Below are 129,531 nucleotides of genomic sequence, written 5' to 3' on the forward strand. Positions count from 1 at the left end.
TATTATGATGTAAGACAAACCAAGCCTGTGCCCCAAGACTGGGAACCTTATCCTCTTACAGCTCTAAGGGATTGTAAGTCACTGATTTCCTCCCCTAGTCCTCCATAAGAGCAGGTTAGGGTGTCTCCAAAGGTAAACATTTCATTGTCATAGACCCACTTTAAGTAGTAACAGAAATAATGACAAAGGAGTGGGTTATCTGGCCCTGTTAGGGGCATTAATTTAATAACAGGCTGGGTGGAGCAATGTTGCCTACAAGGGGGCAGGGTCCTGGTTGTAGGGTTAGTGATTGGCTTAAGAAAAAATTGATAAGAGGCAACAGAGCAGATGTTCCATAAAAGTGGAGTGGAGATTTGATCCAAGGATATGTTTGTAACTTTAGGATAAGGGTGGTAAGGATTTGGGCCCAAACGGCCTGCAGGGCTAACTCCCAAAGTGGCAAACATTATCTCTGGAAGCCCAATTGCCTTTGAAGGAATGCCAATCGATGGACTTCTAGCAGGCATTGTTTGCCTGTCTCCCACCCTAGCAGGTTCACTGAGAGATGCTGACATTGCACATGTTGTAGGAAACATGGAAGATGAAGGCCTGAATATCTAGAGGGATTGGATATTATACAGTATTTTCCTTCCAAGAATCAGCTATTTTCTGGTTATCCCTCCAGAGGATTGTAGAGACAACATTGTGGGCCTGGATGGAGCTCAGGAAAAGAGCATGAAACAGGAGGGTAGGGGGCAGGGCACAACTTTTGAAAGAATGACATAGCACAAAGGCATAACATAAACTGATTAAAAGCAATTGGGTCCTAGATGACAAGACAAATTCAAGTAAACCTTAATCCCCAGTCTGTAAGCTAAATGACATACCCAGAGGTGGCAGGACAGCTCCAAGGCACTGTCAAAGGATGGAGGAGTGGGTGGTTCCCCAATGGCTGCGATGATCTATGAATTCACCCAGCTTGTAAAACCTAGCCAGACCACATTCCATGGCAGAAGCCCTTGCCCTCTGCAGTGGCCCACACCCTGTGGAGTGGGCTTCTCTCTGAATCCTAACAAATCCACCTCTTATCGGTTGCTGTGTCTCTAACTGAATTTTTGCAATGAGACATCAGAGCCTGAGCTGCATTAGGTCCTGAAGCCAGGAGTCATGAGTTTTGTCTGGGCTCAAGTCCCAGGAGAGAGGAGCTGAAGGAGAGCAGGAAAAAGCAGTGGGGAAAATGTGCCACGGAATCCCCTTCATAGCTTGCTGGAAAATCTGTTAAATACATGACCTGTGCTCACAGATTTCATTGGCCTGATCCTTGACACAAAGAAGATTAAGGACAGAAGAACCTCCACCGGCTTGAATAACAGCTACTAAGGCTCAGCAGATAGTGAAGCCTTTGGGACATACTAAGGAGTAGTCTCTCCAGAGTCCCTCAGTTGCACCCACTGCCACTCGCCTGCCCCCGGAGGATTCAAGGAAATAAGAAACGAGAGATTTATTGTGAAGGAATTAAGATTTTGTTAGGCATATGTCCCTCCAGTCATAGGAGTGAAGACCTCCTACCGTAACCGAAGGTCTTCTGGAATCTGAGACTGAGCTGTGTGAGTTTTCTGCTGAGTTCGTTTTTCACTGTCCTGGTTTCCAGCATGCTGGGCTTCTTGTCACTTCCACTGTGCTGGGTTTTCTTCACGTTCCGCTTCCGCCATGAGAGCTTTCGCCAAGTTGGGCTCCTGCAGTGCTTGGCCTCCTCCTTGTGGGGGCCCCAGTGAGGTTGTTTCAGCCAGGTTAAATCAAAGTCACTTCACCATAGACGTTGGGGGAGTGTGTAATTTCCTCGGTTCAGTCTCATCACAACAAAAATTTGAAGTGACGGACCAGCCCTCAGACAGACTGTGTCACAGCTCTCGGGCAGATCAGTGTTATAGCTTCGTGTTACAGCTCAGTATTATTTAGAAAATAAAGGAAAATACATCCTCGAGGCATGAAGGCATGCCGACCCAAAAGACGTGAAGAGAAAAGAGAGAGAGAGTGCACGGGAGAAAGCAGAAGAGAGAGCGGAAGAGTACAGGAGATCATGGGAGAGAGGGGGAGAGGCAGAGAGGGGGAGAGGCAGAGAGGGAGAGAGGGAGAGAGGCAGAAAGGCAGAGAGGCAGAGAAGGAGAGAGGGCCCCAGCCCTTTGGCTTCTCTTTTTATATGTTTTTTTTTTTTTTTCTCCTCTCCCTGGGCCTGCCCTATGTAAATTGGGCTAGCAAGGAGTGCTGTTTCTTCTACCTGAGGTCTTTGGTCTGGTCCTCAGGCCTTCCTTTGTTCTATTTTCATGGGCTTTTCCCTTACTTGTCTTTTAGCCACCACCATTCTGGACATCGTAGTCATCATAGTCATAGTCAACAAAAGAGTCCAAAATGCAATACTTGGGTGCAATCTCAAAAATGACAGAATGACCTCTGTTCATTTCAAAGGCAAACCATTCAATATCATGGTACTCCAAGTCTAAGTCCTGCCCAGTAATGCTGAGGAAGCTGAGGTTGAACAGTTCTATGAAGACCTACAAGACCTGCTGGAACTAATACCCAAAAAAGATGTCCTTTTCATTATCTGGGACTGGAATGCAAAAGTAGGAAGTCAAGAAACACCTGGAGTAACAGGCAAATTTGGCCTTGGAATACAGAATGAAGCATGGCAAAGGCTAACAGAGTTCTGCCAAGAGAACATACTGGTCATAGCAAACACCCTCTTCCAACAACACGGGAGAAGATTCCACACATGGACATCACCAGATGGTCAACACTGAAATCAGACTAATTATATCCTTTTCAGCCAAAGATGGAGAAGCTCTATACAATCAGCAAAAACAAGACCAGGAGCTGACTGTGGCTCAGATCATGAACTCCTGATTGCCAAATTCGGACTTAAATTGAAGAAAGTAGGTGAAACCACTAGACCATTCAGGTATGACCTAAATCAAATCCCTTATGATTATACAGTGGAAGTGAGAAATAGATTTAAGGGCCTAGATCTGATAGATAGAGTGCCTGATGAACTATGGAATGAGGTTCATGACATTGTACAGGAGACAGGGATCAAGACCATCCCCATGGAAAAGAAATGCAAAAAAACAAAATGGCTGTCTGGGGAGGCCTTACAAATAGCTGTGAAAAGAAGAGAAGTGAAAAGCAAAGGAGAAATTGAAAGATATACCCATTTGAACGTAGAGTTCCAAAGAATAGCAAGGAGAGATAAGAAAGCCTTCCTCAGCAAACAATGCAAAGAAATAGAGGAAAACAATAGAACCAGAAAGACTAGATATGTCTTCAAGAAAATTAGATATACCAAAGGAACATTTCAAGCAAAGATGGGGTCAATAAAGGACAGAAATGGTATGGACCTAACAGAAGCAGAAGATATTAAGAAGAAATGGCAAGAATACACAGAAGAACTGTACAAAAAAGATCTTCATGCCCCAGATGATCACAAAAGGTGTGATCATTCACACTCACCTAGAGCCGGACATCCTGGAATGTAAAGTCAGGTGGGCCTTAAGAAGCATCACTATGAATAAAGCTAGTGGAGGCAATGGAATTCCAGTTGAGCTATTTCAAATTCTAAAGATGATGCTTGAAAGTGCTGCACTCAATATGTCAGGAAACTTGGAAAAGTCAGCAGGGGCCTCATGACTGGAAAAGGTCAGTTTTCATTCCAATCCCAAAGAAAGGTAATACCAAAGAATGCTCAAACTACTGCACAATTGCACTCATCTCACACGCTAGTAAAGTAATGCTCAAAATTCTCCAAGCCAGGCTTCACCAATATGTGAACTGCAAACTTCTAGATATTCAAGCTGGTTTTAGAAAAGGCAGAGGAGCCAGAGATCAAATTGCCAACATCTTCAGATCATCAAAAAAGCAAGAGAGTTCCAGAAAAAAAAACATCTATTTCTGCTTTATTGGCTATGCCAAAGCCTTTGACTCTGTGGATCAGAATAAACTGTGAAAAATTCTGAAAGATGGGAATACTAGATCACCTGACCTGCCTCTTGAGAAACCTGTATGCAGGTCAAGAAGCAACAGTTAGAACTGGACATGGAACAACAGACTGGTTCCAAATAGGAAAAGGAGTGCATCAAGGCTGTATACTGTCACCCTGCTTATTTAACTTCTATGCAGAGTACATCATGAGAAATGCTGGGCTGGAAGAAGCATAAGCTGGAATCAAGATTGCTGGGAGAAATATCAATAACCTCAGGTATGCAGATGACACTGCCCTTATGGCAGAAAGTGAAGAGGAAATAAAGAGCCTCTTGATGAAAGTGAAAGCAGAGAGTGAAAAAGTTGGCTTAAAGCTCAGCATGCAGAAAACGAAGGTCATGGCATCTGGTCCCATCACTTCATGGGAAATAGATGGGGAAACAGTGGCTGACTTTATTTTCCGGGCTCCAAAATCACTACGGATGGTGATTGCAGCCATGAAATTAAAAGACGCTTACTCCTTGGAAGCAAAGTTATGACCAACCTAGACAGCATATTAAAAAGCAGAGACTTTATTTTGCCAACAAAGGTCCATCTAGTCAAGGCTATGGTTTTTCCAGTGGTCATGTATGGATGTGAGACTATAAAGAAAGCTGAGCACCGAAGAACTGATGCTTTTGAACTGTGGTGTTGGAGAAGACTCTTGAGACTCCCTTGGACTGCAAGGAGATCCAACCAGTCCATCCTAAAGGAGATCAGTCCTCGGTGTTCATTGGAGGGACTGATATTGAAGCTGAAACTCCGATATTTTGTCCACCTGATGTGGAGACCTGATTCATTTGAAAAGACCCTGATGCTGAGAATGTTTGAGGGCAGGAGGAGAAGGCAACAACAGAGGATGAGACAGCTGGATGGCATCAAGGACACAATGGACGTGGGTTTGGGTGGACTCTGGGAGTTGGTGATAGACAAGGAGGCCTGGAGTGCTGCAGTTCATGGGGTCGCAAAGAGTCGGACATTACTCAGCAACTGAACTGAACTGAACTGATTCTGGACTCTTTTGTCCTATTCTAACCACCTAACAGATATAATTTATTTCTTTCATCAAATGTCATTTATTTCATCAATTCTCAGAGGTGAACGGCCATGTGAGCTGCACTTGAAGTCCTGGGCATCTGCCCATCCCCAAGCACAGCCTAGAACTATGAGCACTGAAGGCATGAGTGTATGTCAGAGCCCTGGATACCATGCAAGCCATCAACGAAGTAACTGGGTGGGTTCAGCTCACATCCAGGCCACCACTCTCAGAATCTTATGTTAGAACAACAGCTTCTCCACATGTCCACAATGGAATAGGTGTGGGTGGGTGGATAAATGTAATCTTTACTTAGGCACTCCTACATGACAGCTCTCTCTACCCTTAGGAATCACAGCAGGATCATGTTTATATTTTCAGTAGTAGTCAGATTAAGGCAATCTTGAAACAGCATGTTTTCAGAGAAGCCCATTAGTCTGAAATTCTTCCTTTAAGAGTTTAGTCATATCAGACTCCTCCATCCACATCTTTGAAACAAGTAGCTAAATGTTTGTGATCATTCTGTCTACATCTCTTCTTCTAGATCCCATCTGCTTAGGTCCTTCTTGCCTTCCTGTCCGACCTGGATGCAGGGTATGGGTGAGCAGCAATATGCCCTCCATCAACTTGAAGAGATATGTAAGCTGATATAATTCACTTAGAAGGAGAGATAACTGGAGAGACAAGAAATAGCAGCATCCTGAAGAAATAGTCAGAGAAGGTGATGGCACCCCACTCCAGTACTCTTGCCTGGAAAATCCCATGGGTGGTGGAGCCTGGTAGGCTGCAGTCCATGGGGTCACTAAGAGACGGACACGACTGAGCGACTTCACTTTCACTTTTCACTTTCATGCATTGGAGAAGGAAATGGCAACCCACTCCAGTGTTCTTTCCTGGAGAATCCCAGGGACGGCAGAGCCTGGTGGGCTGCAGTCTATGGGGTCGCACAGAGTCAGACATGACTGAAGTGACTTAGCAGCAGCAGAAGAAATAGTAGGAAGTGATGGAGAGGAAAGAATGGTAAAAAAACATTTCCTGCCGTATGAATAAACAAGAAGTGTCACAGTCATCAATTATTTCTGGCCTCCAAATGTGAGTGAGGGCTCCTAAAACTTTGATCGTGGGGATGCTGCTACCCTCCATGGTGATTGCTAAGGAGCTGGGGGAATGCAAGAAGCAGCCATCTGCCACACCTTAAGGTGAACGGGGAAACAAGGTTGGCCCCAGATAGCTGAGCTGCATATGGAAGAATTGAATTCAGTGAGTCCAGAGGCTTGCATCTTCCCATATATAGAATGCTAAATTCCTTAACTTGGTACCTGATCTTTGATCTTCAGACTGCCTGTTCCCTTTGTTGCATACTCATGTATAGCCTGCTTTCCCCTCCTGCCTTTTTGGAGCAGTTTACTCAGTTACTGAGATGCTGTCTCCAGGGCCTGGAGTCCTAAACATTCCCACCAAATAAAATAATGCTACTTTGAGGTTCTGACTATAGTTTTTGGTTGAGAAGTTCATCTTGCTTGGAAGGAGGGTGTGAATGTGGACCAAGTTTAGACTCTTTTTCTAAGTAAGAGTGACCTGGAGAATTTGTGATCCCAGGCAAAGTCATGCCCTCATTAGCCTTTGAAGGATGTGAGAAAACAGGGTAGTACACTCATCGTGTATTTCCTTTGAGGAAAATGGTGTTTGAGGACCAATCATCTAAAAGCATCTGACATGGAATTTGCTAAATTATGAACAAAGAGAAAAAGTTACTTTATTCAGAATATTTCATTTTGAGCAATTTTCATGTAACACAATTACAGGTCAGCATTACTCTATTGAAATACAGGCAATTAGAATATCTGAGGCTTCATCTCATATTTAATATAACATCATGAGAAAGTCACTGAGGATGTTCCCGGGACACTGAGTTCAACATCATCATACCCAGGGTCCCCTTTCTCCCCCTGGAGCAGCCAGGGGCTCTCTTCTCCTTCCCCAGGATTAGCTTCCTCTCTACAGATGTTTAGAAAAGAGCCTGAAAGAGGAAAGAGAAATATAATTAGAACTGAGACAAGGGGATCAGACAGTGTCGTGGAAGTGAGTTAAGCATGTGGTGATGACAAAGCATCCCTGGGACCCAGGTGTGGGCGGGGGGCTCAAGCTATTTCTCATCAGTTACAGTGAGGATGGACCTGGGCTATCCTCTCAGATCCAGTCCATGTAGAGTCTCTGGAGCCTCAGTTCATGTGGAAACCCTGCATCACAGGAGACCTGTGCTCACACAGGAGCTCTGGGAAGACCTGCCTCCAAACTACACAATCAGCAAGGAGATGCCCAAGAATGGTAAGGATCATAACAGTGTATTTAAATGTTCTCCTCTCACAACAGACAGATGTGAAATCACAATGAGAGGGAGAGTGGAGAAAGGAAAACCTGAGTTCCTCACTTACAAACCAGTTCTGCTCTTAGTTAACTTGACTCCTGTTCCCAAATGTCCACAAATACTATCACAGGTGCAGCCACAGAGGCCCCTCCCCAGGGACCACATGGGCCCTCAGATGGGGAGAAATGTTTTTATCCAGAGAATGAGTGTCTTCTCTTGGCTACTGAAACGTCTGGAGCAAATTAGACTTCAGCTGACCTCAAACTCTGAGTCCATGATCCACCAAATTGGCTTAATGTTAAGGCCACTGTGTATCATAGATGTTGACATATAAACAGAGTTCATCTTAGATTATCAGAATGCCTCACAAATTCAATACTACAGTACATTTTTTTAAAATCTCTAGCTAACTTTCATGTATAAGACAGCACAGAGGTGTTATCAAAACACTTGTTCTATTTTAGGATTTCATAAATATGCTCAATTAATCTGTTTTCTTTTCCTTTTGGCCACTGAGCAATGAATGCTTGTGGGATCTTCGTTGCTTGACCAGGGATTGAACTCAGGTCCCAGAAGTGAAAGTGCAGAGTCCTAACCACTGTTTTGTCAGGAAATGCCCTAATCTGTAAATTCTAATGCAGGCATATCACATAATTTATGTTGTAGTATGGAGACATAAATGTCAAAAGTAGAGTGAGTCCTCACTGCCAAGGAGTATGACACCATTAAAGACAGCATATGGTTGAGAAGTGAAGTGTTAGTCACTCAGTCATGTCCAACTTTTTGTGACCTTATGGACTACAGCCCACCAGGTTCCTTTGTCCGTGGGATTCTCCAGGTAAGAATATTGTAGTGGGTTGCCATTCTCTTCTCCAGGGGATCTTCTCATCTGGTGATCAAACCAAGGTTTCCTGCACTATAGGCAGATTCTTTACCATCTGAGCCATCGAATGCATGAGATTACCCAAATTTAAAACTCTAGAGAATCTGGGAATTGAGAAGCTCAAATTCACCCTTTCCAGGACAGAAAGAAAAGATTGCAGGAGATCAGCTAACACCACTCACCTGTCTGAGAGCACCTGATCCCATCTTCCTTCTCTGGGAGCTCTTCCTCTTCCCTCCCCTGCGAAGCAAGAGGAACCCCAAGCACTGGTACCTCTTCAACATCATCGTAATCTTCACCAGGGGCATCAGTCCTCTGATCTGGGGCTTCCAAGGGCAGAGCAGGGGTCAGACGAAAGCAAAGTAAGTGAGTTGGTCTGGGAAATGACTAAGATCCCTTCTAACCCAGAGTTTCTGAGCTACTAAATAGAGGCACCTTGTTTCAAAAGATTTTTTTCTCTAAGATCATGTTTCAGTTTGAAGTGTCCATAAACCAAAACATGATTTTACACATCTTTCTCAAAGGAACTCATACCATTGAGCATTACTAAACTATTTTGATAAATTGTGCTTTCCAGATGTCATTTTTAAAAACTGTTGTGTTGTGTTGTGCCTGTTGTGATTCTGGACACAGAGAGCCCAGCCCCAATGTGAGACATCACAGAAGAGCCAGAGAAGGGGAAGAACAGACCCCGTCTAGACACAAGGGATGCCTCTGGTCCATCAAATGAAGACTGTTCCCCCTTGCATCTCATATCTATGAGGGAAACTCTCCTTCCCAAAGCCCAGCTGAAGCGGGTCCACCTTTATTACCTGGAGTGGATCTGGAGTCATTGTTGTCCTCACCATCTGACAGGAAGGCTAATGTGGAGACAAACATCACACAACACACAGAATGACCCTCCCCACACCCACAGGACCTGTATTAAGGCTGGGAAGGGACAGACCTGGCTCCTGCAGTGTAGCCTGGGGGCTCTCAGGGCTCTGAGAGGCCATTCTACCACTTTATAGGAGCTGCCTCTGTGAGTGTGGGGCATGCATTGGGTATGAAGACGCTAAGAAGACACACACAGCCAGTGGGTGGTGACAACCAAAGCTCCCAGGAGGGCAGAAGAGACACCCACCTGGGCTTCCAAGAAGACTCTCCTTCTGAGTCACAAGGTAATCGAGCTCCTCATACACAGCTTCAGCAAGAGCATCTTCATAACTGGATAATGCTGAGAGATCCCCCAGCAGGTCAGAGATGCTGCCCCAGCCACCCCCATCCAGGAGCCTACTTTCATCTCCCCAGCGCTCACATGGGGCTTGCCAAGGCCTTGGCTTAACCCCCCACCCCGTGCACCATGTCAGCACCTTCTCCCCTGTCTGACCTGAATCCATAGCTCAGCTCTGACTCTGTCTAGTCTCATAGGAGTGGCCATGACTTAATGAGAGTTCACACCCCAGTCCTAAGAACTTCTGTCTATTCAGCTCTTAGAGCTCAGCACGGAGCACATGGAGCTCTACAGACTCAGAACAGAGACCTGGCCCAGGTTCTCCTCCTCACACCTGCCCCATCTCCTGACTCCACACACTCTCCCTGGTCCCCAGTTCTCCCTGCAGCCCACCTCTGCGCTCTGCTCTCCATCTGAGCAGCTGAGTCACCAGGATGATGAGGACCAGGAAGAGAAGGGCCCCCAGGATGATGCAGAGGACCCCAGGCAGGGAGAAGATGCCAGGGAGAGGATTTGAGGTTGTTCTTGTCCCTAAGGAGAACAAGGCAAGTGGGTGTGGTGAAGGTCACATAGAGGCACAGAGAAACCCCCTGTGCCAGCATTTCCAAGGAGCTCTGGACAATGGTGTCCCAGCCTCAGACACAAGTACACTGACAGTGACTGGGGTCCTCCAGGTCTTGTCCTGAGATGAGTCAACTCCACTCCAGCCAAGGCAGAGCCAGGGATTGTCAGGGAGATGCCCTGCCAAGACAGCTTCTGAGGACCCAGCTCATCCCCTCTCCTTGGGCTTCAGGAGACAGAGCGTCAAACAGTCCCAGGACCTGCACCTCAGAGATGAGGATCAACACTCAGGGGCAGGTGCGAGAACCTTAGAATCTGCACCATGGGAACTTAGACTCACTTGGATCCCGGGCATGAGAACCTTCTGACCCTGGGAACCAAAGCAGGGGATTTCCCCAAAGTAAAGCCCCGGCTCCTCCCCACCAGCCAGGGCTCCTCAGGCTCTTCCTCTCCTGAGCTGTCAGAGAACACATGGAACAGGTCCCCAGTATTTGAGTATTCTCTCCTGCCCGTGAATGGACCACAGTACCTGCAGTACTTGGGGGCAATGTTGTCCTTGCACCTAAAGAGAACAACAACAGATTGGAGCAGGGTGATTGGCCAGAATGCAGGGTAGCCCATTTTTCCCTCCTGAGCCTGAAATCACCCCCCAGTCTCCACACGACATCAGTGTCCAGTCCTCCCAGCTCTCCCACCGTATATCAGAGCCCCAGCACCCAGACACTATCTGAATACAAACTCCCCCACCACTCCCAGCCAAGCCCACTGCCCCTGCGATGCCCCATCTCACCCAGGGTGGACCCCGAGCCCCTCACTCACCAGAGCACCTCACACCAGCATCCTCCTCATGCTTGCAGTCGTTCTGCCCCCTGGGCTCTGCAGCACAGTCCCACAGGGAGGACTCCCGGCCCCCGCAGTCCACCTCATCCAGCCAGATGCTCCCATTTCCAGGGCCAAACCCTGCAGCCTGCACGGCTTCCAGGGCCTGGCCACAGCCCAGCTGCTGACACACCACCTCGGCCTCTGCCAGGCTCCAGGAGTCATCACACACAGTGCCCCAGGAGCCGCTGTGCCAGACCTCCACCCGCCCTGAGCACTCGGTGTCTCCTCCCCTGAGCCGGAGCTTCTCTCTGTCTGAAAAGGCAGCAGCCCCTCCTGTGACTGCCCCTGGTGGGAAGAAGGAGCCCCTGGGAGCCACAGGGGAGGGGACTGACATACCTGTGCAGGGGGCAGCAGTTGGACAGCTCTTGGGTCTTCTTCCTGAAGAAACAACGATGGGAAGCTCTGGATCAGGGACAGCTGGGGGAGGTCTTGTCCCCATACATGAGTGTATAAGGTTTTTTATAACAGTCAAATGACAAGAGACAACAGAACCTTCATCATCTACTTGAATGAGAGGGTCACTGCACCTTATCAGCAGCTGAAATTACTTTATCTAATTAGTAGTTTACCAGACTCAACATCCCATAACAAAAGGAAACAAACAGACACAGAGACAAATACAAACATACACCTACATTTTGTAGACTCAACCAAAACTATCAATTAGATTTGAAAATATAAAATCATACTAACGACATCCTACATGGTTGGGAGTGACACAGAAACAGACAGTAAGTCACCTGCACACGAAATATAGACTTCCTCCTTTGGAGAGCATGAGTTGTAATTCCAAGGGTCAGAAGGACACTGCCAGAGAGAGGTGTCAGTTTTCCGACACCGGATTCCATCTACCCACCGCAGTCTAGAACCTTCTCTAAGAGCAACAGAAGAGTTGAGACTTCCACTGTCCCCACAGCCAAGCTGTCTGCAGATCATGGACACGGTGATGTCTTCCATGGGGCTGTGGCAGACACTGCCCCAGGTCCCATTGTAGAAAACTTCCAGCCACCCAGCACACTGCTGGTCCACGCTCACCATCCTGAGGGCCAGGAACTCTAATATTGAAAGGGAGGAGATGGGACACAATGAGTATTACACTCAGAGCTCTGGGTTTTCCTCTCCCCCCGAAGTTGTGACCATACATCCCTGACCCAGTGGAGGAGATGCCCACTGGGTGACAAGACTGACTTTTACCTCCCTTTCACCTGACTTTTCCATTAATGTCTGTATACTTATTTCTACCACAACAATGTAGATATGAACAGAGAGCAAGGCCAACTTGGGCACCTGCAGTGACGAGAGTTGATTTCTGCTTCCTGACAAAACTTCTTAAAAAATGGAAAGTGATGTGAACAGTGAGGTGGTCGACAGATTAATGGACCCCCAGAGATGTCCATAGCCTAATCCTGGAACCTGTGATATGTTACCTTACATTTCAAAAGGGATCTTACAGATGTGATTAATAAGGACCTTGGGATGGAGAGATAAAGCTCAAATATTGAGGATTAACTGTGTGAGCCCAACCTAACACATCTTTAAACTCACTACACTGAGAAATGTATCATCTTTCCCAGCTCCAGTCAAAGGGAAATGTGAGTGAGGGAGAACATTTGGAAGAGGCACTGTTGTCTGAAGAAGAATAAAGAGGGCCCTGAGCCAAGAAATGAGGCCACACAGAAACCACAAAAGGCTGGGAAAGGAGTCCTCCCCAGAGACTCCAGGAAGAATGCAGCCCTGTGGACACTGGGATGTTGACCCATGGAGACTTGCTTCAGACTCCCAGCAAACAGAACTGTAAAGGAAAAATCTGAGCTTTCACTATGCCAGGCTCCTCTGTCCATGGGATTCTCAGGAAGAATATTGGAATGGGTTGCCATGCCCTCCTCCAGGGCATGTTCCTCACCCAGGGACTGAACCCACATCTCTTACATGCCCTGCATTGGCAGGCAGGTTCTTTACCACTAGTGTAACTTGGGAAGCCCAGGATTTCAAGGTGTTACTACCACAGGTAACTGCAGAATGAGCCCTGCTTTCAAGTGTTAACTGTAAGGAATGGCTCTGCCAGGAAACATTGGTGAGAAGATAGGACCAGAATCTCAGCTGCTGCAGGAGAAAGTGAAAGCATCTTGTCTTCACATCTGCTGGAAAGACAGGCTCCATGGGAGGAAGCCTCCTACTCTGGTCCTTTCAGCATCTCTCCCTCAGGGCTCAGACCCCCGAACTCCAGAGTTCCACCCATCTCCCAGACTGTGCACAGTGTACGGCACAGACCTGAGCAGATGACTCCCGCATCCTCCTTGTGTCTGCAGTCGTGCCGCCCCCAGCCTCGGGAAGGGCACCTCCACAAGTGAGACTCATTTCCTGTGCAGTTCAGGTCGTCCAGCCAGATGGGCCCTGATCCTGCCCCAAAGTGAGCAGACACCGTGGCATTGAGGGCTTCTCCACAGCCCAGCTGCCTGCACACCACGCGGGCATCTTCCAGGTCCCAGCCGTCATCACAGATGGTGCCCCAGGAGCCCTGGTCAAGGATTTCCACTCTCCCGGCGCAGGGACCGCCCCCGTCCACCAGGCGGAGCTGTCTGCTGTCTGAGGAGACAGAAATGGGGCAATGGGGTGCTGACCAGGAGATGAGAAAGATCTTCTGTCCTGTGGGACCCTCACCTGAGCAATAGAGGGCGCTCTCCTCTGAGGCTGCAGAGCCTGCTGGTTCTGACAGGGAGTCATTGCACTGGGGCAGCGCCTGAGTCTGGTTTCCTGCAGAAGTGGCAATGATCATGGTGTTGGTGGTTGAAAAACAGGAAACTGAATTAAACTAAATAATGACAAGCAGTGGGGTCTGAGAAAAAAGCTGTAACATAGCAGTTTTTGTAGTTGTTTAGTGGCTCAGTAGTGTCCAACTCTTTGTGACCTTATGGACTGTAGTACTCCAGGCTCCTCTGTCCATGGGATTCTCCAGGCAAGAATACTGGGATGGATTGCCTTTTCCTCCTCCAGGGGATCTTCCCCAACCAGGAATCGAAAAGTCATCTCCTGTATTTCCTGCACTGGCCAGCAGATTCTTTACCACTGAGCCTCCAGAGAAGCCCAAGTTAACATAGAGGTAAAATTTTCATAACTGTAGTGTTCACCTTCACTATGGAGAGTTCTGCTTCTGACAGTGCCACAGTTTTTGTTTCAAGCACTAAGAATGAGTTAAATAAGTTCTGTCCCTAAATCTATCCCTAAATAGAAGAAACAAAATAAAACACTTTCTGAAGTATTTCTACAATTTTTCATCTACAATGTCTGTCCTTTTAAAAATATTTATGTAAAATAGATCTCACGAAAAACCAAGAGGACATGTAGACATTAGAAACAATTCCCCAGGGTACTCAGCTACTAGAGTTACTTGACAGAGAATTTAAAGAACCTTGATTAAGGTGCCCATGGAATTAAATGACAAAATGTGCACCCTGATGGAAAAAAACAAATAATGATAACAACAACAACAAAAACAAATAAAAATTCTAGAGCTGAAAAACTTACTAGTTGAAATTAAGAACTAAAGAATGAGCATATCAGCACATTAGCTCAGCATAAGGGAGAATCAATAAAGTAGAAGATCATAGGACAAATACACCTCTATTTAGAAAGGCAGGCCACATGGTAAGTGTTCTGATTACACTGCTATATAACAAATTATCCCCAAAAAACTTAGCCTCTAAAGCAATATATAAATATACACATATGAACTGGACATGGAACAACAGACTGGTTCCAAATAGGAAAAGGAGTACATCAAGGCTGCATATTGTCACCCTGCTTATTTAACTTATATGCAGAGTACATTACGAGAAATGCTGGGCTGCAAGAAGTACAAGCTGGAATCAAGATTGCCAGTAGAAATATCAATAACCTCAGATATGCATATGACACCACATTTATGGCAGAAAGTGAAGAGGAATTAAAAAGTCTCTTGATGAAAGTGAAGGTGGAGAGTGAAAAAGTTAGCTTAAAGCTCAACATTCAGAAAACGAAGATCATGGCATCTGTTCCCATCACTTCATGGGAAATAGATGGGGAAACAGTGGAAACAGTGTCAGACTTTATTTTGGGGGGCTCGAAAATCACTGCAGATGGTGAGTGCAGCCATGAAATTAAAAGACACTTACTCCTTGGAAGGAAAGTTATGACCAACCTAGATAGCGTATTGAAAAGCAGAGATATTACTTTGCCAACAAAGGTCCATCTAGTAAAGGCTATGGTTTTCCCAGTGGTCATGTATGGATGTGAAATTTGGACTGTGAAGAAAGCTGAGTGCCAAAGAATTGATGCTTTTGAACTATGGTGTTGGAGAAGATTCTTTTTTTTTTGCATGTATTTTTTTTTTGTTTCATATATGATATTATACATGTTTCAATGCCATTCTCCCAAATCATCCCACCCTCACTCTCTCCCACAGAATCCAAAAGACTGTTCTATACATCTGTGTCTCTTTTGCTGTCTTGCATACAGGGTTATTGTTACCTTCTTTCTAAATTCCATATATATGCATTAGTATACTGTATTGGTGTTTTTCTTTCTGGCTTACTTCATTCTGTATAATAGGCTCCAGTTTTGTCCACCTCATTAGAACTGATTCAAATGTATTCTTTTTAATGGCTGCATAATACTCCATTGTGTATATGTACCACTGCTTTCTTATCCATTCATCTGCTGATGGACATCTAGGTTGCTTCCATGTCCTGGCTATTACAAACAGTGCTGTGATGAACATTGGGGTACATGTGTCTCTTTCAATTCTGGTTTCCTCAGTGTGTATGCCCAGCAGTGGGATTGCTGGATCATAAGGCAGTTCTATTTCCAGTTTTTTAAGGAATCTCCACACTGTTCTCCATAGTGGCTGTACTAGTTTGCATTCCCACCAACAGTGTAAGAGGGTTCCCTTTTCTCCACACTCTCTCCAGCATTTATTACTTGTAGACTTTTGGATTGCAGCCATCCTGACTGGTGTGAAATGATACCTCATTGTGTTTTTGATTTGCATTTCTCTGATAATGAGTGATGTTGAGCATCTTTTCATGTGTTTGTTAGTCATCTGTATGTCTTCTTTGGAGAAATGTCTATTTAGTTCTTTGGCCCATTTTTTGATTGGGTCAATTATTTTTCTGGAATTGAGCTGTTAGAGTTGCTTGTATATTTTTGAAATTAGTTGTCAGTTGCTTAATTTGCTATTATTTTCTCCCATTCTGAAGGCTGTCTTTTCACCTTGCTTATAGTTTCCTTTGTGGTGCAGAAACTTAAGTTTAATTAGGTTCCATTTGTTTATTTTTGCTTTTATTTCCAATATTCTGGGAGGTGGGTCATAGAGGATCCTGCTGTGATTTATGTCAGACAGTGTTTTGCCTATGTTCTCTTCTAGGAGTTTTATAGTTTCTGGTCTTATGTTTAGATCTTTAATCCATTTGGAGTTTATTTTTGTGTATGGTGTTAGAAAGTGTTCTAGTTTCATTCTTTTACAAGTGGTTGACCAGTTTTCCCAGCACCACTTGTTAAAGAGATTGTCTTTAGGAGAAGACTCTTGAGAGTCCCTTGGACTGCAAGGAGATCCAACCAGTCCATTCTGAAGGAGATCAGCCCTGGGATTTCTTTGGAGGGAATGATGCTGAAGCTGAAACTCCAGTACTTTGGCCACCTCATGTGAAGAGTTGACTCATTGGAAAAGACTCTGATGCTGGGAGGAATTGGGGGCAGGAGGAGAAGGGGACGACAGAGGATGAGACGGCTGGATGGCATCACTGACTCGATGGATGTGAGTCTGAGTGAACTCCGGGAGTTGGTGATGGACAAAGAGGCCTGGCATGCTGCAATTCATGGGGTTGCAGAGAGTCAGACACGACTGAGTGACTGAACTGAACTGAACTGAACTGATACATATATCCACACTCTTCATTTTCTTAAGACTTCCTGGGTCAGTAATTTGAGAAAGACACAACTTGGCACTTTTGTCTTTGGGTCTTTCATGTGGTTGCACTTACATGTCATCTGGGGTTGAAGTCAGCTGAGGACTTGACTGGACTTTGATTAATAAGGAAATTTCTTGGAGTATTTTAGGGATAAAGGGGCATCGTGACTGCAATCTAATTCAGAAATACTTTATGTATTCATGGAGAAATGAGGCCAGAAGGGGACAGAGAGAGAGAGAAAGTGAGGGAGATTAAAGCAAAATACTGAATATGACCCAGCAATCCCACTGCTGGGCATACACACCGAGGAAACCAGAATTGAAAGAGACATGTGTACTCCAACGTTCATCACAGCACTGTTTATAATAGCCAGGATATGGAAGCAACCTAGACGTACATCAGCAGACGAATGGATAAGAAAGCTGTGGTACATATACACAATGGAGTATTACTCAGCCATTAAAAAGAATACATTTGAATCAGTTCTAATGAGGTGGACGAAACTGGAACCTATTATACAGAGTGAAGTAAGCCAGAAAGGAAAACATCAATACAGTATACTAATGCACATATATGAAGAAGGCAATGGCAACCCACTCCAGTACTCTTGCCTGGAAAATCCCATGAATGGTGGAACCTGGTAGGCTGCAGTCCATGGGGTTGCTAAGAGTCAGACACTACTGAGTGACTTCACTTTCACTTTTCACTTTCATGTATTGGAGAAGGAAATGGCAACCCACTCCAGTATTCTTGCCTGGAGAATCTCAGGGATGGTGGAGCCTGGTGGGATGCTGTCTATGGGGTCTCACAGAGTTGGACATGACTGAAGCAACTTAGCAGCAGTAGCAGCAGCAACACATATATATGGAATTTAGAAAGATGATAATGATAACCCTAAGTGCGAGACAGCAAAAGAGACATAGATGTATAGAACAGTTTTTTGGGCTCTGTGGGAGAGGGCAAGGGTAGGATGATTTGAGAGAATGGCACTGAAGCATGTATATTATCATATGTGAAAAGGATCTCCAGTCCAGGTTCGATGCATGAGACAGGGTGCTCAGGGCTGGTACACTGGGATGACCCAGAGGGTGGGAGGGGGGTTCAGGATGGGGAACACATGTATACCAGTGGCAGATTCATGTCAATGTATGGCAAAACCACTACAATATTGTAAAGTTATTAGCCTCCAATTTAAATAAATTTATTTTAAAAAGAAATAAATGTTTTTTAAAATAAAGCAAAATACTGATATTGGGAGGTGCAGGTAAAGGTCATCTGGGAATTTTTATATTATTTTTGCAACTTTCAGGTCTCAAATTAGGTCAAAATTAAAAAAATTAAAAGGTGAAAATAAGTCAGGAAGAATTCATTTCTAGCACACTTGCACTAAAAGGATTACAAATAATTTAAAAAACATGAAACACCTAGGAGAAAACCTAGTAAAAGATGGGCAAAACCTCTGATAGACCTAAATGAATGGAGGGATATGTCACGTCAATGAATTGTGAGACTCAAAATTGTCAAAGTCAATCATCCTCAAATTTCTGTGTAGACTAAATATAATCTCAATCAAAACACATTTATGAAGTTTCTTTTGGTGAAAAATAACAAATTAATTCCAAAAATTTTTTAAAAACATAAAAGGACAAGAATGACCGACACAGTTGGCAAGAAAGGCAACATAGTTAGTTAATATAAAGTAACTCTTGTAAATTAGCTAGTTAGTTAAGTCGCTCAGCCGTGTCCAACTCTTTGCGACCCCATGGACTGTAGCCCACCAAGCTTCTCCGTCCATGGGATTCTCCAGGCAAGAATACTGGAGTGGGTTGCCATTTCCTTCTCCAGGGGATCTTCCTGTCCCAGACATCAAACCCAGGTCTCCTGCATTAGAGGAGACCTGGGTCTCCTCAGGAGCAGGAACCTCTGAGCCACCAGGGAAGCCCAAAGTTACTATAAAATTATAATAATTAATAAAATACAGTATTGGTGCAAGGATAGACAAATGATACAATGCAATAGAATAGAAAGTCTCAAAAAGTCTTAGACACACATGCCCTTCTGCTTATGGCAAAGGTGGAGCACAGTGGAGACAAAATCTTTTCAGAAAAAGATTATGAGTCAATTAGATATCCAAATGAAACTTGACTATTATCTTATATAGATATCAATCTCAAGAGGAATATACAATTATATGCAAGAGAAAAATAAACTTCTATAAGATACTATTGAAGAATGTTTTTATGGTCTTGGAGTAAGCAAAGTTCTTTTCAAAAGGATATAAAAAGTACTAAATATACAGGGAAAAGCTAGGTTATATTTCCTTAAGATTAAGAACTTAGCTCATCTAAGGACATGGTACCATTAAGAAAATGAAAATAAAAGACCAAAGATTAAATAAATAGCATAGATTTTCACCCAAAGTCATTGTTATGGTAATGACATGATCTTAGTTTCCTGAATGTTACTGGGAGGCAACAGTGACTCTGTAGTTCTGGGAATGTTCTCTTGGCTTATCTGGGTTGGGGATCATGACTGAGGTCTACACATTGTTTTCTATGATTATTTGTAAATAATAATGTTACTTAAAAATATATTATTCCACTTCACACTTCTTGCCTTGACCTGAAAAATGAATGAACAATGAGAGGAAGCATATTTCACCATGAGATATCTGATTTTTGAAGTCAGGTTTCCCTCACTTTCTGCTCTTGGGGACATCTCACTCCATGAGTACCAGTAGCCCTTCCCCCCTCTCTTACCTGAGCAGATCACATAGGCTGTGTTGCCATGGGAACAGTCAGAACCACCCAGGGCAATCACAGGGCACATCCATAAGAAGGACTCAGCCCCCAAGCAGTGAAATCGGACTGTTGAGATCTGATCACCTCCTTCTACAAAGCGTGGTCCTCTAGGGGTAGAGATAGCGACTCCACAGCTGAGCTGACGACAGACAACATTGGCATTGGCCAGACTCCAGTGGGAGGCACAGAGTGCTCTCCATAGTCCAGAAATATTCATCTCCACCTGCCCCTCACACTGAGAGGTCCCGTTTGTCATGAGCCGGACTTCTGTATACACTGGTAGAAGAAGACAGGATGTCAGCAAAATCCATTTTTTAAAAAAAAACCTGAACAGAGTGTGCAGGGTGGTTAAGTCCTGATGTGCATCTCACCTGAACAGACAACCTGAGCAACTCCACTGTGGTGACAAGTGCCCCCTGGACAGGGCACTCTGGGGCAGGACCAGAGCTCAGGCTCCTCCCCTTTACACCTGAACTCTTCAGCCCAGACACGGCCATCAGACTCTCTGAAGGGCACATGTCCCAGGACAGACACAGCCTTGCCACATCCCAGCTCTGCACAGATGACCTGGGCAGTGGGAAGTGTGAAGTTTCCATCAGACACTGGGGTCCAGTCTTCTCCAGAATGCACTTCTACTCGTCCTGAACAGGGTCCTTCTCCTCCAGCCAGACGCACAAATCCTAAGGGGAGCAATCAACAGCAGCAACAAACCCTGTGAGTGTTCATAGTCCTTGCTTGGCATTGGAAACAGCACATCATAGGCAAGGATGTGAAAGCGTTTCATCTCTAGGAGTGGGGCATGGAGAGAGAATTTTACAGTTAGTGTCAGAATTGTATTAGTATTTTCATGAGCAAGTTTATGAAAAGAAACCCAGAAAGATTTGCTGTCAGTTTTCAATGGCTTATTACCAACAATGCATATTTTGAGGTCAGTTAGGATGAGAATTCCTCATCTAAGGGCCTGGAAACGACAAGACCCAAGGAAACTGCACTGCAGCAGGCATCAGACTTGAGCACAGAGCTGAACTAACTCAGAGTGAAGTAGGTCCATGGGATTTAGTAGTTTAGAAGACTAAAAGCCAGACAAGGTTAGAAGGCTATCTGAGATTTCTGGAGCTAGAATTCTAGCCAGTTTTCTCTCAGGAGCCAATAATCAAGTCACTGAGGACAGGGAACATTGTGGCCGGAGATCTATTAATTCAGGCTAGACTGTAGACAGACTTATGGCTCACGGGAGGAAAGCTAGACATCATTCCAAGTCTACAAGTCTATTATGATTTGATGTATATTATAACAAGCCTATTATGATTTCACATATATTTCTCACAATTCTTAATAGTGAAAAATTCCCAGAATTTCTTAGGTGACTTGATTGTGAAAAGAAGTTGTCCATAGATGGGTCTGAATATTAAGAAAGTTGAGAAAGTCATAGGAGAGGGAAGGGCTAGTCCTAGTCATATTTTTTGAAAGACCGTTGCTAAGTCACTTGGGTTGTGTCCGACTCTGTGTGACCCCATAGACGGCAGCCCACCAGGCTCCCCTGTCCCTGGGATCCTCCAGGCAAGAACACTGGAGTGGGTTGCCATTTCCTTCTCCAAAGCATGACTAGGACTAGGGTTTATCAAAGGAGAGAATGCGTTTTCAGTGGGAGTATGCAAATCAGCTGAGTTTGATTACTTTCTACTAGATATGGGAATCTTAGCAAATACTAAGAAATGATGATAATTCAATGTATTTTAATCCTATGTGTATGTTAACTGCATATTCCTTTCCTATTTGGATTCTTGAGAAGTAGCCAGCATGCAGTTAAAAAAGGGTGGAGGAGGGGGAGAGAAAGAGAGCAGAGTGCAAACAAGCCATTTGTAATTTAGAGATTTCCAAATGCAAAACCTCAATATGGATGAAAGATAGACAGACTTGAGGAAAATACTTGTTCAAGTTTTTGACAGATTTTATCCACTGTGCTCCTCCCATCTGGCCACCTAACCCTGCTACCATTTCCCATTTTACTCACTGCAGACAAAAGAACAATCTTGAAAGCTACAAATGGATGAAAAGGAGACTCTGAAATGGAAGAACTTCTGTAGGAGTGGAGTGTGGGTGGGATATGTGATAGATTAAACTGGGAGTGGATGGAATATAAAACCGAAAGAGATCAAATTGGTCTGATGGGGAGTTTGGTAACAGGTTACTCATTCTAATTAAATAATTTTTACTCAACACCTTGTTAGTTTCTGTATTAATCCCACCAGATTACAAAATTAGAAAGAACAATATTGCTTACTTGTTATTGTAGATAGCCTGACACATGTTAGACATTCAGATATATTCAGAACAAAGTATTATACACATCAGGATAGTCTCCCAAGACAAATAATTATTTCTTTTTTACTTTATATTTGCTTTTAAATTTTACATGGGAAAATAAGTGTGTGAACATTTCAAGAAAATTTATGAACTAGAAGGCTGATGTGAGGGGATAAGTTATTAAAAATAATAAAATCAACTATTTTCTTATATAACAATAGAGAGAATGGGGAAGAATATAAATATCTAACAGACACAAAGACATACACACACAGAAATTTAGTATTTGAAGAAGGTGATATTTTATATCATTAGAGAAGGTAGACTGTTCAATAAATAGTGCTGAAACACTTTTTGGCCCCCATTTTTCAGGTTTAGTCCATTTACAAAATGAATATCAACCTGAGCCATAGGAGGGACCTCAGGGGCCAGGTTGTCAGGAAAGGATTCTCTTTTCACCTGTGCCTGACCCTGGAAGAGCCCCGATTTTCTGTATCTCAGCTTCTGCTTAGGGCCCTTTGTCCCAGAGGCAATCTCACTATTATAGCTTTGGGGCTGGATTTGATCCAGGGAATCACGAGAGTAAGAGGGACCTGGTGGGTTTTCATCATCGTTCATGTAGATCACATCCTTATTTCTCTCCCTCTGACAAAGGTGGCCTCCTCTCTTCTCCCTGTAGCTGTGATGCATCTGCCTCCAGACCAACTCTCAGCCCTCTGACCCTCAGCCTGACCTGACCCTGGACCCTCTGGTTCTTCACCCATCACTCCAGACTCCTGGTTTGACTGGAACAGAGCACTCTCTGGCCTGAGGTGTAGGAAATATCCTTGTTGGGTGAGGGATGTGGCCTCTCAGAGATCCACAAAGATCAAATATTTTCCTGGAATACCAAACCTGCCTAAACCCTTGGGCTGCCCATTCCCCTCTGAAAGCCAGAGGGGATCAGTGTGACCTTTCGATCAAGGTGCAGCAAAGGTCAAGGAGAGTGGGTCCCTAGAGGCCCAGAAATAGAACCTCTGATTGGGAAATGAAATGGAGAGAGAGAGGAGAGGCTACAAGGGGAGTCGTATCTGAATCCTCTGCAGAGGTCTGATATTTAAGTAGGAGGATGTTATTTAAAGGTAATATTAAGAATCTATTTTCATGTGGTTTATTACAAATACAAGCACCTTTTTAGAGTCTGTTATATTCAGGAATTTTGGCTGATGTTGGGAATGTAGGTCACAATAAAACAATGCCCTCATCTTTTTAGAAGTGCAGGAGAAAAACAAGTAGACAATTTAAAGCCCTCCAAAGTGTTTATGAGAGACTTGGATAATCAAAGAAAGGGAAATTGCCCTTCCAGAGATCCATTTATTTATATGAATCAACTGCAACAAAGGCAAAATGAAACCATGGTCAGATTTATCTTTGTATGGTCTCTTGCTGTACAGACATCCTGTGTCCTTAGGCACATGTAGCATCCTCCACACCACACCACACCTGGACCCTCAGTGCTTCTCAGAGTACCTCACAGGTGCCTTTGTCAGCTCCCATTGCCCTTCCATCCCTCCAAGCTATGATAACTCTTCCAGCTTGTCCCCTTACTTCTATTCCTATCAAATAAACTCCCAAGTGCAATTCTCTTATATCACTGAAATCATCAGGTGTAAACTATATAATCTCTTACTGTAAAGCAAAGAATCAATATTTCATTATCTTTACCACTGATGTGTCAATGCACAGCTAAGTGTTCTTTCAAAGTTTTGGTTTATGCTGATGTCTTAAAAGAAAACATGGACAAAGAATTTTTTCTAATAACAATGGAAGGAGAAGCTATGACTCAGAGCATTTCATCCACAGTTCTCTGGTCCTACTAGCCAAATGGCTATAAATATTTACATTTAAATTTGCAAAGGAGACTTGAAATTTGGCATAAATCCCTAAATTTCTTTCTGATTTGTTTAATGATATCCCCTGTGCCTCCACTCCCACTGCCCTAGTGCAAAATAGTGTGTCATAGGGTAACTACAGAAACAACTCCACCCAGGGAGGTGCACCCTCATTCTTGTCCCTCCCTCCTATGGGTTCACTGTGCAAAGGGGTCTGTGTGTGGTGATTTGCAAGTATTTCACTCTTCCAAAAATTATATAAAAAATTATGAAGATCAATTATAATTGGAAATAATAGATTAAACTCTGTCAGGTAAGATCACTGGAAAAGAAATATCAGAGACTGACAAGAGGAAAGTAGTTGAAGCCCATCTATCACAGATAAATGTGCCCTCAGGGAGGATGGGTAGATGTCTTATACCTCTCTAACTCAGTCATCTTCTATTGCCCAGGTGATCAGACACCAACTTCCTTGGAACTTTCTTCTTTCTCAGCCATGGACAATGTACTGACCATACCTGAGCAGATGACCCCAGCATCCTCTGCATGTCCACAGTCGTGCTGCCCCCAGCCCCGGGAAGGGCACCTCCACACGTGGGACTCCTTTCCTCCGCAGTTCAGTTCATCCAGCCAGATGGGCCCTGATCCCTGACCTAATTGAGCAAATTTCAAGGCATTGAGGGCTCTTCCACAGCCCAGCTGCCTGCACACCACACGGGCATCGTCCAAGTCCCAGCCGTCACTACAGATGGTGCCCCAGGAGCCCTGGTCAAGGATCTCCACTCTCCCGGCGCAGGGACCGTCACCGTCCACCAGGCGGAGCTGTCTGCTACCCGAGGAGAGAGAAACGAGACAATGGGCGGTTGACCGGGCCTTGGGGCCTGGGATGGGACGATGGGGATGAAAAGAGTCTTTGGGTCCTGAGTCTCCTCTGAGGCTGCAGAGCCTGCTGGTTGAGACACGGAGTTTTTGCACTCCGGCAAGCACCTGGGTCTGGTTTCTTATAGCAGCAGTGAGAATAATAAGGTTGAAAATGGGCAAAAATAGGAAATATTACTCTACTGAGTAGTGTGAGACATATGATGTTACCCAAGTCCTATCGATATTAACCTTCTGATCCGTAGAGTTCTGCATTGTTGTTGAGTCACCAAGTCGTATCTAACTGGCGACTACATGGACAGTTTTCGGCAGGCTTCTCTGTCCATGGGATTTCCCAGGCAAGAATACTGGAGTAGGTTGCCATTTCCTTCTCCAGGAGATCTTCCCAACCAATCAATCAACTGGGCATCTCCTGCACTGGTAGATAGATTCTTTAACACTGAGCCACCAGGGAAGCCCAACAAAGGTCTGTGTAGTCAAAGCTATGGATTTTCCTGTAGTCATGTATGGATGTGAGAGTTGGACTACAAAGAAAGCTGAGCATCAAAGAATTGATGCTTTTGCACTGTGGCATTGGAGAAGACTCTTGAGAGTGCCTTGGACTGCAAGGAGATCCAATCAGTCCATCCTAAAGGATATCAGTCCTGAATATTCATTGGAAGGACTGATGCTGAAGCTGAAACTCCAATACTTTGGCCACCTGATGTGAAGAACTGAGTCGTTGGAAAAGACCTTGATGCTAGGAAAGATTGAATGCAGGAGGAGAAGGGGACGACAGAGGAAGAGATGGTTGGATGGTATCACTGACTCAACGGACATGAGTTTGAGCAAGCTCAGAGAGTTAGTGATGGACAGGGAAGCCTGACATGCTGCAGTCCATGGGGTCACAAAGAATCAGACACAACTGAGTGACTGAACTGACTGATAAATATATATTTATATTATATAAAATTATATATAATGTTTATATTTATATTTATATATATAATCTTTATATATATATATATAGTCACCAAAAATAGAAATTCTCATCATTTGCAACACATGAATGTACCTTGAAGGCATTATGCTAAGCGAGCTAAACCAGATGGTTAAAGAAAAATATCATATGATCTCATTTATATGTGGAATCTTAAAATAGATTTTTTTTAAAGCTTTCAGCGATGCAAAGAGCAATTTGGTGGTTGCCAGAGGTGGGTTGATGTGGGCAAAATGGATGAAGGTAGTCAAAAGATGCAAACTACCAGCACTAAAATTAATGTCATGAGGATGTAGTGTACAGTATGGGGAGTACAGTTAATGTGTGCATGTGTGTGTGCTCAGTCCTGTACATCTGTTTGTGACCCTATGGACTGTAGCCTGAGAGTCTTCTCTATCCATGGGATTTCCAAGGCAAGTATACTGGAATAGGGTTGCCATTTCCCCATCCAGGGGATCTTCACAACCCAGGGAGGGAACCCACCTCTCTTATGTCTCCTGCATTGGCAATGGGGATTCTTTACCACTTATTTAACTTATATGCAGAGTACATCATGAGAAACACTGGGCTGGAGAAAGCACAAGCTGGAATCAAGATTGCCAGGAGAAATATCAATAACCTCAGATATGCAGATGACACCACCCTTATGGCAGAAAGTGAAGAGGAACTAAAAAGCTTCTTGATGTAAGTGAAAGAGGAGAGTGAAAAAGTTGGCTTAAATCTCAACATTCAGAAAACAAAGATCATGGCATCTGGTCCCATCACTTCATGGCAAATACATGGGGAAACAGTGGAAACAGTGTCAGACTTTATTTTTTGGGGCTCCAACATCACTGCAGATGGTGATTGCAGCCATGAAATTAAAAGACGCTTACTCCTTGGAAGGAAAGTTATGACCAACCTAGATAGCATATTAAAAAGCACAGATATTACTTTGCCAACAAAGGTCCGTCTAGTCAAGGCTATCATTTTTCCAGTAGTCATGTATGAGTGTGAGAATTGGACTGTGAAGAAAGCTGACCACTGAAGAATTGATGCTTTTAAACTCTGGTGTTGGAGAAGACTCTTGAGAGTCCCTTGGACTGCAAGGAGATCCAACCAGTCCATCCTAAAGGAGATCAGTCCTGGGTGTTCATTGGAAGGACTGATGCTAAAGCTGAAACTCCAATACTTTGGCCACCTCATGCGAAGAGTTGACTCATTGGAAAAGACTCTGATGCTGGGAGGGATTGGGGGCAAGAGGAGAAGGGGACGACAGAGGATGAAGTGGCTGGATGGCATCACCCACTCGATGGACATGAGTTTGAGTGAATTCTAGGAGTTGGTGATGGACAGGGAGGCCTGGCATGCTGCAATTCATGGGGTCACAAACAGTTGGACACGACTGAGTGACTGAACTGAGCTGAATGTCACATGGGTTAATACTGTATCATATATTAGAAAGTTGGTAACAAAGTACATCTTACAAGTTCTCATCACAAGAAAAAAGTAAAGGCTTCCATAGTGGTCCAGTGGTTAAGAATCCACCTTGCAATGCAGGCGACACTGGTTTGATCTCTGGCCCAGGAAGATCCCACATGCCACTGGGCAACTAAGACTGTGTGCCACAATTACTAAGCCTGTGCTTTGGAGCCCTCAGACCAGAACTACTGAGCCTGTGTGCAGCAACTACTGAAGCCCTCATGCCCTGGAGCCAGTGCTGCACTACAAAAGAAACCTGCACAGCACAACTTTGAAGCAGACCCTGCACAACACAACTTGAGAAAGACTGTGTGCGGCAAGGAAGATACAACACAGTCAAAAATAAACATTGAAAAGCTGATAGCTATACCATCCTTAGGATAGTCATCATTGTCCATTATGTACCTGTATGCAGGTCAGGAAGCAACAGTTAGAACTGGACATGGAGCAATACACTGGTTTCAAATAGGAAAAGGAGTACGTCAAGGCTGTATATTGTCACCCTGTCTATTTAACTTATATGCAGAGTACATCATGAGAAATGCTGGGCTGGAGAAAGTACAAGCTGGAATCAAGATTGCCAGGAGAAATATCAATAACCTCAGATATGCAGATGACACCACCCTTATGGCAGAAAGTGAAGAAGAACTAAAGACCCTCTTGATGAAAATGGAAGAGGAGAGCAAAAAAGTTGGCTTAAAGCTCAACATTCAGAAAACTAAGATCATGCCATGGTCCCCTCACTTCATGGCAAATAGATAGGGAAACAGTGGCTGACTTTATTTTTCTGGGCTCCAAAATCACTGCAGATGGTGACTGCAGCCATGAAATTAAAAGATGCTTACTCCTTGGAAGGAAAGTTATGACCAACCTAGATAGCATATTCAAAAGCAGAGACATTACTTTGCCAACAAAGGTCTGTCTAGTCAAGGCTATGGTTTTTCCAGTGGTCACTTATGGATGTGAGAGTTGGACTGTGAAGAAAGCTGAGCACTGAAGAACTGATTCTTTTGAACTGTGATGTTGGAGAAGACTCCTGAGAGTCACTTGGACTGCAAGGAGATCCAACCAGTCCATCCTAAAGGAGATCAGTCCTGGATGTTCATTGGAAGGACTGATGCTAAAGCTAAAACTCCAATACTTTGGCCACCTCATGTGAAGAACTGACTCATTTGAAAAGACCCTTATGCTGGGAAAGATTGAAGGCAGGAGGAGAAGGGGACAACAGAGGATGAGATGGTTGTTTGGCATCACCAACTCAATGTACATAGGTTTGGGTGGACTCCGGGAGTTGGTGATGGAAAGGGAGGCTTGGTGTGCTGTGGTTCATGGGGTTGCAAAGAGTCGGACACGACTGAGCGACTGAACTGAACTGAACTGAACAAATACATAAGCATTATGTTGTACACCTGAAACTAATGCTAATATTGTAATGTGAATTACATGTCAACTGCAAATTTTAAAAAGTAGTGTTGGAACATGTGGATTACATCAGTTTCATCTTAACTTCTGAGTTAAATTCACCCATTCCCTTCCATTTTAGTTCACTGATTCTTAAAACGTTGATGTTCACTCTTGCCATCTCCTGTTTGACCACTTCCAATTTCCCTTGATTCATGGACCTAACATTCCAGGTTCTTATGCAATATTGCTCTTTACAGCAATGGACTTTACTTCCATCACCCATCACATCCACAACTGGGGGGTGTTTTTGCTTTGTCTCTGTCTCTTCATTCTTTCTGGAGTTATTTACCCACACTTCTCCAGTAGTGTATTCGGCACCTAACAACCTGGGGAGTTCATTTTTCAGTGTCATACCTTTTTGCCTTTTCATACTGTTCATGGGGTTCTCAAGGCAAGAACACTGAAGTGGTTTGCCATTCCTTTCTCCAGTGGACCACATTTTGTCAGAACTCTCTGCCATGACCTGTCTGTCTTGGATGGCCCTACACGACATGACTCATAGTTTCATTGAGCTAGGCAAGGCTGTGGTCCATATGATCAGTTTGGTTAGTTTTCTACGATTGTAGTTTTCATTCTCTCTGCCCTCTGATGGATAGGGTTAAGAGGCTAATGGAAGCTTCCTGATGGGAGAGACTGACTGAGGGGGAAACTGGGTCTTGCTCTGATGGGCAGGGGCATGTTCAGTAAATCTTTCATCCAATTTTCTGTTGATGGGTGGGGCTGTTTCCTCCCTGTTGCTTGACCTGAGGCCAAACTATGGTGGAGGTAATGAAGATAATGGAGACCTCCTTCAAAAGGTCCCCTGCACCCACTGCTGCACTCGGTGCCTCTGACTCTGAAGCAAGCCATCAGCAACACACACCTCTGTCAGAGACTCCTGGACACTCATGGGCATGTCTGAGCCAGTCTCCTGTGGGGTCACTGCTCCTTTCTCCTGGGTCCTGGTCCACACAGGTTTTGTTTCCACCCTCCAAGAGTCAGTTTCCCCAGTCCTATGTGATTTCTGGTGGTCCTATGGTAGAGTTAATGGTGACCTCCTCCAAAAGGGCTTATGCTATACCCAGGTCTGCTGTACCCGAGCCTCTGCGGCAGGCCACTGTTGACCCACACCTCCACAGGAGACACTCAGACATAGTTCTGGCTCACTCTCTGTAGGGAAAACCACTAGATCATTCAGGTATGACCTAAGTCAAATCCCTTATCATTATACAGTGGAAGTGACAAATAGATTCAAGGGATTCGATCTGACAGAGTGCCTGAAGAACCATGGACGGAGGTTTGTGACATTCTACAAGAGGCAGTGATCAAGACAGTCTTCAAGAAAAAGAAATGCAAAAAGGCAAAATGGTTGTCTGAGGAGGCCTTACAAATAGCTGAGAAAAGAAGAGAAGCTAAAGGCAAAGGAGAAAAGGAAAGATATACCCATTTGAATGCAGGGTTACAAAGAGTAGCAAGGAGAGATCAGAAAGCCTTCATCAGCAATCAATTCAAAAAAAAAAAAAAGATGAAAACAAAGAATGGGAAAGACTAGAGATCTCTTGAAGAAAATTAGAGACACTAAGGGAATGTTTCATGCAAAGATGAGCACAATAAAGGACAGAAATGGTATGGACCTAACAGAAGCAGAAGATATTAAGAAGAGGTGGCAAGAATACACAGAGGAACTATATGAAAAAGATCTTCATGACCCAGAAAACCACAATGGTATGATCACTCACCTAGAGCCAGACATCCTGGAATGTGAAGTCAAGTGGACCTTAGGAAGCATCACTACAAACAAAGCTAGTGGAGGTGATGAAATTCCAGTTGAGCTATTTCAAATCCTGAAAGATGATGCTGTGAAAATGCTGCACTCAATATGCCAGCAAATTTGGAAAACTCAGCAGTGGCCACAGGACTAGAAAAGGTCCGTTTTCATTCCAATCCCAAAGAAAGGCAATGCCAAAGAATGTTCAAACTAGAGAACAATTGCACTCATCTCACAAGTTAGCAAAGTAATGTTCAAAATTCTCCAAGCCAGGCTTCAGCAATATGTGAACTGTGAACTTCCAGATGTTTAAGCTGTATTTAGAAAAGGCAGAGGAACCAGAGATCAAATTGCCAACATCTGCTGGATCATTGAAAAAGCAAGAAGAGTTCCAGAAAAACAGCTACTTTTGCTTTATTGTCTATGCCAAAACCTTGACTGTGTGGATCACAACAAACTGTGGAAAATTCTGAAAGACTTGGAAATACCAGACTACCTGACCTGCCTCTTGAGAAATCTGTAATGCAGGTCAAGAAGCAACAGTTAGAACTGGACATGGGACAACAGACAGGTTCCAAATTGGGAAAGGAGTACATCAAGGCTGTATATTGTCACCTGGCTTATTTAACTTATATGCAGAGTACATCATGTGAAATGCCAGGCTGGATGAAGCACAAGCTGGAATCAAGATTGCCAGGAGAAATATCAATAACCTCAGCTATGCAGATGACACCACCCTTATTGCAGAAAGCAAAGAAGAACTAAAGAGCCTTTTGTATGAAAGTGAAAGAAGATAGTGATAAAACTCTCTTAAAACTCAACATTTGAGTTTGAGTTTGGCTTAAAACTCAACATTCAGAGAAGTAAGATCATGGCATCCAGTCCCATCAATTCATGGCAAATAGAAGATAGACTTTATTTGGGGGACCTCTAAAATCACTACAGATAGTGGTTTCAGTCATGAAATTGAAAGACACTTGCTCCTTGGAAGAAAATCTGTGACCAACCTAAACAGCATATTAAAAAGCAGAGACATTACCAAAAGAGGTCCTTCTAGTCAAAGCTATGGTTTTCCCATTAGTCCAGTATGAATGTGAGAGATGGACTATAAAGAAAGCTGAGCACCAAAGAATTGATGCTTTTGAACTGTTGCATTGGCGAAGACTCTTGAGAGTCCCTTAAACTGCAAGGATATAAATCCAGTCAATCCTAAAGGAAATCAGTCCGGAATACTCACTGGAAGGACTGATGCTGAAGCTGAAACTCCAATAGTTTGGCCACCCTTTGGGAAGAACTGACTCATTGGAAAAGACCCTGATGCTGGGAAATATTGAAGGCAAGAGGAGAAGGGGATGGCAGTGGATGAGATAGTGGGATGGCATCACCAACGCGATGGACATGATTTTAAGTAGGCTCCTGCAGTTGGTGTTGGACTGGGAAGCTTGGCGTGCTGCAGTCCATGGGATTGCAAGGAGTTGGTCACAGCTGAGCAACTGAACTGAGCTGGTCTTAACTTCATTTTGTGGACCCATGTTAAATTCATGAGTTAAATATGAAAATATAAAATCTCATTATTAATATTCTATGGGTTTAAGACAGACACAGAAACAGACAGTAATTCACCTGAACATGAGATGTAGGCTTCCTCCTTTGGAGAGCATGAACTGCAATTCCAAGGGTCAGAAGGACACTGCCAGAGAGAGGTATCAGTGTTCCGACACCGGATTCCATCTACCCACTGGGGTCTAGAACCTTCTCTAAGAGCAACAGAAAAGTTGAGACTTCCACTGTCCCCACAGCCAAGCTGACTGCAGATGATGGACACAGTGGTGTCTTTCATGGAGCTTTGGCAGACACTGCCCCAGGTCCCGTTGTAGAAAACTTCCAGCCACCCAGCACACTGCTTATCCTCGCTCACCATTCTGAGGGCCAGGAACTCTAAGATAGAAAGGGAGAAATCAGGACTGGTGAGAACTTCACTCAGTGCTTTGGGTTTTCCTTTCCCCCAGAAATAGTGCCCATTCATCCCTGAACCAGCTGAAGAGATACCCATTAGATAATAAGAGTGAAAGTTGTCTCCCTTTTACCTGACTTTGTCCATTTGTGTCTATCTTTTTAAACATGTCTACCACCATGATGTAGTGAATATGAGCAGAGAGGAAGAGCAACCTGGTCACCTTCAGGGAGGAAAGCTGAATTCTGCTTCCTGACCAAACCTCTAAGAGAATGTGAAAGGGATGTGATATGGATATTGAGGCAGTGGCAGGATAATGAACACACAGAAATCTCATCCAAGTCCCTGGGTCCATGAATATGCTACCTAACCTGGCAAAAGGGATTTCACATATGTGATCAAGGTAATAATCATGGGATGGTGAAATTAAGTTGGACTATTGTGGATTAACTATGTGAACCCAGTCTAATCACATTCTTATTGGGTTGGCCAGAAAGTTCCTTTGGTTTTTATGTCAAAAAGACATTTTTCATGTTCACTCAGAACTTTATTGAACAGCATATTCATCATTTTGTTCTACTACCTTCTGCCATTTTCAGGCAGCTTCATAATTCCCTGTTCCCAAAACTTTTATCTTTCTAAGCAAAGAACTAATCCAAGTGCGTTTTATAGTCTTCCAGTGAATTTAAAATTTTTCCATTAAGAGAATTTTGTAAAAATCTAAAGAAATGGAAATCCAAAACTTCAATGTCTGGTAAACACAGCTGATGAATCAGAACTAGCCAAACTGTGGCAGTTTTTGCCTGGCCTACAAAGAAATATGTGGTCTTGCATTATCCTGATGGAAGATTATGCATTTTCTTTGGATTAATTCTGAATGCTTTTCATTAAGTGCTGTTTTCAGTTGGTCTAATAGGGAATAGTACTTGTTGGAATTATCATTCAGTTTCTGGAAGGTACTCCCTTAAGAGAGGACTCCCTTCCAGTACCACCACATATACAACATCACCTTCTTTGGAAGAAGACCGGCCTTTGGTGTGGTTGATGGTGGTTCATTTCACTTGCCCCACAATCTCTTCCATTCCACGTTATTGTGAAGTATCCACTTTTCATCACCCATTACAATTTGTTTCAAAAGCAAAATGTTTTATTTATGTTTAAGTAGAGAATCCCATGTAGAAATACTGCCATGAAGGTTTTTTTCACTTATGTGAAACCCAAACATCAAAGCAATTAATATAACCGAGCTGGTACAAATGACTTTCAATGCTTGATTTGGATATTTTGAGTATGTTGGCTATCTCATGCATTGTATAACATTGTCTTCAAACGATATCTCAATTTGACTTTGATCAACTTCATCTGGTCTACCCTACTCTGCAGTACTGTCCAGTGAGAAATCTCCAACACAAAACTTCATAAACCACTTTTGATGAGTTTTTTCAGTCACCATACTTCCATACACTCCACAAATTTGTTTTGCATTTCAGTTGTGTTTCTAACTTTTCTTGAAATAATAAAGCATGATATGAGGAAAATGTTGCTTTTTTCCTTCCATTTTCAATGTTAAAATGGCTACACAAAAATTCACTAATTTTCATGGTTTAAAAAATATAACCCATGTATAATATCATATATGAAATGAGTTGCCAGTCCAGGTTCGATGCACAATACTGGATTCTTGGGGCTGGTGCACTGGGACGACCCAGAGGGATGGCACAGGGAGGGAGGAGGGAGGAGGGTTCAGGATGGGGAACACGTGTATACCTGTGGCAGATTCATGTTGATATATGGCAAAACCAATAAAATATTGTAAAGTTAAAAAATAAAATATTAAAATATATGTGTGAGTGTGTGTGTGTGCTGATATGATAGCTGCCAAAAAACAATCTAACAAAATTGTTTCAAATGAAGTGAAAGACAGCTAAGTATTACTAGACCATCTTACAGAAAAAATGATGGAACCTTTTGGCCAAATCAATAGAAGCACTCTTTCTTAGCTCTGGCTAGAGGGAGGTGTGACTCTGGATAATAATTAAAGATGTGCAGCGTTGTTGGTCTGATGATGGATGAAGGGGGTCTATGAGCCAAGGAATTCAGGTGGTTTGAAAAGAAACGATATAAGAAATGGGATTCTTCACCAAAGCCTCAGAAGTGATGTGGCTCTGCTGAAACCTTGATTCCAGCCCAGGGAGATCCTGCTGAACATTGAACCTAGAGAACTTTAAGGAAATAAATAGATGTTGTTTTAAACCACTATGTGGCAATTTGTTACAGAAGCAAACAGGAACTAGTACCATGGACTTAAGATTTTCGTCCCATATGTAAGGCAAGGTGAGCCCAACTTTCAGCTGGACTTGTAAGCTCTGCCAGGAAACACTTCTGAGAAGAAAGGACTAGAATGTCAGCTGCTGCAGGAGGAAGTGAAAGCACCTGGTCTTCACATCTGCTGGAAAGACAGGCTTCATGGGAGGAAGCTTCCTTCTCTAGTCCTTTCAGCACCTTTTCCTCAGGGTTCAGACCCCCCCTTCTCCAGGGCTATCACCCCTCCCCTAGACTGTGGACAGTGTGCAGCCCAGACCTGAGCAGATGACCCCCGCGTCCTGCTTGTGTCTGCAGTCGTGCCGCCCCCAGCCCCGGGAAGGGCACCTCCACACGTGAGACTCATTTCCTGTACAGTTCACGTTGCCCAGCCATATGGGTCCTGATCCTGCCCCAAAGTGAGCAGACACCGTGGCATTGAGGGCTTCTCCACAGCCCAGCTGCCTGCACACCACGCGGGCATCATCCAGGTCCCAGCCGTCATCACAGATGGTGCCCCAGGAGCCCTGGTCAAGGATCTCCACTCTCCCGGCGCAGGGACCTCCTCCTTCCACCAGGCGGAGCTGTCTGCTGTCTGAGGAGAGAGAAAAGGAACAATGGGGCGTTGACCTGGGGGATGAGAATGATCTTCTGTCTTGTGGGACCCTCACCTGAGCAGTAGCGGGCGCTCTCCTCTGAGGCTGAAGAGCCTGCTGGTTCCGAGCGGGAATCGTTGCACTGGGGCAGCACATGGGTCTGGTTTCCTGCAGAAACAGCAATGATCAGAGGGTTTGTGGGCCGAAGAAGAAATTGAATTAAGCTAAATAATGACCTAGTGATGAAGTCTGAGATAAGCAATGTTAACATAACAGTAAGGTTATCATAATCTTAGGATTCACCTTCTCTAGGGAGAGTTCTGTGGAGAAGGCAATGGCAAGCCACTCCAGTACTCTTGCCTGGAGAACCCTAGGGACGGGGGAGCCTGGTGGGCTGCCGTCCATGAGGTCATTCAGAGTCGGACACGACTGAAGCAACTTAGCAGCAGCAGCAGCAGGGAGAATTCTTCTGACAGTGCCACAATTGTTTTCAGCCAACCATTGCACTAAGAGTGAGTTAAGTAAGCTGTTTTGTCTCTAAATCTATGTGTAAACGGGAAAAGCAGAATAAAATCTTTTCCAAAGTGATTCTACCACTTTTTCATCTACAATGTCTGTTATTAAAAACCATACACATAGAGATCTCATTGAAAACCAGGAGGAAAAAGACATTAGAAAGAATTTCCCAAGTTATTCAGTTACTAGAGTTATCTGATGGAGAATTTAACTTGGCATTATTGAAGGCCTCGTGGAATTAATTGACAAAAGAAATTGACAAAATAACAACAGATACAAATTATAGAGCTGATAAACAACAGCTGATATTAAGTAAAGGACGAGCGTTTCAGCACATTAGCTCGGCATAAGGTAGAGACAGTAAATAGAAGATCAGAGGACAAATGGTCTTCTATTCAGAGATGCAGGTCACATAAGTGTCCTGGTTGCTATAGTTGTTGTTTAGTCAAACAATCCTGTCTGATTTTTTTGGCGATCATATGGACTGTAGCCCACCAGGTTCCTCTGTTCATGGGATTTCTCAGGCAATAATATTGTAGTAGTTTTCCATTTTTTTCTCCAGGGGATCATCAAGTCCCAGGGGTGGAACTCGTGTTTCCTGACTTGGCAGGCGGGTTCTTTACCACTGAGCCACCAGGGAAGTGTGTCCTGGTTATATTGCTGTATAATAAATTTGCCCATAAAACTTAGCCACTTAAGCAAAAAAAAATATATACCTCATCTTGCTTAAGACTTCCTGGGTAAATAATTTGGGAAAGATCCCACTTGGCAGTTCTGTCTTAGAGTCTTTCATGTGGTTGCACTTAGATGTCATCTGGGGCTGAAGCGGTCTGATGACTTGACTGAAGTGTGGTTACATAAGGAAATCCCTTGAAGCATTTTAGGGATAAAGAGACATCATGTCTGCAATCTAATTCAGAAGGATTTTACATATTCATGGAGAAATGTGGTGGGAGGGGGACAAAGAAGGAAAGACCAAAACAGAGATAGAGAGAAATGTCTATCTATCAACTGGGGGGAGAGATTAAAGCAGAATACTAACATTGGGAAATCGAGCTAAAGGTCTTCTGGATTTTTATATTATTCTTACAGCTTTTCTGTAAGTCTCAAATTACATCAAAATTAAAAAAGGGAAAGGTAAAAACAAGTCAGAGATAAATCATTCCTAGGACACTTCCACTAAAAGAAATGCTTATAACATCAAAAACATAAATGCCTAGGAGAAAAATCTAGCAGAAGATGAGCAAAACCTCTGAGATAAATTGGAGACCTAACCGAATGGAGTGATAAACATATATAATGTCAATGAATTGGAAAACTCAACATTGTCAGTCAATCACCTCCAATTTCTGTGTAGATTAATTCTTCTCAAACAAAATATGCTTATGCTCTTTTTTTCCTTTTTTTTGGTGAAAAATGACAAGCTGGGGGATTTCTCTCCTGGTCCAATGGTTGAGAATCAGCCATGCAATGCAGAGGACTCAGGTTCGATCCCTGATATGAGAACTAAGATCCCACATGCCACAGAGCATCTGAGCTGGAACCTCACAACTAGGCACTCCATGTGTCATAACAGAAGATCACACAAGACATAATGAAGATCCATATGCTGCAACTAACACCCAACACCGTAAATATATAATATTTTTAAGAAAATGAAAAGCTGATTCCAAAATTGAAATAAAATACAAAAGAAAAAGAATGACCAACACAGTTGACCAAAAAAGCAACAAAGGTAGAAGAGTTAATAATATAAACGCTTTACATTAAAATTATCCAGACTTCAGTTCAGTTCAGTCGCTCAGTCGTGTCCAACTCTTTGCAACCCCATGAATTGCAGCACGCTTGGCCTCCATGTCCATCACCAACTCCTGGAGTTCACTCAGACTCACGTCCATCGGGTCAGTGATGCTATTCAGCCATCTCATCCTCTGTCCCCCCCTTCTCCTCCTGCCCCCAATCCCTCCCAGCATCAGAGTCTTTTCCAATGAGTCAACTCTTTGCATGTGGTGGCCAAAGTACTGGAGTTTCAGCTTTAGCATCATTGCTTCCAAAGAACACCCAGGACTGACATTATAATAATTAAGAAAATGCAGTATTGTTGCAAGGATAGACAATGATACAATGGAATAGAATAGAGAGTCTTAAAAAAGACTCAGACATATGCTTTTCTTCTTATGAGAAAGGTGGCACTGCAGTGGGGAAAAGAGTCTTTTCAGAAAAAGATTCTGAGTCAGTTGGATGTCATATGAAACTTGATCTTATCTTACACAGATATCAATTGCAGAAGGGATGTGCAATTCTATGCAAGATAAAAATAATTAAACTTCTGAGATACTCTTTGAGAATGCTTTTATGGTCTTGGAGTAGACAAAGTTCTTTTTAAAGGATATAAGAAGTGTTAAAAGTAAAGGAAGAAGTTGGTAAGTTATAATTTCTTAAGATTAAGAGCTTGGCTCACCAAAAGACACCAAACCATTAAGAAAATGAAAATGAAAGACCAAAGGTTAAACACACAAGATAAATAACATCTTTGTACCCAAAGTCATTGTCATGGCAAGTTGTAGCATCATATTTGCATTAGTCAAAAATAGGAAACAACTCAAATCTCTACTATCTATTGTGAAATGGATCAACTCATGGTCATGTGATCATTCAAAGATCTACTCTACAGAAATAAAAATGAATAAAATGCTTCTTTAAGCAACATCATGAGTGAATCTCAAATATAATGGTGACTTAAAGTTATACACAAAAGAAAATACACTGCATAATTTTGTATACAGTTCAAACAATAAAACACTCTATGGTAGTAGGAGTTAGGTGAGCAGTCTTAACTGGAGAGGAGGGAGACACAGTTATGGGGAGACAACAGTGACTGTGGTGCTGGGCATGTTCTCTTTGCTGATCTGAGTACATGACTGAAGCTGCACTTACTGCTTATACATTGTTTTCAATGATTATATTTAAATAATACAAATAATATTGTTGCTTAAAAATACATATTTCCCCTTTCTACTTCTTGCCTTGACTTGGAAAATGAAAGAACAATGAGAAGAACCACATTTCACCATGAAATATCTGACTTTTGATGCCAGTTTCCTGTCACTGTCTGCTCTACAGGACATTTCACTCCAGGAGCATCCTGAGTCCCAGTAGCCCTTCACCCTCTCTTACCTGAGCAGATCACAGAGGCCGTGTTGCCATGAGAACAGTCAAGACCACCCAGGGAAGTCACAGGGCACATCCATAAGAAGGACTCCCCCCCGGAGCAGTGAAATCGGGCTGTTGAGATCTGATCACCTCCTTCCACAAAGTGTGGTCCTCTGGGGGTGGAGATGGCGACTCCACAGCCGAGGTGACGACAGACAACATTGGCATTGGCCAGACTCCAGTGGGAGGCACAGAGTGCTCTCCATTGTCCAGAAATATTCATCTCCACCTGCCCCTCACACTGAGAGGTCCCGTTTGTCATGAGTCGGACTTCTGTGTACATTGGTAGAAGAAGACAGTGTTTCAACAAAGTCTGATTTTCTCACCTGAACAAGGTAAGCAGAGAGGTTATAAACCTGATCTACATCTCACCTGAACAGACAACCTGAACAACTCCACTGTGGTGACAAGTGCCTCCTGGACAGGGCACTCTGGGGCAGGACCAGAGCTCAGGCTCCTCCCCTTTACACCTGAACTCTTCAGCCCAGACCTGGCCACCTGACTCTCTGAAGGGCACATGTCCCAGGACAGACACAACCTTGCCACATCCCAGCTCTGCACAGATGACCTGGGCAGTGGGGAATGTAAAGTTTCTATCAGACACTGGGGTCCAGTCTTTTCCAGAATGAACTTCTACTCGCCCTGAGCAGGGTCCATCTCCTTCAGCTAGACGCATAAATCCTAAAAGAAACAAACAAGGAAACCCAGTGAGTGTTCTTGATCCTGACTTGACAAATGGAAACAACACATCACAGGCAATGATGTGAATGCTTTTCTTTTCCAGGAGTGGACATGGAGAGAGAATTTGATAGTTGGTGTCAGAATTGCCTTTTCATGAACAAGAATCTGAAGAGAAATTCAGAAGAATTTGCAGGGTCAGTTTGGGATGACTGTATCCCAATAATGGATACTCTGAGATTGTTTAGAAATATGAATTCCTTATCTACAGGCCTGGGAACTACAGAGCCCAGGACATATCATCAGAAATGGCTGAATACCAGGAACATGTAATTTATCATTGATTGGAGAAGTGAATTTCACCTTTAGGAGCCCAGGACTACAGAGCCCAAGGAAACTGCATAATGTTTTGGCACTCAAACATGAATGCAGAGATATGAAGAACAGAACCACCCCAGAGACACATGGACTATATCAGTGTAGAGATCTGTCATCCAGACAAAGTTAGAAAACTTTCCTGAGACTTGTGAGGCTATTATTTTGAATAGTTTTCTCTCCCAGGATCTAGTCTCCAAGTGACTTAGGTAAGGAAAATCATGAAGCAGGATCCATGAGTGCATGCCACCCTGTATAGGGGTTGTCTGAGAGAAGAAATATAGACATTGTAAATAATCTACTTTTATGGTTTTTGTATTATAATTTTCTGATAATTTTTAATGGCAAAAATTCCATAATCTGAGGGATTTCATCATCACTACATTACCAATGTGCTAAAAGGAGTTCTTCGAGTTTAAATGAATAAACAAAACAATGATATAAAAGTATCTTCACATATGAAATTGTAAATCTTACTAGTAAATCTGGAGAGAAATACAGAATATTGTAATACTGTAATAGTGGTACATAACTTGCTTTTAACATTAGTATATAAATATAAATCAAGAGACCATCATAAGAGTAACTATAATTACAGAAAGCTGCTGTTGGAAACACATTATAGAAAAAAAGCAAAATCTGACATCAATCACTTAAAGTGTAGGGGAGGAGTAAAATGCAGTTTCTGCATGCTGTTGAAATTAAGTTGTTTTCATAACAGTACTTAACTTCTGCTATAAACTGTTCTAGTTATAAAATGTTTGATACAAGTTCCATGGTAACTACAATAAAAAGTATAGTACATACACACAGAAAAAGAGAAATTAATCAGAGCATACCACTATAAGAAATCATCAAGCCACAAATACAACACAGAAGAAAGTAGGAGCAAGAAACTATAAAACAATGAATAAAATGGCAATGTAAGTCCTTACCTTTCAATATGATTATAAATGTAAAATCCTACACTTTCCAATCAAATATATGGATTATCTGAATGGATTAAAAGCAAGATCCAACTACATACTGTGTATAAGAGACTCACTTTAGATTTCATGACTCCTGTAGGCTGAAAGAGATGCCATGCAGATAATAGCCAAAAGAGATTAAAGTCAGGCAAAAGAGACTTTAAGTCAAAAACTGTCACAAGAGACGGTTCAACTGAAAGATATAGCAACTACAGATATATATGCATGGAACATTATAGCATTTCAATACACAAGACAGCATGGACAGCTCTTAAGGGAGAAGTAGAAGCAACACATTAACAGTAGAAAACTCCAATATCCCACTCTATAATTAATTGATCATTCAAACAGAAAATCAATATTCATTCTTCTTAAGCACACATGGAATATTTTCCAGGATAAATACAAGTCTTTAGTGGTATCGTGGATGTAGTAGCAGTAGTAATATATAAGGTACTGCTGCTGCTAAGTCGTTTCAGTCATGTCTGACTCTATGAGACCCCATAGACTGCAGCCCACCAGGCTCCCCCATCCCCAGGATTCTCCAGGCAAGAACACTGGAGTGGGTTGCCATTTCCTTCTCCAATGCATAAAGGTGAAAAGAGAAAGTGAACTTGCTCAGTCATGTCTGACTCTTAGCGACCCCATGGACTGCAGCCTACCAGGCTCCTCCGCCCATGGGATTTTCCAGGCAAGAGTACTGGAGTGGGGTGCCATTGCCTTCTCCGAATATATAAGGTAGCAGTAGTAATATCTAAGGTACAAGAAGACAGAATATATCTGTGCAAACAGTAGAGTTTACCTACGTAAAGGGAAATGCATGGAAAGAGATGTAAAGCAAATGTAAAAATAACAACCATGGTTATCTGTGAATAATAGTATCATGGGTGATTTTTTTCTTCTTTATACTTTTGTGTAGATTACACATTTTCTACAATGAGTGTGTTATTGTGATTAAAAAAAAAACAACTTGTATTTAGGCTACAAACAAGTTTTAACAAATTCAAGAAAATTTGAATCATTCCAAGTATCTTTTCTGAACACAATGGAATGAAACTAAAAGTGAATAGTGATAAGAAAACAAAAAAATCATGAATAGATTGAAAGTAAACAATATACATATTTTAGATTGTATTTTAGGATTGTACTTTCTATATCTATAATGAATGTCATTAGGATTTTGAGAGGGATTGCATGAAACCTGTAAATCACTTTGAGTGGTATAGACATTTTAACAATATTGATTCTTCCAATCCATGAACACAAGATACTTTTTATTTATCTATATCTTCATTAATTTCTTTCATATATGTTTTATAATTTTGAAAGAAGGTGGCATGCTGCCAAAAGAGAAGGAGAAGGGAGTAAGAAGAAGGAAGCCAAAATCAAGTAAGGCCTAATTTGTAGAGTTCTGAGTTTCAAAAGCCTCAATCTGTATAAAATGCACAAGTATTTGGGGGAAATAATTGTCAAATTAGTAATTAGCATATTTCATTGCACTCTCCTCCTCTTATATGCCACCTAACTGTTCCATCCTTTCTCATTTCTCCCACTTGAGAGAAGCAAACACAATTTTAAAAGATACGGATGGATGGCAAACAAAATGGAAAAAGGAAAGCAACTGCTGTAGAAGTGGAGTGTAATTTGGGTATGTGGCAAGTAAAAGTGGGATAACAAGAAGTTTTGAAGCTAAAGAAGAGATACTAAAATAAAAATTTATCACTTTGCCACCCAAGGAACATATTTTGAAAGGAATGCAATGTAATGCAATGAAAAACATTGTTCGATTCATCAAGTGAAATTCCCTGCTATCAGACTCTTTTCTGATTATTTATTGCTAGAATTCTTTCTGTTAAATGACTGCCTAGCAATGTCCAACTTCCAATCCAAAAGTTATATGACTTTCTGAAAAACAAAAATGTAACTCATAGCAAAATTTTTAAAGAGCAGTCACTAAAAACAGATTCAAAAATTATAGAAATTATTTAATTGACTGCTAATATTTAAAGACACTAACATAAATATGTTTTTTATGCAGCAAGAAAATAAAGCAGAGACAAAAAAATAACCAAATGGAGTTTTTTAAAACTGAAAAATCAATATATGTAATGAAAAATTATTTGGATTAACATAAAAAGGAATTAGATATGGCAGAACAAGAAAAAGGGGATGGGGAAATTAAGCACATATCAATATAGACTATTCAAACTGAAGCAGAGGGGAAAAAAGGCAAAAAACAAAACATGAATGGAAACTCTAGCACTTGGGACAAGAGTAAACCATGCAAAAATATGTATATTTGGAGACTCAAAATAAGGGATGAGTAGAAAACTAGTTGTAAATAATGGATGAAGTTTTCCAAATTTAATGAAAGCTATAAACCAAACCAAAAAGCTAAACAAACTCTAAAAGATAAAAATAAGGAAAACTACCTCAGACATTTGATAATATGATTGTAGAAAACCCGTGATAACCCCCCCCCAAAAAAAATCCTAGAAGCACCCATGAAATATTGACATCTTATGTAAAGGGGTACAAAAATAAGTATTACTGGCTATTTACTCGAGGCAATGCTAGCCATCAGTTCAGTTCAGTTCAGTTGCTCAGTCATGTCCGACTCTTTGTGACCCCATGAATCGCAGCACGCCAGGCCTCCCTGTCCATCACCAACTCCCAGAGTTCACTCAGACTCACGTCCATCAAGTCAGTGATGCCATTCAGCCATCTCATCCTCTGTCGTCCCCTTCTCCTCTTGCCCCCAATCCCGCCCAGCATCAGAGTCTTTTCCAATGAGTCAACTCTTCACATGAGGTGGCCAAAGTACTGGAGTTTCAGCTTTAGCATCATTCCTTCCAAAGAAATCCGAGGGCTGATCTCCTTCAGAATGGACTGGTTGGATCTCCTTGCAGTCCAAGGGACTCTCAAGAGTCTTCTCCAACACCACAGTTCAAAAGCATCAATTCTTCAGCGCTCAGCTTTCTTCCCAGTCCAACTCTCACATCTATACATGACCACTGGAAAAACCATAGCCTTGACTAGACGGACCTTTGTTGGCAAAGTAATGTCTCTGCTTTTCAATATGTTATCTAGGTTCGCCATAATTTTTCATAGGCCAATGTAAAAGCATCTTTAAGGTAGTGTGGCAAAACTTTCTAAACTAGAATTCAGTCACCAGTGAAAATATTTTTAAAAATTATTAATAGTTAAAATGTCTTCATACAAAAAAGATGATAGAATTTGAGACCACCAGACCATCACTACACAAAAAAATTCTACAGTAAGGTATTCAAGCTAAAGGAAAATGCCCAAAGCTATGAAGACTGCTCTAAATGATAATTCTGTGGGTAAATACAAAGACTATTGCACATTTTTTTTTGTTTACATTTATTTTTTTTTATTTTTTTATTTTTAATTTTATTTTATTTTTAAACTTTACATAACTGTAACACACAAGGGAATACCCATAAGGATAACAGCTGATCTTTCAATAGAAACTCTTCAAGCCAGGAGGGAATGGCAAGACATACTTAAAATGATGTATTGCACATTTTTAAAATAATAGAATATTTAAGGCAAAAATAGCCACAACATTTTGTAAGATTTATTAATTTGTTTCATTATTTGTTAAGTGACAAGCTATTATTTTAAGGGGTCCCTTGATATTTCAGTTGGTAAAGAATACACCTGCAATGCATAAGACCCTGATTCAATTCCCGAGTTGGGAAGATCTGCTGGAGAAGGGATAGGCTACCCACTCCAGTATTCTTAGGCTTCCCTTGTTAGAATTGTAAAGAATCCACCTGCTATGCGGGAGACCTGGGTTTGATCACTGGGTTGAGAAGATCCCCTGGAGAAGGGAAAGGCTAACCCACTCCATTATTCTGGCCTTGAGAATTCCATGGACTGTATAGTCCATGGGGTCACAAAGAGTTGGACACGACTGAGTGATTTTCAGTTTTCACTTATCATTTTAAGGTAAAATGTGCAAGATGGATCAGTATAAGGACTTGAGCTCACCTCCTCTCACAAAAGCACAAAAATCACAACTAACTGCTGAACAGCAGTTAAAAAAGCATGTAACCTATCAAAAAAGATGCTCTACATCCAAAGACAAAGCCACAATAAGATGGTAGGAGGGGTGAATTTACAATATAATCAAATCTCATACCCACCAGGTGAGTGATCTATAAACTGGAAAATATATGACAGATTCCCCACAGAATGTTTCTGAAACTGAGGTCAAGCTCCCCACCCTGGGGGTCTGGCATAAGGAAGAGCAGCCCCAAGAGCACTTGATTTTGAAGGCCAGGGGTCTTGATCATAGGAAATCCACAGGAACAAGGGAAGTGAAGTGAAAGTTGCTGAGTCATGGTCAACTCTTTGTGACCCCATGAACTGTAGCCTGCCAGGCTCCTCTGTCCATGGAACTCTTCAGGCCAGAATACTGGAGTGGATAGCCTTTCCCTCCTCCAGGGGATCTTCTCAACCCAGGGATTGAACCCAGGTCTCCCGCACTGCAGGCAGATTCTTTACTGTCTGAGCCACCAGGAAAGCCCAAGAATACTGGAGTGGGTAACCTATCCCTTCTCCAGCAGATCTTCCCAACCCAGGAATTGAACCAGGATCTCCTGCATGGTAGGCAGATTCTTTACAAGCTGAGCTCCCAGGGAAGCCCACTGGGGCCCAGATAAAAAGTCATGACTTCACAGAAGCAAAGACCAGACCCACCTGCTTGTCTTATAGGGTCTTCTGGGGAGGTGGGGGCAGCTGTGGCCCACTGCAGGGACAAGGACATTGGTGGCAGAGGTACCAGGGAGTACTCATTGGTGTGAGCTCCCCTGGATGCTGCCATTTTGAAACTAAGATCTGGCCCCACCCAACAGCCTTCAGGCTCCAGTGCTGGGATGCTCAGGTCAAACAACCCACAGGGCAGGAACACAGCCCTGCCCATTAGCAGATGGGCAGTCTAAACTCTTCCTGTGGTGGTGGTTTAGTCACTAAGTTGTGTCCAACTCTTGCAGCCCCATGGACTGTAACCCATCAGGTTCCTCTGTCCATGGGATTTTCCAGGCAAGAATACTGGAGTCAATTGCCATTTCTTTCTCCAGAGGATCTTCCCGACCCAGGGATCAAACCCAGGTCTCCTGCATTGCAGGCAGATGCTTTACCAACTGAGCTATGAGAGAAGCCCATACCTCTTCCTGAGATTATTGATATTTCTCCCAGCAATCTTGATTCCAGCTTAACCTCAGGTATGCTCATGACACAACCCTTATGGCAGAAAGCAAAGAAGAACTAAGGAACCTCTTGATAAAAGTGAAAGAGGAGAGTGCAAAAGTTGGCTTAAAACTCAACATTCAGAAAACAGATCATGGCATCTGGTCCCATCACTTCATGGCAAATAGATTGGGAAACAGTAGAAACAGTGACAGACTTTATTTGTGTGTGTGTGTGTGGGGGGGGTGCTGCAGATGGTGACTGAAGCCATGAAATTAAAAGACGCTTACTCCTTGGAAGAAAAGTTATGACCAACCTAGACAGCGTATTAAAAAGCAGAGACATTACTTTGCCAACAAAGGTCCATCTAGTCAAAGCTATAGTTTTTCCAGTAGTCATGTATGGATGTGAGAGTTGGACTATAAAGAAAGCTGAGCACAATAGAATTGATGCTTTTGAGCTGTGGTGTTGGAGAAGACTCTTGAGAGTCCCTTGGACTGCAAGGAGATAAAACCAATCCATCCTAAAGGAAATCAGTCCTGAATATTCACTGGAAGCACTGATGTTGAAGCTGAAACTCCAATACTTTGGCCACCTGATGCGAAGAGCTGACTCATTTGAAAAGACCCTGATGCTGGGAAAGATTGAAGGCAGGAGGAGAAGGGGATGACAGAGGATGAGATGGTTGGATGGCATCACTGACTCAATGGACATGAGTTTGAATAAACTTCGGGAGTTGGTAATGGACAGGGAGACCTGTTGTGCTGCAGTCCATGAGATCACAAAGAGTCTGACATGACTGAGTGACTGAACTGAACTGAAACTCTTCCTGAGCTCACAGCTGCCTCTATACAGATCTTTTGACATGACCCTGCCCACAGAAGATCAAGAATTAGCTCCACCCACTAGTCATCAGACACCAGTCACTCCCACCAGGAAGTCTGCACAAGCCTCTAGATGAGTCTCACCCACCAGGGGACAGACACCAAAAGGAAGAAGAAGGACAATCCTCCAGCCTGTGGAAAAGTGACCATAAACACAGAAAGTTAGACAAAATAAGATAGCAGAAGAATATATTCCAGACAAAGGTACAAGATAAAATCCCAGAAGAACAACTAAGTGAAGTTGAAATAGGCAATCTGCCTGAAAAATAATGCAGAGTAATGATAGTGAAGATGATCCAAGATTTTGGAAAAAGAATGGAGGCATGGAATGAGATGACACAAGAAATGTTTAACAGCACTAGAAGATATACAGAACAGAGTTGAAGAATGCAGTAAAAGAAATGAAAAATATACTAGAAGGAATCAATAGCAGAATAAACGAGGCAGAGAAACAGATAAATGAGCTAGAAGACAGAATGGTGAATATCACTGTTGTAGGACAGAAAAAAGAATATAAAAATGTAAGGACAATCATTGGAACAACATTAAGAAACCTCTGGGACAACATTAAATGCACAAACATGCACATTTTAGGGGCTCCAGAAGGAGAAGAGGCCTGTGAAAATATTTGAAGAGACAATAGCTGAAACTTTTCCTAATATGGGAAGGGAAATAGCCACTGAAGTCCAGTAGAAACCCAAGAAGGCACATATCAAGACACACATTAATCAAACTGACAAAAGCTAAAGACAAACTATTAAAAGCAACAAATAGCTTACAAGGAATCCTCATAAGTTTATCAGCTGATTTTTCAGCAGAAACTTTGCAGGCCAAAAGAGAGTGGCATGATATATTTAAACTGATAAAAGGGGGAACCTACCATCAAAAATCCTCTACCCAGCAAGGCTCTTGTTCAGTTTCTATGGAGAAATCAAAAGCTTTACAGACAATAAAAAGCTAACAGAATCCAACACCACTAAACCAGCTTACAACAAATGCTAAAGGAACTTCTCTAGGAAGAAAATAAAGACATAGAAGAAAAAAGAAAATTATGAATGAGAAATCATATCAGTAAAGTCAAACATACAGTAAAGGTAGGAAAACATTCACACACAAATATGATACCAAAACTGGCAATCAGGAGGAGAGTTAAAATACAGACGATTGGAAATGCTTTGGAAATTAGGAGACCAGCAACTTACAATAGTCTGCATATCAAAAGCTCATGGAAACCACAAACCAAAAATCTACAATATATATTCACACAAAAAAGAAAAGGAATCCAAACACAGTATTAAAGATAGCCATCAAATCATAAGAGAAGAGAATCAAAGAGGAAGGGAAGAAAAAAAGACCTACCAAAGAATACAAAGCAATTAACAGAATGTCAGTACAAACACACATACCTATAATTATCTTAAATGTAAACTGATTCAGTACTCCAACCAAAAGACATAGACTGGCTGGATGAAAACAAAAACAAGACCCATATATATGTATTGTCACTTGTCCATGGGTCTTCACACACCATTTGGGGGGCACTTCTTGGATCAGAAGGTTCTATTGGCACCTCCCCCAAGTACCCACTTGCTGATACTTTGTCTCTCTAGGAGCTGTGAGTATAATAAACTCACACCTCTCCTTGCCTGCACCTTTCCTATATCCCCTCTTATAGCGGCACTTGTCTGACCATCCCATGAAAGAATACAACAAGCTACCATGATGAACCTAATTAATGTGGGTTTAACCAAGCAGTTGTACCTGTATTAAATATTTGGCCTCACCTCCCTGCCTCCTATGACATATCACACAGACCTGAAGGGACCAGTGACCAATGGATCTGGAGCCTTTACTTCCAGGGGCAAGCAAGCCCTTCTGCTCCCTTCAACACGTAATGCTCTAGGAATAACTGTGTGACTGGAATCTTCACCCAAGAATGTACTAAAGGCTGTGATCTGTATTCTTATAGTTACTCTGGGAATGAGACTGAGGCTTTTCTTGCTGGTGATCCCATCCTATATCAGACAGGACTTACCTGAACAGACTACTCCAGCATCATGGGCATGGGAATAACCCTGAGGACGATAGTCTTTCATGGTAGGATAGCCACACTGCTTGAGAGCTGACTCTGTCCCTCTGCAGGAAATAAAAGCAAACCAAATGGGGCCAACTCCTGGTCCAAAATAAGATCCTTGAGGAGCATCAATAGCAGCTCCACACCCCAGCCGTCTGCACACCACAGTTGCCTCTTCTAAGCTCCACTTGTGATCATTCACTGTGCCCCATTTTCCTTGGTGTTTTACTTCCACTCTCCCCTCACAGCGGCGACCTCCATTCTTCAGCCTCAGACTTGCAGCTGTAAGAGACACAGACACAGGAGAGATTTTAGGATACCACGCAGTAGTATACTGGCAAGTGATAAAAAAAATGAATACTTTGATCTCTGAAAAAGAAAATCCTTGTGAATAGCACTTCTTGACTTCTGTGGTATAAATATTCCTACAATGGCCAACTCAAAGCTCCCAATGTGCTATCACTGAACCTGGAGCAGCAAAGGAGGCATCAGGTATTTCTCATGAGCCTGCAGAACCAGCTCCAGGGACACCACCAAGGAGAGGCCTTCACAGACTCTGGATGCTGCCCTCCCTATAGATGTGCTCAAGGTTACAAGGGCCGAGCTTCCCCATCTCAGTTACAGCTCATGGCCCAGGATCTAGGGAGGAACACTCCCTCTCCTTCCCTGTCCATAGGGAGCATCTCATCCAGCCCAGGAACAGAGGGCCAAGTAACAGGCTCTAAAGTGTCCCAGTTGTTCCTGTTGCCTGGTGTTCATGTCCTTGTGTAATCCCCACACTGGAATGTACATAGTAACATGTCCATAACAAATAGTATATGGCAAAAATGAAGAGACGTCACTGAAGAGATTATGCTTCAAGATGACTCCGGTTTTTCTTTTGGTGACCTATCTTGCTCTCTTTCTCTCTTGCTCTGAATAAGCCAACTGCCACATGTGAACTACTTATTGAGAGACCCTCATGACAAGGAAAGGAGGCAGGCCCCTAGCCAACAATCAGGAAGGGACTGAGTCTCTCAGTTCAACAGTCCACCAAGGTCTGGATGCTGCCAACATCCAGATGAGTACATTTGGGCGATAACAACCCCTAGTTGAACCTTCAGATTATTGCATCCTTGCAAGATATGAAATGAATCAGAGAACCCAGATAGGACATGTCAATTCCTGGCTCACAGAAAGTGTGAGATACTAGGCATTTGCTGACTTAAGCTGCCAAGTTCAGAACTAATTTTTTGCTCAATGACATATAACTAATGCATGGCTTCCCTCCAGAGTCAGAAGACAGGGGTCAACAAGCTTGGGGGTTATACATGAGCCCTCACTGCCTCACCCAGATGAGACTTATTTCTGTGTGACCAGGTCTGCTGCCTGGTCCCACCTGTAACTGGGACCAAAACCATTTCTCTCTGTCATATCAGGTCTCACCCCATGTCCCAGGCACGTGCCTTCCTGTTGGGAACTGAGAAGTGAGTTTCCATGAATCAGCTCTATTAGCTTTTAACTCGGGTCAAAAAATGAGAATCTTTCTTATAGTCTAAGGAGAAGTGGTCCCTGGCATACGATTCACAGTGCTCAGTTCTATGACCTGCCCCACGTGTTCTCACTCTGGAAACAGAAGTGATGCATCACAGAGGGAACATCTGGGGAAATGCTGAACTGGAGAAGATCCTGGTGTGTAGTCGGCTCAGGCAGGTGGTCACAACAAGATACCACAGCCTGACTGGTTAAACAACAGAAATGTATTTATCTTATCACAGTTCTGGAGGCTGGTAAGTCAAGATCAAGGTGCTGGCAAGGCTGTGTTCATTATGAGACTTCTGCTCTTGGCTTGCAGGCCATGGCTCCCTCACTGTGTGCTCACCTGGCCTTTCCTCAGGACATGTACACACAGAGAGAGGGAGAGAGATCTGCAAAAGAGGGAGGGAGATCTGCCTCTTCTTCTTATAAAGTCACCTGTTAGATTAGGGCCACATCCTTATGATCTATTTAACATTGTTGGTGGTGGTTTAGTCACTAAGTCATGTCCAGCTCTTGTGACCTCATGGACTATAGCCTGCTAGGCTCCTCTGACCATAGAATTTCCCAGGCAAGAATACTGGAGTAGATAGCCATTTCCTTCTCCAGGGGATCTTTCCAGCCCAGGGATCAAACTCACCTCTCCTGCATTGGCAAGAGGATTCTTTATCACTGAGCCACCAGGGAAGCCTATTTAACCTCAGTTACTTCCTAAAGACCCTATTTCCAATGGATTCAAACTAGGGGCTAGGATTCAACATATTAATTATGGAGTGACACAGTTCAGTCCATAGCCCTGGAGAGGTTCAGGTTTTATAAGTACTGTAAATACAGAATATAATAAGACAATGTCCTTGCCTACATGTAGTTTTTATCTAGTTCATGACACAAACAAGGAGATGATTTCATTACTGTGAAAAGTTCTAGATTTTCTCAGTAATGGTGGGCTTGCTTATTGAGGCTATTTCTTCTGTTGAAAAAGTATAATTAATTTACTAAAAATTATCTTAAAAGCATTAAAGACCTGATAAAGTAGAAAGGGAAAATTGGGCCAACTCTGAAGGGAACATGTAAATTCACTGAGATTCAAAGAGATAGAAAACATTAAAAAAAAAAAAAAAAGAAAGTAAAACTAACCATAAATTCTGGAGCTGAATAATACAATTAGTGAACTGAAGAATTCAATACAGAGCATCAAAAGCAGCCTTGACCATCAGAGAAGTAGAAATATCATATGACATCCCTTATATATGAATCTAAAAAGAAATGAAAAAAAGTGGACTTATTTATGAAACAGACTCACAAATCTAGAGAACTGAACTTGTGTTAAGGGGAAATAATAGAATGAAGGGAGAGTGAGGGAGTTTGGGATCAACTCCTACACACTGCTATATTTAAAGTGGATAATCAACAAAGACCTACTATACAGCACAAGGAACTCTACTGAGTGTTATGTGGCAGCCTGGATGGGAGGGTAGTTTAGGAGAGAATGGATACACAGATCTGTATGGCTGAGTTTATTTGTTGTTCACCTGAAACTGTCATAACATTGTTAATTGGTTATGTTCATTGTTCAGTGTAGTGGGAATTCCTAATAATGTACTTTCACAGCCTTGAGAAATTTCACAGAAATTGCACCTGGAAAAACAGCATATATTAAGAAACTGTGTTTTTCTTAAGAATAATCTTGTTACAAACCCTAAGCCCAGACCCAGAAGGGAGTATGACTGGGATCATGAAAGCATGGACCTTGGAACATCAGGTCAGCATCAGGCATGAATGCTGCCTATGCACTTGCTGATTGTTCCTGAGACTAGCCCAAAAGGGAACGGTGTGGGGTAAAAACAAGGAGATCTGGACTGTGTCAGTGTAGTGTCTTGGAAATGATAATATCAAAAAAAGCAAAGATGGGCAAAATAAAGGACAGAAATAGTATGGACCTAACAGAATCAGAAGATATTAAGAAGATGTGGGAAGAATACACAGAAGAACTATGCAACAAAGATCTTCATGAGCCAGATAATTACAGTGGTGTGATCACCAACCTAGAGCCAGCCATCCTGGAATGCGAAGTCAAGTGGGCCTTACGAAGCATCACTACAAACAAAGCTAGGAGAGGTGATGGAATTTCAGTTGAGCTATTTCAAATCCTAAAAGATGATGCTATGAAAGTGCTGCACTCAATATGCCAGCAAATTTGGAAAACTCAGCAGTGGCCACAGGACTGGAAAAGGTCAGTTTTCATTCCAATCCCAAAGAAAGGCAATGCCAAAGAATGCTCAAACTACTGCACAATTGCACTCATCTCACATGCTAGTAAAGTAATGCTCAAAATTCTCCAAGCCAGGCTTATACAGTACATGAACTGTGAACTTCCAGATATTCAAGCTGGATTTAGAAAAGGCAGAGGAACCAGAGATTAAAATGCCAACATCCATTGGATGATCAAAAGAGTTAGAGAGTTCTATTTCTGCTTTATTGACTATGCCAAAGCCTCTGACAGTGTGGACCACAACAAACTGTGGAAAATTCTGAAAGAGATGGAAATACCAGACCACCTGACCTGCCTCTTGAGAAATCTGCATGCGGGTCAGGAAGCAACAGTTAGAACTGGACATGGAACAACAGACTGGTTCCAAATAAGGAAAGGAGTATGTCAAGGCTGTATATTATAACCCTGCTTATTTAACTTATATGCAGAATACATCATGAGAAATGTTGGTCTGGATAAAGCACAAGCCAGAATCAAGGTTGCTGGAAGAAATATCAATAACTTCAGATATTCAGATGACACCACCCTTATGTCAGAAAGCAAAGAAGAACCAAAGAGCCTCTTGATAAAAGTGAAAGAGGAGAGTGCAAAAGTTGGCTTAAAACTCAACATTCAGAAAACTAAGATCATGGCTTCTGTCCCATCACTTCATGGCAAATAGATGGGGAAACAGTGGAAACAGTGACAGACTATTTTGGGGGGCTCCAAAATCTTTATTTTGGGGAGCTGCAGATGGTGACTGCAGCCATGAAATTAAAAGACGCTTACTCCTTGGAAGAAAAGTTACACCCAACCTAGACAGAATATCTAAACGTAAGACCAGAAACTATAAAACTCCTAGAGGAGAATATAGGCAAAACACTCTCCAACATCCATCACAGCAGGATCCTCTATGACCCACCTCCCATAATATTGGAAATAAAAGCAAAAATTAAAAAAATGGGACCTAATTAAACTTAAAAGCTTCTGCACAACAAAGGAAACTATAAGCAAGGTGAAAAGACAGCCTTCAGAATGGGAGAAAATAATAGCAAATGAAGCAACTGACAAACAACTAATCTCAAAAATATACAAGCAACTCCTACAGCTCAATTCCAGAAAAATAAATGACCCAATCAAAAAATGGGCCAAAGAACTAAATAGACATTTCTCCAAAGAAGACATACAGATGGCTAACAAACACATGAAAAGATGCTCAACATCACTCATTATCAGAGAAATGCAAATCAAAACCACTATGAGGGACCATTTCACGCCAGTCAGAATGGCTGTGAACCAAACGTCTACAAGCAATAAATGCTGGAGAGGGTGCAGAGAAAAGAGAACCCTCTTACACTGTTGGTGGGAATGCAAACTAGTACAGCCACTATGGAGAACAGTGTGGAGATTCCTTAAAAAAACTGGAAATAGAACTGCCTTATGATCCAGCAATCCCACTGCTTGGCATACACTCTGAGGAAACCAGAAGGGAAAGAGACACATGTACTCCAATGTTCATCGCAGCACTGTTTATAATAGCCAAGACATGGAAGCAACCTAGATGTCCATCAGCAGATGAATGGATAAGAAAGTTGTAGTACATATACACAATGGAGTATTACACAGCCATTAAAAAGAATACATTTGAATCAGTTCTAATGAGGTGGATGAAACCGGAGCCTATTATACAGAGTGAAGTAAGCCAGAAAGAAAAACACCAATATAGTATACTAACACACATACATGGAATTTAGAAAGATGGTAACAATAACCCTGTGTACGAGACAGCAAAAGAGACACTGATGTATAGAACAGTCTTTTGGACTCTGTGGGAGAGGGAGAGGGTGGGATGATTTGGGAGAATGGCATTGAATTATGTATAATACCATATATGAAATGAGTCGCCAATCCAGGTTCGATGCACCATACTGGATGCTTGGGGCTGGTGCACTGGGACGACCCAGAGGGATGGTATGGGGAGGGAGGGGGGAGGAGGGTTCAGGATGGGGAACACATGTATACCTGTGGCAGATTCATTTTGATATATGGCAAAACCAATAAAATATTGTAAAGTTAAATAAAATACAATTTAAAAAAAAGGCAATAACATTACTTTACCAACAAAGGTCCGTCTAGTCAAAGCTATGGTTTTTCCAGTAGTCATGTATGGAGGTAAGAGTTGGACTATAAAGAAAGCTGAGCACTGAAGAATTGATGCTTTTGAACTGTAGTGTTCGAGAAGACTCTTGAGAGTCCCTTGGACAGCAAGGAGATCCAACCAGTTCATTCTAAAGGAAATCAGTCCTGAATATTCATTGGAAGGACTGATGCTGAAGCTGAAAGTCCAATACTTTGACCACCTGATGAGAAAAACTGACTCATTTGAAAAGACCCTCATGCTGGGAAAGATTGAAGGTGGAAGGGGAAGGGTATGACAGAGGATGAGGTGGTTAGACGGCATCACCGACTCAATGGACATGAGTTTGAGTAAACTCCGGGAGTTGGTGAGGGACAGGGAGGCCTGTTGTGCTGCAACAGTTGCAATAGTGCTGCAACAGCTGTGCTGCACCCTTTGTGACCCCTGCCCATGGGGTCACAAAGAGTTGGACACAACTGAGTGACAGAACTGAACTGAACTGAGTCTGCAATTAGGAATAAAAGCTGGATTCAGAGTGGACTCTGCACCTCAGTCCAGCAGAGGCTGCAGGCCCCCAATCCATTGCACCAGATTTCATGTTCTGTCTTCATTTTCATCACTCACTCCCATACCATTAGGGCAACAGTTCAGTTACCCAGTCATGTCCAATTCTTTGTGACCTCATGGACTACAGTGTGCCAGGCCTCCCTGTCCCTCACCATCTCCCAGAGTTTGACCTAGTTCATCTTCATTGATCGGTGATGCAGTCCGGTCATCTCATCCTCTGCTGCCCTCTTCTCCTTCTGCCCTCAATCTTTCCCAGCATCATGGACTTTTCCAATGAGTTGTTTGTTCACATCAGATGACCAAAATACTGGAGCTTCAGCTTTAGCATCAGTCCTTCCAGTGAATATTCAGGGTCAATCTCCCATAAGGTTGACTGGTTTGATCTCCTTGTTGTCCAAAGGACTTTCAAGAGTCTTCTTCAGAACCACAGTTTGAAAGCATCAATTCTTTGGCATTCTAGCTTCTTTACAGTCCAGCTCTCACAACAGTTTGTAACATTGGGAAGACCATAACCTTGACTATATGGATCTTTGTTGGTAGAATAATGTCTCGGCTTTTCAACACAGTCTAGGTTTGTCATCGCTTTCCTGACAAGAAGCAGCTATCTTCTGATTTCATGGCTGCAGTCACCATCTTCGGTGATTTTGGAGCCCAAGAAGAGGAAATCTGTCACTACTTCCACCTTTTCCCTCTCTATTTGCCAAGCAATAATGGGGCCAGATACCTATATTACAATATAAAATAAAATGTTTAAAAAAAACAAACATACTTGACCAAGCAGAAGAATCAATGGGTTAAAAGAAAGATCAGTTGAAATTATACAATCAGAGGAGCGAAAATAATGAAAAGAAATTAAAAAAAAAAAAAACCTACAGGAATTATGGATGTCATTAAGAGAAACAAGGTATCCAAGATGCCTGCTCAGTCGAGTCTGACTCTTTGTGACCCCATGGACTGCAGCCCTCCAGAATCCTCTGTCCACAGGATTCTCCAGGCAAGAATACTGGAGTGGGTTGTCATTTCCTTCTCCAGGGGATCTTCCTGACTGAGGGACTGAACCCATGTCTCTTACATCTCCTGCGTTGGCAGGTGGCTTCATTACCATTAGTGCCACCTGGAAGCTTGGGTTCTAATCTTACCTGTACTACTTACTCACATCTTCAGTTCAGTTCAGTCGCTCAGTCATGTCCGACTCTTTGAGACCCCATGAATTGCAGCACACCAGGCCTCCCTGTCCATCACCTACTCCCAGAGTTCACTCAAACTCACATCCATCAAGTCGGTGATGTCATCCAGCCATCTCATCCTCTGTCGTCCCCTTCTCCTCCTGCCCCCAATTCCTCCCAGCATCAGAGTCTTTTCCAATGAGTCAACTCTTCGCATGAGGTGGCCAAAGTACTGGAGTTTCAGCTTTAGCATCATTCCTTCCAAAGAAATCCCAGGGCTGATCTCCTTTAGAATGGACTGGTTGGATCTCCTCGCAGTCCAAGGGATTCTCAAGAGTCTTCTCCAACACCACAGTTCAAAAGCATCAATTCTTTGGTGCTCAGCTTTTTCACAGTCCAACTCTCATATCCATACATGACCACTGGAAAAACCATAGCCCTGACTAGACGGACCTTTGTTGGCTAAGTAATATCTCTGCTTTTTAATATGCTATCTAGATTGGTCATAACTTTCCTTCTAAGGAGTAAGCATCTTTTAATTCCATGGCTGCAATCACCATCTGCAGTGATTTTGAAGCACATAAAAATAAAGTCTGACACTGTTTCCACTGTTTCCCCATCTATTCCCATGAAGTGATTAGACCAGATGCCATGATCTTCGTTTTCTGAATGTTGAGCTTTAAGCCAACTTTTGCACTCTCCTCTTTCACTTTCATCAAGAGGCTCTTTATTTCCTCTTCACTTTCTGCCATAAGGGTGGTGTCATCTGCATATCTGAGGTTATTGATATTTCTTCCGGCAATCTTGATTCCAGCTTGTGCTTCTTCCAGCTCAGCGTTTCTCATGTTGTACTCTGAGTATAAGTTAAATAAGCAGGGTGACAATATACAGCCTTGATGAACTCCGTTTCCAATTTGGAACAAGTCTGTTGTTCCATGTTCAGTTCTAACTGTTGCTTCCTGACCTGCATATAGGTTTCTCAAGAGGCAGGTCAGGTGGTCTGGAATTCCCATCTCTTTCAGAATTTTCCACAGTTTATTGTGATCCACACAGTCAAAGGCTTTGGCATAGTCAATAAAGCAGAAATAGATATTTTTTCTGGAACTCTCTTGCTTTTTCGATGATCCAGCGGATGTTGGCAGTTTGATCTCTGGTTCCTCTGCCTTTTCTAAAACCAGCTTGAACATCAGAAAGTTCACGGTTCACGTATTGCTGAAGCCTGGCTTGAAGAATTTTGAGCATTACTTTACTAGCGTGTGAGATGAGTGCGATTGTGCGGTAGTTTGAGCATTCTTTGGCATTGCCTTACCTGTATTATTTAGGCAAATGATTTAACTTTGCTTTGCCTCAGTTTCCTGAAATATTTTTTGAAATAAAGATATCTTGCCTAGTAGGACTGCTGTGCTCTCAAGTTCATATAGGTACCTGGTAGCGTAGTAGTCACAGTCATGGTGTAAAGAGCTCCCGTATAAATCATAACAGAATGACGAACATCACAACTTAAAAAGCACAAATGTGAGCAAAGAAGGAGTACATGAAGCATTAAATTAGTGAATACACACTAGTTTTTGCCTATGAAACTGGGTAAGATTTTAAAACTTGGTAAAAAGCAAATGTTAGTGAGGATAAGTGGAATCTAATAGTCTCACACAATACTAGTGGAAATAAAATTCAGTGCAGACATTTCAAAAGGCACTTAATCTCTATGTACCAAAAGCCTTGAAGATATTCATAGCCTATAGAACAGCAATTCCAGCCGGAAAATATTGTTAAGAGAAATAATTATGAATGGTCCTTACATTAAATACAGAAAAGTTCAGATCAACTTTTTTCATGATAGCAGAAATGTCGGAAACTACTAAATGCCTGACAAAATAAAATTTATCTTTTAAAACAGGACAAAAAACGTTAAATAAAATTTTCTCTGTATGTTTGTTTGGTCCTCCTCCCAATGTGCAGTGTGCATCTGTATTGCAGAATAACCAGGACTTCTCAAGTATGGGAGTGCCTTCTCAGCCTTGAAGATAAATTATTTTTTTCTTCTGATAATAGCATTGTAACTTGTTAAAAGAATAGCATTCTTACCCAGCTCTGTTGGGGGTCATGGTGACTTGATGATTAACTGACATATATATCCTTGGTGAACTTCATGTAAAATATCAGTATATCATTCTGATATATGATCCTTTGTCTCAAAACTGTATATGACTATACCTTCATCTTCTAACATGAAGATTACCCAGAGATTTTCCCAAATATCTGCTTCCAAGATTATTAGCTTCAATGTGGGTGGAATAAAATTCTTTTTTTCCCTCCATAACTTGATTGTTAATTGAATATGTTTTGATATGTGTAACACAGGTGATTAGGTGAGTATATTGCATTTCAATTATGTAGCAAAATAACTGGAGGAAATTTAAAATTTCCATGTTTTCCCTGGAATATCTTATATTTTTGTAATACTATGATTAAACATTTCTATTGAGTGAAAGAATACTTAATGATATAAAAGTGTTAGTCATTCAGTCGTGTCCAACTCTTTGCCACCCCATGAACTGTGTAGCCTGACAGGCTCCTCTGTCCATGGGATTCTCCAGGCAAGCGCATTGGAGTGGGTAGTCATTCCCTTCTCCAGGGAATCTTCCTGTCCCAGGGATTGAAGCCTGGTCTCTGGCTGCAGGCAGATTCTTTAACATTTGAACCACCAGGGAAGCCCATAATGATATAGAAATATGTGCAAAATATATTGTTAACTTTTAAAACCAGGTTACAAAATAATATATACTGAACTACCTAATCTTGAGGGTCTGTGTTATTGTGTATAAGGACATCAGTTGTGCTTGAAGGGACCATTTTTCATCAATGCCCATCATGGATTTCATGGTGGAGACTCCTATAATGTGTGCCAAGCCCAGAAATCATCAAATGCTCACAGAAGCCAGGAATATTGTTATACAAGGAGACCACTGTTATACAAGACCAATGTCGTATGAAGTAGAATAAGAATAAATTTTCGGTAGAAGAATACTGAACAGTGTTGTTTCACTGAAACAACAAAATGAGAAGAACACTTCCTTTGGCAAAACTGTCTTGCTTCATAAATAACTTCTAAAGAAATTTCCTAGTTTCCTAGTAAGGGTGGATGCCTTGCAAAGAACACAAGTTGTCTCCCCCTTCCGGAGTACAAAATTCACCTCTGTCTTCCAGAGGAAGAGATGCTTCACCAGCATCTGCCCAGCACCCAGCACTCAAGGAGCAGAGACAAAGAAGGAGGGGGGTTCCCAAGGAGAGCTGCAGACTGGGATGAGACAGGGCTGCACTGAGTTTCAGCGGACCAGGACCCACATCTGAGAGAGCCACCTCCTCCAGGCTGGAGACCAGATTCTCTGCAGCCCCAGCCCTGACACCCACCATCCTCTCAGGGAAACCAGCTCCAACAAGAGACCAGAGAGGGCATGAGAGAGAAAGTGTTCCCTACAGAGTCACAGCAGATTCTGGGAGGGAAGCAAAGAACCATCCCAGGCCCCCAGCACATCAGGAAACAAGTCACAGGAAACGGGGCAGAGACTCGGGAACGTATACACTTGGGGCTGCGCATCAACTGATATCTACAGACAAGAGGTCCCCTCTCCTGGCTGCTGACTCCTCTGCTCCACAGTGGACACCTGGTAGGAACAGGTGAGGCCAGCAGGCAGAGCTTCTTACAGAGCCCAGTGCTGGCAGACAGGGCAACAAGCAAAGCGGAGCCTGGGGGATGGGGAAGAGGAGCTAGAGAGAGGCAGGCAGATGCACGATTGTCTCTGATCTGGTTACATGCAGTGACCCAGCCCTGTGGGACCCTGTGTGCTTCACAGACTAACAGACTCAGTCTCTGCTCAGCAGCCCCAGTCCTCTCACACAGACAGGCTTCACACACACCCTCACACACACACTCTCACACACACACTCTCACACACCCCACACACACACACTCACACACCCTCACACAAACACACCCTTACACACTCCTCACTCACCCTCACATACACTAATACAAGCACAAAGCCCACAGGAGCATAGACAGGAAACACAGGGACACAGGAGCAATGCTCACACACCAGGCACATGGAGCATGTGGGAACAGCCCAGAGTCCCAGCTGAGGTCAGTTGCTGGAACTTCCTCACACTGGGAGCCACTGGGACCCTAGAAGCTTCCTGAGAACAAGGAAGACAGTGGAGGGACTCAGGCTGACCCAGCTCGGTCCAGACCAAACCTCACTGCTCCGTAAAATCTGCCACTACGACCAGTGGACCGCCCACAAGACAGGGACTAATATTCACAGTCAGTGTGGCTTCTTTTTAGTCAAAAACACTGAGGCTCAGTTCCAGAACTCCAGACACCTTTCCCTTCACCAAGGCATCCACTGCATGGTGTGGAGCCAGGACAGAGGGGCAGCTCTTACCTTGACCACTCACCACGGTGCAGAGGAGGAGGACACAGATTCCCCACAGGGAGAGGTGTCTGTCCAGAGCCATCCTGACCCCACACCCTCAAGGTCACAGTCCCAGCTGCAGGATCAGCCTGTGAGGAAGCATCAGGGTGCCGACCGGGGTCTATATAGACCACCCCTTACACCCTCCCTCCTGAGAGCCAATAGCGACACCTCTCACCATTTCAGGCACTTTCGAAGGCTGCATCTGCCACTTTCTGCAGCTCAGACACCAATGAGCTTCTGCATCTTCAACATCTCCTTATATGAGCAACACAGTCCTTTGACCTCTTGCTTCCGTGGTCCTGAGATCCGGGCCCCATAATCAGGGCTGGCGTAGAAAACTATGAGTACCTCTCTTTCCTCTGATCACCCTGGCCGATCCCCAAGGACTGTGAGATTTCACAGAGTCAGGTTGTGGAATCGATTGGCCCTCAGGGAATAACTCTAGTGGAATCAAGCACTGATCTTCCAAGTACTGAGCTCAGGGTGGAAGCCAAGTACTAGAAGAAGGTTTGAAATACAAGAATACTTGTCAGGCCAGAAGAAAATGAGGACAAGGATTGCAGGAAATCACAGACCATGGAGAGGGTGAGATGGAAACCATTAAGTTGAAGGGATGAGAATGTAGGTCTTATCTTTTCAGAATGATCTGGACACTGGGTCCTGGAGAAGGTGCATGTGTGCTTAATTGTGTCCTACTCTTTGTGAGCCCTGGACTGTAACCCACCAGGCTCTCCTGTCCGTAGGCTTTCACAGGCAAGAATACTGGAGTGTGTTGCTATTTCCTTCTCGAGGGTATCTTCCCAACCCAGGGGTCTCCTGTGCCTCCTGCATTGGCAGGTGGGTTCTTTATTGCTGAACCACCTGGGAAGCCCTATAAGGGGTTTTCACACATGCTAAATCCCTTTATGTTTACTGAATTTCATTTTATGTGAAATACCCCTTTCAGCTATTCAACAAATGATGCTTCAGGAGAGAAAGAGATTGCTGTTATAGGAAACAAAGAAAAAGTAGTAATTATTCAACTCTAGCCCTCCAAAATAGGAGTGGGGATCTCTAGAAGAAAATATGTAGCTTAGAAAGATTAACATTTTCTAAACTTCACATTTTTCCCCTTTGGATGTTGAGAGTTTGGTTTGATAGGATTCAGAACCCACTTGTATTATAAGCTATAGCTAAATTAGATGCAAAATATTGTTTAATGGAACTGCCCCCAGACAGAAGGATAAATAGAAAGTATTCTGCTGCACAGTGGCTGCAGGCAAGGGGCAAAGAGGCAAATGAAGCAGAAAAGAGAAGACGGTTCATTCATTCTGAGTTTAAGAGGAAAGGTGGCAGCAAGAATGGAAGCCAAGGTGGATTGAGGGCACAGAGCCAAGTAAAAGGGACTGATGTCCAGTGTGGCCATTGCTGCCTTGTTGTGTCCCACTGATCAGAGAAGCTCCCATATGCTTTCCAGAAAGTAGCCCAGGGTTGAGGATAGAGAATGAGAAGGGACGTAATGGTGCAAGACAGATCTCCCCCATTGAAATTCAAGGTCACTAACATACTGCCCTCATCCTCATACTCCCTCAGGCTAAAGATTCCCATGATGCACCTCTGTGGCCCACAGAAATCCACCCTGAGGCCCCCTCATCGTGACTCTCATCATTTCAGCACAAATGAGGGAAGGACCCATCTGTGACACACACCACACACACCTCAGAGTCCCCACTAGAGCTCAGAGACAGCTTCACACCCTCCCCCTAGCACACCTGACAGTCTCGGTGAAGCCAACACTGAAGGCAGCTGTGGACCAGTCTATAGCCTTGTCACATCCCCCACTGAAAGGACCCCTCATCCTGGTCAACAGACACAGCTTCTTTGTCCTGCCATGCCCGTCCTTTCTACTTGAGACTCAGGTAAATAAAAAGGGAGAATAGTCAATTGAACACATGCTTTTCTCCCTCTAAATATGCTAATATTAACCCATTATTTTTTAACACTTACTTGTCCTGTGTTCCGATGACTTCCAAGCCCCTATCTGTACATGAACCCCATCTCCTTCTGGATGCTTAACACATTAGTGATAATAACCGATTATAAATGTCAAAACCAGAATATAAACTCAGGTGCTAGGGTAGGAACAGGATCTGCTCAGTCACTAGAGTCGATGCTCTACTCCCCGTGGGTGCCAGAGTCACCATTCCTTATGTTATGGACTCTGCAGCATCACCAGAAAACACCAGACAAACACCTAGAACACAGGATGTGCTTCCTGGATTTCAGTCATTCCTCCCACAGGATGACACAGGGATGCCAGGGATGCATTTAGTGAACCAGGTACACATGGTCTCACCTCAGGATTGAGACCTTGTAGGTAACATACTGTTAGGGACTCCATACCCTATTATAAGGATGGAGTGGGATGGAAGGAGGGGCTAAGCCAGGGCTGGCAGGCTGTGCCCAGGCAGCACCCTCTACCCCAGAGCTGGAGATGCAGGGTCAGCATGGACCAACTCTCCCTCTGATGAATGTTCGTCTTCTCTGACACATAAGGAAATCTCAGTGTCTAATCTCATCCAAGATTTGAAGGAGGAATGCTTTAGGGAGGACACTAACCCAGCTGTGTCCATGTGAACTTCAGGGGTCAGGAGAACAGGCTCAGCAACCAGTCTGCCCCGGCCTGACTCAGAGCTCAGCCACATACCATGTGTGTGACCTTGAACAGGGTCCTCACACTCTCTATATAGTGGCTTTGCCTGTAAAAGAAGAGTTATGCTTGTGTATAGATGACAGAGTTTTGGTTAGAATTAAATGAGTTGGCATTAGTAAGAGATATAACCACTAGTCAACAGTAGTACACCTTCTTGGCGGAGAAACAATATTAGGGCTCCTCTCTCCATCCCATCCCAGGAATCCCAGGACTCTAGAACGGGAATTCAATTCTGTTACCTGGAGCCTTGACGAACTGTCAAACTCTCCCAGGAACCACATGCTGTGACAGTGATTGGGGCCAGAATTGTGAGTCTTCCACACATCGCCCCTTCTCTCCGTGTCCTAGAGAGAGGTTCTACTGCTCATGAACCTCGACCTTACCAACTGTGAACCTCATGAAATAAGTTGTTTACTTGCTAATTTTACTTTATAAATGGACTTGGTAAAGGTTCTGTGTCTAATTCACCTCCTTATGCCCAATGCCTGCTAATTAAAAATCCTAAATGATGTCTATTGTATACCTGAATGAATGAATGTCAGCCAGGTATTCTACACAAATCATTTCAATCAAAAGAAATCTTTTGAGATATAATTTAACTTGATGTGAGGACTTAACAGCCCAATGCAAGTTGTGTCACTTGCTGTAATGGTATTTCAATATAATTAAATAGTATAAACTATGTATGGTTCACTTCTACACTTTTCTGCAATGAATGCAGTCAATTGCAATACCAGAAACAAGGCTAGCCCCATTCCAAGAGCAGTGCTGAGAGAGCTAGTTCTAAACATGTATAAATGCTGCATCTTTGTATATCTGACAATAGACAGACCTTAGCACAGTGACAGGTGAACTCCTGGTCTTGTCTTAATCAGATATAGCCTACTGGTCCGGATGTTTATATACTTATCATTTGGCTTATTTTCAATCAAACCACACATAACTGTAACAGGAAGAAACTGTTATAAAAAAATTTAGTTTAACAGCTTCTGTATTAAATTAGAAGTGCAGAAGTAAAGAGTAGGAAGAATCCTGTTCTTTAATTTAGACTGTTTATTTCATCTTATGGATTGTAAAACAATACAATATGTAGCATTATTATTCCCAATTCACCATGAAAATATGGAGGTTTCAGAGGTTAAGTAATCTCTTTGTAGAAAAGTAAATAATTAAATATCCTTGGTAGAGGGACATTTTCAGGACAAGAGTGACTAATATACAAAATCAGTTTAGTCATGTCTGACTCTTTGCGACCCCATGAACTGCAGCACGCCAGGCCTCCCTGTCCACCACCAACTCCCGGAGTCCACCCAAACCCATGTCCATCGAGTCAATGATGCCATCCAGCCATCTCATCCCCTGTCATCCTCTTCTTCTCCTTCCCTCAGTGTTTCCCAGCATCAGGGTCTTTTCCAATGAGTCAGCTCTTCGCATCAGCTGGCCAAAGTATTGGAGTTTCAGCCTCAACAGCAGTCCTTCCAATGAACACCCAGGACTGATCTCCTTTAGATGGACTGGTTGGATTTCCTTGCAGTCCAAGAGACTCTCAAGAGTCTTCTCCAACACCACAGTTCAAAAGCATCGATTCTTCGGCACTCAGCTTTCTTTATAGTCCAACTCTCACATCCATACATGACCACTGGATATACATGTATATACAAAACTATACAAAATATTTTTGAATTTAAAAAGAACTATACAGCTTTAAAAGGAAACAATTGACTTGTTATACCAGAGTGTTTGAGACCCACCTCACCATCTGCGTTCCTTGTATGGATGAGACCAAGGTTGGTAAAGGCTTTTTTACCAAAGACCACTTCATCACAAGGGCATGTGATGAGCTTGGTCATGAGCTGGCTGAGGTCCAGATCATCATCTCTCTTCAGCCCTTTACAGTCTATAACCAGCAACATCTAACAGAGAGTATGGCACTGAGTTGGCCTCATTCATTCCTTCATAGTGCAGCTTCAGATACCCAGAGACCAGAGCAGATCAAAGCTACTAAATCAAAGACAAGCAGATTCTAAGTGGAGAGCATGCAGACCAAAGACACTTCCCCACTGCTGTTGGGAAGTAAGAAACCCTCCCACCCCAGACACCATCTGGGGGAGGAGAGACAAGAAGATGTCTCCTTAAATACAGGAAAACCAGTCTCAGCAGGGAGCTTCAACTAGAGTTGACAAGATAATTATTACCATAAACCCGAGCTAACTTGGGGGACAAATTTTAAATGGGAAAGTCTGTGATTTTAAATTGGAGAGTCTGTGTTAACTTTTTGGAACTTTTAATCCATGTAAACACACCTTGCTACTGCACAAGATGAAATCAGTTATAAAAATAGCAAATACTACATTTATGAATATTTGAATTCTAGAGGACACATTTTCAAGCCCACTACAGAAATAAAATATGTATATCTTCCTTTGTTTTTAAAAGCACGGAGTTGTCATCTCTGTGAACTCTTTCTAATTCCTCCAGCTCAAAACTACTGCTGTGTCTATTTAATCTGTAAAAACTAAAACTTTCTTATTGTCTCTAAAGAGGGGGCTTCTTGCCCAGAGATAAATCCACGCACATATGGACACCTTATCTTTGACAAAGGAGGCAGGAATATACAATGGATTAAAGACAATCTCTTTAACAAGTGGTGCTGGGAAAACTGGTCAACCACCTGTAAAAGGATAAAACTAGAACACTTTCTAACACCATACACAAAAACAAACTCAAAATGGATTAAAGATCTAAATGTAAGACCAGAAACTATAAAACTCCTAGAGGAAAACATAGGCAAAACACTCTCTGACATACATCACAGCAGGATCCTCTATGACCCACCTCCCAGAATATTGGAAATAAAAGCAAAAATAAACAAATGGGACCTAATTAACCTTAAAAGCTTCTGCACAACAAAGGAAACTATTAGCAAGGTGAAAAGACAGCCTTCAGAATGGGAGAAAATAATAGCAAATGAAGCAACTGACAAAGAATTAATCTCAAAAATATACAAGCAACTCCTACAGCTCAACTCCAGAAAAATAAATGACCCAATCAAAAAATGGGACAAAGAACTAAATAGACATTTCTCCAAAGAAGACATACAGATGGCTAACAAACACATGAAAAGATGCTCAACATCACTCATTATCAGAGAAATGCAAATCAAAACCACTATGAGGTACCATTTCACGCCAGTCAGAATGGCTGCGATCCAAAAGTCTACAAGTAATAAATGCTGGAGAGGGTGTGGAGAAAAGGGAACCCTCTTACACTGTTGGTGGGAATGCAAACTAGTACAGCCACTATGGAGAACAGTGTGGAGATTCCTTAAAAAACTGGAAATAGAACTGCCTTATGATCCAGCAATCCCACTGCTGGGCATACACACCAAGGAAACCAGAAGGGAAAGAGACACGTGTACCCCAATGTTCATCGCAGCACTGTTTATAATAGCCAGGACATGGAAGCAACCTAGATGTCCATCAGAAGATGAATGGATAAGAAAGCCGTGGTACATATACACAATGGAGTATTACTCAGCCATTAAAAAGAACTCATTTTGATATTTGGCAAAACTAATACAATTATGTAAAATTTAAAAATAAAATAAAATTAAAAAAAAAAGAATACATTTGAATCAGTTCTAATGAGGTGGATGAAACAGGAACCTATTATACAGAGTGAAGTAAGCCAGAAAGAAAAACACCAATACAGTATACTAACGCATATATATGGAATTCAGAAAGATGGTAACAATAACCCTGTGTACAAGACAGCAAAAGAGACACTGATGTATAGAACAGTCTTATGGACTCTGTGGGAGAGGGAGAGGGTGGGAAGATTTGGGAGAATGGCATTGAAACATGTAAAATATCATGTATGAAATGAGTTGCCAGTCCAGGTTCTATGCACGATACTGGATGCTTGGGTCTGGTGCACTGGGATGACCCAGAGGGATGGAATGGGGAGGGAGGAGGGAGGAGGGTTCAGGATGGGGAACACATGTATACCTGTGGCGGATTCATTTTGATATTTGGCAAAACTAATACAATTATGTAAAGTTTAAAAATAAAATAAAATTAAAAAAAATAATAAAGAAGGGGCTTCTTGAGAGCAATTATTGTGTCTTGTTCTTCAATGTCTCTATAAGCTCAAGTAAAGACACATAGAGAGAGCTTAACAAATATTAGATAAGAAATGAACGTATGAACAAATGCTGAAAAATCACCCTGCAGTTAGTGATACTGAGTGGGGAAGGGAAGTGGAGGCAGGGGAGACATATACCTGACTAATCCCCCTTGGCACAGACTGAGGTGGAGTAGGGAGTCAGAGACACACCAGCCAAAGGATTCAAGTACAAAATGCCTTCAAATCTCACTCTGGGAGGGTCAGATCTTGTTCAATCTCTGCAGAAAGCTGTACCTCAGAAGCTTCTCCAAGGTGAGGAAAAACTGACAACACTGCTCTCAAGAGTTCTACTGAAGGATGTAGATAGACAGTTATACTCATCAAATAGCTGTATTTCTACTCCCGTGACTCATTCTGGGCAATGAAGCATGGGTGGTGTCTCCTGTGTCACTTCCAAGTGGACGCATGAAAAGCCCAAGTGCGCCTCTGTAGTCTCTCTCTTTGCCCTGTCACAGAAGATGCCTGTTCCAGATGGTGCCTGTGCAAGAACCTCACTGACCACAAACACCTGTAGGTTGTGATGAGCGTGTGTATGTGTCTGTATGTGAATGTATGTGTATGTAGGCATTTCTGTGTGTGTGTGTGTGTGTGTGTGTGTGTGTGTGTATGTGACTGAGATTTGGGGGTCACTTTTTCCAGTGGCAAAACAGAGTCTTTTCTGATGGATACAAAGGAGAAAGAAGACTTGAAAAGAAGACAGAATCTGTCATGTGAAGCAGGTACTTTCCTGGATCTCCTCTTCCTTCTGTTTCTTCATCCCAAGCTGCTCCCTCAGGTCTCACCTTGCTTCCTCTGTTGGGCTTGGTTGTTTCTCAGTCACCATTTCTGATTGACCAGCAACTAGATCTAAGTCCTGTTTAAGAGCGCCCGCCCCTAGTGCATCTCCTGTTCCCTTTACATCACTCTGTGCTGACAGTCAGGCTCAGTTTCCCGAATTTGCCTCTTGGCATCTTGACCTTCATCCTTAAATAGCTCTTCTTTCCTCTGAGTTAGCCAATCCATAATCTTTGATCCTATTTTAACTTTCACCAATCCTGTACTAATGAAAAGGCAACATGTATTTTCTAAGCCCCCTCAGTTTTTTCTTGATTTCCTGAACAAATCTGATTTCTGGATTTAGTGTTCCATGGTCAAGAAATAATTTGGTTAAGAAATAATTTTGCTGAATATTTTTTCCTCATCTCAAGAAAATGGCTGTTTCAAAACCTATATCCTTGTGAGCACAGCCCTAGGGCTTTCCTCACAGGACTTGGAAGGGGCTGGTGTAAGGAGAGATTGTGAGGTTGAAGCTTTATTAGCTTCATGATTAATCCACCTCTGCTCATAGTTGATATAATGACCAACTCCAGAGCTATTGAGTTCTTGTAGGTGGTCATTCTTAAACCTCTTAAACCCAAGATTAATGTCACTGGGATGGCCCTCATAGTTCAAAGACTGAGTGGTTGCTCAGACTTGAACTCTATGAACCGATGCTCTATTGCACATGGAGCTTTGGTGCAGCTGAGTCCAGCCTGCAGACCAGCCTAAGAACACTGGAAACATGGGAAAATGTGTTCCTCCTTTAACATCTAAAAGTCTGTGAACAGATTCTCTTTTCCTTATCATCGAATCCTTCCCCATCTGGGCATGCTACCAAGGCTCTTGAAGGCTGCAAGTATCAGCTAAGGCCCTTCCAGGGCCCAGGATTGGAATGAGACCTGAACTTGTGTTAAGTTCTGTATTTCCACTCTCTATAACTTAATAGATGTTCACCTAATGTTTACTGAATGACTGAATGACACTATGCTAGACATTTAAAAGAAAATATCTTAAATATAAAGAACTATTTTTGAGGACATCATTTAGCTAATTGATATTTTTGTTTTAAAGGCAAATGCTTTCAGCAATTAGCAGGGCAAAATTTGATTTTCAAAAAGAAGGCGCACATCACCACCAGATACATCACAACGAACTCTGCAAATCTCTATCTCTAAGGATACACAAGACAAACCACAACACACTCACATGTGGCTTCTTATTAAGTCTTAATCAGACCCAACAGAGGAGACAGGGTATTGGGGTGATTTATCACTTGGCAATTTTTCAATTAAAACCACATAGAAATATCACCAGAAGAAAATCTGCAATTAAAGAAGTAGAGCTGCACGATCTATATGATATAAGGAAGGAGATGAGGTGCAGAAAGAGTTCTTTGGCTTATCATAACAAACAGACTAATTAGTCTTTTATTTTGTGAAAGGAAAGTCCTGTGGGGCTGATCTTGAAGGATGCTTTAGAGACCAGGACAGTTCGAATGTTGTGTCCAACACAACAGTCCAACAGTTAGAACTGTGAACTGATGATTTTGGATAATGATGTGCTTTGATTTTTTTTCTCTTTACTTTTTGTGAATCTACTGTAGGTTTTCACATTTTTGTTGCCACAGTGGCTCACATGAAACATCTTATAGACACAAGAATCTATATTACACTGATAACAAATTAATTTCAATCACATACAAAAGCTCTACCTTTTGATCTCCTCCTACATTTTCTGTTTCTGATGTCAGAATTTGCCTCTCTTTATATTGTCTAAAGAGAAAATATTTTTCTCTTTAGTTATTTTATTTTACTTTTAATATAACTTTATTTATTTTAATTGGAGGCTAATTACAATATTATATTGGCTTTGCCATACATCAACATGAATCCACCACAGGTGTATACATGTTCCCCATCCTGAACCCCCCTCCCACCTCCCTCCCCATACCATCCCTCTGGGTCATTCCAGTGCACCAGCCCCGAGCATCCTGTATCATCCATCGAACCTGGACTGGTGATTCATTTCTTATATGATATTATACATGTTTCAAAGCCATTCTCCCAAATCATCCCACCCTCGCCCTCTCCCACAGCATCCATAAGACTGTTCTATACATCTGTGCCTCTTTTGCTGTCTCACATACAGGGTTATCGTTACCATCTTTCTAAATTCCATATATATGCGTTAGTATACTCTATTGGTGTTTTTCTTTCTGGCTTACTTCATTCTGTATAATGGGCTCCAGTTTCTTCCACCTCATTAGAACTGATTCAAATGTATTCTTTTTAATGGCTGAGTAATACTCCATTATTTATATGTACCACTGCTTTCTTATTCATTCATCTGCTGATGGACATCTAGGTTGCTTCCATGTCCTGGCTATTATAAACAGTTCATTATAGATGAATATTGGGGTACACATATCTCTTTCAATTCTGGTTTCCTTGGTGTGTATGCCCAGCAGTGGGATTGATGGGTCGTATGGCAGTTCTATTTCCAGTTTTTTAAGGAATCTCCACACTGTTCTCCACAGTGGCTGAACTAGTTTGCATTTCCACCAACAGTGTAAGAGGGTTCCCTTTTCTCCACACCCTCTCCAGCATTTATTGCTTATAGACTTTAGGATAGCAGCCATCTGACTGGCATGAAATGGTACCTTATTGTGGTTTTGATTTGCATTTCTCTGATAATGAGTGATGTTGAGCATCTTTTCATGTGTTTGTTAGCCATCTGTATGTCTTCTTTGGAGAAATGTCTGTTTAGTTTGTCGGCCCATTTTTTGATTGGGTCGTTTATTTTTCTGGAATTGAGCTGTAGGAGTTGCTTGTATATTTTTGAGATTAATTCTTTGTCAGTTGCTTCATTTGCTATTATTTTCTCCCATTCTGAAGACTGTCTTTTCACCTTGCTTATAGTTTCCTTTGTGGTGCAGAAACTTTTAAGGTTAATTAGGTCCCATTTGTTTATTTTTGCTTTTATTTCCAATATTCTGGGAGGTGGGTCATAGAGGATCCTGCTGTGATGTATGTCAGAGAGTGTTTTGCCTATGTTTTCCTCTAGGAGTTTTATAGTTTCTGGTCTGACATATAGATCTTTAATCCATTTTGAGTTTATTTTTGTGTATGGTGTTAGAAAATGTTCTAGTTTCATTCTTTTACAAGTGGTTGACCAGTTTTCCCAGCACCACTTGTTAAAGAGATTGTCTTTTCTCCATTGTATATTCCTGCCTCCTTTGTCAAAGATAAGGTGTCCATAGGTGCATGGATTTATCTCTGGGCTTTCTATTTTGTTCCATTGATCTATATTTCTGTCTTTGTGCCCGTACTGTCTGTATGTCAAGTACCATACTGTCTTGATGACTGTGGCTTTGTAGTAGAGCCTGAAGTCAGGCAGGTTGATTCCTCCAGTTCCATTCTTCTTTCTCAAGATAGCTTTGGCTATTCGAGGTTTTTTGTATTTCCATACAAATTGTGAAATTATTTGTTCTAGCTCCATGAAAAATACTGTTGGTAGCTTAATAGGGATTGCATTAAATCTGTAGATTGCTTTGGGTAGCACACACGTTTTCACTATATTCATTCTTCCAATCCATGAACACAGTATATTTCTCCATCTATTAGTTTCCTCTTTGATTTCTTTCACCAGTGTTTTATAGTTTTCTATATATAGGTCTTTTGTTTCTTCAGGTAGATATATTCCTAAGTATTTTATTCGTTTTGTTGCAATGGTGAATGGAATTGTTTCCTTAATTTCTCTTTTTATTTTGTCATTATTAGTGTATAGGAATGCAAGGGATTTCTGTGTGTTGATTTTATATCCTGCAACTTTACTATATTCATTGATTAGCTCTAGTAATTTTATGGTAGAGTCTTTAGGGTTTTCTATGTAGAGGATCATGTCATCTGCAAACAGTGAGAGTTTTACTTCTTCTTTTCTAATTTGGACTCCTTTAAATTCTTTTTATGCTCTGATTGCTGTGGCCAAAACTTCCAAAACTATGTTGAATAGTAGTGGTGAAAGTGGGCACCCTTGTCTTGTTCCTGACTTTAGGGGAAATGCTTTCAATTTTTCACCATTGAGGATAATGTTTGCTGTGGGTTTGTTATATATAGCTTTTATTATGTTGAGGTATGTTCCTTCTATTTCTGCTTTCTGGAGAGTTTTTATCATAAATGGATGTTGAATTTTGTCAAAGGCTATCTCTGCATCTATTAGATAATCATATGGCTTTTATTTTTCAATTTTTTAATGTGGTGTATTACATTGATTGACTTGCAGATATTGAAGAATCCTTATATCCCTGGGATAAAGCCCACTTGGTCATGGGGTATGATCTTTTTAATATGTTGTTGGATTCTGATTGCTAGAATTTTGTTAAGGATTTTTGCATCTATGTTCATCAGTGATATTGGCCTGTGGTTTTCTTTTTTTGTGGGATCTTTGTCAGGTTTTGGTATTAGGGTAATGGTGGCCTCATAGAATGTGTTTGAAAGTTTACCTTCCTCTGCAATTTTCTGGAAGAGTTTGAGTAGGATAGGTGTTAGCTCTTCTCTAAATTTTTGGAAGGATTCAGCTGTGAAGCTGTCTGGACCTGGGCTTTTGTTTGCTGGAAGATTTCTGATTACAGTTTCAATTTCTGTGCTTGTGATGGGTCTGTTAAGATTTTCTATTTATGCCTGGTTCAGTTTTGGAAAGTCATACTTTTCTAAGACCTTGTCCATTTCTTCCAAGTTGTCCATTTTATTGGCATATAGTTGCTGATAGTAGTCTCTTATGACCCTTTGTATTCCTGTGCTGTCTGTTGTGATCTCTCCATTTTCATTTCTAATTTTATTGATTTGATTTTTCTCCCTTTGTTTCTTGATGAGTCTGGCTAATGGTTTGTCAATTTTATTTATCCTCTCAAAGAATCAACTCTGGGCTTTGTTGATTTTTGCTATAGCCTCTTTTGTTTCTTTTGCATTTATTTCTGCCCTAATTTTTAAGATTTCTTTCCTTCTACTAACCCTGGGGTTCTTCATTTCTTCCTTTTCTAGTTGCTTTAAGTGTGGAGTTAGATTATTTATTTGACTTTTTTCTTGTTTCTTGAGGTATGCCTGTATTGCTATGAACCTTCTCCTTAGCACTGCTTTTACAGTGTCCCACCGGTTTTGGGTTGTTGTGTTTTCATTTTCATTCATTTCTATGTATGTTTTGATTTCATTTTTTATTTCTTCTGTGATTTATTGGTCATTCAGCAGCATGTTTTTCAGCCTCCATATGTTGGAATTTTTAATAGTTTTTCTCCTGTAATTAAGATCTAATCTTACTGAATTGTGGTCAGAAGAGATGCTTGGAATGATTTCATTTTTTTTGAATTTGCCAAGCCTAGATTTATGGCCCAGGATCTGATCTATCCTGGAGAAGTTTCCATGTGCGCTTGAGAAAAAGGTGAAAAATTCATTGTTTTGGAGTGAAATGTCCTATAGATATCAATTAGACCTAACTGGTCTATTGTATCATTTAAAGTTTGTGTTTCCTTGTTAATTTTCTGTTTAGTTAATCTATCCATAGGTGTGAGTGGGGCATTAAAGTCTCCCACTATTACTGTGTTATTGTTAATTTCCCCTTTCATACTTGTTAGCATTTGTCTTACATATTGTGGTGCTCCTATGTTGGGTGCATATATATTTATAATTGTTATATCTTCTTCTTGGATTGATCCTTTGATCATTATGTAGTGTCCTTCTTTGTCTCTTTTCACAGACTTTATTTTAAAGTCTATTTTATCTGATATGAGTATTGCTACTCCTTATTTCTTTTGGTCTCTATTTGTGTGGAATATCCTTTTCCAGCCCTTCACTTTCAGTCTGTATGTGTCCCCTGTTTTGAGGTGGGTCTCTTGTAGACAACATATATAGGGGTCTTATTTTTGTATCCATTCAGCCAGTCTTTGTCTTTTGGTTGGGGCATTCAACCCATTTACATTTAAGGTCATTATTGATACGTATGATTACATTCGGAGAAGGCAATAGCACCCCACTCCAATACTCTTGGCTGGAAAACCCCATGGACGGAGGAGCCTGGTAGGCTGCAATCCATCGGGTCGCTAAGAGTCTGATACGACTGAGCGACTTGACTTTCACTTTTCACTTTCATGCATTGGAGAAGGAAATGGCAACCCACTCCAGTGTTCTTGCCTGGAGAATCCCAGGGATGGTGGAGCCTGGTGGGCTGCCATCTATGGGGTCACACAGAGTCAGACACGACTGAAGTGACTTAGCAGCAGCAGCAGCATGATTCCATTGCCATTTACTTTATTGTTTTGGGTTCAAGTTTATACACCCTTTCTGTGTTTCCTGTCTAGAGAAGATCCTTTAGCATTTGTTGGAGAGCTGGTTTGGTGGTGCTGAATTCTCTCAGCTTTTGCTTGTCTGTAAAGCTTTTGATTTCTCCTTCATATTTGAATGAGATCCTTGCTGGGTACAGTTATCTGAGCTGTAGGTTATTTTCTTTCACCACTTTAAGTATGCTCTGCTATTCCCTTCTGGCCTGAAGAGTTTCTATTGAAAGATCAGCTGTTATCCTTATGGGAATCCCCTTGTATGTTATTTGTTGTTTTTCTCTTGCTGCTTTTAATATTTGCTCTTTGTGTTTGATCTTTGTTAATTTGATTAATATGTGTCTTGGGCTGTTTCACCTTGGGTTTATCCTGTTTGGGACTCTCTGGGTTTCTTGGACTTGGGTGATAATTTCCTTCCCCATTTTAGGGAAGTTTTCAACTATTATCTCCTCAAGTATTTTCTCATGGTCTCTCTTTTTGTCCTCTTCTTCTGGGACTCCTATGATTCGAATATTGGGGTGTTTAACATTGTTCTGGAGGTCTCTGAGATTGTCCTCATTTCCTTTAATTCGTTTTTCTTTTTTCCTCTATGATTCATTTATTTGTACCATTCTATCTTCTACCTTACTAATCCTATCTTCTGCCTCCATTATTCTATTCTTTGTTCCCTCCGGAGTGTTTTTGATCTCATTTATTGCATTATTCATTATATATTGACTCTTTTTTATTTCTTCTAGTCCTTGTTAAACCTTTCTTGCATCTTCTCAATCCTTGTCTCCAGGCTATTTATTTGTGATTCCATTTTGTTTTCAAGATTTTGGATCATTTTCACTATCATTATTTGGGATTCTTTATCAGGTAGATTCCCTATCTCTTCCTCTTTTATTTGGTTTGGTAGGCATTTATCCTGTTCCTTTACCTGCTGGGTATCCCTCTGTCTCTTCATCTGTTTATATTGCTGTGTTTGAGGTGGCCTTTCTGTATTCTGGCAGTTTGTGGAGTTCTCTTTATTGTGGAGTTTCCTCCCTGTGGGTGGGGTTGTACGGGTGGCTTATGAAGGTTTCCTGGTTAGGGAAGCTTGTGTCTGTGTTCTGGTGGGTGGGGCTGGACTTTTTCTCTCTGGAGTGCAATGAAGTGTCCAGTTATGAGATGTCAGTGGGTTTGGAGTGACTTTGGGCAGCCTGTATATTGAAGCTCAGGGCTATGTTCCTGTGTTGCTGGAGAATTTGCATGGTATGTCTTGCTCTGGAACTTGTTGGCTCTTGGGTGGTGCTTGGTTTCAGTGTAGGTATGGAGGCATTTGATGAGCTCCTGTTGACTAATGTTCCCTGGAGTCAGGAGTTCTCTGGTGTTCTCAGGATTTGGACTTAAGCCTCCTGCTTCTGGTTTTCAGTCTTATTTTTACAGTAGCCTCAAAACTTCTCCATCTATACAACACCATTGATAAAACATCTAGGTTAAAGATGAAAAGTTTCTCCACAGTGAGGGACACCCAGAGAGGTTCACAGAGTTACACAGAGAAGAGAAGAGGGAGGAGGGAGATAGAGGTGACCAGGATGAGATGAGGTGGAATCAAAAGAGGAGAAAGCAAGCTAGCCAGTAATCGCTTCCTTATGTGCCCTCCACAGTCTGGACCACTCAGAGATGTTCATGGAGTTATACAGAGAAGAGAAGAGGGAGGAAGGAGACAGAGGTAGCCAAGAGGATAAAGTGGGGAATCAAAAAGAGAGAGACAGGTCCAGCCAGTAATCAGTTCCCTAAGTATTCTCCACAGTCTGGAACACACAAAGAGATTCACAGAGTTGGGTAGAGAATAGAAGGGGGAGGGAGGAGAAGATAAGGCGACCTGGTGGAGAGAGAGCAGTCAAGCCAGTAATCTCACTCCCAAGTAAAAATGGGTACTGAAGATTGGGTTCTTAAAGGTACAAAATTGATACTAAATACCAAAAAGTAAAGATTAAAAATCTAGAGTAGAGGTTGGATTTTCAAAAATACAATATTAAAGAAAAAGAGAAAAAAAAAGTTATAAAAATTATAAAAAATATATATATATATGAGGTTTGCTTTAAAAACTATTGTTTTTTTTTTGCAAAGTAATAGTAGGTTATAAAATGAAAATTAAAGGAGTAATAGAGGACTTAAATTTTTTTAATTTAAAAATATTAAAGAATGATAGTAAAAATATATCTAGGACTTTCTCTGGTGTTGTTGTGGGCAGTGTGGGGTCAGTTCATTTTCGGATAGTTCCTTGATCCAGCTTATGTTTCTCAAGATCTATAGGCCCCTTCCTATGTACCCAGTACTATCTACAGGGTTTTAATCTATTGCACCTGTAACTTCCCAGGAAGGCTCCTCTGTTTTAGCTTCTTCTGTTAGCTGGTCTCTTCAGTGTCTAATTTCTGCCCTGGCACAAGGGGGCGGTGGTGGACACTTTTTTTGGGCTCACTTGTTCAGTCATGCTGTGGAAAGGGAGGGACGCTGCAAACAAATAACACTGGCATGTGCTTGCGGTGTCTCGGCCACACTGGGTTTGCCCCTGCCCATGGCGTGTGTGCTTTCCCTGTCTACACTGCTTAGGCTCTAGGTTGCTCTGCCAGGAACTGTCTGAGGCCGGCCCTGGGTTGTATGCACTTCCCAGGTCTAAGCCGCTCAGGTTCAGGTATTCGGGTAGTCCTGAGAAGCACAGACTTAGTTGGGCCTGCGTTTTGTGCCCTTCCCAGATCCGAGCAGCTCAGGTGAGCAGGTGTCTGGCGAGCGAGGTCGCTGCGACTTATCACCTCCCCCATCCCTGCCGCTCGGTTTTCTGGGTGTACCACTGGCACACATTCTCAGGCAGATGTTGACCATCCAGAATCCCAAGAAGTCTTGGTTAGCAACAAAGCCTGATTGCGTTTGATAGGTAATGCCTCTCTGGGGCTGCAATTGCCCCCTTCTGGCTCTGGCTGCCCTCGCCTGCCTGTCTCCAGAGGGGAATGGGCTGGCCTGCAGCCGGCTAGCTCTGCTCAGTCCTTTGTTCTGTGAGCGGGCCTGGCGGTGTCTTAGGTTAGGGCTTTTCGAGTGGTAGTTATCCCACAGTCTGGTTTGCTATCCTAAGTTAGTTCCCTCAGATTGCCCTCAGGGCATTCAGGCCCGGTCCTTACTCTAAGCAATGCAGTGTTTACCTCCCTCCCCAGCCCCCATTTGCTAGTGGCAGGTGCAGACGTCTGCACTGCTTCTCCACTGGGGGAGTTCCCATTGGGCACGTAATCTGTGGGTTTTAATTATTTATTTATTTTTCCTCCCAGTTATGTTGCCCTCTGTGGTTCCAAGGCTCACCACAGACTCGACAGTGAGAGTGTTTCCTGGTGTTCAGAAACTTCTCTCTTTTTTAAGACTCCCTTCCCAGGATGGAGCTCCGTCCCTACCTCTTTTGTCTCTTTTTTTATCTTTTATATTTTTTCCTACCTCCTTTCGAAGACAATGGGCTGCTTTTCTAGGTGCCTGATGTCCTCTGCTGGCATTCAGAAGTTGTTTTGTGGAATTTTCTCAGCGTTCAAATGTTCTTTTGATGAATTTGTGGGGGAGAAAGTGGTCTCCCCGTCCTATTCCTCCACCACCGTAGGACCGAACCTTCTCTATAGTTATTTTAGTACTTCCCTTAGACTAGAGCTAACTGGTTAGCACACTACCATATTCAGTATTAGAGAATTCTGTATTAGATTACATATTTACATTTACAAGTCTGTTGTCTGTTTTCACTTCTTTCATATAATAATTACCATCCTTTATTTAGCTTGAAGCACTAGCCTCAGCAATCTTGTAAAACAATTTGTGTTGGTGAACTCCTTCAACTGTTGTTTGTTTGGGAAAGTCTTTATCTCATCTTCATCTGAAAGACAACCTTCCTGAGAAAAGTATTCTTGGTTGGCAGGTTTACTTTCATCAGTTTGAATATATCATCCCTTTCTCTCCTGGCTTGCCAGTTTTATTCTGAGAAATCCACTGACATTCTTAAGGGAATTCCTTTTTTGTGAGCATTTGCTTTTCTCTTGATGCTTCTAAAATTCTCTCTTTGTCTTGATTATAAACAATGTGTCTTGGAGACAATCATTTTGAATGAATTCTGAGGGGCGACTTAGCAAAGATAGGTAATTAGAATAGGAAAAAGCAGTCCAGAATGGCAGTAGCTAAACAACAAGGGAGGGAAAAGCCCGTGAAAATAGAACAAAGGAAGATCCGAGGACTGGAGGGAGCACCTCAGGTGGAACAAACAGCCCAGGGGGAGGGGACAAAAAACATATAAAAATAGGAGCCAAAGGGCCGGGGGTCTTTTTCTCGCTCTGTCTCTCACTCTCTCTCTCTCACACTCTCTCTCTTCGTGTCTTTTGGGTCATCATGCCCTCACGTCTCGAGGATGTATTTTCCTTTATTTTCTAAATAAGACTGAGCTGCAACACAGACCTTTAACACTGATCTGTCTGAGAGCTGTGACACTGATCTGTCTGAGAGTTGTGACACAGTCTGTCCAAGGGCTTCAACACTGGCCCGTTGCTTCAAATTTTTGTTGTGACGAGACAGAACCGAGGAAATTACACACTCCCCTGACAGCTACATGAACTTGGATGTCTAAATGTCATCAGATTTAAGACTTTTCTGTATTATTTCTTTAAGTACAATCTCTGTCCCTTTCTCCCTCTCTTCTCATTCCAGGACTCCAATAATGTGCAGGTTTTTCTGTGACTGTTATCCCATATTTCACACAGGTTCTTTTACACCTTTTCATTCTTTTTTCTTCTTTGTCCCCTGGCTAGGTAATTTCAATTGTATTATCTTGTGCCTCAACGATTCTTCTGCTGTTGCTGATGTTCTCTGTAGCATTTTTTATTTTGTTGCATTTCATTCATTTTAATCTTAAGCAACAGAATTTCTGTTTTCTTCCTTCTCTTTTTCTGCCTTATTGCACAGCTTGAGGGATCTCAGTTTGCTGATCAGAATAGAATTCATGCACAGCAGTGAAAGCATCGGAGAAAGCAATGGCAACCCACTCCAGTACTCTTGCCTGGAAAATCCCATGGACAGAGGAGCCTGATAGGCTGCAGTCCATGGGGTTGCAAAGAGTCAGACACGACTGAGCGATTTCATTTTCACTTTTCACTTTCATGCATTGGAGAAGGAAATGGCAACCCACTCCAGTGTTCTTGCCTGGACAATCCTGGGGACAGTGGAGCCCGGCAGGCTGCTGTCTCTGGGGTCTCACAGAGTTGGACACGACTGAAGTGACTTAGCAGCAGCAGCAATGAAAGCATTGAATCCTAATAACTAAACCATCATAACACTCCCTGTTTGCTTCCTTTTTTATGATTTTGGTCTCTGTACAAAAAAAAAAACAAAAACTGAATTTATTCTGCAGAGCAACTCAAGAGCCTGTGCCCGACAATTACTGAGCCCATGCTCTAGGTCCCACAAACTGCAAATAGGAGCCGGCATGCTGCAACTATTGAAGCCTGTGTGCTTAGAGCCTGTGATCCGCAACAAGAGAAGCCCCTGCATAGAGAAGCCTGCTGTCCACAAAGAGAAGTAGTGCCTGCTTGCCACAACTAGAGAAAGCCCACATGCATCAGCAAAGACTCAGTGAAACCAAAAATTTAAAACAATAATAATAATGATAATAAATAACTTTTTAATCTTATTTTGTTCACATATTCTTTTCCTGAATTCCATTATCTGCATTTTTTGGAGTTCCCTGAGCTTCTTGGTGTGTATACTTTATTTCTTTCATCATATGTCATTTATTTCATGACTTCCCAATGGTGAATAGCCATGTGAGCTGCCCTGGGAGAAGTCCTGGGCATCTTCCCATCCCCAAGCATAGCCTAGAACTATGAAGATTCAAGTGTAACTGTAGGTCAGAGCCCTGGATACCATGCAGGGCCATCAGCCAGGAACTGGATGGGTTCAACTCACAACCAGGCCATCACTCTCAGGTCTTATATTAGTTCAGCAGGGAGATGTGAATGTGTATAACAGTTAGAGAGGTGGAGCGTTGCTGGTCTGATGATGAACTGAAGGGGGTTATGAACAAAAGCAGGCAGGCAGTCTTTAGAAGCTTGAAAAGACAAGAGACAGATTCTTTCCCAGAGGCTCAAAGGTGATGTGACCCTACTGAAACCTTGATCCCCATCCAGTGAGATTCCTGCTGGACATCTAAGCTACAGAAGTGTAAGGAAGCACATGTGTTGTTTTAAACCATTTACTATGTGGTGATTTGTTACAAAACAAAAAAAAAACTAGCACCTTGGCTTTAAGACTTCTCTACCATATGTACCAGAAGAGTGAGCCCTGATTTCAAGGAAAACTGAGAAAAGGCTCTGCCAGGAAACACTACTGAGGAGAAAGGACCAGAATCTCAGCTGCTGCACGAGGCAGTGAAAGCACCTCGTCTTCACGTCTGCTGGAAAGACAGGCTCCATGGGAGGACGCCTCCTTCTCTGGTCCTTTCAGCATCTCTCCCTCAGGGTTCAGACCCCCATCCTCCTGGGCCCTCCCCTCCCCTAGCCGGTGGACAGTGTGGAGTGCTGACCTGAGCAGATGACCCCGGCGTCCTCCTTGTGTCTGCAGTCGTGCTGCCCCCAGCCCCGGGAAGGGCACCTCCACACGTGGGACTCCTTTCCTGTGCAGTTCAGGTCGTCCAGCCAGATGGGCCCTGATCCTGCCCCGAAGTGAGCAGACCCCGTGGCATTGAGGGCTTGTCCACAGCCCAGCTGCCTGCACACCACGTGGGCATCGTCCAGGTCCCAGTGGTCATCACAGATGGTGCCCCAGGAGCCCTGGTCAAGGATCTCCACTCTCCCGGCACAGGGACCGCCCCCCATCCACCAGGCGGAGCTGTCTACTGTCTGAGGAGAGAGAAATGGGACAATGAGGCGTTGACCTGGGGAATGAAATGGTCTTCTGTCCTGTGGGACCCTCACCTGAGCAGTACGGGGTGCTCTCCTCTGAGGCTGCAGACCCTGCTTGTTCAGACACCGAGTCATTGCACTGGGGCAGCACCTGGGTGCGGTTTCCTGAAAAAAGAGTGATGATGAGAGGGTTGGGAGGGTTGAAGAACAGGAAACTCAGTTAAGCAAAATAATTTTTAGGAGGGGAGGGGAGTTTGTGGGGAAATGGATACATGTATATGTATGGCTGAGTCCCTGCCTGTTCACCTGAAACTGTAACAACATTGTTAATCAGATAAACCCAATACAAAGTAAAAAGTTCAAAATTAAAAAAAAAAAATAATGACTTAGTGATGGAGCTGAGATGAAGGCTGTAACATACCAGTAAAGTTACCATAATCTTAGTGTTCCCTTTCTCTATGAACAGCCCTGGTCCTGACAATGCCACGATTCCTGTTTTAAGCCAAGCTTTGCCCTAAGAATGAGTTAAATAAGTTGCTCTATCCTTAATCTACCCCTAAATAGAAGAAGCAAAATAAAATCCTTTCTGAAGGATTTGTACAATTTTTTATCTACAATGTTTGTGATTTTAAAAACACTTATGTAAAAGAGATCTCAAAAAAATAAAAACAAAAGAGATCTCATGGAAAACAAGAGGAAAAAGAAATATTAAAAAAATTTCCCAGGGTATTTGGCTCTTAGAGTTACCTGACCAAGAGTTTATTTATTTTTATTAATTTTTATTTGAGCATAATTGCTTTAAAACATTGTGGTAGCTTCTGCTGTACAGCAAATTCAATACATTATATATACATGTAAGGGTTTCCTAGGTGACTCAGTGGTAAAAAAAATCTGCCTGCTAAATAGAAGAGTGGGGTTCCATCCCTGGTTGGGAAGATCCTCTGGGGAAAGAAATGGCAACCCACTCCAGTATTCTTGCCTGGGAAATCCTATGGACAAAGGAGTGTCTCAGGCTACAGTCCATGAGGTCACAAAAAAGTCAGACGCAACTCAGCGACCAAACAGCAACGACACACACACACACACACACACACACACATATATATATATATATATATATATACATATATATATATATCCCCTCTTTCTTGGATTTACTTCCTATTTAGGTCACCACACAGCACTGAGTAGAGTTCTCTGTGCTATACAATAGGTTATTATTTATCAATTTTATGTGTTCAGTTCAGTCTCTCAGTAGCGTCTGACTCTTTGTGACCCCATGAACTGCAGCACACCAGGCCTCCCTGTCCATCACCAACTCCTGGAGTTCACCCAAACCCATGTCCATTGAGTCGATGATGCCATCCAACCATCTCATCCTCTGTTGTCCCCTTCTCCTCCTGCCCTCAATCTTTCTCAGCATCAGTGTGTTTTCCAGTGAGTCAGCCTTTCACATCAGGTGGCCAAAGTATTGGAGCTTCAGCTTCAACATCAGTCCTTCCAATGAACACCCAGAACTGATTTCCTTAAGGATGGACTGGTTGGATCTCTTTGCAGTCCAAGGGACTCTCAAGAGTCTTCTCCAACACCACAGTTCAAAAGCATCAATTCTTTGGTGCTCAGCTTTCTCTATAGTCCAACTCTCACATCCATACATGACCACTGGAAAAAGCATAGCCTTGACTAGAAAGACCTTTGTTGGCAAAGTTTATGTGTGCATGCATGCTAAGTCACTTCAGTCGTGTCTGACTCTGTGACACTATGGATTGTAGCCCATCAGGCTCCATGTCTACGGGATTCTCCAGGCAATATCTATTTTATACTTAGTATCAATAGTGTAGGGCTTCTGAGTCTGGTGGCTGAGGCAGTAAAGAATCCGCCTGCAATGCAAGAGACCTGGGTTTGATCCTTGGGTTGGGAAGACCCCCTGAAGGAGGGCATGGCAACCCACTCCACAATTCATTCCTGGAGAATCACCATGGACAGAGGAGCCTGGCAGGCTACAGTCCATGGGGTTGCAGGGTCGGATACAACTAAGCGCACAGCACAGCACATCAATAGTGTATATATGTTATATATGTCAATCTCAATGTCCCAATTTATCCCATTCTTCATTTCCCCTCTTAGTATCTATATGATGTTCTCTATCTTGGTGTGTCTCTATTTCTGCTTTGCAGTAAGTTCATCTCTACCATTTTTCTAGACTCCACATATAAGTGATGTTACACAGTATTTGTTTTACTCTTTCTGGTTTACTTCATTCGACATAACAATTTTATTTCAAATCCTAAAAGATGATGCTGTGAAAGTGCTGCACTCAATATGCCAGCAAATTTGGAAAATTCAGCAGTGGCCACAGGACTGGAAAAAGTCACTTTTCATTCCAATCCCAAAGAAAGACAATGCCAAAGAATGCTCAAACTACCACAAAACTGCACTCATCTCACTAACAAAGTAATGTTCAAAATTCTCCAAGCCAGGCTTCAACAACACATGAACCATGAACTTCCAGATGTTCAAGCTGGTTTTAGAAAAGGCAGAGGAACCAGAGATTAAATTACCAACATCCGCTGGATCATTGAAAAAGCAAGAGAGTTCCAGAAAAACATCTATTTCTGCTTTGTTGGCTATGCCAAAGCCTCTGACTGTGTGCATTACAATAAACTGTGGAAAATTCTAAAAGAGATGAGAATACCAGGGCACCTGAACTGCCTCTTGAGAAATCTGTACGCAGGTCAGGAAGCAACAGTTAGAACTGGACATGGAACAACAGACTGGCTCCAAACAGGAAAAGGAGTATGTCAAGGCTGTATTTGTCACCCAGCTTATTTAACTTCTATGCAGAGTACATTATGAGAAATGCTGGGCTGGATGAAGCACAAGCTGGAATCAAGACTGCTGGGAGAAATATCAATCACCTCAGATATGCAGATGACACCACCCTTATGGCAGAAAGTGGAGAGGAACTAAAGAGCCTCTTGGTGAAAGTGAAAGAGGAGAGTGAAAAAGTTGGCTTAAAGCTCAACATTCAGAAAACAAAGATCATGGCATCCAGTCCCATCACTTCATGGGAAATAGATGGGGAAACAGAGGAAGCAGTGGCTGACTATTTTTTTGAGCTCCGAAATCGCTGTAGATGGTGACTGCAGTCATGAAATTAAAAGATGCTTACTCCTTGGAAGAAAAGTTATGACCAAACTAGACAGCATATTAAAAAGCAGAGACATTACTTTTCCAACAAAGGTCTATCTAGTCAAGGCTATGCTTTTTAGTAATCATGTATGGATATGAGAGTTGGACTATAGAGAAAGCTGAGCACCAAAGAATTGATGCTTTTGAACTGTGGTGTTGGAGAAGACTCTTGAGAGTCCCTTGGACTGCAAGGAGATCCAACCAGCCCATCCTAAAGGAAATCAGTCCGGAATGTTCATTGGAAGGACTGATTTTGAAACTGAAGCTCCAGTACTTTGGCCACCTGATGTGAAGAACTGACTCATTTGAAAAGACCCTGATGCTGGGAAAGACTGAAGGCGAGAGGAGAAGGGGACGACAGAGGATGAGATGGTTGGATGGCATCACCAACTCAGTGAACATGAGTTTGAGTAATCTCCGGGAGTTGGTGATGGACAGGGAGCCCTCTTGTGCTACAGTCAATGGGGTGGCAAAGAGTCGGACATGATGAGTGACTGAACTGAACTAAACCGAACATAACAATCTCTAGGTCTATCCATGTCTCTGCAAATTTCACAACTTTATTCTTTTATGGCTGAGTAATATTCCATTTTATATATGTACAACATCTTCTTTATCCATTCCTCCTGTGAGGGACATTTAGGTTGCTTCTGTGTCCTGGCTGTTGTAAATAGTGCTGCAGTGAACATTAGGATGAATGTGTCAGAATGCAAGAAATTTGAATGATGATTCTCTCCAGGTATGTGCCCAGGAGTGGGATTGCTGAGTCATATGATAGTTCTATTTTTAGTTTTTTGAGGAACCTCCAGACTGTTCCCCATAGTAGTTGTGCCAATTTACATACCCATATGTAGGAGGATTCCCTTTTCTCCACATTCTCTCCAGCATTTATTGTTTGTAGATTTTTTAACGATAGACATTCTGACTGGTGTGAAGTAATACCTGACTGCAGTTTTGCATCTCTCTAGTAATTAGTGATATTGAACATCTTTTCATGTACTTGTTAGCCATCTGTATGTCTGGAGAAATGTCTGTTTAGGTCTTTTTCCCATTTTTTAATTGGGTTGTTTGGTTTGTTGATATTGAGTTGTTTGTGCATTTTGAAGATCGGTCGCTTGTTGTTTCATTTTAGTTGCAAATATTTTCTTCCATTCTGACAGTTGTCTTTTTGTTCTGTTTATGGTTTCCTTTGCTATGCAAAACCTTTTAAGTTTAATCGGGTCCTATTTGTTTATTTTTGTTTTTATTTTCTTTACTCTAGAAGGTTGGTCAAAAAAGATCTTGTTGCAATTTATGTCAAAGAATCTTCTGCCTATGTTTTCCTCTAAGAGTTTTATAGTCTGACAGAGAATTTAAATAGCCATGATTAAAGTGCACAAAAAATTAATTAACAAGATGTGTGTCTTGGCAGAGAAATAACAAAAACAAATGAAAATTCTACAGATGAAAAAGTTAAGAGCTGAAATAAAGAACTAGAGAATGAGTCTATCAGCACATTAGATCAATATAAAGTAGAAATATTAAAATGGAAGATGAGAGGATAAATATTCCTCTATATACAAAAGCTGGTTACATGGTAAGTGCCTGGTTAATAATACTGTATAACAAAGTTTACCCCAAATTTAGCAGTTGAAGGGATTTTTTTTTTTAATTTTGATCATAATTTCCTGGTCAGTAATTTGGGAAAGACTCAACTTGGCAGTTCTATCTTTGGGGTCTCTCATGTGGTTGCACTTAGATGTTATCTGGGGCTGATATCTCTAAAGGTTTGATTGAACTGTGGTTATGTAAGGAAATTCCCTGAAGTTTTTGTTGTTGTTGTTGTTGGGGACGGGGAGGGATAAAGGAGCATCCTGTCTGCAACTTAATCCAGAAAGATTTTACATACTCAGGGGGAAAATGGGGCAGGAGAGGGACAAAGGAAGAGAGAGAGGGAAAGCTAGACCAAGACAGAGAAAGACAGAGAAAACTAGAGTGAGAGAGAGGGAGAGAAAAGAAAGAAAGAATGAAGCAAAATACTAACCTAACATTTGGGGAATCCAGATAAAGTTCAGAGAGAATTCACTCCTAGAAAACCTTCACTAAAGGAAATACTAGTAACATCAAACCCATAAAATGCCTAGGAGAAAACCTAGGTAAAGATGTGCAAAGCATCTGAGAGAAATTCAAGACTGAACTGAATGAAGGGATATATTTTGCCAATGATTTGGGAGACTCAATGTTGTCAAAATAAATCATTCTCAAATTTATATACAGATAAAAGCTAACCTCAATAAAATTCCCTGATGCTTTTGTGTGTATGAAACATGACAAGATGATTCAAAATTTATGTTGTTGTTCAGTCACTCAGTCATGTCTGACTCTTTGCAACCCCATGGACTGCAGCACGCCAGGCTTCCCTATCCATCACCAACTCCCAGCATTTACCCAAACTCATGTCCATTGAGTCAGTGATGCCATCCAACTATCTCATCTTCTGTTGTCCCCTTCTCCTCCTGTCTTCAATCTTTCCAAGCATCAGGGTCTTTTCTAATGAGTCAGCTGTTCACATCAGGTGGCAAAGTATTGGTGCTTCAGCTCAAAAATGTATATAAAATACAAAAACCAAGAATAACCAAGGCAGTTAGGAAGAACAGCAACAACTGGTGCACTGAGATGACCCAGAGGGATGGTACAGGGAGGGAGGAGGGAGAGGAGGTTCAGGATGGGGAACACATGTATACCTGTGGTGGATTCATGTTGATGTATGGGAAAACCAATACAATATTGTAAAGTAATTAACCTCCAATTAAAATAAATAAATTTATATTTTAAAAATAAATAAATAAAATCCAACAATCCTAAAAAGTAAATGAATAAAGTTACCCAGACTTACTATGTGTGCTTAGTCACTCAGTTATTTCCAATTCTTTGTGACCCAATGGACTACAGCCCCCCAAGCTCCTCTCTCCATGGGGACTCTCCAGGCAAGAATACTGGAGTGGGTTGCCATGCACTTCTCCAGGGGATCTTCCCAACCCAGGGATCAAACCCAGGTCTCCTGCCTTGCAGACAGATTCTTTACCATCTGAGCCACCAGGGAAGGTTCAAGATTTACTATAAAATTACAATAATTAAGAAAATGTGGTACAGGTGAAGGATAGACAAATGACACAGTGGAATAGAATAGAAAGTCTAAAAGAAGTACTCAGACATATGTGTACTTTCGTTTATCACAAAGGTGGCACTGCAGTAGGGAATAGTCTTTCCAGAAAAAGATTCTGAGTCAACTGGATGCCCATGTAAAAACATAAAACTTGACCCTTATCCTACACAGTTATCAATCCTAGAAGCGCTGTATAATTACATGCAAAAGAAAAGTAATTACACTTCTGTGAGATACTCTCAGAGAATATTTTTGTGATTTTGGAGTAGACAAAGTTCTTTCTAGGAGGATATAAGGAGCTCTATGGACTGGAACAAGGAACTGGTTCAAAGCCCAGACAGGAGTACATCAAGCCTGTATATTGTCACCCTGATTATTTAACTTCTATGCGGAACACGTCATGCGAAATGCTGGGATGGATGAAGCACAAGCTGGAGTCAAGATTGCTGGGAGACATATGAATAACCTCAGATATGCAGATGACACCATCCTTATGGCAGAAAGTGAAGAGGAACTAAAGAGCCTCTTGATGAAGGTGAAAGAGGTGAATGAAAATGTTGGCTTACAACTTAACGTTCAGAAAAGGAAGATCATGGCATCTGGTCCCATCACTTCATGGCAAATAGATGGGGAAACAATGAAAACAGTGACAGACTTTAGTTTCTTGGACTCCAAAATCACTGCAAATGGTGACTGCAGGCATGAAAGTAAAAGATGCTTGCTCCTTGGAAGAAAAGCTATGACAAAACTAGATAGCATATTAAAAAGCAGAGATGTTACTTTGCTGACAAAGGTCCAACAAAGCTATAGTGTTTCCAGTAGTCATGTATGGATGTGAGAGTTGCACCATAAAGAAAGCTGAGCACTGAAGAATTGATGCTTGTGAACTGTGGTGTTGGAGAAGACTTTTGAGAGTCCCTTGGACTTCAAGGATATTAAACCAGTCAATCCTAAAGGAAATCAGTGCTGAATATTCATTGGAAGGACTGATGCTGTGGTTGAAGCTCTAATATTTTGGCCACATGATGGGAAGAACTGACTCATTGGAAAAGACCCGGATGCTGAAAAATACTGAAGGCAGGAGGAGAAGATGACAGAGGATGACATGATTGGGTGGTATCAGCAACTCAATGGATATGAGCTTGAGCAAGCTGAGGGAGATGATGAAGGACAGAGAAGCTTGATGTGCTGCAGTCCATGGGATTGCAAAGAGTCGGATATGACTGAGTGACTGAACTGAACTAAGTGACTGAAGGAGCACTACATGTACAGTAAAAAAGGTGAATGAATTCACTTAAGATTAGTAACTTGACCCATTGAAGTACACCATACCATTAAGAAAATTAAAATATAAGACAGAATTAAACACAAAAAATAATAATAAATATTTATTCCAAAAGTCATCATCATGGTAATTTGCACCTTTGTATTTGTAATAGTCAAAACCTGACAACAAACTCAAATTTCTGCCACTAGTTGAATGGATCAATGCATGGTCATGTGATCATTCAAAGGAATACTCTATAGTAATAAAATTGAATACAATGTTGCCATAAACAACATCATGAGTGAGAAATTAGACACGAAAGAAAACATTCTGTATGGTTATACATAAAGTTCAAAAACTGGGAAAATATTCTATGGTAGTACAAGTCTTAGGTAAGCAGTCTTCCCTGGAGAGGAGGAGGACACAGCTATTGGGAGGCGATAGTGACTCTGTGGTGCTGTGAATGTTCTCTTTGTGGATCTGGGTTGGGAACATGACCTAGGTATACACTTACTGTTTGTACTTTGTTCTCTATTATTATCCTTAAATAATAATGTTTCATAAAAATATTATTCATCTAAGCATTTTTTTCCCTGACATAGCACTTCTTAGCACTTCTTTCCCCTGAAAAAATGAGTGAACAATGAGAAGGTTATGGAGCAGGACCTTACGGAGCCTTCTCAGGACAGACCACCCTCATGTCCTGCACCTGCTTCTGTCTGTAGAAAAGCCTTAGCCAAAGAATAAATCTAATCACAGAAATGAAAATTTTCAGAAACATAGGAAAACAGTCAAATAGGATAAAATAATAATAGTTTAGCCCTAAACAAAGTCAAGGATTTTTAGTTCCTCCTCATGGGCTATAGCTAACATTCTGAGCCATATCCTTTGAGCTGTTTTGCAGATGCTGAAATCCCAACCAGGAGGTAGAAGTAAATTACATGATGACCAGACTAGTGGGGTGCCATTTCCTTCTCCAGGGGATCTTCCCACTCCAGGGATCAAACCTGAGTCTCTTGCATTGCAAGCAGATTCTTTACCATCTGAGTCAACAGGGAAGCCCATAATCTTCATCTTGCACAATTCCAAGAATTGGCTTCAAGGAAATAGGAACAGATCAACACTAGAACTGATGATTAACTGTATTTCAAACAATAAAGGTGACACTGATCAGACCTATTTCAAGATGACTGTCGGGGCTAGCTGTGCTATTCTGCAGGTAACCTGTCCCCTACCTCCACCTGTGCACTCCTGAAATTCCCATTTAAAAACTTTTGTCCCTGATCAGCAAGGGAGAGCTGGTTCTTTGGTACATTAGTCATCTGTCTCCCCAGAACTGCTGGTTCCCTCAACAAAGCTATCTTTAATTTTACCCCATGCTTGTCTCTCAGTATTGGATTCTTGAGTAATGAGCAGTTGAAACCTGAGTTCAATAATTTCACTACATAATATCTTCCTTTTTAAGCCTTGTTTTCCCTTATTCTCTGCTCTGGGGAAATTTCACTCCAGGAGCATCCTAAGTACAGTAGCCCTTCCCTGTCTTCCTGAGCAGATCACAGAGGCCATGTTGCCATGGGAACAGTCAGGAACACCCAGGGCAGGCACAGGGCATTTCCATAGGAAAGACTCAGTCCCTGAGCAGTGAAATCGGGCTTTCCAGAGTTGATCACTTCCTTCTGCTCCATTTGGGGTGGAGATGGCGATTCCACAGCCAAGTTGACAACAGACAACATTGGCATTGGCCAGACTCCAGTGGGAGGCACAGAGCGCTCTCCAATGTCCAGAAATATACATCTCCACCTGCCCCTCACACTGAGAGGTGTCATTTTTTATAAGCAGGACTTCTGTGTACACTGATAGAAAAAGACAGGATTTCAGCACAATCTGATTTCTTTTTTACCTTGAACCGAGTGTACACGGAGGTTAAGTCCTGATGTGCATCTCACCTGAACAGACAACCTGAGCAGCTCCACTGTGGTGACAAGTGCCCCCTGGACAGGGCACTTTGGGGCAGGACCAGAGCTCAGGCTCCTCCCCCTTACACCTGAACGCTTCAGCCCAGACCTGGTGATCTGACTCTCTGAATGGCACATGTCCCAGGACAGACACAGCCTTACCACATCCCAGCTCTGCACAGATAACCTGGGCAGTGAGAAGTGTGAAGTTTCCATCAGACACTAGGGTCCAGGCTTCTCCAGAATGCACTTCTACTCACCTTGAGCAGGGTCATCCCCTCAAGCCAGACGCACAAAACCTAACAGAAACAAAGAACAATAAACACAGTGAGTGTTCATGAGCCTGGCTTGACAATTGGAAACAACATTCACAGGCATGAGATGGAGTGAAAGCTTTTCTTTCCAACAGTGGAATAAGAGGGGACAAGAAGAGAGAATTTGACTATCATTGTCAAACTGCATTTTCATGAGCAAGTTTCTGAAAGATATCCAGAAGGATTGAAGGATCAGTTCGGAATGGCTGAATCCCGAGAATATATATTGGTTAGGATTGTTAATTCCTATCTGGGGCATGGAAACTACAGTGCCCAAAGAAACCGCACAGTGGTAGACATTCAAACGTGGGTGCAGAGTTGAAGTGAGAGTGAAAAAGGTCCATGGGGTTCAAGAGCTTACAGGCCTAAGAGCCAGAGAAGTTTAGAAGTTTAGAGGACCATCCTGAGATTTCTGGGGCTAAAATTCTGGCCAGTTTTCTCTCAGAGCCAATATTCAAGTCACTGAGGACAGGGAATATCACACGGGCTGGATCTGAGTGCAGGTATTATAATCTAATTGTGAAAGAAGTTGTCCACAGGTAAGTTTAGAAATGACAAAAGCTCAGAGAGTCATAGGAGAGGGATGGAATGGTCCTAGCCATATTTCTTAAAAACCTAGGATTTATCAAGACACCTAGGAGAAAGTGAGGTCTCAGTGGGATTATGCAAGACATTTGAGTTAGTTGATTACTTCATACTAGACATGAGATTCTCAGCAAATGTGAAAGAGTAATGATAATTTAATGTATTCTAACCTTATCTATATGCTAACTGCATATGCCTTTCCTATTTGGATTTCTGAGATTAGAAGCCAGCAAGCTATAAAAAAGGAGAATGAGAGGAAGAGAGCAGACAGCAAACAACCCAATATACTTTCAGTTCAGTTCAGTTCAGTCCAGTTCAGCTGCTGAGTCGTGTCCGACTCTTTGTGACCCCATGAATCGCAGCATGTCAGGTCTCCCTGTCCATCACCAACTCCCAGAGTTCACCCAAACTCATGTACATCGAGTCGATGATGCCATCCAGCCATTTCCTCCTCTGTTGTTCTCTTCTCCTCCTGCCCCCAATCCCTCCCAGCATCAGGGTCTTTTCCAATGAGTCATCAGGGTCTCTTCACATGAGGTGGCCTAGGTATTGGAGTTTCAGCCTCAGCATCAGTCCTTCCAATGAACATCCAAGACTGGTCTGCTTTAGAATGGACTGGTTGGATCTCCTTGCAGTCCAAGGGACTCTCAAGAGTCTTCTCCAGCACCACAGTTCAAAAGCATCAATTTTTCAGCGCTCAGCTTTCTTCACAGTCCAACTCTCACATCCATACACGACCACTGGAAAAACCATAGCCTTGACTAGATGGACCTTTGTCAGCAAAGTAATATCTCTGCTTTTTAATATGCTGTCTAGGTTGGTTACTTGGTTGCTGTCTAGAAAGGTTACTTTCCTTCCAAGGAATTAGCGTCTTTTAATATATACTGTAGAGATTTCTAAATTCCAAAAGCCTCAATAGGAATGAAACATAAAACGATTTGGGGGAAAAAAGACTTGTTCAACAAGATTTTAACACTTTTTATCCCCTGTGCTACTCCCATTTACCACATAACCCTGCTACCCTTTCCGATTTCTCCCAATGCAGAAAAGAAACAACAAGCTTAAGAGCTACAAATAGATGGAAAGGAGACTCCAAAAGGAAAGAACTTCTGTAGGGAGTGAGGTGGAGTGAGTGGCAGGTTAAACGGGGAGTGGACGGAGTATGAGAGAGACCAAAAAAAGACTGATGATAATGATTTCATCCTTCAGAGACCATATTTTGGATAGAGAAAAGGTAATCCAATAGGAAAAAACCCTGCACATCATAAAGAACAACTTTTTAAATAATTTTCCTGGTTTCTGAGGGTGCTCATAATTATTTATGTACATGGTGGAATTTGTTCTGGTGAAGGACTCTGCATATGTTTGTGAACTTTGAAGTCTCAAAAAGAATGATGTAACAGAATAAAAATCTACTATAGAGAGCAGGTGGAGAAGGCAATGGCAACCCACCCCAGTTCGCTTGCCTGGACAATCCCAGGGACGGCGGAGCCTGGTGGGCTGCCATCTATGTGGTCGCACAGAGTCAGAGATGACTGAAGCGACTTAGCAGCAGCAGCAGCAGCATAGAGAGCAGGAGAGAACAGAAAAGGCACTGCAGAAATTAAAGAATTGAAGGGTTAGCTTGACCACTCATACAAGAATGAATGATGAGAGAGAGGATGATCTGCTTGCCTTTTATTATTTATCCATTTCCATCTCCCCAGAGAGGCCCAGGTTAGGACCCCTAATCTATTCTGGCTGGGAGTTTGGTCACAGGCTACACATCCTAGATAAACCATTTTTATTTAACTGGTTGTTGTTGTTGTTGTTTTTGTTGTTGCTCAGCCACTCAGTCGTGTCTGACTCTTTGCTACCCCATGGACTGAAGAATGACAGGCTTCCTGTCCTTCACTATCTCCCTGAGTTTGCTCAAACTCATGTCCATCGAGTCGGTGATACCATCTAACTATCTCATCTTCTGTAGCCCCCTTCTCCACCAGCCTCCAATCTTTCCCAGCATCAGGGTCTTTTCCAGTGAATCAGTTCTTTGTATCAGGTGGCCAAAGTATTGGAGCTTCAGCTTCAGCATCAGTCCTTTCAGGGAATATTCAGGGTTGATTTCATTTAGAACTGAGTGGTTTTATCTCCTTGCAGTGCAAGGGACTCTCAAGAGTCTTCTCCAACACTGCAGTTCAAAAGCATCAGTTTTTCAGTGTTCAGCCTTCTTTATGGTCCAACTCTCACATCCATACGTGACTATTGAAAAAACTATAGCATTGACTAGATGGACCTTTGTCTCAAAGTAATGTCTCTGTTTTTTAATATACTGTCTAGGTTTGTCAGCTTTTCTTCTAAGAAGCAAGCATCTTTTAATTTCATGATTGCAGTCACTGTCCACAGTGATTTTGGAGCCCAAGAAAAAAAAGTCTGTCACAGTTTCCATTTTTTCCCCATCTGTTTGCCATGAAGTGATGGGACAGGATGCCATGATCTTAGTTTTCTGAATGCTGAGTTTCAAGTCAGCTTTTTCACTCTCCTCTTTCACTTTCATCAAGAGGCTCTTTAGTTCCTCTACACTTTTGGCCATTTAGGGTGATGTAATCTGCATATCTGAGGTTGTTGATATTATATTAATTCCACGAGATTAAAAATTTAGAAAGACAAAGAGAGAAGTATTTCTTGTATTCTGTTTTATATACCCTGATAAAATTTACATATTCAAATATGTGCTGGATAATCAATAAATCTTAGGACATATTAAGATAGAGACTTCTGAGATATCTTATTTCTTTTTTATTTTCTACTTGATTTTAAAATTTACATAGAAGAATAAGTGTGTGAAAATTTCAAGAAAATTATTAAATAGAAGGCTGAATAGGAAAAGGAGTACATCAAGGCTGTATATTGTCACCCTGCTTATTTAACTTATATGCAGAGTACATCACGAGAAATGCTGGGCTGGAAGAAGCACAAGCTGAACTCAAGATTGCCGGCAGAAATATCAACAACCTCAGATATGCAGATGACACCACGCATATAGCAGAGAGTGAAGAGGAACTAAAAAGCCTCTTGATGAAAGTGAAAGAGCAGAGTGAAAAAGTTGGCTTAAAGCTCAACATTCAGAAAACTAAGATCATGGCATCTGGTCCCATCACTTCATGGGAAATAGATGGGGAAACAGTGGAAACAGTGTCAGACTTTATTCTGGGGGGCTCCAAAATCACTGCAGATGGTGATTGCGGCCATGAAATTAAAAGATGCTTACCCCTTGGAAGGAAAGTTATGACCAACCTAGATAGCATATTCAAAAGCAGAGCCATTACTTTGCCAACAAAGGTTCGTCTAGTCAAGGCTATGGTTTTTCCAGTAGTCGTGTATGGAGGTGAGAGAAGGACTATGAAGAAAGCTCAGCACCGAAGAATTGATGCTTTTGAACTGTGGTGTTGGAGAAGACACTTGAGAGTCCCTTGGACTGCAAGGAGCTCCAACCAGTCCATTCTGAAGATCAACCCTGGGATTTCTTTGGAAGGAATGATGCTAAAGCTGAAACTCTGGTACCTTGGCCACCTCATGCAAAGAGTTGACTCATTGGAAAAGACTCTGATGCTGGGAGGGATTGGGGGCAGGAGGAAAAGGGGACGACAGAGGATGAGATGGCTGGATGGCATCACTGACTCTATGGATGTGATTCTGAGTGAACTCCGGAAGTTGGTGATGGACAGGGAGGCCTGGCGTGCTGCAATTCATGGGGTTGCAAAGAGTTGGACAGGACTGAGAAACTGAACTGAACTGAACTGATGTGAATGAGTAAAGATATTAAATACAATAAAGATATATCCTTGTCTGGTCACTTGCTGTGTAGACGTCTTGGGTCCTTAGGCACACATAGCATTTTCCATACCATACCTGGACCTTCAGTGCTACTCAGAGAACCTCACAGTTGCCTTCATCAGTTCCCATTGCCATTCCCCTTCCTCCCAGCTTCTATAAAACCTGTTCCACCTTCTTCAAAAATTACATTTGTCCTCTTTCTCCAAATAAGCCCCCAAACACAAGTCTCTTATATCACTGAAATCATCAAATATAAACTACATAATCTCTTATCATAAAACACAGAAATTCATGTTTTATTACCTCCACCTTTGACTTGCCAGTGCATGGCTAAGTGTTCCCCCAAAGTTTGCATTTATACAGATGTCTTAAAGGAAAAATTGGGGAGAGAGACTTTTCTAGTAACAATGAAAGAATATATGACTCGGGGCATTTCATTCACAGTTCTCTAGTTCTACCATCAAAGAAATATGAACATTTACATTTAAATTTGCAAAGGAAACTTGAAATCTGCCACTAATCCTTAAGAATCTCTGATTTGTTAAATGATATCCCTTTAGGGATCACCTCTATATATGTAAATGATATCCTTCTATAGTAAGAGAAACCTCCACTCCTACTAGCTTAGTGTAAAATAATGTCTCACATTGTTTGTACAGAAACAACTCCACCCAGGAAAGTACATCCTCATTTTTGTCCCTCCTTCTCATTACCTCCCTGTGCAAAGAGAATGTGTATGTGGCAGTTAGCAAATGTTTCACTCTTACAAAAAGTGAATTATGAAAACAAATTATGAGGATTTAATTGGGAAAATGAATAAAGCTATTTTAGCGTCACTGGAAATGAAAAGAATAGCAGAGGCTTATAAGAGGAAAGTATATGACGCTCATCACTCATAGCCACAGAGCACTCAAGGAGGATGGGTAGGCATCTGAGTCCTCTTTAGCCCACCTGTCTCCCATTGGCCTGCTGATCAGACACCAGCTTTCTTGGAACTTCCCATTTTCTCAGTCTGTGGACAAAGAACTGACCATACCTGAGTAGATGACTCCTGCATCTTCTTGATGATCGCAGTTGTGTTGCTGCCATCCCCAGGTAGGGCACCTCCACACTTGGGACTCCTCTCCTCTGCAGTTCACTTCATCCAGCCAGATGGGCCCTGATCTCGTCCCGAAGGATGAAGAGACAGTGGCTTCTCCACAGCCCAGCTGCCTGCACACCACGTGGGCATTGTCTAGGCCCCAGCCGTCATCACAGATGGTGCCCCAGGAGCCCTGGTCAAGGATCTCCACTCTCCCAGAGCAGCGACCACTTCCGTCCACCAGGCGGATCTGTCTGCTGTCTGAGGAGAGAGAAATGGGGCACCAGGGGTTGGGAAGGGTTTTCTGTCCTGTGGGACCCCCACTTGAGCAGTAGGGGATGCTGTCCTCTGAGGCTGCAGACCCTGCTGGTTCAGACACGGAGTCATTGCACTGGGGCAGCAGCTGGTCTGTTTTTTTATACCAGTGGCAAGAGAATAATAAGGTTGAAAAACAGGAAGAAAATAAAACAGGAAATATTAAGTTGAAAACACTCTAGTTAGTAGTCTGAGACAGAAGGTGATACAAGGTCCTATCAGAGTTAACATTCTGATCTGTAGAGTTCTGCACAGCATCAGAGAAAGATTTACAGGAAATGTGAGTCTCTCTACCCAGAGCAGTTAAATGAGTTCAGAGTCACAGGAATGAGCTGGCATTTGGATGGATTCCTTTCAAAGCACACACATTTTGATGACGTTGACCTAAGAGTTAAAGGGGTTGATTAAAGGGAGTGGAGTCAGGAGCTGGCCTTATCAGATGCCTCAGATAGCAATCACGAATCCTCTACCATTAAAATCCTTCTCCTCCCTGTGTACGAGACAGCAAAAGAGACACTGATGTATAGAACAGTCTTATGGACTCTGTTGGAGAGGGTGAGGGTGGGAAGATTTGGGAGAATGTCATTGAAACATGTATAATATCATGTATGAAATGAGTTGCCAGTCCAGGTTCGATGCACGATACTGGATGCTTGGGGCTAGTGCACTGGGACGACCCAGAGGGATGGTATGGGGAGGGAGGAGGAAGAGGGTTCAGGATGGGGAACACATGTATACCTGTAGTGGATTCATTTTGATATTTGGCAAAACTAATACAATTTTGTAAAGTTTAAAAATAAAATTTAAATTAGTGGGAAAAAAAAAATCCTTCTCCTTGGTACAGTCATTCAGAACTGAAAAACAAATGGATTCAGTGATATCTTGGTTTACCCCAGAATATTTCATTTGTGGTTCTAAGCTTCAGACTTCAGATCTGGATACTTACTTTCAAAGAATGTGATCTCTTTGAGTAGACTGAAAAACTTTGCAGGAGGGATGATGTCAGGGAACATTGACACTAGCCAGATTCCACTGGGAATCATAGAATGTTGCTTCTTCTCCCCCCCAAAATATAATCCCTCCTTGGACTTTGTGTCAAGAATCTCTGTTATTCAAATTTTGGAGTTATGTGATCTTTAGGGAGAAATAGTGTGTATGTTTGCTTAGTCACTTCAGTCATGTTCAACTCTTTAAGACCCTATGAACTGTAGCCCACCAGGCTCCTCTGCCCATGGGATTCTCCAGGCAAGAATACTGGAGTGGGTTGCCATGCCCTCCCCCAGGGGACCTTCCTGACCCAGCGATCTAACCAGTGTCTCCTGCATTGCAGGTGGATTCTTTACAGCTGAGCCACCGGCAAAGTTCTTCTAGTTCTATCACTGAGCAGAAATAGGTCACATTCCTTCAAGCCCTTGAACAAATAACATAACAAGCTCACTGTTTTCTCCTCTCCTTTTATACATAAAAGTGATGTAAAGAAAGGTTAAAGAATGTCTATCAATGTTGCACTTTAAGTAAATGAGGAAGTAGAGAATTAAACCTAAAATTTTTCACTTCCATGGAGAATGGAGGAATTCACAGTAGGCCAATGTGTTTTGCTGGGTCTTGCTGAATACAACTTAAAAAGCTGAAAAATGTTTTTTAAGAAACAGGAAATGTTACTTTGCCAACAAATGTCTGTCTAGTCAAGGCTATGGTTTTTCCAGTGGTCATGTATGGATGTGAGAGTTGGACTGTGAAGAAAGCTGAGCACTGAAGAATTGATGCTTTTGAACTGTGGTGTTGGAGAAGACTCTTGAGAGTCCCTTGGACTGCAAGGAGATCCAACCAGTCCATTCTAAAGGAGATCAGCCCTGGGTGTTCTTTGGAAGGAATGATGCTAAAGCTGAAACTCCAGTACTTTGGCCACCTCATGCGAAGAGTTGACTCATTGGAAAAGACTCTGATGCTGGGAGGGGTTGGGGGCAGGAGGAGAAGGGCACGACAGAGGTTGAGATGGTAGATGGCATCACCGACTCGATGGACATGAGTCTGAGTGAACTCCGGGAGTTGGTGATGGACAGGGAGGCCTGGCGTGCTGCGATTCATGGAGTCGCAAAGAGTCAGACACCACTGAGTGACTGAACTGAACTGAACTGAAATGTATTCAACATTTGTTGACACAACATGGACTAAATATGCTAAAATTCTAAAGAGTGGAGGTTATTTCAATGTTAGCCAAGGATCTATAGCTTCTTTTTCTCTGGAAATTAGCTGATTCATTGCATAATTTAATGATTCTGAATCTGGGCTCGGGCAAGCAGAGGAGTACTGTTGTGACAGGAAGCAGCATAATCTGGGGGCTACCTGGTGCTGGAGACAAAACTAGAGTCTTGAGAGCCTCTCTCACACAGCACGTTTTCTCCTCAAATATCTGCCCAGTATATAAGCTGTGAAGGACAAGAGGCTAAAGAACTATATAAAAAGACTTGGAAAGCAGAGTCTTTCTCATTCTCTTGGGTGCTGAGTGACCAAAGAATCCAGGCTCTGAACTGAACTCTCTGAAAGCCCCTGTCAAAGGGACAGAAAAATCAGAGGTGGACTGAGTGCTACCAAAACTGCAACCCACACTTATTACAGCTCAGTTTTAGGTTATATTTAGATGTTTGAATGATATACACCCCTTCCCCCATCTGCCTAGAAAATAAAGGGTAAATCCTTTCAGGTATTAGAAAATGTATCAGGAGTATCTTACTTTTTCATATATAATTTATAGCATTCAATAAAAAATGACATGACATTTGACAAGTTAGGATAACATGACAAATGACCAAAGTGTAAAAAAGAGATAAAGAGAATGCAGAGACACACATGATAGAAATACATAAGGATTTTAACTACGATCAATGTATTTAGGGGAAAGGAGAGAAGGGGAGAATATACAGGTAAAAAGATGAAAAAATTAACAAATAATCATAAACAAATAAAAATAGCAATGGAACCATTGCCAACCTAAAATAAAATACCTAGGTTTAAAGAGTGAATGAATAAGTCAAACAAATTTTAGATAGAACTTAGAATATAGTGATTTAGAGGAGTCCTAAAGATGAGAGATGAGAAGGAAAATAAAGAGTAGGAGAGGGAGAAGAGATACACAGACAGAGAGGCAGAAATACAGAAGTCATATTTGAGGATATAATAATAGAGCATTTTTTTTAATATAAACAAAAAAGTATGAAAACCCCCACTCCTAGTAAAGCTGCTGAAAATCAAAAGGAAAAAGGAAAATCTGAAATAATAACAGATTTATTTAATACTAAAGGAAGGGAAAAAAAGGGAGAGAAAAAGGAACATAAAGCATGTGGATCAATTAAAAGCAAATGGCAGATACCAACACATCAATATCAGTAATTGCATTTACAGTGAATGGATTAAGATAAAACTGATGCAAATGTTACTTGCAAAGTGATCACCTTATATTATGAAAACAAAGAAAGGTTTAAAGTAAAATGCTGGAAAAAATGTACTAACTATAAGAAAACTGGAGTAGCTTTATCGATGTCCCAGAAAGGAGACTTTAAGAAAAGATATACTAATTGACAGTAGTGCTGAGAGGGCATCAGAGGGCAGACAGACTGAAACCACAATCACAGAAACTAGCCAACCTTATCACATGGACCACAGCCTTGTCTAACTCAATGAAACTAAGCCATGCCATGTAGGGCTAACCAAGACAGATGGGTCATGATGGAGAGTTCTGACAAAATGTGGTCCATTGGAGAAGGGAATGACAAACCACTCTAGTATTCTTGCCTTGAAAAACCCCATGAACAGTATGAAAAGGCAAAAAGATAGGACACTGAAAGATGAACTCCCCGGGTCATTAGGTACCCAATATGTTACTGGAGATCAGTGGAGAAATAACTCCAGAAAGGATGAAGGTAGGGAGCCAAGGCAAAAACAATACCCATTTGTGGATGTGACTGGTGATAGAAGCAAGGTCCAATGGTGTAAAGAGCAATATTGCATAGGAACTGGAATGTTAGGTCCATAAATGCAGGGAAATTGGAAGTGGTCAAACAAGAGATGGCAAGCGTGAACGTTGACATTCTAGGAATCGGTGAACTAAAATGGACTGGAATAGATGAATTTAACGATTATATCTACTACTGTGGGCAGGAATCACTTAGAAGAAATGGAGTAACCATCATAGTAAACAAGAGTCTGAAATGCAGTATCTGGATGCAATCTCAAAAACAACAGAATGATCTCTCTGCTCGTTTCCAAGGCAAACCATTCAATTTCACGGTAATCCAAGTCTATGCCCCAACCAGTAATGCTGAAGAAGCTGAAGTTGAATGGTTCTATGAAGACCTACATGACTTTTTAGAACTAACACCTAAAAAGATATACTTTTCATTATAGGGGACTGGAATGCAAAAGTATGAAGTCAAGAAACACCTGGAGTAACAGGCAAATTTGACCTTGGGGTACAGAATGAAGCAGGGCAAAGGCTAATAGAGTTTTGATCATAGCAAACACCCTCTTCCAAAAACACAAGAGAAGACTCTACACATGGACATCACCAGATGGCCAACACAAAAATCAGATAGATTATATTCTTCGCAGTCAAAGATGGAGAAGCTCTATACAGGCAGCAAAAACAAGACCAGGAGCTGACTGTGGCTCAGATCATGAACTCCTTATTGCCAAATTCAGACTTAAATTGAAGAAAGTGGGGAAAAACACTAGAACATTCAGGTTTGACCTAAATCAAATCCCTTATGACTATACAGTGGAAGTGAGAAATAGATTTAAGGGACTACATCTGATAGACAGAGTGCCTGATGAACTATGGATGGAGGTTCCTGACACTATACAGGAGACAGGAATCAAGACTATCCCCAAGAAAAAGAAATACAAAAAATCAAAATGGCTGTCTGAGGAGGCCTTACAAATAGCTGTGAAAAGAAGGGAAGCAAAAAGCAAAGGAGAAAAGGAAAGATATACCCATGTGAATGCAGAGTTCCAAAGAATAGCAAGGAGAGATAAGAAATCCTTCCTCGGCGATCAGTGCAAAGAAATAGAGGAAAACGACAGAATGGGAAAGACTAGAGATCTCTTCAAGAAAATTAGAGATAACAAGGGAACAATCTGAAAGAAAAGCAATGCCAAAGAATGCTCAAACTACCACACAATTGCACTCATCTCACACACTAGAAAAGTAATGCTCAAAATTCTCCAAGCCAGGCTTCAACAATACGTGAACCGTGAACTTCCAGATGTTCAAGCTGGTTTTAGAAAAGGCAGAGGAACCAGAGATCAAATTGCCAACATCCGCTGGTTCATCGAAAAAGCAAGAGAGTTCCAGGAAAACATCTATTTCTGCTTTATTGACTATGCCAAAGCCTTTGACTGTGTGGATCACAATAAACTGTGGAAAATTCTTCAAGAGATAGGAATACCTGACCACCTGACCTGCCTCTTGACAAACCTGTATGCAGGTCAGGAAGAAACAGTTAGAACTGGACATGGAACAACAGACTGGTTCCAAATAGGAAAAGGAGTACCTCAAGGCTGTATATTGTCATCCCACTTATTTAACTTATATACAGAGTACCTCATGAGAAATGCTGGGCTGGATGAAGCACAAGCTGGATCAAGATTATAACCTCAGATATGCAGACAACACCACCCTTATGACAGAAAGTGAAAAAGAACAAAAGAGCCTCTTGATGAAAGTGAAAGAGGAGAGTGAAAAAGTTGGCTTAAAGCTCAACATTCAGGAAACTAAGATCATAGCATCCGGTCCCATCACTTCATGGCAAATAGATATGGAAACAGTGGAAACAGTGGCTGACTGTATTTTGGGGGCTCCCAAATCACTGCAGATGGTGACTGCAGCCATGAAATTAAAAGACGCTTGCTCCTTGGAAGGAAAGTTATAACCAACGTAGACAGTATATTAAAAAGCAGAGACATTACTTTGCCAACAAAGGTCCATCTAGTCAGAAGCTACGGTTTTTCTAGTAGTCATGTGTGGATGTGAGAGTTGGACTGTAAAGAAAGCTGAGCACCAAAGAATTGATGCTTTTGAACTGTGGTGTTGGAGAAGACTCTTGAGAGTCCCTTGGACTGCAAGGAGAGCCAACCAGTCCATCCTAAAGGAGATCAGTCCTGAGTGTTCACTGGAAGGGCTGATGTTGAAGCTGAAACTCCAATATTTTGGCCACCTGATGTGAAGGGCTGACTCATTTCAAAAGACCCCACTGCTGAGAAAGATTGGGGGCAGAAGAAGAAGGGGATGACAGAGGATGAGATTGCTGGATGGCATCACTGACTCAATGGACATGAGTTTGGGTAAACTCTGGGAGTTAGTGATGGACAGGGCGGCCTGGTGTGCTGCTGTCCATGGGGTCACAAAGAGTTGGACATAACTGAGCAACTGAACTGAACACTAATTGAATTAAAGAGGGACTTTTCAAGATTATAATGAGATGCACCCTTAATAAAGATATAGACATCAAAATTCAAGAAAGGTAACAGAACATAGCTTTGAAATATACTTGACAGAATGAAAAGAAGAAATAGGCAAAATCACACAAAATGGGGGACTTTTACTGTATCTTTTTCAATAGCATACAAACCAGACATACAAAAAACAAAGAATACAGTAGATGTACAAGAAAACAATCAGCACATTTAACTAAGTAACACATAGAGCAATGCACCCAACAATGCAAGAGTTCACATTATTGTAAATGCACTAGGAACATTTATCAAAAATGACCACATAATAGGACAAAATATTTCACTCTTTGAATTCATACAGAGTATTTACTCTGGCCACAGTGGAATAAAATTAAGAACTAAAAAGAAAATATTGTTAGCCATTCCTATTTTGGGAAATTCAGCAACACCCTTCCAAAAAACACCTGAGTCTGGGAATAAATTTAAAATTTACCAAATATTGTGAAATAATGATAATAAAAATACAGTAATAATGATAATAAACACAAAATAATGATATTATCATAAATTCCTGTGATGAAACTCAAGTAGTGCCTAAGGGACATTTATACCCTAGATTTAGAGAAGAGGAAAGACTGAAAGTGAAAAAAATGTAAGCTTCAATTAATAAACTAGGAGATGAGAAAGCCTAAAGAATATAGAATGTTGGGGTTAATTAAAAAAGGAACAATAATGAACAGAAAAGAAGGTAAGCATAAGATGCAAAACATAGGAAAAACCCTTTAAACATGGCTCCTTGAAAACTGATGAACACTGATCAATACCAATGAAGAGCAGAGAGTAAATGAAGATAACAATACCAAGAATAAAAAGGGACATCACTACAAATCATACAGATTTTTTGGTCATATCTTTTGTGTTGTTTTTTGTTTGGTTTTGGCTGTGCTGTGGCTCGTGGGATCTTAGTTCCCAGGTCAGGGATTGAACCTTGACCCATAACAGTGAAAGTCCAGAGATTTAACCCCCGGATTGCATAGCTTTATTAATAAAATTTATACATTTCATGTGGATAAGTACACAGAAAGTGTCAATTTCTCCACAGCCTTGCAAACACTTAGGTGTCTTTAAAAAAAAAAAAAAAAAAAGTCATTCTGACATGTGTGAGATGATATCTTTTTCTGGTTTTGATTTACATTTCCCTGATGATTGACAATGTCAAACATTTTTCATATACCCACTGGCCATTTGTATGTCTTCTTTAGAGAAATGTCTATTCAAGCCCATGGCCAATTTTTTGGGTGTGTTCTGATTATTTACTTCTAAAGTTCTTCCTGGTAAAGGACTGCTTAGTGATGCCCAACATCCAACCAAAAAATTATTAGAATTTCCAAAAGAGAGAAATGTAACCCATAACACATTTTTTAAAAACGATCATTTAAAGTAGGTTCAGAAATTACAGAAATGATTGAATTGGCTGAAGAGCTCCTTAAACCACTAATATCAATATGCTTAATGAACAATAAAAATAAACAGGGAGGAAAACTAGGAAAAATAAACAAATGAGACCTCTGAAACTGAAAAATGTAGTATTGGAATGAACAATCATCTGGATTAATTACACAAGAGACTAGACATTGCAGAATAAAAGAACTGGGAAGTAAACACAGCAGTAGAAAATATTTAAATTAAAACAAAAAGTAAAAAGGCAGAAAAATAAGAATGGAAACTCAATGGCATGTGGGATAACATCAAAATGTATAAAATATGTGTATTTGGAGATTCAGAATAAGGGATGTGCAGAAAAATATTAAGATAAGATAAATGACATTTTCTCAAAGTTATTGAAAACTGTAAACCCACTGATTCAAAAAGCTAAACAAATCCCGAACAAGATAAATGAAACCATTCTCAGAAAACTTGACAATGTAATTACCGAAATTCATTGGTAAACAAATAAACAAAAATATGTTAAAAGTAGCCAGGGAAGTTTGACACATTATATACAGGAAACAAAAGGATAAGTATTATTTACTGACTTTTGTTGAAGGCAATGAAAGACAGATGACAATGTAATACATATTTATAGTATTGGGATTGGGCATTTGTTACACTAAAATTGAATCAGCTATGAAAATACTTTTCAAAACTGAATGAAAATTAAAATGATTTCAGGTAAATGAGAGATGATAGAATTGGAGGCCACCAGACACACACTACACAAAACTGCCTCAGAAAGTTCTTCAAGCTAAAGGGAGATGACAGCAGATGAAAACATGGATCCTCTCAAAGCTATAGAGACTGTGCTAAATGTTGATCCTCTATTAGAAGATTTAAGCAAAAATATGGGCAACAAACTATAAGATTCATAATAAATTTATAAATAGAATATATGACAATGATAGCACCAATGACAGGGACAGGAAAGTGGAAGAAAAGTATAGTGACTGACATTGCGTGTTGTGACATTATATCATTTCAAGGTAAAATGTAATTGAAGATTAATAATTCAACATTGGGCTTTCCCGGTGGTTCAGTGGTGAAGACTCCACCTGACAATGCAGGAGTTCAATCCGTGGTCTAGGAAAAGCCCACATACCACAGAGCCACTAAGCCTGTGCACCACAACTAGTGAGCCTGCACTCTAGAGCCCAGGGGCCACGACTACTGAAGCTTGTGCACCATAGAGCCTGTGCACTACAGCAAGAGAGGCCACCGCAGTGAGAAACTCATGCCTGCAACCAGAGAGTAGCCTCTGATCTCCACAACTAGAGAAAAGCCCATGCAGCAATGAAGACCCAGCCAGCAACAAATAAAAATTACTTAAATTTTTTAATTAAACATTATAATCACCTAAAAATCTGATACAATTAATAAACCAATACAGTATTTAAATTAAAATGATAAAATATACTCAAAGATTAAAATAAGAACAAAGATGTAACATATAGCAGCTGCTGCTGCTGCTACTGCTGCTAAGTCACTTCAGTCATGTCCGACTCTGTGAGACCCCATAGACAGCAGCCCACCAGGCTCCCCCGTCCCTGGAATTCTCAAGGCAAGAACACTGGAGTGGGTTGCCATTTCCTTCTCCAATGCATAAAAGTGAAAAGTGAAAGTGAATTTGCTCAGTCATGTCCGACTCTTAGCAGCCCCATGGACTGCAGCCTACCAGGCTCCTCCGTCCATGGGATTTTCCAGGCAAGAGTACTGAAGTGGGTTGCCATTGCCTTCTCTGACAAATAGCAGGCAAGTACACTTAAACCCAATTATGTCAATAATTACATTAAATAAATAACTTAAGTACTCCAAATAAAAAACAAGATTATCAGACCAGATAAAATAAGACAAAACAATATACTGTCTACAAACTTATATGTGTTTAAATATAAACACAGAAACATATTAGAGGTAAAAATTAAAACCATGCAAACACAATTCAGAGAAAATTCTATATAATATCTAAATTAATATCATACAAAGTCAGGCTATAAGACAAAGAATTCATTCAGAGAAAAAGAAACATTTTATGATAATAAAATCCAAAAGAAATTATATAGTATTGAAACTGGTGGGTTAAAAATAAAGTGATGCTTAGAAGAAAATTTAGAACCTTGATGCTTCCTTGATAATTACATTAGAATAAAAATAGAAACAGAAGGAAATGATCCAAGACTCCACAAAAGCAACCACAATCATAACTGAAAAAAAGGAATGAAAACTGAGCATAGAAATCAATTAAGAAGAAAGCAAATACATGATGAAGAAAATCAATACAGTCCATTAGTGATTCTCTTAAAAAGAACATTAACACTGATAATCTTCTAGCAAACCAATTAAGAAAAAAGAGGAACACATTAACAGCACCAGTAACAAAAGGAGGAATATCATTGTAGATCTTCCCAACATGTAAAGATATGAGATATGAACCAGTGTTACTAATTTGGATTTTTTTTGTAAAATGGGCCAAGTCCTTAAAAACACATTACTTGTGAAACACAGTTCACCAAAATCTGATACCAAAAAAAAAAGACAAAAATATGAGCAAACTTATTTGTTAAATAAACAGAATCCATATTATAAAAATTTTCCACTAAGAAAACTGCCAGCTACAAATGCTAGCACTTCCACGGAGCTGAGAAATGACTCCCACAACAGGATAAAGGAAGAGAGGGAGGGAAGGAATGAGGGCAGGAAGGAAGTGTAACACATAGGCTGCGGTGAATGTATGAATTGACCTGCATCTTTCCAACCCTCCCCTCCTGCAATCCTTGCACCTTCATCCCCTCATCATTTTGCACTTCAGTACTGTAGTCCCTGGTGGCTCAGAAGGTAATCAAGACTCTGCCTGCAATGTGGGAGACCCAGGTTTGATCCCTGGGTGAGAAGATCCCCTGGAGAAGGAAATGGCAACCCAGTCCAGTCGGGTCACAAAGAGTAGGACAGGACTGAAGGAACTTGGAACGCTTGCACCACAGTCCTTCACAATTTGTGTGTTCCCTCCCAGATCTTCCACCTGAACTCCTTGAAATCTCCTCGTTTTTTCAAACAAACTTCTCTACATTCTCCTCTGGTTATTGTTTCCACTCTGCTGCTGCTGCTGCTGCTGTTGCTGCTGAGTCGCTTTAGTCGTGTCCGACTCTGTGCGACCCCAGAGACAGCAGCCAACCAGGCTCCCCCATCCCTGGGATTCTCCAGGCAAGAACACTGGAGTGGGTTGCCATTTCCTTCTCCAATGCATGAAAGTGAAAAGTGAAAGTCAAGTCGCTCAGTCGTGTCCGACTCTTCACGACCCCATGGACTGCAGCCTACAGGAGTCCTCCACCCATGGGATTTTCCAGGCAAGAGTACTGGAGTGGGGTGCCATTGCCTTCTCCTGTTTCCACTCTATATTTCTCCTAAATATGGTACTTCACTTCCAGCATCCACTACTGAGGCTAGAATTTCTCTTCCATACCTGACTGCTAAGGTTGAGCAGAAGAAACTCCCAAGAGTTTTGATTAAGATAATGAAAACACATGCAATTCTAATCTTATTTCTGCTACATCACTACCACTGACTTATCTTCACATCATTAAAATATGTCTGAAAATACAGAAAAAACAGACCAGGATGAGGAAACTAGTGACAAAAAGAGAAATAGAAGGAACCTGGAACCGTTCATAAAAATGTGAGAGTCTAAGTTAGAGCAATGGTAATCAGGGTGTACAAACCACAATCAGGGTTTAAATATTAGTTCAGTTCAGTTGCTCAGTCATGTCCGACTCTTTGTGACCCCATGAATCGCAGCACGCCAGGCCACCCTGGCCATCATCAACTCCCGGAGTTCATTCAAACTCATATCCATCGAGTCAGTGATGCCATCCAGCCAACTCAGCCTCTGTCATCCCCTTCTCCTCCTGTTCCCAATCCCTTCCAGCATCAGAGTCTTTTCCAATGAGTCAACTCTTCACATGAGGTGGCCAAAGTATTGGAGTTTCAGCTTTAGCATCAGTCCTTCCAATGGACACCCAGGACTGATCTCCTTTAGAATGGACTGGTTGGATCTCCTTGCAGTCCAAGGGACTCTCAAGAGTCTTCTCCAACACCACAGTTCAAAAGCATCAATTCTTCAACACTCATCTTTCTTCACAGTCCAACTCTCACATCCATACATGACCACTGGAAAACCATAGCCTTGACTAGACAGACCTTTGTTAAATATGAGAGCACTTCCAAGTCTCTACTTCTAAGTATATCTTAACTGGAATTAATAACAAGACATCAGTTTTCTTAAGATAACATTGGGAGTTCTAATTTCACACACAGTTTCAACATCACACACTCCATTTCATTCAGATGCTGATTTATCAAAATATGGTAGAGACACCTGTAGTATTTCCACAAATTTATCTTCAGTTGGAACCATGATTATGACATTACGACAATGAGGAAGGTTATTTGAGATGCCAGAAAACAGGTTTGTTTAAAACAAAAGTTTCTAGCTAAAATTCAAATTCACCTTGAAAATAATTATTTTTAATAAGAATGATAAAGAGAATGGAAGAAAACATTTTGAAGAAATGAATAGACTTATGACATAAGTGCTGTAGTGGTTTCACAAATGCATACTTATCAAGCAGTTTTGTATGTCAGACATACCTCAATAAAGTTCTTTTTAAAAAAGAAAAGAATTGTTGCTTTAAGGGCATCAGCTAGAATCATCAAAGATCTGTTGAAGGTGAGATTAGAAAAGATCACTTTTCCAATGATCTTCCTGTACATAAACACCCAAGATCTGATTGGCTGTGGCTGTTAAGGACCTACTGCAGATGTCTTCAGGGCTCCCCTGTCCCACCATCCCATTAGATGGGGTGGTACTATCCTAAGACCAGCCTTCTACCTTAGGGAATTCACTGGGATAACTGACAATATCTTCCTCCAGTCCAGTTCTTCTGATGTGATTAATAACCTGGACATCCAATCTGCAATTGTGATAACAACTAGAAGCATCTCTGCCAAACACTGTGAGCACCCATTCACACCCTAGTTTCACTGCTGTCTTTCCTGCATCCACCTTGGCATAGGTCAAACACACTTAGGTAGCACTGAGTACTTCTTAGGCGCCACATCAGGTCCTCTTAGCTTCAATTCAGTTCAGTTCAGTTCCTCAGTCATGTTTGACTCTTTGCAACACCATGGACTGCAGCATGCCAGGCCTCCCTGTCCATCACCAACTCCCAGGGTTTACTCTATCTCATGTCCATTCAGTCGGTGATGCCATCCATCCACCTCATTCTGCCATCCCTTTCTCCTCCCACCTTCAATCTTTCCCAGCATCAGGGTCTTTTCCAATGAGTCAGTTCTTTGCATGAGGTGGCCAAAGTACTGTAGTTTCAGCTTCAGCATCAGTCCTTCCAATGAACACCCAGAACTGATTTCCTTTAGGAGGGACTGGTTGGATCTCCTTGCAGTCCAAGGGACTCTCAAGAGTCTTCTTCAATTCTTCATCAATTTTTCAGTCTTCATCAATTCTTCGGCACTCAGCTTTCTTTATAGTTCAGCTCTCACATCCATACAGGACTACTGGAAAAACCATAGCTTTGACTACACCGGTCTTTTTTTGGCAAAGAAATGTCTCTGCTTTTTAATATGCTGTCTAGGTTGGTCATAGCTTTTCTTCCAAGGAGCAAGCGTCTTTTAATTTCATGTCTGCAGTCACCATCTGCGGTAATTTTGGAGCCAAAAAAAAAAGTCTGAAACTATTTCCACTTTTCCCCATTTGCCAGGAAGTGATGGGACCAGATGCTATGATCTTAGTTTCTGAATGTTGAGTTTTAAGCCAACTTTTTCACTCTCCTCTTTCACTATCATCAAGAGGCTCTTTTGTTCTTTGCTTTCAGCCATAAGTGTGATGTAATCTGCATCTAAGGTTATTGATATTTCTCCCGACAATCTTGATTCCAACTTGTGCTTCATCCAGTCCAACATTTCTCATGATGTACTCTGCATATAAGTAAATAAGCAGGGTGACAATATACAGCCTTGATGTACTCCTTCCCCGATTTGGAACCAGCCTTTTGGTCCATGTCCAGTTCTAACTGTTTGCTTCTTGACCTACATACATATTTCTCAGGATGCAGGTCAGATGGTCTGGTATTCCCATCTCTTGAAGAATTTTCCAGTTTGTTGTGATCCACACAGTTAAAGGCTATGGCATAGTCAATAAAGTAGAAGTAGATGTTTTTCCGGAACTCTCTTGCATTTTCAGTGATCAAATGGATGTTGGCAATTTGACCTCTGGTTCCTCTGTTTTTTCTAAATCCAGCTTGAACATCTGCACATTCACAGTTCATGGAACACAGCCTTGTCTAACTCAATGAAACTATGAGCCATGCCATGTAGGGCCACCCAAGACAGACGGGTCTTAGTGGGGAGTTCTGACAAGACATGGTCCACTAGAGATGGAAAGGCAGACCACTTCAGTATTCCTGCCTTGAGAACCCCATGAACTCTTAGATTCACTGCCTCTTAAATGTGATGTGCTTCGGCTACTGTGTTGTAAACTTCAAGACTTCATTTTCCTGCTCCCTCAACATCCCTGCAAATGTGGTGTGAGCTCCCCACTTGATTCATCAGGTACACCAGTGTGATGAGATTTTCCCTGCCACAAGTCCCGCTTCTGGCCTCCTCTGACTGTGACCTAGGGACATTTAAATGCACCACTGAATTTCTCTCACACCTTTTCCTTGTGTAACTGCACCATGACTTCGGGTATGGTCACCTGTCCATGGGTCTTCACATGCCCTTGTGGGGTCACCATTGCTTGGTTGAGCCTGTTCTATTGGCACATCACCCACATACCAACCTGATGGAGTGTGGTGACCCTGACTTTTAGGACCAATGAGGATAATGAACCTTGTTGCCTACAACTCTCCTATGACACCACCCCCCCATCAATGTAGCCACACCCTACTGACCATTATGTCAAAGAATACAGAACAATTACCATGCTGAGACTGTGTCACAGAGGTCGAATCCAGAAGCTGAATCTGTATGAAACTTTTGACCTCACCTCTGCCTCCTGTGACATCACAAAGACCCTTCACCCAAGTATGTTCTAAAGGCTGTATCCGTAATCTCGAGTCATTCTGGTAATAAGACAGAGGCTTTTCCTGCTAGAGATCCCCATACAGACCAGACAGGACTTACCTGAGCAGACTACTCCAGCATCCTCATCTTGGGAATGGCTATTATTATGATAGTCTTTAATATTAGAATGCCTACAATCACTGACAGTTGACTCCACCCCTTTACATGAAGTATACAAAAGCCAAATGGGGCCAAGTCCTGGCCCAAAATAAGCCCCTTCAGGAAAACCAATGGCAGCTCCACACCCCAGCTGTCTGCACACTACAGATGCATCCTTCAAGCTCCATTCCAGATTATCCACTGTGCCCCATTCTCCTTGGTGCTTCACTTCCACTCTCCCCTCACAGCGGTGGGCTCCATCCTTCAGCCTCAGCTCCAGAGCTGCAAGAGAGACACACAACAGGAAAGATTTTAGGAGACTTAGCGTGGCATAATATTTAAAACATTAGCTGTCTGAGGAGCAAAACAGTGCATGGGATATAGTATTTCCTGACCTCTGTGGTATAAGCATTCCCCGTGTGGCTAACTCTAAGCCCCCAATGTGCCATCACTGAACACGGAGCAGGAAGGGAGGCACCAAGTATTTCTCAGGAGCCTATAGAACCAGCTCCAGGGACACCACCGAGGACAGGCCTTCAGAGGCTCTGGATGTTGCCCTCCCTGTAGATATGCCCAAGGCTACTAGGGTCCAGCTTCTCCATCTCAGTTGCAGCTCATGGCCCGGGACCCAGGGAGGAATCCTCCCTCTCCTTCCCTGTCCATAGGAAGCATCTCATCCAGCTCAGGAACAGAGGGCTGGGGTAACAGGCTCTAAAGTGTCCTGGTTATTCCTTCCATCTGGTGTTCATATCTTTGCGTAATTCCACACTCCAATGTACCTGTAACACGCATCTAACAGATGGAATTTGACAAAAGTGATGAGATGTCACTTTAGCGATTAAATAATAAGATGACTCTGGTTTCTGCACATAAAAAGGAGTTCATTAGTAGGAACATCATAGATGGAGACATTCCCAGGGTTCAGTTCAGTTCAATTCAGTCACTCAGTCATGTCTGATTCTTTGAGACCCCATGGACTACAGTACACCAGGCCTCCCTGTCCATCACCAACTCACCAAGTTTACTCAGACTCATATCCATTCAGTCAGTGATGCCATTCAAGCATCTCATCCTCTGTTGTCCCCTTTTCCTCCCACCTTCAATCTTTCCCAGCATCAGAAGACTCTACTTAAAAAAAAAAAAAAAAAAAGAACTAACCAGATATTTTGCAATTCTCTGATAGCTCAGTTGGTAAAGAATCCATCTGCAATGAAGGAGACCACGGTTCAATTCCTGCATCAGGAATATCTGCTGGAGAAGGAATAGGCTACCCACTCCAGTATCTTGGTCTTCTCTTGTGGCTCAGTTGGTGAAGAATCAGTCTGAAATGCTGGTGACTTGGGTTTGATCCTTGGGTTGGGAAGACCCCCTGGAGAAGGGGAAGACTAACCACTCCAGTAAGGCCTGGAGAATTCCATGGACTGTGTACCCATGGGGTCACAAAGAGTCAAACATGACTGAGTGACTTTCACTTCTTCAATTCTTCAGATATTTTGAAGCTGAATAATGAATGAATGGGCTTCCCAGGTGGCACTAGTGGTAAAGAACCTGTCTGCAAGTGCAGGAAATCTAAGAGACTCGGGTTTGATCCCTGGGTCCAGAAGATCCCCTGGAGGAGTGCATGGCAACCCACTTCAGTATTCTTGCCTGGAGAATCCTATGGACAGAGCAGCCTGGTGGGCTACAGTCCATAGGGTCACAAAGAGTCAGACATGACTGAGGCAACTTAACATGCACAATATAATGAGTAAACTGAAGAATTCAACACAGAGATTCAACAACAGACTTGACCAAGGGAAAGAAAAAGAAAAAGGAATCAATGTGTTAGAAGAAAGATTAGTTGAAAGCATCCAAATAGAGGAGCCAAAAGAGAATGAAAGGAATATAGAAAGCCAGTGGACACCATAAAGAGAAACAGTGTATGGACTGGAGTCATAACAGAAGAAGTGAAGGAGAAAAGAATTAAGGGCTGAGGACTTCCCTGGTGGTGTAGTGGTTAAGAATCCACCTGCCAATGTAGGGGACATGGGTTCAATCCCTGGTCCAGGAAGATTCCACATGCCACAGAGCAACTAAGCCAGTGTGCCACAGCTGCTCAAACGTGTGCACCTAGAGCCTGGGGTCTCCAGCAAGAGAGGCCACTGCAGTGAGAAGCCTGTGCACTGCAGAGAGGAGTAGCCCCTGCTTGCCACAGCTAGAGAAAGCCCGCATGCAGCAAGGAGACCTAGCACAGCCGAAAATAAATAATTATAAAAAAGAAAGAAAGACAGGCTGCGAATTTCCAAACCTGGGGAAAAATCTGGGCATCTAAGTTTAAGAAGCTAATAAGTCACCCCAAAATCTCAATCCAAAACAACCTTCTCCAAGACTCACAGAGTAAATTGCTCAAATGCAAAGAGAAAGAGGAGAATTCTGAAAGTCTAAAGAGAAGAAAAAAATGCTGTCACCCAAGAGAACTCCCATAAGGAGGTCAGCGGATTTGTCCAAAGAAACCTTGCAGACCACGACAGAAGGATTGGTAACATACTCCACCCTCACTCAGGGGAAAACAGCTCCCAGGGAGTGAGGGACAGGAGAAGGCATGAGAGAAAGTGCTCCCTACAGAGTCACAGCAGATCCTGGGAGGGGAAAGACCATCCCAAGCCCCCAGCACATCAGGAAATGAGTCACGGGGACCGGGGCAGGGACTTGGGAACTTATACACGTGGGACTGCACATCAACTGATCTTTACAAACAGAGGGACAAGTCTTTCATTGGAAGGACTGATGTGGAAGCGGAAACTCCAATACTTCGGCCACCTGATGTGAAGAGCTGACACATCTGTAAAGACCCTGAAGCTGGGAAAGAGAGAAGGTGGGAGGAGAAGGGGACAACAGAGGATGAGATGGTTGGATGGCATCACCGACTCAATGGACCTGAGTTTGGGTAGACTCCGGGAGTTGGTGATGGACAGGAAGGCCTGGCGTGCTGCAGTCCATGGGATTGCAAAGAGTCAGACATCAGTGAGCGACTGAACTGAACTGAACAGACAAGAGGTCCCCTCTCCTGGATGCAGGATTCTCTGCTCCTTAATGGACACGTGGTGGGAACAGGTAAGGCCAGCAGGCAGAGCCTCTCACAGAGCCCAGTGCTGGGCAGACATGGCAACAAGCAGAGGGGAGCCCGAGAGATGGGGGATGGAGCCAGAGAGAGGCATACAAGTGCACGATTATCTCTGATCCAGTTACATGCAGTGGCCATGACACCCAGCTCTATGGACACCCCTTGTGCTTCACAGACCAGCGGACTCACTCCCTGCTCAGCAGCTCTGTTCCTTTCACACAGACAGGCTCCACCTCCCCTCACACAGACACACACACAGCCTCACACACCCTCATACACTCCTCACACACTCCTCACTCACCCACACTTACCCACACATACTCCTCACACACCTTAATACATCATTTGAACACTCCTCACACACTCCACAAACACATACACTCTTCACACCCACATACACCCTCACACATACACACCCTCACATACTCACACACACACACTCTTCATACCCTCACACACACACACCCTCACACACCTCTCACCTGCACACATACACACACACACACACACACACACACAATCACAGAGCCTACAGGAACGAAGACACAGGATACACGGGGACCCAGGGGCAGTGCTCACACACCAGGCACATGGAGCATGTGGGAACAGCCCAGAGTACCAGCTGAGCTCAGTCACTGGACCTTCCACATACTGGGAGCCACTGGGACTCCTAGAAGCTCCCTGAAAACAAGGAAGACCGTGGAGGTGACTTAGGCTGACCCAGCTTGGTCCAGAACAAACCTTACTGCTCTGTAAAATCTGCTGCTATGACCAATGGACCCCCCATAGGAGATGGGCCTGTATTCACATCAGCATGGTTCTTTTTTGGTCAAACACACTGAGGCTCGGCTTGAGAACTCCAGACAACTTTCCCTTCACCAAGGAATCCACTCCCTGCTGTGGACCCAGGACAGAGGGGCAGCTCTTACCTTGACCACCCACCACGGTGCCGAGGAGGAGGACACAGAGTCCCCACAGGGAGAGGTGTCTGCCCAGAGCCATCCTGACCCCACATCCTCAAGGTCACAGTCCCAGCTGCAGGATCAGCCTGTGAGGAAGCATCAGGGTGCCGACCGGGGTCTATATAGACCACCCCTTACACCCTCCCTCCAGAGAACCAATAGCGACACCTTTCACCATTTCAGGCACTATTGGAGGCTGCATCAGCCACTTTCTGCAGCTCAGACACCAATGAGCTTCTGAATCTTCAACATCTCCTTATATGAGCAACATAGTCCTTTGACCTCCTGCTTCCGTAGTCCTGACAGCTGGGTCCCACCACTGGGACTGGGGTAGAAACGGTTCATCAAAAACCATGAGTGCCTTTCTCTCCCCTCATCACCCTGGTCAATATCTGCAGACTGTGAGATCTCACAGGGTCTGGGTGTGGAATCTGTTGACCCATGGAGAATAACTTTTGTAGAATCGAGTATTGATCTTCCCCGGCACTGAGCTCAGTGTGGAAGCAGAGAACTACAAGAAGTCTTGAAATACAAGAGTATTTATCAGGTCAGCAGAAAGTGAGGACCAGAAGGACATGAATTCACAGGTGACTGTGGAGGCATGAAGTGAGACCCATCAAGTTGGGGGGATGAGATTGCAGGGTTTTCCCCCTTCTCAGAATGATCTGGAGACTTGGTCCTGGAGCAAGTGCCTGCGTGCTCAGTCGTGTCTGACTATTTGCAACCCATGGACTGTAGCTCGCCAGCCTCCTCTGTCCAATGGATTTCCCAGGCAAGAATACTGGAGGGGGGTGCCATTTCCTTCTAAAGGGATCTTTCTGACTCAAGGATCAAAACCATGTCACCTGTGTCTCCTGCAATGGCAGGCGGGTTCCCTATAGGGACATTCAGACGAGTTAAATCCCTTTCTGTTTATTGCATTTCATTTTATGTGAAGTATCTCTTTCAGCTAGTCACTAAATGATGCTGACAGAGAGAAAGAGATTGCTATTAAAGGAAACAAAGAGAAATTAGGAGTCGTCATTCAACTCTAGCCCACCAAATTAGGAGCAGGGATCTCTAGAAGAAAACATGGGGCTTCACTGATGGCTCAGCAGTAAAGAATCCGCCCACAAAGCAAGAGACGTGGATTCGATCCCTGGGTCAGGAAGATCCCCTGGAGAAGGAAATGGCAACCCACTCCAGTATTCTTGCCTGGAGAATTCCATGGACAGAATGGCCTGGGCAGCTAAGTCCATCGTGTCAAAATGAGTTGGACACGACTAAGTGACTAAACAACGAAAACAAAAATAAAATTATACTTTGGAAAGACTAAAGTTTTCTAAACTTCACATGTACCCCCTTTATATGCTGCGAGTATGGTTTGATAAGATTCAGAATACATTTGTATTATAAAACCATAACTAAAGAAGATGCAAAATATAATTTAAGGGAACAGTTCCAGAGAGATGGGGAAATAGAAAGTCTGCTACATGATAGCTGCAGGCAGGGGGCCAAGAAGGGGTGAGTGAAGCAGAGAAGAAAAAGGGGTTCATGCTGCCTGAAACCACCAATGAACCCACCTCCTCTGTTCTGCATTTAAGAGGAAAGGTGGCGGCAAGAATGGAATCCCAGGTGGGTTGAGGGGACAGATCCAAGCAGAAGGGATGATGTCCAGTGTAGCCATTGCTGCCCTGTTCTGTTTCCACTCATCAGAGAAGCTCCCAGATGCTCCCCCAGAAGGTACCCCAGGGATGAATAGAGAGACTGAGAGGGCCATAAGTGATGCAAGATAGAGCTCCCCCATCGAAATTCAAGGTCACTAATGTGCTGCCCCCTTTCCTCGTGCCCCCTCAGGCTCAAGATTCCCATGATGCAGCCCTGTGGTCCACACAAGCCCACCCTGAGGCCCCCTCACCCTGACTCCATCTTTTCAGCACAGACGTGGAAGGAAGCATCTGTGACACACAGGCCCGAGGGTCCCCACCAGAGCTCAGAGACAGCTTCAAGACCACCCATGGCCCACCTTAAGGTCTCAGTAGGGCCAACACTGAGGGCAGCTGCAGGTTAGTCCACAGCCCTGCCACATCCCCCACCAGAGGGACCCCTCATCCCAGTCAGCAGACACAACTTCTCTGTCCTGCCATGCCTGTCCTTCATATTTGAGACGGGAGAAAAGACAGTTGAACACGTGCTTCTCTTCCTCTAAATATGCTAATATTTATCCACTATTTATTCAAGAATCACTTCCTTGTCATCTGGTCCTCTCACTCTCAAGCCCCGTGACTGTACCTGACCCCATCTCCTTCTATATCTGCAGCTTTACCACATTAATGATAAAAACTTATTATAAATATCAAAACCAAAATTTACACTCAGTTGCTGAAGTAAGACCAGGATCTGCTCAGTCACTTAGAATTGATGCTGTACTCCCTTTGGGCCCAGAGTCATCATTCCTTACCCAGTTGTGGAGTCCACACCATCACCAGAAACCACCAGCCAGACACCAAGTACATAGGACGTGCTTCCTGAAGTCTAGTCATCCCTCCCACAGGGTGACACAGGGATGTGTTTACTGAACCAGGTACATATACACATGGTCTCAACTTGGGATGGAGATCTCACAGGTAAGATGCTGTTAGCAGCTCCAGACCCTATATAAAAAGGGATGGGTTATAAGGAGCGGCAAACTCAGGACTGGCAGCCTGTCCCCACCCTGGCACCCTGGTGCCCCACTGGCACCCTGACCCTCTACCCCAGAGCTGGGGGTGCAGGGTCAACATGGACCAACTCACCCTTGGAAGAAGCTACATCTTTCTGACACATAAAGAAATCTCAGTATCCAATCTCATCAAAGATTTGAAGGAGGAAAGTTTTAGGGAGGACACTAATCCAGCTGTGTCCACAATGAACATGAGAGAGTGCAGTACAGGGTCAGGAAAACAGGCTCAGGAGCCAGACTGCCTGGTCTTGGCTCACAGTTTAGCCACATGTCAAGTGTGGGCCTTGAACAGGGTTCTTACACTCTCTGATTAGTAAAAGGAGGGTGATGATCCCACCAAGATGACTGATTTTGGTGAGGATTAGGTGAGTTGGCATTAGCATGTGATATTACAACACTAGTTAAAGTAGTACGTGTGCTGATGCTGATGTGCTCAGTCGTGGCCAGCACCTTGCGAACCCATGCCAGGTTCCTCTGTCCATGGAAATTTCCAGGCAATAGCAGTAGTGCATAGTCGTAGTATTATGTACTACTGTTAACTTGCTTTCCTGTTGGCTCAGATGATAAAGAATCTGCCTGCAATGCAGGAGATTTGAGTTAGATCCCTGGGTCAGGAAGAGTCTCTGGAGACGGAAATGACAACCCACTTCGGTATTCTTTCCTAGGAAATCCCATGGACAGAGGAGCCTGGAGGGGCTACAGTCCACAGAGTCACAATGAGTTTGTCACAGCTGAGCGACTAACACACACACATACTTATACACGTAGTAGTAGTAGAGAAGCAGTGTTAGGGCATCTCCCACCATCTCATCCCAGGAATCCCAGTACTCTAGAACAGGAATTCAATTCTGTGACCTGGAGCCTTGACTGAGGCTGTCAGAACTCTCCCAGGAACCACATGCTGTGATGGTCATTGGTGCCAATCAGAGCTGTGAGTCTTCCACACATCACTCCTTCTCTCTGTGCCCCATGTAACTGCTCAAGAACCTCGACCTTACCACTGGTGAGCTTTTGTGAATTAAGTTGTTTCCTTAATCATTTTACTTTATAAACTCAGATATACTTGGTAAAACATTTTGTGTCTAATTCACCTCCATATCCCCAGTGCTTGGCTAACTAAAAATCGTAATGATGTCTCTTGTATACCTGAATGAATGAATGTCAGCCTGGTATTTTACACAAATTATTTCAATAAAAAAGGAATCTTTTGAGAAATAATTTAACTTGTTGTGAGGATGTAACAGCACAATGCAAGCTGCATCATTTGTTTTAATGATATTTCAATACTATTAAATGGTATGAGCTATATATGGTTCACTTCAACGCCTTTATGCAATGAATGCAATAAATTTCAGTAACTAGAAACAACCTAGCCCCAGTACAAGAGCAGTGCTGAGACAGCCAGTTCTAAACATGTATAAACGCTGCAAATTTCTTTACATATCTGAAGATAAAGAAGACAAACCACAGAACACTGACAGGTGAAGACCATGAAGCCTCCTGTTCTGGTCTTAATCAGATATGGCCAAGTGGTCAGGATGTTTATGTATCGGTCATTAGGCATATTTTCAATTCAAACCACACACAACTGTAACAGGAAGAAATTTAGTTATAAAAAAATTTAAACATCTTCCACCTTGAATTAGAAGTACAGAAGTAAAGAGCAGAATCTTGTTCTTTCACTTAGGCTAACTATTTGTCCTTATGGATTGTGAAGTAATACAACATGTAGCATTATTATTCCCAAATCACCATGAGAAAATGGTGGTCAGAGGTTCAGTAATCTCTTTGCTAGGAAAGTTAATAATTAAACCTGCTTGCTTGAGGAAAAGTTCCTCAGGACCAATCAGACAGACTAAAATACAAAATATTTTTAAATTAAAAAAGAGGTGTACAACTCTAAAGGAAAATGATTAACTGAGTTGTTACACCAAAGCGTTGGAGACCCCCTTCACCATCTGTGTTCCTTGCATGGATGGGACCAAGGTTAGTAAAGACTCCTTTACCAAAGACCACTTCATCACAAGAGCATGAAGGAAAGAGCAAGGTCATGAGCTGGCTGATGTCCAGCCCATCATCTCTCTTCAGCCCTTTACAGTCTATAACCAGAAACATCGAACAGAGTGTGGAACTGAATTGGCCTCATTCATTCCTCCATAGTGCAACATCAGATACTCAGAGACAAGAGCAGATCAAAGCTAAGAAATCAAAGACAAGCAGATTCTAAGTGGAGAGCATGCAGACAAAGGGTCCTTCCCTACTGCTGTTGGAAAGGAAGAAGCCCTCTGACCCCAGGCACCACCTGTGGGAGGAGAGACAAGAAGATGCCTCCTGAAATAGAGGAGAACCAGTCTCAGCAGGGAGCTTGAACTAGAAATGACAAGACAGTTATTACCATGAACCCAAGCTAAGTTGAGGGATAAATTTTAAATGGGAGAGTCTGTGTTAACTTTATGGAACTTTCAATCCACACAAATATCCCTTGCTAGTGCACAAGATGAAATCCATGATAAAAATAGAGCATATTACATTTATGTATATTTCAATTCTAAGCTAGGCTAAGGCTAAGTCACTTCAGTCGTGTCCGACTCTGTGCGACCCCATAGACGGCAGCCCACCAGGCTCCCCCGTCCCTGGGATTCTTCAGGCATGAACACTGGAGTGGGTTGCCATTTCCTTCTCCAATGCATGAAAGTAAAAATGAAAGTGAAGTCGCTCAGTCGTGTCCAACTCTTAGTGACCCCATGGACTGCAGCCCACCAGGCTCCTCTGTCCATGGATTTTCCAGGCAAGAGTACTGGAGTGGGGTGCCATTGCCTAGGGACACATTTTTAAGCCCATTACAGAAAGAAAATTCATAAATCTTCTCTTGTTTTTAAAAGCACAGAGTTGTCACGTCTATGAACTCTTTCTGATTCCTCCAGCTCAAAATTACTGCTGTGTTTATTTAATCTGTAAAACTTTGCTCACTGTCTCTAAGGTGGGTGCTTCTTGAGAGGATGTGTCTTACTCTTCAATATCTCCTTAAAGTCAAGTAAAGACACATAGAGAGAGCTTAACAAATAGTGGATAAATAAAGTAATGAATGCATAAACAAATGCTGAAAATCACCCTGCAGTTAGTGATACTGAGTGGGGAGGATGGTGGGGGCAGGGGAGACACGAATCTGACTACTCCCACTCAGCACAGACAGAAGTGCAATAAGGAGCCAGAGACACGCCAGACGAAGGAACCAGATACAGAAGGCCTTCTTCAAATCCCATTCTGGGGACGGTCTAATGACATTTAATTTCTGCACAAAATTGTACCTCAGAAACTTCGCCAAGGCAAGAAAAAAAAAAAAAAACTGACAGCATTGCTACCAAGGGTGTGGCATCAATAGTAATATTCATCAAATCGCTGTTTTTCTATCTCCCAGTGACTCATTCTGGCCAATGAAACGTGGGTGTTGTCACCTGTGTCACTTCTGAGTAGAGGCATGAAAACCCCATTCAACTCTGGTTTCTCTCTTTCCTGCCCCAGAAGCTGCGTGTTCCACATGGTACACGTGTAAGCTAGTGGAGCCTCACTGACCACAGTACGTTTGCAGGTTGGTAATGAATGTGTGTATGCATGTGCGTGTTCCTTCTGAGATTTGGGAGTCAGTTGTTCCAGCATCAGAACAGAGCCTATTCTGAAGACGTGAAAGGAAGACAAAATCTGTCACATGAAGCAGGTACTTTTCTGGATCTCCTCTTCCTTCTGTGTCTTCATCCCAAGCTGCTCCCTCAGGTCTCAACTTGATTCCTCTTTGGGGCTTGGTTGATTCCTAGTCACCATCACTGATTGACCAACAACTAGACCTAAACTTCTGCGTAAGAGCATCCACACCTGGTGCAGCTCCTCCTCCCTTTACATCAATCTGTGCTGACAGTTGTGTTTCCATTTCCCCATTTTTGTCTCTGAGCATCTTGACCTTCATCCTTAAACAGCTCTCCTTTGCTCTGAGTTAGTCAGTTCATCATCTTTCATCTTATTTTTACATTCTACCAATCCTGTGCTAATGAAAAAGCAGCATGTACTTTCCAAACCTCTTCTGTTTCTTCTTGATTTCTGGAACAAATCTGATTCCTGGATTTAGTTCTCCATGTAGTTCATTAAATTCTTCACCTTTGGGTAAGAAATAATTTTGCCGAATTTTTTTTTCCCTCAACTGAAGCAAATGGCACATTCAAAACCTATCTCCTTGTGACCATGTAACCAAAAGGTATGTGTGAGGGATCCAGCTGCTAACCGCTCAAAAGCCAGTATACAGGCCAGGTTGGTGGAAAGGAAAGTTTGTTTTATTCCAGATGCCAGCAACTGGCGGGGAGGGTGGTGGACATCTGTACAAGGGCCGACTCCGCCCACCCCATGACAAGAAGAAGGTGAGACCTTCTATAGCAGAGCTGGGATTGGGGGAGGTTATATGCAGAAACAGCACAGTCATCTCTAACAGTCATCTTCAAATTGGTCATCAGTGGTCTGATTAGCATCATCTTGGTTGTCTTCAGTTCATTTCAGTCCCTCAGTCGAGTCTGACTCTTTTCGATTCCATGGGCTGCAGCACACCAGGCTTTCCTGTCCATCACCAACTCCCAGAGCTCGCTCATACTCATGTCCATCAAGTTGGTGATGCCATCCAAAGCATCCACTGGTTGTTTTAGGTACAGTTGATCTTTAGTGCCTGGGTGTACTTGTTCCCATGTCTTTGTGGTCAGTTCTCAGAATTGTGGACGCTCAAGTCCTAGGTACAGTGTGGTCATCATGTAGTCCACTGCTCCACCTGGTGTTTTGTGTCTATAAGACAGCTCACAGGACACGGCTCAGAATATCATCTATAACCCTTGAGAAAGAACTAAAGGTCCTTGACAGTGCTTAATGACTACATTATTATTATTTAGTCTCCTCTGACTGTTTTTCTTTGTTTCCACATTTCTCGCTTCTCCAATTCAACATATTCTTTGACTAAAGTTTTCCACAGGCAAAAGGCAGGCAGAAGACATGGTGAGGGGGCAAGGATCATAGAGTCCTCTCTGCTTCAGCCGCAGCCCTAGGGCCCCCCTCGGGACTTAGAAGGGGCTGGTGCAAGGAGAGGCTCTGAAGAACATGCTTCATTAACTTCATGATTAACCCACCTCTGCTCAGAGCTGATGTAATTACCAACTGCAGAGCTATTGAGTTCTTGTGGGTGGTGATTCTTAAACCACTTAAACCTAAGGTTAGTGCCTCTGGGGTGGCACTCAGAGTTCAAAGCCTGAGTGATTGCCCAGACTCAAAGTCTATGAACTGAGGCTCTATTGCACATGGAGCTTTGGTGCAGCTGAGTCCTGCCCGCAGACCAGCCTAAGAACACTGGAAATACAGCAAAATGTGTTCCTCCTTTAACATCAAAGACTCTGTGAACAGACCTCTTTTCCTTGTCATCGAATGCTTCCCAATCTGGGCATGCTAACCAAGGTGCCTGCAGTCTGCAAGCATTGTCTGAGGCCTTGCCAGGGCCCAGGATTGGAGTGAGGCCTGTGCCTGTGTATAAGCTCTATATTTCCCCTCTCTATAACTTCACAGATGCTCAGCTAATATTTATTGAATGGCTGAATGGCACTGTACTAAATATTGAAGATAAATTGTCTTAAATATAAAGAAATCTTTCTGAGAACATCATTTAGCTAATATTTTTGTTTTAAAGACAAATGTTTCTGGCAATTAGCAAGGCAAAATTTGATTTTCAAAAACAAGCAGCTATCACCAACAAATATGTCACAACGAACACTGCAAATCTCTATCTCTAAGGATACACAAGACAAACCACAAAGTACCTACATGTGGCTTCTTAATAAGTCTTAATCAAACCCAAGTGAGGAGACAGGATATTCATATGATTTATCATTGGCAGTTTTTTCATTAAAACCACACAGCAATATCACAGGAAGAAAATTTTCGATTAAAAAAGTACAGCTGCACCATCTATATGACATAAGGAAGGAGATGAGGTGCCCAAAGATTTCTTTGGCTTAAAATAACAGACAGCTTAATTAGTCTTTCACTTTTCTAAGGAGAGTCCTCTTTGGCTGATCTTGAAAGATGATGTGGAGACCAGGACAACTCAACTGTTCTGCACAACAGTTAGAACTGTGAACTGATAAATTTGGATACTGTTGCTCTTTGAGTCCATTCTTGTTACTTTTTGTGAATCTACTGTAGGTTTTTACATTTTTGTTGCCACATGGCTCACATAAAACATCTTAGAGAGACAACAGTAAATACTACACTGACAACAAATTAATTCCAATGACATGCAAAAGCTCTACCTTTTTATCCCCATCTACGCATTTTGTTTTTGATGTCACAATTTACCTCTCTCTATATTGTATATCCACTAACAAAATATTTCTCTCTTTAGCTATTTTAATACTTTCTTTAGACGAAAGCTACCTGATTAGCACACTACCATATTACAGTGTCAGAGTATGCTGAATTGGATTCAGTATTTACATTTACAAGTCTGTTGCATATTTTCACTTCTTTAATATAAAAATTAGCATCCTTCATTTAGTTTGAGGAACTCCCCTCAGCAATCTTGTAAGACAAGCCTAATGTTGGTGAATCCCCTCAACTGTTGTTTGTTTGGGAAAGTCTTTATATCATCTTCATTTATGAAAAACAACCTTCCTGAGAAAAGTATACTTGGGTGATAGGCTTTTTTTTTTTTTTTTTCATAAGTTTGAATATATCATCCTTTCTCTCCTGGACAGTCAAGTTTCTACTAAAAAGTCCACTGATATTTTTAAGGGAATTTCTTTTTTGTGAGCATTTACTTTTCTCTTGGAGAAGGAAATGGCAACCCACTCCAGTGTTCTTGTCTGGAGAATCCCAGGGACAGGGGAGCCTGGTGGGCTGCCGTCTATGGGGTCTCACAGAGTCGGACACGACTGAAGTGACTTAGAAGCAGCAGCAGCACTTTTCTCTTGCTGCTTGTAAAATTATTTTTCTTGATTACAAGCAATGTGTCTTGGGGATGATCATTTTGAATGAACTCTGAAGAGTGACCTATTAGCTACATGTACTTGGATGTCTAAATCTCATCAGATTTGGGACTTATCTGGTATTATTTCTTTAAGTACAATCTGTGTCCCTTTCTCCCTCTCTTGTCCTTCTGGGACTCCAATAATGTGCAGGTTGTTTCTGTGAATGTTACCCCAGAGCTCACACAGTTTCTTTCACTCTTTTTCATTCCTCTTCTTCTTTGTCCCCTGGCTGGGTAATCTCAATGGTCCTGCCTTCTAAGTTACAGAGTCTATTGCTGTTGTTGTTGATGCTCTAGGTAGCATTTTTCATTTTGTTGCATTTCATTCATAGTAGTCTTAAGCAACTGATCTAACCAGTCCATCCTAAAGGAATTCAGTCCTGAATATTCATTGGAAGGACTTATGCTGAAGTTGAAACTCCAATATTTTGACAACCTGATGCGAAGAACTAACTCATTAGGAAAGACCCTAATGCTGCGAAAGATTGAGGGCAGGAGGACAAGGGAACGACAGGGGATGAAACGGTTGGATGATGGCATCACTGACTCAATGGACATGAGTTTGGGCAAGCTCTAAGACTCGGTGATGGACAGGGAAGCCTGGTGTGCTGCAGTCCATGGTGTCGCAAAGAGTCGGACATGACTGAACCACTGAACTGAACTGAATCTTAAGCAACTGAATCTCTGTTTGGTTCATTTTTCTGTTTTGTTTCTTTTGTTATTCTCTTTGCCTCACTGCAAAGCTTAAGGGATCTCAGTCCCCCTACTGGGACTGAATCCAGGCAACAGCAGCAAATGCATTGAATCCTAACCACTAAACCATCAGCAAACTCCCTGTTTACTTCCTTTTTTATGGTTTCTATCTCTGTTTTGAAAAAAACTCTGAATTTATTCTGTGAAGTAACACCCTAGCTCAACAATTACTGAGCCCTAGCTCAATAATTACTGAGCCTGAGCTCTAGGACCCACAAATCACAAATAGGAGGCGATGCTGCAACCCCTGAAGCCTGGGTGCCTAGAACCTGTTCACAATAAGAGAAGGCCATGAATGGAGAAACCTGCTGTCCACAGAGAAGAATAGTGCCTGCTTGCTGCATTTAGAGAAAGCCCATGTGCAGCAACAAAGACTCATGCAACCAAAAATTAAAAACAATAATAATGATGATGAGAAATTTTTTAAAATCTTATTTTCTTCATATTGTCTTCATGAATTTTATTGTTTATCTGTGCTTTCTTGGAGTTCACTGAGCTTCTTCATGTGTGTGCCTTATTTCATCATTTGTCATTTATTTCATCACTTCCCAAGGGAATAGACATGTGAGCTGACCTGGAAGAAGCCCTGGGCATCTTTCCATCCCCAAGCACAGCCTAGAACTATGAAGACTGCAAGGGTGAGTGTAGGTTGGAGCCCTAGAAACCATCCAGAGTCATCAACCAAGTAACTGGGTGGGTCCAGCTCACAACCAGGCCAGCACTCTCAAGTTTTATATTAGTGCAGCAGCTTGTCCACATGTCCACAATGGAATTGGCTGGGGGTGGGGATAGGGGTGGGGGGCAGCGGGGTTGCGGGGGTAGTGCTGCGTAAACGCAATCTTTACTTTGTCACTTCTTCATGACAGCTCTCTCTGCACTGAAGAGTCACACCACGATCACAATTACTTTTTCAGTTCAGTTCAGTCACTGAGTCCTGTCCCACTCTTTGCAACCCCATGAATCACAGCATGCCAGGCCTCCATGTCCGTCACCAACTCCCGGAGTTCACCCAAACTCATGTCCATCGAGTCAGTGATGTCATCCAGCCATCTCATCCTCTGTCGTCCCCTTCTCCTCCTGCCCCCAATCCCTCCCAGCATCAGGGTCTTTTCCAATGAGTCAACTCTTCGCACGAGGTGGCCAAAATATCGCAGTTTCAGCTTCAGCATCAGTCCCTCCAATGAACACCCAGGACTGATCTCCTTTAGGATGGACTGGTGGATCTCCTTGAAATCCAACGGACTCTCAAGAGTCTTCTCCAACACCACAGTTCAAAAGCATCAATTCTTCAGCACTCTGCTTTCTTCACAGTCCAACTCTCACATCCATACATGACCACTGTAAAAACCATAGCCTTGACTAGATGGACCCTTGTTGGCAAAGTAATATCTCTGCTTTTGAATATGCTATCTAGGTTGGTCATAACTTTCCTTCCAAGGAGTAAGCGTCTTTTAATTTCATGGCTGCAATCACCATCTGCAGTGATTTTGGAGCCAAAAAAAAAAAAAAGTCTGACACTGTTTAAGCAATCTTGAAACATCTGAAAAATAGATGTTTTCAAAGAAGCCCCTTGGTCTGAAATTCTTCCTCTAAGAGATCAGTCATGTCAGATGCCTCCATCCATATCTCTGAAACATAAATTGCCAAATGTTCCTGATCTTTCTATCTACATTCATTCTTTTGGATCCCCTCTGCCTAAGTCTCCACTTTCTTGCCTTCTTGTCCCATCTGAATATAGGGTGTGGGTGAGCACCAATTTGCCTTCCATCAACTTGAAGATATATATGAACTGATATAATTCACTTAAAAGGAGAGATCCTTGGAGAGACAAGAAATAGCACCATCCTAAAGAAATAGTAGGAAGATATAGAGAAGAAAGAATGGATTTATAAAATTTGGATAATCAAATAGACATGGGAGATGAGCAAAGAGGTGTCTGTATCCATTAAAGAAATAAAAGAGAGATGAAAA

The 129,531-nt window shown here is 42.3% G+C and overlaps 1 protein-coding gene across 1 annotated transcript; it reads right to left on the bottom strand.

Moving 5' to 3' along the window:
* Nucleotides 1-6,900: 6,900 nt before the first annotated feature.
* Nucleotides 6,901-117,101, bottom strand: LOC129644212 (antigen WC1.1-like). The gene is made up of 21 exons (XM_055569726.1): nucleotides 117,029-117,101; nucleotides 112,958-113,278; nucleotides 39,340-39,648; nucleotides 38,932-39,249; nucleotides 35,314-35,406; nucleotides 34,923-35,237; nucleotides 32,011-32,325; nucleotides 30,889-30,892; nucleotides 24,376-24,686; nucleotides 20,051-20,359; nucleotides 19,638-19,955; nucleotides 13,595-13,687; nucleotides 13,205-13,519; nucleotides 11,674-11,988; nucleotides 11,270-11,311; nucleotides 10,871-11,185; nucleotides 10,581-10,613; nucleotides 9,884-10,021; nucleotides 9,401-9,493; nucleotides 8,460-8,597; nucleotides 6,901-7,046 (listed from the first exon to the last, which is right to left on the bottom strand). The coding sequence occupies exons 1-21, from the start codon at nucleotides 117,099-117,101 to the stop codon at nucleotides 6,901-6,903; spliced, it is 4,314 nt and encodes a 1,437-aa protein (XP_055425701.1).
* Nucleotides 117,102-129,531: the final 12,430 nt, after the last annotated feature.

The sequence above is a fragment of the Bubalus kerabau genome, chromosome 1 (assembly GCF_029407905.1).
Source record: "Bubalus kerabau isolate K-KA32 ecotype Philippines breed swamp buffalo chromosome 1, PCC_UOA_SB_1v2, whole genome shotgun sequence".
NCBI lineage: Eukaryota > Metazoa > Chordata > Mammalia > Artiodactyla > Bovidae > Bubalus > Bubalus kerabau.

Excerpts from the sequence above, each read along its gene's own strand:
- LOC129644212 (XM_055569726.1), bottom strand. The coding sequence starts at position 117,101 with ATGGCTCTGGGCAGACACCTCTCCCTGTGGGGACTCTGTGTCCTCCTC. Across the intron at positions 39,649-112,957 it reads TGCTGGAGTAGTCTGCTCAG|GATTTATGCGTCTAGCTGAA; the intron begins GTAAGTCCTGTC and ends TGTTTCTTTTAG. Across the intron at positions 13,688-19,637 it reads AGCCTATGTGATCTGCTCAG|GAAACCAGACTCAGGCGCTG; the intron begins GTAAGAGAGGGG and ends CCACTTCTGCAG.